General features: G+C 36.6%; 2 protein-coding genes across 2 annotated transcripts in view; both read left to right on the top strand.

The window, feature by feature from the left end:
- Positions 1–11,318: 11,318 nt before the first annotated feature.
- LOC149779722 (stromelysin-1-like) lies at positions 11,319–90,987 on the top strand. The gene is made up of 9 exons (XM_089940581.1): positions 11,319–12,677; positions 43,219–43,484; positions 71,679–71,866; positions 72,679–72,774; positions 76,564–76,722; positions 77,088–77,260; positions 78,124–78,256; positions 79,507–79,779; positions 81,150–90,987. Exons 1-9 carry the CDS (start codon positions 12,396–12,398, stop codon positions 81,410–81,412), a joined length of 1,833 nt encoding a protein of 610 aa, XP_089796707.1. The 5' UTR covers positions 11,319–12,395; the 3' UTR covers positions 81,413–90,987.
- A 46,574-nt stretch (positions 90,988–137,561) lies between these two features.
- Positions 137,562–144,179, top strand: part of LOC149779723 (uncharacterized) — a 19,537-nt gene continuing 12,919 nt past the window's right edge. Inside the window, exon 1 of the mRNA XM_089938674.1 lies at positions 137,562–137,649. Coding sequence (XP_089794800.1) covers positions 137,611–137,649 — 39 coding nt within the window. The 5' untranslated portion in view covers positions 137,562–137,610. The remainder of the gene's footprint in view (positions 137,650–144,179) is intronic.

Below are 144,179 nucleotides of genomic sequence, written 5' to 3' on the forward strand. Positions count from 1 at the left end.
AGTTAACAAATCCTAGTAGAAATCGATCAATGCGTACAATGTCCTTGAATTTGCAATCTGTGTTTTAGCAAGAGGGCATACGTAACAGCATGTACATACACGACACATTCTTATATTCATACAATGAAAACGATGCACATTTACCATTGTATGTTATGTATTCATTTTTCATGATATGTAATGTCCTTGGAGGGTGTTAATTGGTACAAATGCGGTCAGTTATGGGGGATAAATGACGCTGAAGGCAAACTATTGAAGAAAGAATTGTCATGACGGATGTATTTTAAATGGTTATGCAGTGAAAGCAATAATGACATTTCTTGGGTTTAATTCAATGCTGGAGAATGTTGCGTATATTTTTGTTTTTTTTTCAGGTTTTGTTCTTGTATACCCGTTAAATGTATCTACCTCTAAACAAACATAAGGACCATTCAGGCTTTAACATGTATGTTCTTATAAGGACATTCATTATTTCTAAATGTCTGTCTTCGTCTTTTTATGCTTTCTATTAATAATTGTACTCATTAATAGTTTATTTTACTGTGGCTTTATTTTCAATATGGTTACATGTGATTCAAACAATTTTAATTTATATTTTTTCATATATATGCGTAAATAAAACGGAAGACTTCACTTATTCCTCATATGTCAAAAACTTTATGTAAAATACTTAGAACTTTTCTCCCTGAGTAGGTTATCGTGAAACTAAGTCTAAGGACCGAGAAATCCTTCAACGTTTATCTACGGGAAACTGGACTTTAGCCCGTAATGTAAAGACCTGGATTTATAGAAAGCTATATCATATGATCTCTTATGAACTTATTTATATTTCATAAAGCAGCTTCGATTTATAAGTGGGTTCCACCCATCTCAGTTATTGATCTTGGCCCTAAGCTTACGCCAATGTTAGGCTAGTCATTAGTGTAATTGCTGACATTTATAGTCCCAGACTACTGTCATAACTCTGCAATTTACCATGCACCACAGGAATTTATTGAATATAAATCTTGATATATGCAAGTAGCCATTGTCTAGTGTAGCATGCAATTAGGCCTTGTCTAGCTTAGCATGAAATTTGGCATTTAATGTAGCATGCACAACTACTGTAAATTATATTAATACAAGTTATACTTTACAGCAATTCTCTCTCTCTCTCTCTCTCACACACAGAGTCATAGACACACAGACACCCGCACACGTCCACCCCATTATAGATACTTTTGGCTCCTTTTTCTTTAATACTTGCTATTTCACCCAAAGTTAAATATTATATTAGTCAAGGTTCCGATAATGATTTTTCCAACAGGTGACTCATTAAAACAAAAGTACCAGAAACATAAACCTGGAATCCTGATTTGAGGAAATTAAGGCTTTTTTTCTACATGATATGCTTACAACATATAACTTTATTGATACAAATACCAAATAAAATTCGTTCCATTACAAAACAATCGCGTAATAGTAATTATTAAAAGTAATTAATTCTGGAGATAATGTATTTAGTTATGCTTAGGTTCCACATAAGTAGACAAGGTTAATAAATCGGAATTCTATAATAAAATATTTAAAGATTTCTTCGTTGACCACTAATACGATTCGGATAGACGTTTACCAATATTATTCATACAGTGCATAGTGAAATCAATATGACTGCACTAGGAGTAACCATACTGCACCTAACTCCGCGACCGCTCCTGTGTCTGAATCATTTTTTTCCATCACCGGAACCAATCGACCTCGACCGCAAATGTCGCAGTTTAGTCGTGCTGTGACAGACATGTATTTGTATCCGAGTCAAACACATCTTACAATAACCGTGTGTTTAATAGACGGGGGTGTTTTTACAAATCGTGTTGAAATAAGAGTTCCACTAATATTCGACATTCGCATATTTTTTCATATCTTCAATACAAATAATAATCATTTTTCAGATTAGTATCTCCGATCATATACCAAACATTTCAGATATGTAACACAGGACATATAATAAGTATTTGATATAAATAACTCCGAACCTGAACTAAATATTTCATATTTATAGACAAACTTTGTTTATACTTTCTAAACATATAATGTAAGGCAAAGTTTTCAATTAGTTGAGGCTAGTATGTATGTATGTATGTATGTAAGTATGTATGTGTGTGTGTGTACGTGCGTGCGTGTGTGCGTGCCCATCGATTCATCCAGTCTAGATTTCGAAGTTATTCCAGCTTAAAAACAACTTAGTGGTTGGCAAAATGTGGTCTTTCATTTTCGAAAGAAACAGGAGAACTTCAAAGAAACCGACGATGTTAAATTGGCTACCACCTATTCTTGCCTTGCGCATGTAGGAGCCGGTGCTGAACCTGGAACGCGGAGATGCAAAGCTAACATTTAACAATGTGCTATCCAGGCCCAATCCATAAATGATAATATCTCAGTACATTCTATACTATAGGTGGGGATGAGGAGGAATAGGAAGTCCATAAAGAACATATAACTGGTGTGCAGTATAAATAAATTATATAACGCCAATCTATAAACAATTGCCTAGACAACTTTATGTAGCTCTCTGATGAAGAAAATAAACACTGTGATTACGTGATCGATTTTCCTTACATTTGTGCAAATAATTCAGGTCCCTGTGCCAGCTAGCTCTAAATCACAATAAGTATATGGTTTAAAGGAAAATAGGAAAGAGCAACAAATGGGTGGTGATTGCCACGTGTTTACATTATAATCAAAACAAAGTGCAACTCTGAGCGGCAAGAATACTGCAGGAATGTTGCATACAACCACTTTGAGTTCCGATGATATTGTCTGATATTATTATTTCTATCTGAAAGACACCCTTAACTGGTTTAAGAACTGTGAAATGATTTTTTTTTTACTTAGGTATTTATCGTGCTTCCAGAAGTGAAAGCATCTGGTTTACTCTGGTTATATCGGTCATCCTGATTTGACATTATCAAAATGGAATAGTGATCGTACATAGAATTCTAACGAGACTTATAAAAATAAGATATTACCTTTTAAATTATTTAATGTATCATCAAACCAAAAGGATAAGGATAAACACCAAGTAAACCAACGCTTCAAATGAACGCATAATTACATAAGACTGGTTACCGATTGCTTGAAAGGCCAGTGGTGACTATTTTGCCGCTTTAAATGGAGAATTTACACCAGCTCTTTAAACTTTGTATTATTTTTATATCAGATTTATTGCTGAAGTGTTAATGTAAAGAATTAATTAAAGTGTTCGTGTAAATAATGAATTAATCCATTAGGCATTTGATTTAAAAATAATTCAAGATATAGGTAAAACTTTTGTGGAGTTGAAATCAAATGTTATGTTAATATACTGACATAAAATTTATGTCGTGGTGTTTAAATGCTCGAATGTTACAAGTTGTTTATAATAGACAGCAGTAACATGCATTCGAATATTACAAGGCTAACGTTTCCCACCGCTCCAAATGCGGGATGTATGCATTAGATGTTAACGCGCCCCCCCCCCCCCCCCCAAGCAAATTGAATTTGTACATGTTGAAATGGCGCGAGAGAAATTCTGAGAACTGTGCGTGTTAATAATTTAATAATTATGTTCTGCGGTTAACTTATCATTGATTTCATCTTAATGAAGATTTTGTTACTGAACATTTGTGCCATGTTCTGAGTAGATCGTAATAATGCCGTTTCTACTGAAAATCAGCATGTGTTATACAGAATAAGTCTTTTAAATCATTTAAGAAAGTTAAAGCTTAGGATCATTAAAAAAGCATGTAATGAAATTTTTAGTATTCAAACAGTCTTAACTTTTGTATACGTTGTTTTCTTTGTGCAATTGTTCCTTTAAATACTGTACACTTTAAATCACTTTGACACAATGCTTTTTAAGATGACAGCTCTCGGAAACGAGAAAACCGGGCTTCCGGGTAAAAGAATAAAATATATCTATCAACTAGCTTGTGTACAACTGCTTATTGGTACATCATTCTGCCTGTCCATTATTTAGAACTACAAAGACATACGATACCATAAGGATCCAGAGAATATACACAAGAAAGCAATGGAAAGAAAATTGCAACCCTTTAATTTTAGGAAATTAGCTACACCTGTCTTAGCAGACATTTCTTAAATACCTGTCTTAATAGACCTGTCTTAAATACCTGTCTTAGTACATCTATCTTAATAGACCTGTCTAATGCACCTGTCTATACCTGTCTTAATAGACCTGTCTTAATTTCATGTCTTAATACACCTGTCTTAAATACCTGCCTGAATAGACCTGTCTTAAATACATGTCTTAATAGACCTATCTTAAATACCTGTCTTAATACACGTGTCTTAAATACCTGTCTTAATAGACCTGTCTTAATACATGTTCTTCAATGTGATTATAATCAGATCTTCGCTGTCCTGCGTATGATCTAACAACAGAAGATAACTAGAACATTCTAATACGTTTGGTGAAAATGCACACTTTTTCAAAGATCATTTATATTTTTATATCATATATTATTATTTAATAATCTACACATGGGTTAATTATTTAGATGCCTAGAATTTCACAAGTAAAATGTATCGATTAACTGACCGAATTATAAGACTTGCAGTATACAATCCAGTAGACCATATTTTCCTGTGTTTTGTTGCGTTGCACACACATTCTCTCTCTCTCTCTCTCTCTCTCTCTCTCTCTCTCTCTCTCTATATATATATATATATATATATATATATATATATATATATAATATGTATGTATGTATGTATGTCCCATATATAGACTAATTCATATTAAGGAAACAACACATACAACGTTTTCATCACCTCATACAACGTTTTCTTTTTATACTTGTCATAATGATCACATGCCATTATAATACCAATAGCTTCAGTTAGAAAGGCAAGAACTTCAACGATAAACACTAACAATAACTATATTAATAAATTCCTCAGACATTTACAACATGATAGCGAAGTACATCACACCTGATAATAGCTAATTTTCAAGAGTGTTGGAGAAACACGTGCAATAAGCATCATTCTTCGAGTCATAGAGTGCAGATGAAACACACGTAGTAAGCATTTTTCATATAGTGATGGTGAAACACATGCGGTAAGTATTTTTTAAAGAGGGCGATAGATAATAAACCACACAAATAACGATGTGACTATGTTATTAATACAACATTCTGCATTGTTGGCTTTTAAAATTGCCTGTGGTTTTGCCATCCCATGGATGAGGTGCGGACAAATATTTCATCTAAAAGAGAAACTAGGCTATGTTACTAAATAACACCTCGTGGTTCAACGTAATTAATGTAATCCAATACTTACATGACACGAGTGTCATCCCAATATAATAACACTCACCTGAGCGTCTGATTTCAGGAACTAATTAAGAACAGGTAAATCTTATCATATCGGTTTATACACCTGGCGAGATGGGGTATCGTAATACCAGATTGTTCTCTTGTGTGATATTTTGTATCCAGGTATACAAACAAACGTATGAGATTAAGCAAGTTTTATCCTTTCTTTGCGGTTTTCATTCTGGGGATTAACCGGTTCCATTTTCATAAGTTTTGATGTCGTAATTTTTAAGTATTTCAGGTAGTTTAAAGACTTTTGATCCAATGGGAATAATATTTCATTTCAAAATTATCTTCATAAAGGATTGTAAGGTTATGTGAACATTTCATCGTATTTACATAATAAGAATAGAAATTGTCATCGAAGAAAAGATCGAGTACAAATAAAACGGAGAATGCCCCTAAAATTAAAAGCGTTCTTAAGGCCTCTTCAGAAAGATATGGGAACTTATCAAAGATAGATGCTATATTCTGGTTTAAATGTGGACACTTTCCACTTTTTCTTTCTTATGTGATAAAATGTTTGAAGCATTGGATAAAATTAGAATGAATACGGTACGATATCCTGTGTTCTAATGTATTAAAATACCTGTATGGTAAAGGTAGAAACAACTGAGCAAGTAAAAGTGAACATTTGTTATTTGAATATGGACATAGCTACATATCGATTACACATGACCTGGTTGATGTAGATATATTGTTTGAGGACTTTAAACGCCGTATAAAGGAGAATGTAAAATAAGGGGTGTCACATGACAGGTCCGAATTTAGTAAGACCTTTAATCGATATATTAAATCTCAACTGGATGTTGCAAGATCTGAAGCAAAATGCTGTTCCACATGACAGAAACCAGCCGACGTACGAACATCCAACAATTCAACATATATATTGCAAGAGCGTATGTATGTATGTATGTATGTATATGTGTGTGTGTGTGTGTTTGGATTTTTAACGTAGCTTTATATTTTGTTCAGTCATATCGCTATGATGTCTGCAGTGTGACAGTTTTTAGTGATGTCTAGCACTGGGGCATTATGCCGCAGACATGTAGCATCATGTTCCACCCAGTCACATTATCCTGACACTAGGCCGAAAAGTCATAACACTAATCTCTTAATGTTGAGCGCCAAGCGAAGAACCTGCTGTTACCATTTTTACAAGTCTTTGGTATGACTCAGCCGATATATATATATATATATATATATATATATATATATATATATATATATATATATATATATTAATAATACACACTTCTGGCCTTTGCACTGCATTAATCAGATACTATAGTGCACACTAGCTGGAAATATAATCAAACAACATCGTACATAAATGCTAATTCCGTATAAGATTTATGAAACGAGTCGAATAATATCTGTCTTTGGAGTCTTGGCGTGCAATATATCTAAATTATTAAATTATTTTAATGAACCTATTTCCAAGCGGATCATGAAAGATCCTGTCTATCACGTGAAACATTACTGATCTTGTGCAATAAAACTGGAACAGGTGTGTTCTTGTTGTTTAGGGTTTAACGCCATTTTTTCAGCGCACGATAGCCTATACATGGTGGCTAGTATAACTGGAGGAGGAAAAGCCAGTTAAGAACCATCGACCTACGGGAAACTGCTAACAAGCTTTCTCACATACCAACAATTGCAAAGCCAGAGACTCAAACCCCCGCGGACAGAGATGAGTGGGCAGTGACCGGTAAAGGCAATCACTTTAGACCATTCGGTCACCCTGATCCCCCAACATATGTGTCTTTATATCATTTAAGTAAGTGTTGCTTTGATAGTATGAACACTGCATTATTCTCCACGTAAGCTACACAACTCTCGTCTATATTGAGAGATGACCACAATAAAATAAAGGGAGCCTACACTAGCCTATCCGACTTTGACCCACCCACCCCCCGCATATTGGACATCAGGCCGGCCCCAGTCAAAAACATCTCCTCCCCGGCATATTAAATATCAAGCCCACCCCACCCCAACACTCCTTCCCCCCGGGCATATTACACATCAAGCTTGCCCCATTGCAAACCCACTGCATATCATAAGTCGTCACAAAATAATATCATTGTTACTAAGTATTATTAATATTTAATATTGTATACCATTATCATCAAACACCTTAATGCATCACACGGCTGATGAATACCTATACCCGCCAGACAAATTACTAATATCGATTTTACCAGTTTACACCGTTGACATTAGACCCCACATTTTATGTATGAATTCGCTCCATCACTGTCTTGGAACGGATGTAACTGCATGTTCATGTTGCCATGACAACCTTTAATTCATGCGCGCGCAAAGGAGGCTGGTTCCAGCAGTATCGTATAGAAAAATTGTACATCAGACGTAACATAGGCAACACGGCTGAATGAAAGAACAGCTGTCTGGACAAGAAAGCAATGCACTACTACATGTAAAACCACACCTTTAACTAATTTAATTCCAAAAACATTTCAGATATTTTTATAATGCACAGGTCATTACACTAAAGTCAAGTTATTTCGTAAAAATAAAAAATAAAAGAACTGAATTTTTTAAAATTGTCTGATGTAACGCCATGAGACAGTAATGTGGCGTGGAACCAATAACTAGATAAATCGGCGAGGTTTATAAAAACGAGGTCAATAGTAAAACGGAAAGAAAAACTAACAAGTTGAATGCATCCCACGGAAGTGAGTCACGAAGTCCTCACTTTTCAAAGTTGACATTGAAGGGCAGCTTAAGAAAAATAGAAACAAACAGTAAAACAGAGCTAAGTCATCTGTTGACTTTTAAAAACGGTGTTTATTGAAAGAGCATACAGCGTACAATAATATTTATCCCCCCCCCCCTTTACTAACACTTTTGAATGGAATTTCGCAAAGTGTATGCTCAACCTTAAGTTTTGGAGAAGAAACAAAAAATATCAATCAGGAGTTTAAATACTGTCTTTATTGGTACATGCTTTTGTATGGAAGTGTCAGGCTTGGTAAACACAGAAAATCACAATGTAGACTCCTTAAAACATAGTATAGATCGTTCTGTGTAAATTAGTATGTTAATTAAACGGACATCCCCATACATTAGTATACCATAAGACTCTAAGTAATAAAATCAAAGCAATGTCCCAATGTTTTTCTGTGAGGCATACTAGTTTGTCTAATCCAGCCAATTAAAGCAGATGTTATTCGGAGGTTATATTTACACTTCCATGTGCTTTATTTTCAGATTACGCGTGCTAGTTTCCTGAGAAATGGCGAAAACACTGGTGTTGTATACTATAAAACAAACTAGTATGTTTTATGGGTATGCTCCATTACCATCTGAGCCCGCCATAAGTCTGTTGGTCACGTCCGTTGTGATGGATTTAAAATCTTTACCCATTGGTGAAGAAATATGCGTTTGCATGGGATTTGGATGGGGTGGAGGTGATGGAATCGTATGGATAGGCTTTGGTTATAACATTTTTTAAATATAGGATTTGCAACTTTGCTGTACATACCTATTTTATTTTTTAGCTCAAATATAAATTAAGTCATAAAAACGACTTATAAAAATGGTACCAGCAGCTGACTTGACTCGCTTGGAGCTCAACATTGAGAGGTTCACTAGCCAAGGTAGCAATACGTTAGTTAACCCTATTTAGCATATCGGGGCCTTGGCTAGCGAAGATGTAAGACAGTGCTGTCCAACCTTTTTGACACCACGGGCCACTGAAAAATGTTTTTTCTTGAAGCCGAGGGTCGCAGCAGAAAACTGAAAAGCAACGACTATATAGCTGTTCAAAGTCTGGCGGGCAGAGGCGGCGTTAGGAGTTCAAGGGGCCTAGAGCCGACCATGACCGCGCGGGGCCTGTATCAGCGTTTCCAATTTACCGGAGAATATAGGTTGACAAACTCATAAGGACGATCTTAGGCCTGAAGCGATGGAGCCCCCTCAAGAGCGGGGCCTGGGGCCATTGCCCCATTTGCCACCCCTAAACGCCGTTCATGCTGGCGGGCCATTTAAAATCAGCCCGCGGGTCGCGGGTTGGACCGCACTGATGTAAGAGGTTAGAGTTATGACTGGTTGGCCTGGTATCAGGATATTGATAGTGGGTACGACGTGATATCTCAGCAATAGACACCAGTATAAACTGCCAAACCGCAGACGTAGTAGCGATTAGACTCTAAATGTTAAAGCTACGTTAAAACACACACACACACACACACACACACGTAAAATAATATTTGGCACGGCATGCAAGTATCAATTCCCAAGATAACCTTTATAACAGCAGGGTATTTAGCAAATTCCACATCGCGTAGGACTCTACATAATTATGCAATTGATATAATTTGTCATTGCGTTCATAATTATGCACGTTACTATGTAGGAAACTTTAGATGGTTTACATGTAGGAAAGTTAATTGGCCATAACAATGAATAAAAGCGAAAAGAATATGTCCATTTAATTATATTACAGCAACATTCGCTCGTTTCACTGTCCCAGGAAGCGAATACAGCTGTCGCACAGTGTTTTGCTTTGGAGTATCAAAAACAAGGAGCAAAACAAATTCGAAAAAATAAAATAATCAAGTTTGTTTTCATCATTTGAATGAAAAATAATTAATAAAAAGACACCCCCTTTTATGTACCACTGCTAATTGTTAGAGGCATACAGCGTTAAATTTGTGTGTTCGTCAATTCTGCGTACGTATGTACGTCTGTCAGCTTAGGTCTTGCGCTTAGATCAGTCTTTCAGACACTATGGCGAGTCATTCGTTCTCCGTAGGCACACTGCTAGCTATATATGTCGATAAAAAGGAATCAGTTATTGGTCTAAGCAAAAATGGCGATAACTTCGTTATTCAAAGCTCACTCTACCATAAGAAAAGTACACAAATATCCTCCGAAATTATATTTTATAGCCCGGACAAAATTGATACACCTTTTTCTGCTTTCATTGAACAACACACAAGAGAGTAGCAATAATTAAATGGAGACTTCGTAAAAAATATTAAAGCAACGTGTATAACTCTTTCAAGATGATTGTTTACATAATGGTCCCTTCCCACCTGTCAATCAACGTCACTTGACACCTATCCATCTAATTATTAATGGCCAACGGGAGGGCAGTCATCTTGGAAAACCTGTAAGTGGTAAAATCATACCGTATGATGTGGGGCAGCATGTGGAAAATATTTTCGCAATCAATTTATATATTGTGAATTGGAAGCAAAATATCTCAAAAATGTTGATAAAGTTTAGAATTATCTCCCTTTAGATCTGCTAAACGATCTGTACATTTTCATATGGTTTGACGAATTATAAAAGATCTCCTCATTTACATGAACGGGGACGGGACTTGGAGTAAATTTCGGAGGGCTCCATTGCTAAACTAGCTATGACAAGTCTTTATAAGTGTTGGATAAGCTGTAGGAATAATGACTACATGGAATGTTCAATTAAAATATCTCCTTCCAGGGCACGAATCAGCGTTTATTTCCCAGACTCTTATCATCAGCTAACAATGAAATTAAATGCAAGAAAGAAAATTCCTTCTATCAATATTGCCTCCGCAAATTTTTACTTCTTTTTAAGAACAGAAAGTTGAGATAAATACTTCATAAATAGGAACTAAGGCAATACAAAGGGTAAATGAACACACGTGGCTCGGCTTAAGCCTTGATTTTTTTTATTACTCCATTGCAGTCTCCCTTTAGGGCCATTGCATTGCTATGAGTCATCGTATCGGAGCCAGCTGTTTAACATTAATTTTAATAAAGGTATCAATCGGCAAACGGGAAATTTATTCAGGATCTAGTCGCACGATTTCGATGATAGGGCAGGAAAAGTATTTGTGAAGGAGTGCTCAAGATAATGGATTTTATCGTCTGATTGAGATGTTATGATGTCAAATAACTTCGACAATATAATATTTACGTTATTATGTAAGAAGATTTAAACGACTAAATACCACGTGAAGAAAATCACGTCCAAGATGAAAATTTAGATCAATATAACGGATACGGTCAGTTGAAGCCTTTAAATGAGTCAAACGTTGCGACTGGGATGACAATATCGCTTTTAACGATGAATTGACTGTCATATATTATTACTCAGCATAACAACGGAAGGCAACGTAATAATATGCGTGTGGATGGTGTGGCATTGACTCAGTTAATTAGAATCCACAATTATTGGGCACGAGAGAATATATATACATTAGTGGTTGGAAAGACCAAACACAACTACACTTTTCTTGTGGTACTGATGTCCTTAAAAAATACACCGTATTATTTTTTTCATTGGTAAGAGTGGAACGAGACGCAAGATTAAAGTCACAGGAACTTTATGTATAGGGCGCACTCTATTTCATCAACACGAGAGCCTTAGACGAGGCAAAATAAACTCTCCAATACAAACAAAGCAGCAAGAAACTATATAAGCAGGTAGATCATCACTAGGGCATGTCAGTTCAACTTGAGGCTAGCAGCGTACGAACAGCACAGCGACTAATCCAATAGTATTAGTATCGACGTTTTATAGCCTGTACTGCCGTTAGATACATGAGAACACCGAGGTTCACTAGTAGGCTCACCAGATAAGCTGTGACGGACAGAGGGAGTCTGTTCAAACTTAAAAGAAAGGTCTTGATTATAAACAGAGGCTCAGTACTTCGGCACATCTGACTAAGTGGGAAGCTTATTCAAGGGAGGCATTTAGTCATCGTGGAGCTAGTGCCTGCTATCATGTAGCTGGCCTTCTAGATGCTATTACCACGATTATCAGCCCTAATTAAGTCAGTCCAGATATCTAAATGAGGTGATTTTATTTTGTACTTTAGACTCCGTAGCCAACAATGTTTTCAAACCTGGTTTAGTAAAACGCTTCGCTTTTTATCGTTCTGCTGAATTTGCATTATCGCATGGACCTGCTGTGGTTTGGAGCAGCTTGAAATCAGTCAATAGCCAGAGCTAGGAGTAGGTCTCTTTAGATATCTTGGAAAAGGGGGTTTAGTTTCACAAACGGTTATCACTGAACTATTTCACCATGGATGAGAGGAACTGCGGGAGTAACGTGCAATTTAATGATTCTAGGGTATACAACATGTGTCCATTTTGCAGACACGGGTATTGCTGCAAACAAAACGGGTACAAGTCTAGACGGACCTTTGGGGATATTTCTTCATCACCAGCCCAGTATTTCAGGACACGATACAGTTTGTCTGTCTTAATGTTCACTGTGATATTTTCATTATTTTTGCATCGCGTGGGATCTTTACCTGTATCCGGGGGAAGTCATTATTACCAAGAACAAGAAAGCCGAATGTTGGTAAGTTAACCTTTTACCCACTCACCCACTTATCACTTTCACCACCTATACTCATGAAGGGTATTTCTTCGTAGACCATCTTAAATTTTGCTCTTATAATAATATAACGAATGCATGTTGCTTATATTTGGTTACCAGTTTTTCTGCAGGCACTAGAAATTATTTAGTTACCCTTGTATATCGATCCTTACAGGTGTCATGTATTTACCGGTATTCTTGTGTATCGATCCTTACAGGTGTCATACATTTATCGGTACTCTTGTATGTTGATCCTTAGTGCCAGTCAATAAGAGACTCTCCCCACCCCCAAAAAATCCATTTATTTTCATCTTTCCACCTCAGTATCCTCATTCTGCCACCATTATTGTCTGATGCCAATCACTTATTTTTACCAGTGTTTGTACATGTACTACATTTTATACCTCACACTAAATGTCTAGGCTTTCTTCAACGATAGTTTTTTTTTCTTACTGCTCAACTATACCAACAACCTTAGCAGTGACCGCTCCGGTGGCCTAGTGGTTAGAGCGTCTGCCTCGGAAGCGGGAGGTCGTGGGTTCGATCCCCGACCGAGTCATACCAACGACTTACAAAAATGGTACTAACAGCTGCCTCGCTAGACGCTCAGCATTAAGAGGTTTGTGTTAGGCCTGGTGTCAGAATAATGTGACTGGGTGGGACATCATACTACTTGTCTGCAGCACGATGCCCCAGTGCTAGACATCACTATAAACTGCCACACTGCAGACATCGTAGCAATATGACTGACAAATTAAGTTACGTTAAAAATCCTAATCACACACACCATAGCAGTGCACTTGATTCAGGTAAACCAACAATAATGGTAACCTTTCGTTAGGTATACCAACAATATTAGTAATGCAGTTTACTCCGTTACACCAAAAGCAATGGCAATTCAGTTAACTCAGGTATATCAGCAACAATGTTAAAGCAATTAAATCAGTTATACCAACCATGACGATAGACTACTTAACTCCGGTATACCAACAACAGTGACAGTGCACTCATCCCAGATATACCAAAAACAAAAGCAAATAACTCGACTCGTGTATACCAGCTACCATGGAAATGCACACAACCCAAGTATATACCAACAACAATGGCAGTGCACTTAATCCAGGTATACCAACAACAATAGCGATGATTTCGACTCATGTATACCCCGAAAACCATGTAAACGCACTAAATTGGGGTATACAAACAAAGACAACACACTTACAATGGCAATAAGCACTTAACTCGGGTATCCCAACAAAAATGGCGATAATCACTGATATTTCATATGTTCCAACAACGTTATCTTGTTTTCTTAATCTAAGCATACACACAAGATGGGATCAAAAAGGGGTGGGGATGTGTGTGTGTGTATGTGTGTGTGATTCAGCACTAGTTTTGAGCCCACAGTAACAACGATATAATGTCTAGGCACATCTCTAATATTATGTCATGTTGATCAGATGACTTACGTAATTAGGTCGAAAAATTTCAAGATAGGTCGATACAGCAAATCAAATATAAATGAGAAATACTTAGATAAAATACTTATTATAGAATCACAATATACCTGAAACACTTGGGCAAATTATATCAAATTATCTCTCTCTCTCTCTCTCTCTCTCTCTCTATATATATATATATATATATAGAGAGAGAGAGAGAGAGAAGTGTATATAATGTATTAAACATTTCAATTACTTCGTCAGCGCACAAATCAATTTTAAACAATTTGTAATTTTTTCCATAATTTTTGTAATTTTAGTTGGTGTAGGTGCTAAGGTCGTCAGAGAAAATCTGGGACGGTCGACGGACCGTAAACATATTTTATGGGGCCTTAGAGTGAATTTAAAGAAATGAGGGGAATTTAAAAATTAGGATACCTTCTGTAGCTCATTTGTATGCATATGTGTCGAAGACGAGAAAGCTCAGTTACAAGCTGTGCAATAGGTCATGTATAGTCGCACTTACAGTTTCTGGAAAAAAAACCACTTTAAAACGTGGGTTTTGTATCATGTGTTCAAGATTTCCGTGAGATTCAGACATGCTAAGATGCTGGCAGTACAGTACCACATTATTCGATGTCAGGTGTAACCATATGGTTCTGTGAGTGGAACGCATATATATATATATATATATATATATATATATATATATATATATATATAGTTTGATAATTTATGACTTTGTCATATGGTACATCCTGACCTACATATCTGCAGTCACAATAAACAAATTGGCCTGATGTACTGGGCCAGACATATTTATCTTACAACCGGCCACCGCTATTAACACGTGATGTGCACCCCGATCGTCGTAACTCCAAACATTCTCCCTTTTTATCGTATTATGCTTGACCCAGAAACTTGTGCCCTTTTTTGCATCATAACACATCAAAATGCTTACGTCAGAGGTAGCAGATTAAAGAAAATCTTGGCCCTATGCCATGTTTTATAAACCTAGATTTTCTCCATCAAGGTAAACTTTTCAGTCCAATAATCAGGCCCTCGAATGAATTAGATCTGCCAGGTCAGACAACGTATACAGGCTTGGATTGATCTCGTGCCCATCTAAGAAAAATTGGGTTAAGACGCATGATCAGACAAAGACGAGGTTCTGATTAAAATTAACCTGGAACCGATTTGCTTAAAATTAATGGTCTGTCTCTAAGGGAAGTAGAGAATTCACATGCATGAGACTTCAGTCATCGTGGATTTGTGTATATTTTCTACAGAAAGAATATAACTCTTGCTAGATCAAAGGATTGAATATATTACTTTCAGAATGGTCATACAGTATGATGGTGTGCCCGAAAAATGAAGTGAATGAGTAATGTACGTATATAAAGAAAAGTTACTAAGTTCCAAACAGATGTGAATGGTCAGTACAAACAGTATCTTCGCTTTTAAGCCGCATACAGTGTTGTCGGAGGGAAATCTAAAAGAATTGAGAGAGAGAGAGAGAGAGATGCGTGTGGTATGGGAGAGAATTCTATTTTCTATTGCATATACAGACTAACACACACACACACACACACACACACACAACTATGCTAAAGTTGTGAAATCTGATGTCAGAACCAACGTACATGTGCCCCGAATGGCCGAGTGGTCTCAGGCGATCTCCCTTACAGATCATTCACACATCTCACCTCTGTCCACTGGAGTTCTAGTGTCGTCTTCACAAAGTTAGGGATGTGAGAAAGCTTGCCAGTATCTTCCCATGAGTCGATGGTTCTTCCCGTGGTCTTCCTCCATCAAAAGTATACTGGACGCCATATATAGCTATCATGTGCTGAAAAATGTCATTAAAATCCACAAAGCCAAACAAACAATCAACAAGCCCAACTCAACAGATTTATATTTTATACTTAAATTACATCTGTACCTGTCATCTTCGTCTCCTATTATTATTTCGCTTATATACATATGTTAAGACTTTCCAATCAGCTTTATTTCATCACTGTGTTCCTTATATAATTTGTATATTTACAATACAATGTAGATAATAGTTACCTATCCCTTCTGCAATAACATTTTTCCTTTTACTTATGTTTCTGTCTTTATGCGATTATACAACTTTTTCGTACCGGCTATAATCGTTTCTTGGACGAGTCCATCTGCAAACTGCACAGACCCAGATCTGTCAGTTTTGATAATAATATGTATTCCCAGATAATTCTTTTTACTGTGTTGTGTGCGTTAAACAACAGATTCTAACTAAATGGTATTACGGAATGATTCATCTAGTATCCATTTCATTACAACTCGCAGGTTAGTAAAACTCGGTGGGGGTGGGGGAAAGATGGCCTTGTGGTCTACTCTAAGGCGTTCGCCTCTGCAGATCACTCACATCTCACCTCTGTCATCCTGGGTTCTAGTCTTGGCATCAACAGCTATGGTATATTATAAAGTTTCCCTAGGGTCGATGGTTCTTCCTGGTTTCTTCTTCGACCAAATATACTGGCTGCCATGTACTGCTATCGTGTACTGAAAAATTATGTTAATCCCGCAAAACAACATAAGTCAGTTAATCAGTCCATACACTGACCTTTGCCTCCTAGCCAATATTGACATGACAGATTTGTTAAGTGACGCTTAGCAGTAAGAGGTTAGTGTTAGCACTGGTCGGCCTGGTGTCAGGATAATGTCACTGGGTGGGACATGATGTTACATGTCTGCAGCATGATGCCCCGTGCTATACATCACTATAGACTACCACACTGCAGACATCGTAGTGATATGACTGACATATTGTTAAGGGCAGACACACACACACACACACAGAGTATAAGTGTTTTGATTTATAGGCTGTTATGAACAATACTGGCTCTAACGATAATGAATTCCAGTCGTAATAGTAATCAAGCGAATAAGAATAATACATGCAAACATTGAAGATGCCTAAGCAAGGGCATGTAGACGAGGCACAGAAGCTGTCTTCACTAGATACATTTTTTATTCTTGACGTTGCTCGAAGCCTCGAACAATCCCTTTTTGATTGTTGATTCATGTTAGTATGGAGGCCATGTACAAACCTGTTGCGTCGTAAACTTTATGACATGCGGACTTTGTACAAACTCGCAAGTGAAAGCAGCGAAATGAAGTAGGGATCAACTTTAATTATAAACGCTTTGAAATACATTATACCTAAGCGAAGTAAACAAAAGAGCTTGACTTTTGGAATATTTCCAAGTTTTGTTCTTGATATAAGTTCCAATTGAACAAACATTTAAAAAAAATACAATACAACAATTTACAACAGAAGAATTTTAAAAATTATTTTTTTTTTAAGTATCAGTGAGCTGATGATACACTAGTTATCTCTCTCTCTTTCTTTCACACAAACACACACACACACACCATAACAAATTAAACGACAAAGCAAAAACAGGATGACCATATGGGATTTATAATGGGGCGTTTACTTAAATTCTTTTTATTTTTATAAAAAATAATATTTAATGGTAATACAGAAGGAAGTTTTAAACAAAGTGCTGAAAATGCTTGTGCTTGTTGGCTGAAACTTTGACTGAAATGTGTTGAGTCATATTTCATTCTGTATGGATGAGAGGCAATTTCCCTCCACTTGAATCAGAACAAAATTAAGGGTACCAGTCTGTACCTATTCGTTTAGTAACACTTAACAGGTGTGTATTGACAATTTTTGTATTCTTTGATTTTTGTTTTTACGCGAAATTCATTTTGTTGAGACGATCATTTGGTATCGATTTGTTCTGACTTATTCATAGCTTAAAAGAAAATTGTTCACAATTGTATAAGAATATCAGTGCTAATTGTTTTTTTCTCTCTCTCTCTCTCTCGTGCATGAGGTTGGTTGTGTGTGTGTGAGAGAGAGAGAGAGAGAGAGAGATATTAAAACTGTTCTAGAAACTTTCATGAACGGTTGGGACAGTGTCAAATTTTGTAGACATATTGGGATGATGCGTGGTGAGGTAGGGACACTTTTTTAAATTTGGAGGATGGTTTTCACTTGTGTGCTCAGACCCGTACACTTCGCCATATATTTTTAACCCCTTATGACAATAAATGTTTTGAAATCTAACATCCCTTGTCAGGTGGCATATGTAGAAGAGTGGAACGTTTATAATCCAACGGATTTTTAAAACTGGTGCACGCATGCTCAAATCGTAATTGTATTGCATCCTGATACTGAATTTCTCTGAAACCCACAGAAAATAGAGCCTTCCTCCAGACTTTGTTGCAGATCGGTCTTTAACCTGTAGCCCAAATTGTCTCATCATATACTCACACTAAAGACTTCGCCCGTCCACCTCCAGAGGAGGGAGCTGTCTATAATTCCAGATCCCTAACGACACCTGTGCAGATAGTACCAGCGTCAAAGATTTATGATGTGTGGAAACCCGGGCCACGGATAGATGCGTTAATCAGAGTCGTCTGCTTTATATCTGAAGACAGGAAGAGAGGGTTCGTACGGGGCCTGATAGCCCCTATCATCATGAGAAAAGGGGCCTGAAGAGGGGAGTGTCGAAATGTATATAAGTGGCATTACTTGTACAGTTTGTTTTTTATCACTGCAATGAGATAATCTGCTCGCGTTAATGATGAACCCAAGCATGCTAGGAGTCAATGGGCTGGTTTTGGCAAATCGTCAAGGTGCTTCGCCACTGAGCAAATGGCACTGGCGATATATGTGTGTAGATAAAAGGTAGATGTAGCCATAATGGTTCGTGTTGAATACGGCTGTATTCGCACATTTAGTCATAGATATATAGCTTTAATGGTACTCGCCACGTATACAGACACAAATATGTATGTATGTATGTATGTATGTATGTATGTATGTATGCATGCATGCATGCGTATGTATGTATGTATGCATGCATGCATGCCTGTGTATGTATGTATGTAGGTAGGTAGGCTGGTAAGTAGGTAGGTAGGAAGAGTGGAAATATGGATTGATGGAATAAGCTAAAAAGTGCATACTTTGCAATACAATCACGTACGTGCGAACTGAAAAAAAAAAAACTTTAAAAAAAATAGTTTCCTATATGAGGACGATGTAGACATCTCAATACTAGGCAAATCTGATATACTATCGTTATCCGACTGCTTCATTTATATGCATAAACGCGATTCAGTGCTAGGCACCCACAATGTTTAGTCTTTGGTTACACCTGTATTATTAGGACATTAATTTACATTTTTTGGAGTAATTTGCATTAATCCTATTAATGAAATTAACACGATTGTACTCATGTTTTGCACTGATAATTATTTGAAAAGTACCTACCTCATTTTTCTTTACGAAGAAGCCGTAGTTTCTCAGATGGTAGAGCGTTCAAATAGTAATGCAAAGGTCACGGGTTCGATTCCCGTCCAGACCAGCCTGGGCTGGGTGCCTCGGCGTATTTTTATGAAATACACTTAGGTCCTCTTTCCTCGGCATGATATAACCAATATTGTGGCTAAACTTGCACATAAAACAAGAAGAAAAAAAGAAGAAGAAAAACCTTTCCTATTTATAGATTCATATGTTCGAGCTGGATTTTAGACTCTTGATCCAAGTGGTACGCGTTCGATTCATCTGATCTACCCGGATCGGCTAGATAAATATCAATTACAAATTTGGGAACGGTGACGGAGGATGGCTGGATGGATATGGATGGTTGGATGGATAGCTGGATGGATGTGGATGGCTGGATGGATATGGATGATGGCTGGATGGATATGGATGGATGGATGGATATGGATGGCTGGATGGTTCGAGTATAATTGGTACACCAGCAGGGACTTGGCTTTTTTAAGCTAAGCAAAGTCTATATAGAAATGAATCATCAGGTAAATAAAACCCTCTGATCAAAAGTAAAAGTGCACGAGGAAGACGAAATCTAAAAGGTAAAGATTTTTAAAACTCCCACAAATAATTGATTAAAGACAAAAAGGCTAAAGTGTTTAAAGTGCAAAGGTGCAAGTTTTCTATGTAAACCTCACTCTTGTATAAGTTCAAGCCATAGCTTAACAAATGGACGTTTCCCAAGGCAAACAGGTTGGCTCCATTGGTCACCTACATCTTACTCATTCTAAGTAAACAGTAAGTATGACAAGAAAGTTGCACCTCCAGATAAAGTTTTCATGTGAATTTTAAAGGTACTTTATCCTTTTGAGAGCAGTTATAGTGGGGTATGGGTTAATAGGCATGTTTGCACAAATGATCACTCTCGGTAAAGGAAAGTCAGGTACTGGGAGTGATTTTGTGGTTATCCTCGAACACCAGGAAAGATGCATACATATGATGTCCGTTGTGTAAAGATTTAAAAGTGACAAAAGATTTGAGACAGAGACAGAGAGAGAGGAGATTTTCTGGACGTGAATGTTAAAGGCAGAGTAAATAAAACCACACGTATATGGCATTTCAGTCCTTCACAATATGTTTCACAATGGTGTGTACATGTATGGTTCTTAACCTCAAATGCAATTAGTATGATGGTTTGAAGGATGGTTACCATTGTTATTATTCGTAAAGGCTCGTTTTGGGACTGTTAAGGGCAAATAGGTGCAGCGAAAATATAAAAATTCCGATCATTCCATAGAAAACTTTTATTTATTTTCCATCCATACTGTTGTTTCTAGAATTTATAAAGTGTGTTTAAAACTTTATACTAATGGTTACTAATGGATGTGGTTCATATTGCGATGCACATCCATCCAACTCAGCTCGTAAAATCACAGAAAAAGTGATAAAATCGGAAACTATTCAATCCTTCGTCTCTCCTTGCATTATTGGACTTGTTAACGTGATACCAGTATCCATACAGGAGAATATGTGCATTGCATTACTGGACTTAATGCTGAATTTAATACCAGTTACATGCTAAGAAGTTATGCATTGTATGGAATTTAAATAAATTTTGCTCTGTATTAAATATATAGTGTATTATGAGTTTCCAAATAACAGCGTATACGTGCAACGTTACCTTGTTTGCTTATTTCATCAGTGTATATACTTACCAATTTATCTACCTACCTACCTGCTATTATATATCTTTCTGTATCCATTATATACCTTGACGATATTTCCATCATCGTGCTAATGAAGAAGATATAATGCGATTGAAATCAAACGTGGACCAAAGTTGTTTTTTGGGTGTTGGTGGGGGAATGGCGGCGATGACTTCTTTAATATGGTCCTAGATTCGTTCTTACATGATGTATGTCCATTTTGTTCATTGGCAATCACATCGATACTTATCACCATATAAATATAAGATATGTTGCAGCACAAATCAAATCCAGTATAATTTCGTATTACTAAATTTATTCTAACGTTCATATAGAAAAACACGAGCCTTCAAACCTTGATTGAGTCAATAGTTTAGAAAAGAAAATGTATTCAGACCCTTATACAGATAATGGTACATTTCCAAGTAAGGGTACATTTCCAAGTAAGGGTACATTTCCAAGTAAGGGTACATTTCGCAGGGATTCGGCTGGTTGACTTAAATCAGTCAGAACCACGCATAATATATGGTACTTGTTACCATGCTTTTGATGGAAAAGACAATGACAAATTACACTCCTTAGGCGATTGCTGTCTACTACAAACATTTCAATATTGATTCAAAATGACAATACCGATTACAGCAGACAATATACCGCTCTTTTAGATACGGGAGTCGAAACCCGTCATTCGTCTTGCTGTGCCAGAGGAAAGCGTGTAGTCTATGAGTCATAAACACAACTTCGAGCCAGACAAGTCTTTTGCAGAACAATACCAACGCATCAACAACGTTGCCATCATTTTCTATCGTCTTACAACAAGTTCCGAACGGTCTGTTGTGATAGATGAATCATCAGTTAAGTTCGGAGATTTGGGACCTACCAATTACGGGGATGTGGTGTTAGTGAAGACAAAATTCTTTGATTAATAGATAGATAAGATCTTTATTTTACAAAGCGGATCAAACGATTTTTTTCCAATCTATTTGTGGGCTTGAATTTTAATAAAAAAATATTAAGCTCCCCCCCCCCCAAAAAAAAAAAAAAATTAAATGGTCGGTCCCTGATGCATTTGACCACATCTAAGACTCTGGTCCATCAGTCATGCGCATTTCATTTGTTTATACAATTTTAAATGAAATACAATTTTATAATCATTTTTATAGAATTTTAAATGAAATACAATTTTATAATCATTTTTAACTGTAACATTTCTTGAAAATATAAATTTGCAATTTGAGCAAATCCTTTATAATAGTACTTTTCCCGTTCTGTTTTCGAAAATCGCATATCCGTTTCATGCCAAACGTTACGTCAATAAAAATGTTGGCTCTTTTAAACCATGTTGTGATATTATTGTCATCCTCGAGCTTGAAGGACGAACAACAAAGGCTTTTTTCAAATTATTTTCAAGCAAGACAGTATTGCAGGTATGGCATAACACATCAATTTCTTCGACACATCTAGTGGCGTAGCAACCACCCAAGCAACCCCGACAAGTGGTGTGTGTGTGTGGGGGGGGGGGAGATGGCATACCCATTGGAGTCGTTTAATTCCTATCAAACAACTTTTTACCTTGGAGGGGACCTATACTATGAACCATCTATAAATCTTGCGAGGAATTGGGCGCAGAATTTGTTGCTACGTTACTGGTCACATTCACTTCTTGTAAGGCACTGTAGTGTCACTTCATAGAAATTGTGTTTGTACTAGTGTTAAAAGATATACAGAAACCATAAAATTATAGTATTAAACTGGTTGGCATATTTGACACAAAATAAAGCGTACCTACATTAAAAAGTGAGAATTTATAAGTGTCTGGATTGCTAGGCCTAAAACAAGTTGTGATCGATGTGCTCATTATGAGGAAAACAAGTACTACATCAAGGAAAACAAGTACTACATCAAGGAAAATAGTGTGCATATAATGAAGAAAAGCAACTGCAGTGGAAAAAGTAAAAGGTAATGTTATATAGTTGACATCGTAAGACCTTTACACTGATCTTTGTATCCACTTATGGCTTCCCGATCTTTTGAACTGTTACTGGGTACCCTGCAGTTTATAAAAAGTGCACACTTTGCACATTTTGCATGGTTGAAACGTACTTTTATTGGCAGAAGGTGAAATTAGGTTAAATTAGGTGAGAACGTTTGAGAGCGATATACAGTAACTTAAATCGAACTCCTTATTTCCGAGAGTGTGGTATTGTTACATTACCGGATGATATGTTTTATGAATGGAACCAAAGATCCGGATTTTTTTGTTGCCGTTAAGAGGGTCATTGACAGAGGTGAAACGGAGAGACAGCGCCCCCTGATAACGTCCGGTCGTATGGTGAATGGGAGGAAGAATATGCTAGATACAATTACCATAAAACAAGACAGGCTGTTCAATGCTTTGTTCCATAACATGTGTGCCAGATACTCTACTAACGTTTGACCTTGAATGAAGCACTCAAGGTTTTTATAATCTTTAGAAGAACGAAAACAAGTCGCTGCAGTAATTGGAACATTATCATAAGTTTCGATTTTGTCTACTCTTTTTTATAATTTAGGAAATATCGAAATTTATAACATATAATTATAGTTCAGCTCTGAATGTCTGGATTGTACATTTTAATTTTAATTATTTTAATTTTATTTTTTTAAATAAGGCAAGGCTTTTTCTCTCTGTGTTTCCGTGGTGTCATACGGGGGTGGGTTGGGTAATTTTGAACGTAATAATAAGCCGTAGAACAACTACTCTATAGCTAATTTTACAATGTAAAATCTGGATTTCTGTACGAAATGAAAAGAGATGACAATAAATATGATCCAGTATTAACTCTTGCTTTTAAGCGGTTATACATTAGCTATAAGTACTCAGAAACGCAATTGTACTGCTTCCTCCCTTTTTCCGTTCCCATTCCATATAGATACTGACGAACATTATTACATCACACGTTGAAGGCGGTGCATATATAGTTATGTATGATTCAATGATTTCCATGCATATTTAATTGTGTATGATGGACTGATTTCCATGCATATTTAGATATGTATGATGGACTTATTTCCATGCATATTTACTTATGTATGATAGACTGGTTTCCATGCATATTTAGTTATGTATGATACAATGATTTCCATGCATATTTACTTATGTATGATGGACTGATTTCCATGCATATTTACTTATGTATGATAGTCTGATTTCCATGCATATTTAGTTATGTATGATGGACTGATTTCCATGCATATTTACTTATGTATGATGGACTGATTTCCATGCATATTTACTTATGTATGATGGACTGATTTCCATGCATATTTAGTTATGTATTATGGACTGATTTCCACGCATATATACTTACGCATTACGGACGGATTTCCATGCATATTTACTTATGTATGATGGACTGATTTCCATGCATATTTACTTATGTATGATGGACTGATTTCCATGCATATTTAGTTATGTATTATGGACGGATTTCCATGCATATTTAGTTGTGTATGATGGACTGATTTCCATGCATATTTAGTTGTGTATGATGGACTGATTTCCATGCATATTTAGTTGTGTATGATGGACTAATTTCCATGCATATTTAGTTATGTATGATGCAATTATTTCCATGCATATTTACTTATGTATGATGGACTGATTTCCATGTAAAGCCTTCAGAAAAATTCTTTTAAAAAAACTCTGGAAATTAAAAATAATAGAACGAAACTGAATATCCTCCTTGGATACACATCGCCCTTACACCATCGATATTTATTCCTGTTTATATATATAACTATTCAAGTCCACGCTGATACCATTTCGTATTGTATATATATCTTTTCTAGAACTATTCAAGTCCACGCTGATACCATTTCGTATTGTATATCTATCTTTTCTTGCCGTTGTTCCAAGAGGTGGTGGTGACATGTATATATGTTTCCTTTACCTGTTCAAGTTGTTATTAGAGCGTCGGACTCGTAATCTAATGGTCACAGGTTCGATACCTACCAAGGCCAGCTTGTTAGTTGCCTCAGCTTGATGGAGCCAACAAAGTGTTCAAAGTGCCGTTTAAAAATAAAAACTTGTTGAACTTAAATTCGGAGGCATGATTTTATTTTATTATATCACTCAAAAATGTGCTCTAAGTTTCGAAAATGCGATACATCTGTAGTTCTATAATGCAATAAAGCTTTTGCTTGGACCAGTATTATAACATAATTAACGAATCTGTAAACCTGTGGAGATTTTGTAGTGGATTATTCCAGTGTGGTCGTAAGAATTTGTTATTGTAACTACAGATGTGTCATTAAAGCTGTAAGAGTTGTCTTTCTTGCTTTGGCTTCTGTGTGAGTGTCGCATGTCATTTTGCTTCTACAGTTTATCTGGTCTTCGACTGTCGATCGTATGTGTACACACAGCGCATACTCATTTTGATATAATGGAGAAGGAAATTTGCCACAGCAACGTAAATATAACCTAGGATTCATTTAATCGTTACCCCCCCCCCACCATTTTCCTGGATCGACCGAAGTTAAATAACCAAATGAAACAATATTTTCTTCATTTCTGGTTTAAACAAATTTATGTTGCCAGCTAGCTGGCAATCTGTCTTTCAGTGTATCAGACAATGAATCAATGAATGAATCCACCAATCTCCAAACCAATCACTGTGTGTATGTATGTATGCATGTATGCATGTGTGTGTGTGTGTGTGTCTGTGTGTGTTTGTGTGTGTATGTACATACGGATGTATTTATCTATGTACATGTGTCTGTCTGTTAGTCTCTTTCTCTTGTAATGGCATCACGTATTTGCCTCAGTCATCTAACACTCCCTTTATTTATTTTTCTCTTGAGAGTCTACCAGCTGAATCCCTCTTCATGTCGTCTGTATGCTCGCATACATGTCGGATTTTTGTATTTCACAAAGATAATGATTTGGTCAGTACATGTGTTTGGATTTCATTTTTATCACATTCCCACGTGCATACGATCGTGTTTTTCTGTAGATCAACACTGATGAATATCTATGTTTTAATGACGAGACTGCTGCATATCTTCATATGACATTCGACTGCGATCATAACTAGCATAAACTGGCAAAATTCCCTCGATTTCCATCATCACTGAAATATTTTGTTTTCATAACAGTTAGGAATTGCAATACATTGACACCCTAAACGCGTAGCGTTTTAAGTTCAGTGTACCGAAAAACAGGACTTTTTATTCTGGTCGACCCAGCTACAGGTGGAGCGTTATCGAATTCAAAAAGACGTTGTTTGCAGTTGTTATTGCTTTTCCAAACCTTTCATCTTCTCATTAATTGTTTTGAAAGGCAATTACCTCTAAGTCCAAGTTGAGTTGAGGAATAGTAGTAGTATAATGGGAGTTTGATATCACGCTTACCTATCAATACTCCTTAGTGCAGATTTCCTTCTGATTCCCCGTATCTTTTCCCAAACGAAGATTTTTACAAACATGTACATCGTCGTCAAAGCTTCGCTTGTCAAGCCAGCCCGAGTCTGCGTGAAAACCTGCGTCAGGGGTTCATGGGTTAGGGAGGAGCCATGATAGGTAAGCGTGGCCTCATAAACGTCCATAATGATATTATTATGATTGTCGCCAGCGAAAGCCTCGCTGCTATAAGAATCGCGATATTGGGAATAAAAATGTGTCCTGGCCAAAAAAGATTCACAGTAGTTGCTTTATTCTAGCTCAGGTATTTCTTGAATATCTTCCCCACTTCCCCTAGCAAGCTATCTTTTGACCATAGTTATTACACGTACATGAAATGCTGTCTGATTTGTAAGGTAAGATGGCCGGCTATTACTGAAATCATTACAGTAATTTTCAGCTTCTCTAATAGCTCTTAAAGATTCTCATCTATTGTTTATATTGTTTGATCCGGCGTTGACATTTTTGTTTCTCATCATCGAATCCATGCATCACTGACTGAATAAGTTTCAAAGGGAAATTACCCCATTGTGGAAGGAGAACATTCCGCGGACGTTCTGTTAGATGACTATATCCTTGTGCTGAGTTGTTGTTGGTTTTCCGTTTTAACCAGCACCGTTTCGAACTCTGCTATGCTAATCGTTTTATCTTCGAGGGCCACCGAGTACAGCTTGACAGTTGTGCTGAGACTACATTGTGTGACAGCGACACTTTCCGAATAAACACACATTCCAGAATGTAACGGTAATACAATTAATTTCCTGTGCCGCCACCAACACAGGTTACTCTCGATATGTTTCCGAAAGCAATTCCAATCGGCAAGTCTTTGATAGATGCCCTACTAGCAATTTCCGCCACATCCAAGGCAACAGTTGCTGTCGCAGATTCCACGAACAGCATCCACGACAACACATAGGCATTTATATTTCGCGGGAAGAACGATTTTCTTGGCGATTTCAACTCTCAGAAGTTATTCCGCTTGGACTAATTGTTTTCTTTATTTTGACAGCTTGAGGTTCTGTTAATAATGTCACCGTGAAGTATAAATTCGTAACAGGCTGACATTGTTCGGGTACAACACGCAAACAAAATTTAGACCAAGTGCCTTTCTTAACTGATCACCTGCCATGTAATCGAATGAATATATCCCTGGGAGATATGTGTGTCTCCGGCGACTGTGCGTTTATTGTGATTGCCACCACGTTCGCTTATAACTCAATTCATCAGGATGCTCCTTGGTCTCGTGACTGTCGTTTTTGAATTTGTCCAAGTTTTTTGCACAGACAAGTGTGTCCTTCTTCATTAACAGTCGGGATCTTTCTCTTTGTTGAACTAGTGTTGGCTCAGCATAATCAGCGGAGAATTTGATCGGGGCGGATTTTTCAATGAATTCTACTTCATCGTTGTATTATCAATCCCTGGGTGCCTTTATGCCTGATGGTGTAGTGTGCGACCGGATGGCTTAACGTTCTGTTGCAATGATTCCATTCTGAGTTTGTTTTAACTGGTATTGACACATCAGGTTAGTTCCAATAGTCGATGATATTTTTATGTATTTGAGGGTTTGGTAACGCCGTTTTCGTGCAGATATTGATCAAGAACACCGCATCGGTAATATCTACAACATCGTTATCGCGTAGCTGATCCGAGTCAGTCACGAATATGCTATAACAAATCTTGAACACAAACACCAAAGAGATTTAAGTACCAGCTAGGATAGATGTCGAGTCCATCATATTGAATGTCATGTCTCACTAACAGGAACGAAACCGTATACATGAAAGGTTCTTGAACATTGCTTATGTTGTACCCCACGTGCTTCTATATCAGGGTAAGATGACCAAATGCAATCCAGACTCGCACACCGTTCAGATGTGACTCTCACAGCTATCCACGTCTGAACATAAAAAAGTGGACGATTTGTTATGCTATCTGTTTCCCTCCTTTTTGTTAACATTTTAGTCAGTGGCCTCCATACAGTGAGTAAGCATATTGGTGAGGTTAGGACTGATTGCACCTGCTACGCTTTAACTTCCACATATTGTTTGGTAGCATCATCAGCATCGTCAACGTACTCTTTGATAAAGGAAGCCAAAACGTCAGCGTCCCTGATTCCGTCGCTCTCAGCCATTTCGGCCAGGTTGTTCGTAAGGGCGAATCGCTGCTTCGAAATAATATTGTTGCCGTTTACGTTTGACGTTAGCAGTATTCCATTTCGACTTGAAAACTCGCAGCGTCGTTCGGGCACACGCTGTTTCTTTCTGGTGGGGAGCAAGAAGTCTATATTTATAGTTGAAAGCGGAGCTTGTCACTGTGGACATTCTAGATTTTAAAATAGATTAGTGGTGGTGATACAGCTGGTGAATTAACGAGCTACCTGGGGTAACGTGGAGTACATATCTTGGTGAAAACACCGATCACTCCTGGGCTAGTATACAATAACTGCGGGCCTTGGACATAAATATATGTACGACTGGTTTTGTAAGAGCTGGCCAAAGCCCGTAGAAGAACATGTAAACCGTGTTGATTTTATATACCACTGATATGACCTCGCTTATAAAACATCAAGCCATATCAGTGTGCAGTAGACGTGAATCTTATTCATTACCTAAATACGAGCCGTCTTACACTCAGAGAAAGGATCGCCAAGTGAATTTCAGAGGTGGCATGAAGGCCCTGATTACACAGGGAAGCAAAGGCTCAGAACGATCTTCTGATCCGTGCCTGGACAAAGTCTTTTAATGGGAGGTGAGTAACTGGCGACCATATACTACAGCCCTAGTGATTACTAAGGGCGAAGTAGTCGCTGAAAGGTTAAAGTGCATCGCAAAATTTACCCAGGGCGTTTCCATAGGGGGACTTTGCTAAACAAGCGCTGTACCAGATCTACCTACCGCGCCAAGAAACATTTCCCTTGGATAGTTTAATGTGAGGACTCCCAACGAAGTTAACTATGGTCTAACAATTCTGTCATCCACTTGTGGAACGATTAATATGGCAACAGTACTTGCAAAAATTGCTGATGGATCGTGAAGCGCACTCCTGAGAATAGATGACACCCATGTCTTCGTAGACATCGTTGGTAGTGATGTACATAAGCGATGAGTCAATATCCGTCTACACTGACTTGACAGAGTCATAGTCGTAGTGAACTCGTACATGCGTAGCTTTGACAGATGTAGCACAGACGCAAAAACTTAATGAGTACACCAATGGATATCTTATGTGACTAAAATGCAGGGTCGGCAATCAACAGGCGATTTCTTTTATCACTCCCAGACAACGTCGAGGCCAATTCGTTTTCGTACCTTTTCCATGGTTTTTCGAACATGGCTTTGTTCCTCAGCTTGAATAAGTCCTTTTTAAATTCGTTCATGGCAACCGTTCCCAGATCTATATTTTATCCATGCAGGCTGACGAGACCGTAGCGCACAGGGAATGTTACACACGCGCGTTTTCCCAGCCGTAGATACAACTGTAAGTTTCGTAAGTGGAAGACATAACCGAGGTTGCGATGCAGGTTCGGCACAAGCTTGGTGCATTCCGTGAACGTATGATCCGAATCATCCACGATCGCGTACTGCTGCGGAGCCATCTATTCGCGGCTTATGTAAAATACAGTAAGGAAATTCAAAACCTTAGACCTAGACCCAAATAAACATATTTAATTCCATTAATAATATTACTGATTTTAAAATCATATATATTAGTTGTTTACACAGAATAAAATATGTAAAATATCAATTCAGGTCAAGCAGAAATGAACTCAATTTTGGACATGGTCAAGTTCAGCATACAATGCTACTTTACAAAAACATGCAATGAAATAATAAAAAAACTAACTAACAAACAACGCAAATTAAATATACTTAACACAGTCCACTGTATATTGCAGTGATCTGCTGATCCTATTTTGGGTCACATCCGTCGCTGTTTTGGGGTTTCGCATTCACTTTTATAAACTATCTCGCATGCTACAGGGCACACTCATTAAGAGGTTCTCGTTCACTTAAATAAACTAGTTGGCCTTGTTTGCATAGTAAAACACAAAAATAAAAATAAACATGCATATAAGATGGAAAGAAACAAGGGAAAATTTAGTTATTTAAATTATGAAAAAGACACACATACAGACTCTCTCTCTCTCTCTCTCTCTCTCTCGCTCCGGTGGCCTAGTAGTTAGAGCGTCCGCCTCGGATGCGGAAGGTCGTGGGTTCGATCCCTGGCCGAATCATACCAAAGACTTACAGAAATGGTACTAACAGCTGCCTCGCTTGGCGCTCAGCATGAAGAGGTTAGTGTTAGGACTGGTCGGCCTGGTGTCAGGATAATGTGACTGGGTGGGACATCATGCTACATGTCTGCGGCATAATGCCCCAGTGCTAAACAGCACTATAAACGGTTACACTGCAGACATGGTAGCGATATGACTGAAAAATTGTTAAAGCTACGCTAAAAATCCAAATCACCCACACACTCTTTCTCTTTCTCTTTCTCTCTCTCTCTCTCTCTCTCGTACCCAGTTTATGATAAAGTCTGATACATAACGAGAAGAGAGCTCTGGCCCATGGGTGACGTCTTATTGTGTCCTGAGTTGGAGTGTATTGGTTTTTGATCTGGAATAAGATTCAGAAACAAAGGAAGTGCTACTTAATGTATATTAACGCTGATTAATTGCAAGGCTCCCAAATTGTCTCTCACACCAGGAAGCATCTTTCACTTTTTCACCACTATAAATAAGACATACATTGGCTGCACATCTTCCGTTATCTCAAGCTCTGATAAGGTCCATTATAAACACCAATACACCCTTGATTCCTTCCTGGTAGAACCCTTTGTGTCTCCACCAATCTGAGCATTCTCAGTAAACTCCTGCAGCGGAACGGTGTGCACGAGGATGATAAGGAACATCCGGGCATTTGGTATATGCCTATCAGAATGCCATCATGCCATCATGCCATGTTACGCTGACACGGCATGAAAAGTAAAAATAAATCTTCAAATAATTTCATTTTCAGAATCGACCGCGATTATTTTATGATATTAGTTACTCGCCCCAACTCAGTACACACTTGTGAAATGACTTGTTTCGTATATTTCCGCAAAAACCCTAACAAAGCACGAAATAAAGCAAATACTAGCTTCAAGCGAGATGTTTACCACGAGAAAAGATCATTATTATTGTTGTTATCATCATCATCGGAATCATCATTTTCTATTTCGTCTTCTTCTTCTTCTTCGTTATTATTATTATTATTATTATTAAAAACTACCTTGGTTTCTCAAAGTTCTGAAGTTCACAAAGGAATACACGAAGGACGATTTAATTTATTTTACGATAGTTAATGTTAGCTCTCTCCGAAAAGAAAAAGTTCTGATATTTATAATTAGGTAACAGTTCTCACATTCATTAAGTTCACAATAGACAACATATTTTTTTTCTTTCACATAAATGGTCCGGTTTATATAAAACTTCTCGATTTTAGCACGTATTCGATTGTCTTTTTTTAAATTCGTACAAGGTTATGTTTCATGGAAAATTCTAAATATTAAAATGTTTAAAAGGAAGTTCTAGTGCAAGTATGTTTTATTATTTATAGTGTTCAGTGTGAAAAATGTTCATTTTATATTTGCATTCTAGGAAAAACTTTAGGTTTTATCACGATCTCTAATACTTTAAACCTCCCAAATTGCACGTTTTAGTTCTAAATCTCTATTAAATGCGTTTGACTCATACTGTTTTTCTAAAAATAAATGGGCGTATGCCATGACGTTCATATTTGTCTCCTGTTATTCAGAAATTACTCCCTCCACATTAATTGAACGGAAGATGGCCCTATCTCTGGTTCATGATAAGGCCGCTTATGACACTTCTGTTTCCTGACAGATAGTGTGTATCTGATAACAACAGTCTACAGACCTCGTACATTTGTTTGTCTGTGATGTGATGTGATGTGATTTGGATTTTTAACGTAACAATTTTTCAGTCATATCGCTACGATGCCTGCAATGTGGCAATTTATAGTGATGTCGAGCACTGAGGCATCATGCCGCAGACATGTATCATGATGTCCCACCCCGTCACATTATCCTGACACCAGGCCGACCAGTCCTAACACTAACTCGTAATGCTGAGCGCCAAGCGAGGCAGCTGTTAGTACCATTTTTTTAAGTCTTTGGATCGAGCCCACGACCTCCCGCATCCAAGGCGGACGCTCTAACCACTAGGCCACCGGAACGGTCATTTGTTTGTCTCGAGAACATCTTATACATATTCTGTATCATTTAGTCAAGTTTTCTTTCGCAGCAAAATTGTCTGTGATAAATGAGTGAAACGTTTCTCAAATTGTCCAAAAATATGAGAAGTAATGGGGTTATTACATGATGTATCCTGGTTTAATCTGGAATCAACCTGTTCATTGTTAAGCATACGTCAGATTAATATTCTTATTTTTCTAACATACTTATGTTCAGTCACGGATCGTACGATTTATACGTCAAAGAAACTATATGATAAATAGGAAAAATGTATGTCTGTCTGTTTCCATATTGCTGTCGCTGTCAGCAGCTTATATTATTTTCGGAAGGTATGTAACACGAACACCTGATTTTGCGAACACACTGACATAACGGTGAAGAACTAGACTACTGATTGATGCCGGTACTGTGGAATATACTGGGATTTTCTTGCAGCAGTTTCATTTGGCTAGAGTGCTAGTCGCAGACCGGTGCTAAATATTGTAAGCTAAAAATGCTGACGTTTTGACATGCATATTTATGTGCCAGTGTGTTACGAAACAATGTTATGTAAATCTGTGCTGAATTTGAAGCATTAGTAAGTTCTTCTCTGGAATAAGATTTCAAAAATTCCACAGCATCTGCGCGTGGGGTGAGGTTAGGGTTGGGGAGTGGGGAGCGGCAGGGTGGGATGGGGTATATTTGCAATACGTATAATTGCTAGACATGTACAAGTTGGATGTAAGGGAGGCAACCTACAATAGCACTAACCTCTCTAAGTACAGGTCTCACACAACTATCTGAATTTGCTTTATCATGTTGTTTTTGTTGCTGTGAGTTTAACACCATTTCTCAGCACGTGACAAGCTATATATGGTGGCCAGTATAATGCTGGATGAAGTTCGCGTGAAAACCTCTGGAATAACCGTTGGCCGAGCCGTTTACTCGTACCCATGTTGACAGAAATGAGATATCAGTGATCTGTACATGCGGGCACATTAGAATACACTCATGACCGCCATCATCGTGTTATTTCAAAATAGATCCATGTGGGAAGAAGAAAAAAGAAACTTAAAGAGTTCTTCATATAGCTCACTTAGCACTTTTCACATGAAACGACAAAGAAGAAACGCTTTAGTCTTTTGAAATAGTCCAGTGTCAAAAAATGTGTATGCAAGAAGAATACTAGAGGTGTCATTTTGCCCACAAAGCTTGTGAAAAACGAGGGCCATTAGTTTAGCGGGTTGCCTGATGCCAGTGCCACAACAGATTCGTATTAACAGCTGTCAATGCCTCCTTAAATTCGAAAGCACTTAGAATATGCGGCAAGATAACAACGCCAAACTTCTCAAATGTATCAAAAAATAATTTGTACCATTTTCTGCCAGCTATGTTTTGACAAAAAGCTAGGACCACATTGAACATGTTGTGTGTGTATATCTGACGGAAATTATTCTAAAACTATTTTCTCTTTGAGATAATTCAGTCCGTTCACTAATATATGGATTTTTCAAACCCTAGAATTCAATTACGTTGAGCTATGATAAATAAATAAATAAATAAATAAATAAATAAATGTCTGATATTTAGCCTGGATAAAATACTTAAAGGAAATGGCTGGTGAAATAGCACCACTTCTGAAGATCATCTTCAGAAAATTCCTTGCGTATGGAACATTTTCTGATGTACAGAAAAACAGATACGAGATCGGATAAGATCAGAAAGAAGAGGGCCAACGATACCTTTAAAAAAAATTGTGGATATTTATGGCTTCCAGCAGGCTTGAAAAAGAAATGCGTTTTTCTGATTTGCAGGGACTAAAAGAATACCTAAGTCAGTTTATCATATTAGTTGGAAAAATTACCCCCCCCCCATTAAAAAAACAACAACAAAGAACAACATAAGAACAACAAAAACAAACAAAAACAAATAAACAAACCCCAAAACCCACCCACCATTTAGCATATCAGTGTCTAATGATTGGTCGCTAATGACTCGGTGATATTCATATGAGTTCAAGGCCAGCTATAACCCACCTGAATAGCCATTATTATTCGATACTGGTATGGCCTCAGTAAGGGAAGTAATATCACGATGCACTTCGATCAGCATGACATCTGCCAGATTGCCAGAGAAGATAAGAAGTTCAAATTTTAACTTACGTACGTAAGTTAGCATTATGTCTCAACAAGGGTAGACACTTGAAGTGCAGTGCTAGATTTGGAAAGACATTTGAAGAAATCACTCCTGAACCCCAGCTACTTGTGTTGGATTATCACAGGGTCAGAAGTAACACTTCAAGCGGATACGATCCTTCCTGTTTGACGAGGACACGGCGAGTTTTATAGTCGATGGAGTCGCCTCAGATCCTGCACCTGTCGGAAGTCGATTACAACTAGGCCTGTCCTTATATTCATGTGTATTATTTACCTCCATAAATGATTTTAAGCCAAGGACCAAACTAGCTGCCGATGACAGTGTGATCAACATGGCAGCGATGCCAGAGGAAGTCTACAGATTCTTCAAGAAGACTACAGAGCTTGCCAAATGGGAATTAACTTGGGGTGTTTACTTCCAAACATGAATGTAATATCATGAGCCTTTACAGATCATGGGCTCCCATATTCCTACGATAATCATAATACGATTCCATCTAATTCTGCTAGTTACATAAAGGTAGAAATTACAAGCATCTTGCCCCCCACAATACTCCAAACAAACAAAACCCAAAATAAAACAAGTACACACAAACAAACACAAAGCAATGAAGAAAGGCAACACGTTGGGGTTCATGAGAACAAATCTAAGAATTAGCGAACATACAAAATTAATTGCCTGTTTACGAATACTAGACTTATAGTGCTGTTCACGTATACTCAGGATCGGATTCGAAAGGTTGAAATGGTACAGCAAACATATTGCCTGTAGCGTGAATCATCCACTGGAGTATGACGTAACCACAGTGCAATCTATTGTAACTTTATGAGTTGGAATATCGGAAGTCACTGTATAGTGTGTGTGTGTGTGTGTGTGTGTGTGTGTGATTTGGATTTTTAACGTAGCTTTAACAATTTTTCAGTCGTATCGCTACCATGTCTGCAGTGTGTCAGTTTATAGTTATGTTTAGCACTGGGACATCATGCCGCAGACATGTAGCGTGATGTCCCACCCAGTTATATTATCCTGACAACAGGCATACCAGTCCTAACACTAACCTCTTAATGCTGAGCGCCAAGCGAGGTAGCTGTAAGTACCATTTTTATAAGTATTTTGGTATGACTCGGCCGGGAATTGAACCCACGACCTACCGCATCCGAGGCGGACGCTCTAACCACTAGGCCACCGGAGCGGTTCGCATCATAGCGAGGTCCAGTTAACTGTAATTTATTAAGATAGCCAGCAACCCAGTGTATGTTCGTGCATCGGACTCCCTCATCAAGACGTTCTTGTAAGATAGCCAGCAACCCAGTGTACGTTCGTGCATCAGACTCCCTCATCAAGACGTTCTTGTAGCAGGTCTAACCATGATAAGAAATTCATACAATTTTCCGTCTCAAAAGATTATTTTAAATGGCGCTTGTCAGTAACACTTTGGAATTGACTCCCAACTGTTAATCTCAAGGCTGAACTCGCCAATAGAACTCCATTTAGTGATAACTATTACAAACCCAACAACAACAACAAACACTTTTTTTCACCAAACAATGAAATACAGTGGCGCCTTGAAGCATGTTGTAAAGATAATACGTTTCTGATTACAATTCACTTTTCAGTTGACTTTGAAACAAAGTGAATGGTTGAGGTTCTTTTTTTGCGCTTAACTCATTAGTTTTAGGTGCAGGTTAATGATGATAGTTTCATATTTTCTCCTTCAAAATGGCAGCAATAAAAAATCTTACAAACTAAAATCAAACATAAAAATATAAATCACGTAAACATTATACATCCAGTATTTAGTAGCAACAGGTCTAAGTTTTCTCATTGTACGGACTTTCCCGGGTTCATTATTCATTCATTAGTCGAAGCCACTATGCCATTATAGAAGTAGAGTGTCCATTAACATGTCACTTTGTAGTAGTTCACTAACATGTTTCCGAATATTTATGACCTATACTTGTAAGATAGTATGGATCGGGGCAAAAAGCAAAACTATCTAAATATTCCTCAAAATTCCTGATTACTAAAAATGTTTCTACGTAATATCCAAGCTGTGAATACATACAGTGAAGTCGCCTTTGCAACATATTAGGACAGCACTTGAATGCTGCATACTTGCTGTAAACACGTACTCAGATATTCAAAACGTTCAAAATATTTAGACAGAGCCATAGAAGGGAAACAATTTAAAAACCTTCCAAACGGTGTTGTTGAATTTCACTGGTACATCAACAAGTATGGCTGCAAGTTATTTATGCTAATAAGTTCCAGGAGACCCGAATGTTTTTACCAACGTGATCAAAGCTCAGATTCATTTATAGGTTGAAATGATCATTCCATGATTTTAAATATAATGTATTTCAGACGTTGGCACTTCATTTATCCTGCTCGAGGATTGACATTTATTTTAACATATACACTACACTATAGGGCTATTTCGGCGTCTAATGGCCTTTACATATGTGTACTTGTGCAAGTACTTGTTACGGTGAGGATTTCAGAAGTTCTGGAAAATCTTGAAAATTTTAAAAATATCTGATTTTGTCATACTTTGCACTTTATATAAATAAATAAACACAAATCGTAGGTCATTTACAACAAAAATAAAAATAATAAAAATAAGAACGGCTTTTATGGTCTTTGAAGATGGAGACACATAATAAGTTATGTCACTGTTGTTCATTGGTCATTGTGTGCGGATTGCAGCTTGGAATCGTGCCGAGACCAGCCAGATTTGGCTATCGTGGTAGACCGCTCCGGTGTCCTACGTGGTTAGAGCGTCCGCCTCTGATGTGGTATGTCGCGGTTTTGAATCCCGGCCGAATCATACCGAAGACGTATAAAATGGTATTATTATCAGCTGCCTCGCTTGGCGTTCAGCATTAAGAAGTTAGTGTTAGGACTGGTCGGCCTGGTGTCCGGATAATGTGACGTGGGTGGAACATGTCTGCAGCGTGATGCCCCAGTGCTAGACATCACTTTAAACTGCTACACTGCATTGCAGCAATATGACTCAAAATGTTAAAGCTACGTTAAAACACACACACACACACACACACACTGTTGTGGTGTGCACACCGACTAGGAACGTTATTACCATTGCATCTGCAATATATACCTTTTTATGCACTTACATGCCTTCATACAGTAATAAATAAATAAATATTTTAAAATATTTATAAAAAAATGAATTAAATAAATCAGCCAACGAGTCAGTCATTGAGACAAATTTCTTCTAAACCAATAGTTGTACCACTGAAAGACTTCTATACCGCAATCAGTTTGGATCTTGGACTTATCACGGCCGTTTTTACTTCACTTATATTTTGATGCAGTGTTTGCAAGACATGGGAAACCTTGTCGTAATAAAATGTATTTAGTATAAATTTGTTAAGCCGTAAATGTTTCTGCTTGTACTCTGTATGTAAACATGTTATCGAAATAATAAATGTTGTCCCGCCATTGCCCAGGGAAATCAGTGGCATTATTTTCTTTATTATAATAATCATTGAAAGGGTGCATACGGTTAGAAAATAATGGATGATAAACAATATTGTGCAATTGTCTGTCGGTCATGCTGAAACGAAAAGTAGTCCAAGTGATTTTGGAAACGACCCTTAACTCTGATGTACAATACCAGGCTTACACAAATGCGTAATGTGAAATGGACTTACAGACAAGAAGATAGATGTCAGATTTTTTGTGACGTCAGCAAGAGTACGTGACCCTTTTCGAAACAAAAGTTTGCTCTCATATATCCGCATCAGCATTGGAAAAGTACTGTGCAGGAAACAGTTCGCCGTTTTTAAGGCAAGATACATTGTCTTAAAATGGGTTAATATTTCTGCAAAAAATTTTTTTTAGATATTAAATAATTTTTAAAAACATAATTTTCGTTTATATTAACGAGAAATATATTGCAGTACATGATGACAATGCAGTTACAGATATCAGACAGAAAGTCCTGAACCACATCCTAGTATTCTGGGATATCATTTATTTTGACGAATATTCAAATTTAATGGTTTTTCAACGAAAAACAAACAAAACATCCTACCATGGCATTAACCAGGGTCGGTTACCGTAGTGCGACCTTAGGGAAATCCCTTGGCTCCAATTGCCTCGGCACTCAGTAATCTTCAGATGATACCGTTCTTTAAAGTACCAAACCAACTACCGAAGCCCGCCCCCCCCCCCCCCCCCATCTCTCTCTCTCTCTCTCTCTCTCTCTCTCTCTCTCTCTCTCTCTCTCTCAAGTATGACTCATGATCCGGTAAGTGGGTAGGACGTCCGCCTCGGATGCGGGCAATTGCTGGTTTTGAACCCCGGTATCGTCATACCAACTACGTTTAAAAATGGTACTAGCAGCTACCTCGCTCGGCGCTCAGCATTAAGAGGATAGTGTTAGGACTGGTCGGCCTGGTGTCGGGATAATGTGACTGGGTGGGACATATGCTACATGTCTGCGGCATGATGCCCCAGTGCTAGACATCACTATAAACTGCCACACTGCAGACATCGTAGCGATATGACAAAAAAATTTAAAAGTCCAAATCACACACACACACACACACACACATCTCTCTCTCTCTCTCTCTCTCTCTCTCTCTCTCTCTCTCTCTGATGGATGACTCAGCTAATTATACGCTTAGAATTTTGGGCAGGGTGAGCAAAAACGATAACCGCCTGTTCATATCAAGAACTGTTTATCTTTGAAAGACAGCAAGGCCCAAGGATCTTAAAATAGTACACACAAAGTACACAAATATTTCCATATTTTCCTACCAGTTACACCTATACTGAGGTAATGAATATTTGAATAAATTAAAAATATTGTATTTGGAAGTATGTGAAATTAGTTGTAATCTGTCTGCAAGTTCAATGATTTTAGTATGACATTCACGTTTGTTGGAAAGGTCATAAAATTGGGTTAAGAATAAATAAATAAAGAAAGAAAGAAAGAAAGAAAGAAACAAACAAACAAAGAAACAAAGAAACAAACAAAGAAACAAAACAAACAAACAAACAAACAAACAAAACAAACAAACAAACAAACAAACAAATGCTGTACTTCTAACTCTTGTAATCACGTTTTGTCCATAAAGAAGCATAAGACGAATGTACGTTTTATTTGCATACCCCAAATGACAGTACAGCGGGATGGATGTGATTTGTTTCAGTGCACAAATTCACCCATCATTCCGCCCGTTCACTATCCATAATAATGTTACATGGTTAACCAGGTAGTCATTTATTTCTCTTACAATGTTATCATGTGACTCTTTATTTCTCTTATAATGTTATTACAACTATATGGTCATAAAACAAGTAATATAAACGAGTGAGAAGCAACAAGCTGTGTAAAATTAAAAAAAATAAAGTATATTTCCCTTGAATAGAAATCAAAATAAAAAAAGGAACTTACGGCAATGCGAATCAAATTCCAAATAAACCTAGAATTACAGGCACAAGTCCTGATTATTATAGTTTTGAATAAACTTTAGTGGAAATCCAAATAAAATTCAACGCTGGAGGTGTTGATGTGCCTGTGGTGGCCCGTATCGTGGTGATATCCCAACAGTCTTTTGCTGGATCAGAGTAATACAATCCAAGAATGTATATTTATTTGAAATTTCACTATTAATTCAAGTTTCTATTTCCAAGAATGTTAGTTTTGATGAGCACTTTGTATTTACAGTGAATAAATAATTTGAATAAATAAAATTCCAGCCCAAATGAACTATTGAACACAACAATAACACAATTGATTCTTCTTATATCTTAAAGCACGAATGAATACTTTCTAGAAAACAAGATTACATAGCTGATCTGAGGTCACAATTATCATTTTCGGAGAAAAACTAGTACCTAATGGACAGTAACCTTCTAGAAGGTTCCCGATGTTCACTAGATAAAATAATTGTAATAAAGAACATGGTAAACAGAATGCCTTTGACTCACACAAAGATAATAATCCTAATAGTGAAACATACACAATATTTTAGCCATGTATTAGATGCTTACATAATTTGAAGCAATCAATGATTCAAGTCAGGTAGGAAATGAACTTGATTTTATACAAGGTCAAGTCCAAAACACAATGTTACAATATCAATAGCATATAATGAAATACAAAAATTAAAAAGTATACTAATATACTAAGAAACAATGCAAATTAAATATACATACTGTTTTCACGTTGTCATTACCCTTTTTTGATTCGGTACCAGGATGTTTTGATTTTTTTTCATGTCACATGATCTGCTCATTATTTCTGCCTTTCATTACATTACGGGTGGTTTGTTGATTGATTTTCATCACGATGAATCGAAGGAACACTCAAATCAAAGTTTATTTTAAGTGACAAATATCATTTAATCGAACAGATACAGCAGTACTACTATCTTTTGTGGGGAACCATGTACATTTATCTTTTGTGGGGAATCATGTACATTTATCTTTTGTGGGGAATCATGTACATTTATCTTTTGGGGGAATCATGTACAGTTATCTTTTGGGGGAATCATATACAGTTATCTTTTGGGGGAATCATGTACAGTTATCTTTTGGGGGAATCATGTATAGTTATCTTTTGGGGGAATCATATACAGTTATCTTTTGGGGGAATCATGTACAGTTATCTTTTGGGGGAATCATGTATATTTATCTTTTGGGGGAATCATGTACAGTTATCTTTTGGGGGAATCATGTACAGGTATCTTTTGGGAGAATCATACAGTTATCTTTTGAGGGAAACATACATTTATCTTTTGGGGGGAATCGTATACAGTTATCTTTGGGGGGAATAATGTTCAGTTATCTTTTGAGGGAATCATGTACAGTTATCTTTTGGGGAATCATGTACAGTTATCTTTTTTGGGGAATCATATACAGTTATCTTTTGGGGGGAATCATGTACAGTTATCTTTTGGGGGAATCATGTACAGTTATCTTTTGGGGAGTCATGTACAGTTATCTTTGGGGGAATCATGTACAGTTAACTTTTGGGAGGAATCATATACAGTTATCTTTTTGGGGGAATCATGTACAGTTATCTTTTTGGGGAATCATGTACAGTTATCTTTGGGGGAATCATGTACAGTTATCTTTTGGGGGAATCATATACAGGTATCTTTTGGGAGAATCATACAGTTATCTTTTGGGGGAATCATATACATTTATCTTTTGGGGGGGAATCGTATACAGTTATCTTTGGGGGGAATAATGTTCAGTTATCTTTTGGGGGAATCATGTACAGTTATCTTTTTTTGGGGAATCATATAAAGTTATCTTTTGGGGGGAATCATGTACAGTTATCTTTTGGGGGAATCATGTACAGTTATCTTTTGGGGAGTCATGTACAGTTATCTTTGGGGGAATCATGTACAGTTATCTTTTGGGAGGAATCATATACAGTTATCTTTTTGGGGGAATCATGTACAGTTATCTTTTTGGGGAATCATGTACAGTTATCTTTGGGGGAATCATGTACAGTTATCTTTTGGGGGAATCATATACAGGTATCTTTTGGGAGAATCATACAGTTATCTTTTGGGGGAATCATATACATTTATCTTTTGGGGGGGAATCGTATACAGTTATCTTTGGGGGGAATAATGTTCAGTTATCTTTTGGGGGAATCATGTACAGTTATCTTTTTTTGGGGAATCATATAAAGTTATCTTTTGGGGGAATCATGTAAAGTTATCTTTTGGGGGAATCATGTACAGTTATCTTTGGGGGGAATCATGTACAGTTATCTTTTGGGGGGAATCATATACAGTTATCTTTTTGGGAGAAATCATGTACAGTTATCTTTTGGGGGAATCATATACAGTTATCTTTGGGGGGAATCGTGTACAGTTATCTTTTGGTGGAATCATACACAGTTATCTTTTTTTGGGAATCATATACAGTTATCTTTTGGGGGAATCATATACAGTTATATTTTGGGAGTAAATCATGCATACGCCAAGAGCACACGTGCTGTGTTACTGAGTAAATCATGCATACGCCAAGAGCAAACGTGCTGTGTTACTGAGTAAATCATGCAAATAATGAAGCCTATAGGCTCCGCATATTTTACGTATCTATGCATATTTTACGTATCTTTACATATTTTACGTATCATACATATTTTACGTATCTATATATATTTTACGTATCTATACATATTTTTTCTCACCCCGTTTATTGTTTGTTTTCCACAGGACTACCTTGCTAATTTCGGTTATATATCGGGACTGACAAAAGAGGCAGCCAGCCTCATGTCCAGGGGAAACTTCACGAACGCTATAAAGAAGCTGCAGAGGATTGGTAACATTCCAGAAACAGGAGTGGTGGACCATCGGACTTTAGAACTCATGCAAAGGCCACGATGTGGCAACAAGGACTTTGAAGATGACACGTTAGGAATTCGAAAGAAAAGATATATAACGGCACCGTCCAAGTGGGAGAAGAAAGACCTAACCTTCAGGTAAGGTTTAAATTGTACACGCAAATTTCAAAGTTGTGTCTCATTTTCTTGTCAAAGCCATGTCTATGGATTAAAGTTATGAAAGATATAGTCATACAAATAACAATTTTGCAATATATTCCATACAGGAGCATGGTCATACAAATAACCACTATGCAATATATTCCATACAGGAGCATGGTCATACAAATAACCACTATGCAATATATTCCATACAGGAGCATGGTCATACAAATAACCACTATGCAATATATTCCATACAGGAGCATGGTCATACAAATAACCATTATGCAACATATTCCGTAAAGGAGCATGGTCATACAAATGACCACTTTGCAAAATGTTCTATACAGTAGCAAGTTCATATTAGCAACCTGTTTGCAATATAATCCATACAGGAGCAAGGACTAACAAACAACAACTATACAATATATTCCATACAGGAGCAAGGTCACATAAATGACCACTTTGCAGTATCTTCCATACAGGAGCGAAGTCATGCAAACGACACATTGCGATATATCCCATATGAGATAGACCAAAACCTGTACACTTATTTGCATATAACGTCCCTGTTACTACTAACGTCTATTCAAGTTTGGCAAACAGTTTTCGTTTTCTCTGATACAGAACGATATCCTGTCGTATTGCATAGGAATCACACACACACACACACACACACACAATAGAATGAGGTGTAACTAAGTTGCTTGAGTTGATCATTCGATCAATTTAGGCAATATATTTAAATTCGAAGACATTTCTTCCATGCAAGAACTTTAAAATAATAAAGTTCATGAAACTAAAACACTATCGAAAATTATCATTTTTAAATTCACTATGAATACAGAATACGCCGGAATATGGAAATGTAAAAGTTCTACATTTATTTCATGTTTTTACAAAGAGTATGGGAAAGATTATAATCCTTTACCTTGCTATAAAAGTTGGGTGGGTGCGGGTGCTTTGTTTGTCATAACGCTACTTAAGGAGAAAGAAAAGCGACTTCGTAAATGCTCTTCGTGGCGGACAGGAAAATAGTGTATGTTCAACATGAAGTACTTAATCCATGAAGGGTGTACTCTTTGTAGGAGTAAATTGAGATTTAGAAACCAATCTCCTCACAATCCAGTATACCAAGTATACTTGATTGAATTACAGTGAAGGGATAAACATTGCCAACCTTCTTGTGTACGTAGTATGGGGCAGGTTAGGCCGATAAATCAACCCCCATCCCCCGTGATAATATTGACTTCGGTTTAGGGGCTGATATCACCTATTCATTAAAACATGCCAAAGTCTGCAGACACTTTTGGCTGCACACATCGGTGTATTTTTTATACAATTACATGTACCAACATTTCAGGCGGCTTTGAAGCTACCGTCGGCTGAAGGGTTCTTTTGGTGGCATATACATTATATTTCCGGAGCTAATCCTATGTTTTGTGACTTGTAAATCCACGTGGAATGGCACAGCTTTCAGTCCAGTGGCCATGTTGAATTTCGCGCTCTATATGGCTGTTGCCAAATAGCAGTATGTGTCTAAATTGTGCGCAGGTTTGTTCATGAAAGGCAGGAAAAATTGCACATTTTAATGAACAGGTGACATCACACCCACATATCGTCTATCAGTATCAACATAATTTGGGGTTTTGATTTATCGAACTGGGGGCAGGTGTGCAATTTCGTAGTGTTAGGCCAATGGCATTTGAGTGACGTGTGTGGAATGTTGTTTTTCTTGTTTTCTAATGAAACCAGCTTACATACAATCATACATGCATACATACCTACCTGCCTACCTACCTACATACATACATACATGCATGCACACTCAAAAAACATACATACATACATACATACATTCATACATACATATTGTTGTTGTTGAGTTTAATTATAGTGGCGTGCGCAAAAATTGTGCATGTGCCACCTTTTTCTGACTGCACCGCAGTCTGGTATTTGTTCCTGGGGAAGGGAATGGTGCCACCTCCCACAGGCTTTTATGGGTTCAAGGTACCCTGATAGTTTGGCCTCAATCTGTGGGTCCATAAAGGTCATACATACATACATACATACATACATACATACATACATACACACATCCATCCATCCATCCATCCATCCGTCCATCCATCCATACTTACTTACGTACGTACGTACGTACGTACGTACATACATACATACATACATACATACATACATACATACATACAGACAGGCCGGGATCTTGTTAATTTCCAACATAGGACCCATGGGCAATATGTTGCGTACCCCAGTGGAATTAACCAACGTCTGTCTTGGAATCAAATATGAATTTATATATCTTTATGCATATTAAATGTATGCAGGGTCATTGGATAATGATCTTAACCCTACATATTATAAGCCAAGGGCAAGTCCCATACTAAAGAGAGACGACCCAGTGTGTCTACTGTACCTATGTCTAATTTTGCAAGCGCAGGGACATTAGCATATGTTTGGATAAAGTGCATGGATCGCAACGGTTTCCAAGTGGATACGCCAGAACTGCATTCCACCTTCTCTAGAGAATGGTCTTGTGTGTAATCAAGATACCCGTTATATCGTAGCCTCCCCAATGACACATGTTAACTATCGGATAACCACATACGACACGGATGCAATTGTGTAAGATATTTAATGGCAAATACATAAAAAAATAAAAAAATAATCAACCAACAAACAGAGGTGATACCAACATTTTTAAAATCGTTTCCACATCTACGGTGATCTCCATTCATATCCTAAAGTTTCATATATCTGCAGTGTAAGGAGAGTTATACTACAATACAAATGGACGGACAGACGTACAGGCCGATATGGAATAATACTATAGAAAGCATCATTTATATACCATGGAACGGCACTTAGAACAATGTATTTATTATCTAGCTTAAGTCACAGGAAGTCTCAGCTCTCATAAGAAGTGGCAGTCACATTATAGCGGCCTGTTCAAGTGTGAGAAATTTGAAAAGCTTTACTTTCCAACCAATCAGGAGTCTCAAATTTTGAGGACCTTGACGAGGAATTCAGTGCAAAACGTCTCGTCTATCATATAGGAACCAAACTTCCAGACATGTAGCATATGTTGGCATAAAGAGACGGACCTGTTATTGGCACAGCATTGTGGAGGCAGCTGTATCGATACGTGCTCACTTTTATTTTGTGGACATTTGAATACATGAACTCGTCACAAAGGGATATCTTCGAACGGCAAAGAACTCTAGCTTTTTATCTGTGTGAAGAAGGAACTGGTTTGGAATGTATGTGTTCATTCGATTCTTTTTTTCTGGTATTCATGATTTACATGAGCTAAATCATGTTAGAACGTGGTTTCAAAGCCCACCGCATAACCTCAGATTACGGTCTAAAGGGGGATATACGTACATTAAATATATATCTATATGCATCAGACTCATCCGATAATTTCTGTTTTTTACTTGGTCCAATCCTACCAGTTAAAATGATTATTTACCTGTCTGACATCCGATGTCATGCTGTTTCCTCCCATCTAATTGAGAAGTCTAACCGTTCGGTGTATTAGATGTATGGCATGGGAAACTTGTGCGAAGATTCGTTGACAATTTTCGTTTTTTTTCGTTTTGGCTTATATCAATGGGGGAAGCTGTATTGTAAGCCATCTTGATACATCGGGCAGACACCGTGTGTCCGTGTCCTTATTCAGCTTGGTTGCGATGTTGAAAGAATCATCACAACCTGCTTGAATGAGGACAGGTGCACCAATTAATCAACCACTAACAGAGGAATGGCTCTGTTCTAGCCCATGGAGCATAAAGAGCCCAAGAACTTATGGAACCTTACATACACAGGACACTATTCCTCAATAGATGGAGATACTTCTAACGAACTAAACATACTGCATTTATTTAAAATATCTAAGAACGAGTGCACACATTTTTCAAGCTCCCACAAAAATGAAGTCGATGTACACCTCCAAAAATGCTGTTTGTAACACGAGTAAGCTCAAACATATATACGTAGATCAAAGGGAACAAATGAGATTAGCTTTCACATATGTGTACTTGCATCTCGTTGCAGAGATTTAAAAAAATTTCTTGTAAATTCAATGCTCTCTCTCTCTCTCTCTCTCTCATGAAACCATAATTCATGTAACGAGAATTACATATGTTTCCCAGCGTGGTTAAGATTCCACCAGCTTTAGGTTCTACTTGAATTAATAACCATTTAAATCTATGTTTACTCAAGGTGCTCAGTTTTAATAATCTAGTCATCCAGTCATTTGAATCAAACCCTTGGCAGTGTTTCAATCAGTTTCAAGATAATTTTTCCTCATGAGTAAAACAATATCAATATTGTGGATGTTTGCAAAATATTTCCCGTGTCGTGCCTCAATCTCTTTGCACTCGAGTTTTAAGTAATATAGAACATATGTATTCTTGCCGGTTTCGGCTGTTTGCTATACTGCAGGAACAGAAGGACCCCAAGGCACGATAAAATCTCTGAAAGCTGATACATCCATTCCTGCTGATGGTGTAGCTTCTGACTGCAAGAAATAATAACAGCTGTGCTTTAAAAGGATTGCCATTATAGCGTTGTACAATTTGATGGAACATATTCTTTAGAGAGCATAAATTCTACGCCAGTTAAAAGAATGCGTAGCGGGTTTGCACCTCCGATTTAAGCATCGATTCATCTCATAAGGTATTAATTAATATGACATGCGTCCATGTTTAAAAGCTTGCTTGTGAATTTTCCTTTACAATATCGTCTAAATAAATGAGCTGATTTAATCATAACCTCATTATTTGTGTCTATATTTAGAGATAAAGAGAGCGTTAATCATACTGATTTCTGGGACACACACACACACACACACACACACACACACACATATATATATATATATATATATATATATATATATATATATATATATATATATATATATAAACACATCTGACATATGTTCGTTAAGCATTCCAAGCTAGGCGGTAGCTGCTTTCTGGTTATACCAGATGAGTAGAGAGTACATCTTATCAAAGAAAAATATTTACAACAATTTTTTTATTATGCAGCAAAATATTTGCAGACTATGCATCCCATGATGCCAGTCACAACAGTCGGTAATGGAAACTTTTTAAGCGATGTTAGGTCGAGCATAAAAGCTATCCAATTATCAAGGTCTTCGGTTCATTTGACTCAACATCTTGTCCCACACATTAGAACACGTTTTCGTGTTGTCGAAATACTTTTGCCTGGTTCCCGGCCCCTTTGTAGCTACTGCAAATAAGTGGGCCTCGTACGAGCAAATCCACTATTTCAAGATGGTGGCAGACTGGTTTGCGTCTCTTTTCACTATACTAAAATTTGAAAATCAAGGTAAGATAAACTGGGCGATATGGAGGTCTAGTCTGCACCATCGCTGCTCAGTAAGCGCATCTGGTATCTAGCGATTTAATAGCCAGATATTATTTCTACACCGACCAGCTCGGAAGACATTTTTTGTTGTTAAGAGTAACAAAACAGTTCCAAACAGTTGGCCTCATTACTTGGTTGTTTTAGTGATTTGCTTAGGTTAATCTTTGTCTGGATTGTAATGGAAACTAAGTAACCTTCTTCGTAAAAATGTGTTATCATGTGTATTTATACAACATACAATGTCCCCAATTTATTGAAGCTATTTCGTTGTCAAATTTACAGTTTTGGAGATGCGAAGTTTTACATGTTGTCAAGTTCTTCAATTTCGGAGGGGGGCCCCGAGTGGCCGAGTGGTCTAAAGCGTTGTCCGTTACGGATCACTGCCATCTCACCTCTGTCTGCATGGGTTCGAGTCTCGGATTCAGCCAATGTGGGTATGTGAGAAAGCTTGCCAGTAGCTTCTCGTGGGTCGGTGGTTCTTTCCGGGGTTTTCCCGGGTTCTTCCTCCACCATTAATACTGGCCGCCATGTATAGCCTATCGTGTGCTGAAAAATGGCGTTAAACCCTACAACAACAACAACAATTTCAGAGGCAAGTAAATCTTGCATGTAATCCTAAATCCCGTAATGCCTGAATGGAAGTGACCGTTTTGAAGAGAAAAAACCCACAGGGGAACGTATGAAGCTTATTTTTTTATGGTCTTGTTACTTAAATCGAAACATACTTTATTCTCTCTGTCATGATGAGAAGGAAGCCTCAAATATAATTCGTCTGCACTGAGAACACAATTCTGACCTCCTCTTTACATGGGACAATTTGGCGGCGGAAGGAGACAAAGTCACATTTGGGAAATCATTGTCGGCCTTTGCTGTTGTGATATATATAGGGCACTTTGGCAGAGGCGAATCATCAAACACATCAATTTGATGTGTATTCCTACAACACTTCTACGAATATTTTACAATACCTGATATGGTCGAACGATGTTCCGATCGTTGTGTTTGGTGAAAGACGTTTCGAACGTACGTTTGTTCACACAATCTCAATAACAATTAAACCTAGACTGCCCATTTTTCAAATTATGAACTATATTGATTATGAATTTATTTAATTAATAAAATGCCCACATTTGCCAACGGTACAAAGTGATCAGCATCTTATATGACAATTGTTGCATCATTTTTCAACGACTTGCTTACTGTGTGGATGGAGTTGAGTTCTAATAACATTTGGGCATTTTACATGTATTAAAGTGACTATAGCACTTTAGTGACATGGTTGAGAGTAGCTATGACTATATTTCCATACCAAAACGTGACTAATGGTCCTTTTTATATTCCTTACCGATTGCGTATTGTCAGTTTGTTCTTTTTATTGTTTCTGAGAAGCTGTCCAGCTTACCAAAAACGAAAGCTCTAGCGTTAATTTAGTGTGCAGGATTATGATTTTTAATCAGTGCCCACGAAAGGGCAGCTCATTTCTTATCCAGTTTGTTCAAGTGTACTCAGTATAAATGCTGTTATCTGTTATGACACTTGCCATGCTCGGTTTCATCCAATGTGTCCAAGTGTATTCAGTACCATTACTCTTATCTGTCATTCTAAAGACGCTTGCCATGCTCACATTTACTCAATTTGTCCAAGTGTACTCCGTACAAGTACTGTTATCTGTCAGTGTCATGACGCATGCCATGATCACGTTTACACAATATATGCAATTCTAAATACATATGCCAAGATTTCGTTTACTCAGCTTGCCCACGTGGTAATCACCCTTATGAGGTGTTGTAAGCCCCACCCACCCATCCTAACTTTTAATAACTTTGGATTTCCAAATATATATTCATCCAAGTTTTAACGATATTTAGTTTTTAAAATGGGTTTCTCTTGTATTGTTTTTGTCCTTACACAACAATAAGCTACCATAGAAAAGTATGTCAGTAACACTTAAGTGATAGTACTACCTTCAGCCATGCATTCTAGACTTTGAATGCCTTATAAGGCGTGCACTTAGAGGATATAAATTAAACTCATTATGTCTGATTGTTCTTAAGTGAAGAACAAATCTCACTATGAGCGGCATGACAAATTACCTTAAGCATTTCCAGGTGGACTGCACTTCAGATGGGTTGGGAACAACAAAACTCTAATTTCAATTCATTTTTTTCGTGTGGGTCAGTATTCAATCCAGTGCTATATCAGTGAGGGAAAGTTAAAGATCTGTATGTGTCATTATTTTCAGGAGCTCTCTATAAAAGCCACCCGCCCCTCCAATTCCATAGTTTTCACAAAATGCACTACGGTTCCAGATAGAACATATTCTAAATCAACTTCATTGACTACTACAGTCAAAACACAGGCGTGTACTACTTTACTACATGATGCTACATTTCTGTTGTCTTGGACTAGTTGATATAACTGTGTTTCCTACTTCAACCGATCCAAACAAATACGTTTATTTAAATCACTATCATATTCAACAACCACCCTCCCACTACAGAAAATATGTACCTGTTTTGTACATAGAGATTAATATTTAAGGGAGACAGCTCATTTGTAATATTGTATACTTGCCATGGAGGTATTATTGTACGTGTACGATTCGAAAATAATGGTTTTCTTTTCATAAGCTTAAGCTGATTTTAAATCAGCGTAATACAGCTGTCTTCCTATTTGTAAATATCATGCTAATATTTTACATATGTGGAGACAATATGATCTATGAAAGAACCTTAATCTTTCTTCTTTTTCAATTACCTATTTAGCCAATAACAGCTAATTCATGCATGAATAAATACTTATTATCATGTATGGTATTAAAAGTACAGTCAAGCTGACCAGTTAGAAGACAACGATAAGGGGAGTGGGCCAATTTGGGACATATTTTAGGAGTATATACGTTTTACTGTAATTAATAACGGGAACTTCACAGTTGGCCCATGATGACCCTTTCTAAGTAAAAAAATAACTGGATACCTAACCACACTATTGATCAAAATCGCGGAATAGAACAATACTTTTATAATTTTAGCTGGTATTAAAATGCAGAAAACGTGTTGTGCCAGTGTAGGCAGTAACAACTCCTGAGAGTGCACATAATTAAGTACCATTTACTTTTAAAGTCCAAGAAGCATAAATGACCAAGCGGAGCTAGCCAATTATTAATATTTGCACATCTGTAATAAGGCCAAGCTGTATACTCAGTAACCCTGATTACACATATTCATCATAAACCAAAAAAGGGAAGCAAAAGTTCTTTAACAATGCCTAAGATATATAAGGTCTTTTTTGTTAAATAGCCAGGAGAACCAGTGAGTAAAACCTGGGGAGTTCTTTTTCTTTAAGAATTAAACACAATGTAAAGTATGAAACTGTAGAGCACCACCAGTTGCTATCATGATGATTAATCACACTGTATAGAATAAGTCACTGTGACATCCTTTGCCCAGTTGCTATCATGATGATTAATGTTTCCTTTCACATCTCTGTAAAACTTAATGTAAGAAACTGAAACAGAAGTAGTTTTGTCTTTGTCTCAGAGTACCAGAGGAATAAAAACAAAATTATTTCTTTTCTCAGTTTCTTCTGTATTAGACTTTATTTTTGCAGGTAGCACACCAATAATCCAGGTATGCAAGGCACAGGTTTTAAAATAATTAAAACGGTGTAGCTTGACATTTACACTTAGCAATAATTCCTCATCGTAACCATATCAATATGTAAAAGAACTGTATCAAGGCGACTTTGAAAGATAATATGCAATATATTACAAAATATGTAAACCATCCATTCCTGTCTTCCTGGATAATGCACACTATACACGCCCTTTCTTAATAATCAACATGTATGTTTGTTGCGCAGGGTTTGTGGTGGTTATCGTTATCTAGAAGATGATTGTCATCGGTGTCAATGCGCGGATCGGGTGAATGATGCAAATATTAAATTAATGGATATAATAAATGGAGATCTGAGAAGATATATAGAACAACACGAGCCCCCGCATATAAAATATAACAATTTAATCAGTTAGATAAACAAAATGAAATTGTGCAAGACACTTGAAGGATACACATCTACCAAAAAATTACTTAAAGTTATTTAAACATTCAGTTAGCAGTTCTGTTTACACTGATATGATACATATCATCATAAAACTGGGTGAGAGTATTTGAACTCATTTGTCCAACATGAAAGCTTAACCTGATTAGTTAGTCCAGATTCAACACCGGTAGTAAGATGGGGTTGCTTTATGCCTCTGGCTTCCTTGTGTTGCAGCTTACAATGAAGTCACTCTTTCCTCCATTCTCTTTAATTACGATATGGTTCGTATTACCATACGTCTCTCACTTGTTGTATAGAGCGACTTCCTAGTTAAAATATATAAATATGCAATCTAAATACTGTATTCGGTCCTTTCTGCTTAGATAGAACATTATCCCCTCTGTCGTTACGTCAGATATGACCACATCTTGATTCCAACGGACACTAGCTGCTAAACCGGCTCTCAGGTCTCAGCCTGTTATTTCATACCATATAAATTGTAGCTCAGTTTGTTCTATACGAACATGGTAAGGTAAGATTAATGTGTTTCTCTAATGGGTCTATTTAAGAGCCACTAATCGATCTATAGCATGGTCTTAATCATTTAATAAACCATTACGCCCCTGTCATGTGGACTATTAATCAATATCTGGACTAAGTGTCGGCCCGGAGGCGTTCTAATATCATTGCAATTGATTCTCATTTAAACGAACTCACATGTTAATTATACAAATGAATTAACAAATTTCACTTCATGTCTTGAATACAATCTTTAATTGTAATATTCTTCTACCAACCTAAGGATACTCTCAGGCAATATACTTAACACGGTACCTAAACACATTCATTAACTTAGCTGGATATTTGTTACGCTGACATCTGCAACGTTACTTAGTTAAGTGTTGCCATAATAACTACAAAATTAACACTGTACCGTGTTCATCGACGAATTGGGTAGCGGTGGAGCTGGATGCAAAAACAAAAGACAATTACTGTAAATTAAAAAAATTGTATTGCAATAAAGAATAGACGAAATATAGCAACTTTAACGCGTAAAAAGCTAATATCAGCATAGAAATATTACAGAGAACCGATTTATTTTCATACCGAACACGAATTTTTTTATTATTTTTTCCAGATCTTCATGTCCATTTTTAACACATCCCTTCTGTAAAACAATTAAAACACAAACCGATGCAGCACTAGGTTCAGTAGCTTCTCATGGGTCGGTGGTTCTTTCCGGGGTTTTCCCGGATTCTTTTTCCACCATTAATATTGGCCGCCATGTATAGCCTATATTGTGCTGAAAAATGGCGTTAAACCCTACAACAACAACAACTAATGACCAGTTTTACTACTATTTACCAGTTTTACTACTACTGACTAGTTTTGCTACTATTTACCAGTTTTACTACTATTGACTAGTTTTACTACTATTTACCAGTTTTACTCTTATTGAACAGTTTTACTAGTATTTGCTAGTTTTGCTACTACGGACTCGTTTTATAACGTTTGACTAGTATTACTACTATTGACTAATTCTTCTACTATTTACTAGTTTTACTGCTATTTACTAGTTTTAGTACTGTTTACCAGTTTTACTAATGACTAATTTCACTACTAATTGACTAGTTTTACTTCTATTTATTAGTATTACTATTTACTAGTTTTACTACTATTGACTAGGTTTGCTATTATTGACTAGTGTTTACTACTGACTAGTTTTACTACTGTTTGACTAGTTTTACTACTTCTGACTACTGTTCTAACAGCATACTGACTGAATCCTCCTGTTTAGCTACATCAGCAAATCACCAATTCAAACTGGTTCCCAATGATACACTGTGCTCTCTCTCTCTCTCTCTCTCTCACACACACACACACACACACACACACACGTGGACTTCTCATTGTTAATGCCAACGTTTCAATTCAGCAGTGGAATTTGATGAAATTCATAAAAAGCTTAAATACATCCCTTGATTTATTTTATCATATGAGGCGCCGTAACGGACAAAAGCTGGTCCAACGAAAAAGTTGCAGTTGAAATTTTGATGTCATATATCGAGAAATCCAGTATCATGTGTTGGATCAAATTTCATGTCCTTAAAGTTCCATTTTTCCTGATCGAGATGTTAGATTTTATTTATTGAATTATACAGTAGTGGTTTAAATTCTATTTCCTATGTCGACGTTTTGAACAAATACAGTCTAAAAACTCAACATACGAAATGGAACTTTCAGCACAATTAATGTGATGTGATTCAATACGTTAAATTGAAACTCTCGACAATCTAAAAACTCGACATTGGACATTGAATTTTCACCAGCGCTCTGTAATTCAACATATGAAATCTAAATACTGAATAAATGAAATAGAAATTTCAACATGAACTCTTTTAACCAATACGTAAATTAAGAATTCTCGACATATGACATTGAAATTTCAACCACCGCTGTGTAATTCAAACGACACAATCTAAAACCTCGACATAGAAAATATAACTTCAGCCACTACTGTTTAATTTAACATATGCAATCCAAAATCTCAACCTAGAAAATGGAACTTTATAGACAAGCATTTTTGATACAACACGTGAAATTGGAATTCTGGACATATAACATTAAAATTTCAACGGCAGTTCTTTTATTGGAACAGCTTTTGTCCGCTACGGCGCATTATACTAGATGTCTCTTCCCTTTCATCTGCAGACTGTAGTTATCCCGGATTCCCGATAAAGACCTCAGTGTACCGTTTCACCAGTTATTTTAAGGCGAGTACAGTAACCCAGCTACCATTCACTTGCAATCACGGAGTTCCACAAATTCATTATGTTGGTCATAAATATAAAGGATGTGGAGTGAACATTTATGTCAATAGTTGCAGTGTGTGTGTGTGTGTGTGTGTGTGTGTACGAGAGAGAGAGAGAGAGAAAGAGAGAGAGAGAGAGAGAGAGAGGAGCGAGTCTCTCCTTTTCATTGTATGAACTGTCGATATATATTTCATCTGTTCATAACTTACAAGAACAATGGTGATGATATAATTTTGAATATTACCGCAAAAAGTATTTACAGGTTCTAATATAATTTGTCAGATTTGTGTAACTTTATGGTTTGACATAATCAGACTTGTGTAAATTTATGGTTTGACATAATCAGACTTGTGTAACTTTATTGTTTGACATAATCAGATTTGTGTAACTTTTTGGTTTGACATAATCAGACTTGTGTAACTTGATGGTTTGACATAATCAGATTTGTGTAACTTTATGATTTGACATGATGAGCATAATCAGACTTGTGTAACTTTATGGTTTGACATAATCAGACTTGTGTAACTTTATGGTTTGACATAATCAGACTTGTGTAACTTTATGGTTTGACATAATCAGATTTGTGTAACTTTATGGTTTGACATAATCAGACTTGTGTAACTTTATGGTTTGACATAATCAGACTTGTGTAACTTTATGGTTTGACATAATCAGACTTAACGATGGCACAGTTGAATCTGAAGATCCACTCACATCAGACGCTTTATGGGTACGAGTTAAAGTGGAATTTTAATAGTTTTTTCCCCAACAGAACTGGTCGTCATACATACTGCAGTCTAGAAATGCGTTACTTCTCATAAATTGTAACTTCTTGTGTCCTTTATTACAACACGGATTATAACTTATAACAACTTTGTTAGAACCTGGATTATATCTTGTAATAACGACGTGTGTCTTGCGCTAGAACAAGGATTATAACTTCTAAAAACTACGTGTGTCCTGTGTTAAAACACGGTTTTCACTTGTAAAAACTACATTAGTCCAGGTTTCGAAAGCGGGTGTTAACTTGTAAGAAATACGTGTGTCCTGTGTACGGACTTTAGGACGATTCAGATAATGCATACCATGTGCAGTTTAAACATACTCAGTCTTTTCTTTTTTCATAAAATCAACGCCACTAACTACCAAACAAAAAACCCCACCACCAACAAACAAAAAACCCAAACAAAACAAAACAAAACAAACAAAGCAAAAGCACATCGGACGTGTTGCATAGGCATCCATTTGAATTTCATGAAACTCATCACGTGACTATTCACCTGAAAAACAAAGATTCAAAAGTTATTTTCAGCTAGCAATACATTTCTTTGCTTGAATATTTGGAACTAACCAGTTAGTTGGTATATATACGTTTGGGAAACACATAGTAGACATGAACTATATTGTGCAAAAACTGTGTGTAGTTTGATTCTTAGTCCCTCACCCCAAATGGGGAAATTAATCCGGCCTGTTGTTTTCTTGGACAACAGAAACATTGGAGGTTGCTCCGATTGTTGCAAATTTTTCTAATAATAAATGTAAAGTGCACTGTTATTATTTTTGGTCAACGCATGCACATTCATAAAAGGTGACGAAACCAGTAATGATTCACAACTAAAGTGCAATTTCATTAAACTGGAATTAACTAGAGAAAGACGAAAAGAAAATATAAAGAAATGGAGAGAGAGAGAGAGAGAGAGAGAGAATTTACTGAACAATTGACGTCAAATTGGCAAAATGTGTATCTTTGATAAATGGAACTGACAGATAAGAAAACATATGCAGCTGGAGAACACGGCTGATATGTCTAATTTTATTTCTGGCTTAAGATATATTGAAGAACCCACATTTTCGTCTACTTGGAAAGATCGTGTTTTGTTTACTTAAACATTTTATCGCCCTGCAGATCACAGGTATGTATAAATGGCAAAAGGATTGGAGCACGTTTTTCAACTCACAAATTCCATTTCATTATAAACATAAATAATTAAGTAACGATCACGCAGGGAAGAGTGCTGGAGAAAGTTGTTGTCAGGTGACGTAATATAATGAAATGATAATGAAGGAAGGATTAGAGTGAAGGGATAGTGTTTGGTGTGGTCCGGTACGTACAATTTTAACTGTAGACATGATGGAACAAACGCTAATCATGTGCTTTTTAATATCTTTTTGTTTTAATAAGAAATGTCTGCATTTCGCTACCAATTAAAAGTATATCTGTTTAATAATACTATTCATTACTGATAACATTCAGTTCATTTATTGTCTTATTTTGCATTCGATCAGAAAAGGACGGCCGTTTTTCAATTGCAATTCGACGTGATCAGGAAGATTCGTGATCGGATTACTTCTAAATAAATTATAATTCAGTGAACTGCACTTGTGTCTTAGACTGCTTAATATATATATATATATATATATATATATATATATATATATATATATATATATATATATATATATATATATATATATATATATATATATAAGGTTTCTGTCCCACAAAATGCTAAGTAACTGGCGAAGATATAGGCATATACAAAAGCACACATAAGAACAAATATACACTCGAACACACAGTAACAAATACCCCCACAGCTTTAGCTAAGGGTTAGTTTAAATTAACGGGGAATAAAAAGTGGAAAGTTGTCTGCTGTAATTAAATATGGTTCTGTATTATAGAAATAATTTGCGGCATGAAGAAACTTTTAAGTACTGATATTATCTCCAGAATGTAGTACAACTCATTCCTACGGCAGCATATATATGTAATTAATACGGGATTACTGTTACGTTCTTTTCTCTGTCTGCCTCAGAGAAAAGCACTTCGCTCACGTTGGATGCATTTCCATTGATAAGAGAGTGGCATCATGTGCCGCGAAATGCGCGCCAAATTTGGGCCCTCCGTTCCAACTTGTTGTAATGTTAATAAAATTCACCCACAAATTCTTAGAGTTGTTTCGCCGGGAGTTAATATGCCCGATGTACTATCTTGTATGTTCTGCCAGATGGCAGTTGAAGATAATTCGTACTACGCAACTTAATGATTTTGGTTAAGTTAATTCAACCGAAAACTTGACAAGGATTTTAAGATGGGTGGATGGTTTGCAATACATGAAGGGTTACTTTGTGTCGAAGTAATTACAGTAAAGTAACTTGCCCATGAAAAACAACAAGAAGCCGATCCATGCTGAGCTGATAGTGTTAATCGAGCTTGCGTCCTTCTGATGGCAAGTCCAACGCCGCACCAAATGAGTCAGCGTGGTCCAGGACGGATGGCAGCGTGGGTGTGGTTACAAACATACGCATGCTACAGATGCCGGGTTTGTCAGCGATAAACTGCAGGGTTGGATCGTGGTGGGTGTGTACGATTCGGAGACAAAAAGGAACTCGAAACAACTGTTCCTTTTCCTGAATAATTTTTTTAAAATAATTTTTATATAACGGTTAGAATGTTATTATAATGGCATGACCACACTTAAAATGCAAGAACATAAGGAGTCTTTGTTTACTTCGCCCCCACTTAGGGTTCAGTTCCAATGTACATTTGGCTATATTTTAAAACCTCTCCTTCCCCCGAAATTATACCTGGATGATCATAGACTGCATTGATATTTCCATCCATTGTTCAAGTTCTCACTACTCCGATACACCTCGTGTTGAAAACGAATAATACATTGTTCAGTAATCTTTAAATTTAAGATAAAAAAGGGCAACTGCTCTATGTTATGGAACGTGGCAGGAGATAAAGTCATATAGATACAATTAAACGTTATTCGATCATTTTATTATTATTTTTAAGAGTAGTGTACAACCTAGACTGCGCTTAAAAATAAATTTCAAAGATCTTTTTTGTCTTGGATCCTGGTTGTTTGTTCGTAGGTCATGATCTACGTCATGTACATTGTTGGGGCTGTCGAATTTCAGTGTTTGAGAAGCTTGTATCACATTTACTTTGGTACGCTAGCAATATTGTGAGGAATAATTTCGATGACTCAGTGACTTTGCATGCTTCTGCAAAAGCAAAGACTGAGCAATCGGTACCACTACTAGTACCCATCTGTCTGTGGATATTTGATAGAAGCATGTTGACTATTATAACACTCACGATGAGATATGATGGTCGTTTCATATTGGAATGTGCTATTTCTTTTTCTAGTCTTTTGATATTTGATTGAAGCATGTTGACTATATTAACACTAGTCTTTAGACCAGTGATTCTCAAACTGTGTGCCGCGGCACACTAGTGTGCCGCGAGAGATTTGCAGGTGTGCCGTGGGAGTTTTGAAAAATATTTAAAATTGCTAGCGTTTTGAAACCTTGAACATATCGAAAAATTAAATGGTAAATCAATGTCGCAAAAGTTTAAAAAAGTAACATATATAAAAACGCAATATCTGTCAGTCTGTCATTCATTGGTTCCTTTCGTAACGCGAGACTTGTGCGAGATTTCATCTCCGAAATTCTGGACACACTGAGGGACCTACAATCGGCACTGCAGCATTACTTCCCATCACATGCAAGTGATGAATATGGATGGGTGATCAATCCGTTCGGAAACAACGAAACTACAAATCTTACAACCGAAGAAGAAGAACAGCTCATTGATTTAAAAAACGATACATTTTGTTCAGTCAACATTACCCGTAAAGAGCCTGGATGAGTTTTGGATCTCAGTCAAGAAGTCATATCCTGCAATCAGTTCAAAAGCAATCAAAGTAATTCTGCCATTTGTGTCTTCCTGGTTTTGTGAGTTAGGATTTTCAGGATTGACTGAAATCAAATCGAAAGAGAGAGAGAGACTTCTTAAAATGGACGATGAAATGCGTGCTTGTTTGTCGACTTTGGAGCCTCGCTTCAATCTGATATGCTCTCGAAAGCAGGCACATCCTTCACATTAAATTTAAAATTAAATATATATGTCAAAATAAATAAGTACTTCACCACAAAAATTGTTAAATCTTTTCAGGTGTGCCGTGAATTTTTTTTAGATCTTTCTGGTGCGCCGCAAGACAAAAAAGTTTGAGAAACACTGATTTAGACGGATGGGTTAGTGAATAGATGTGTTGATACAGTTTGCATACACCCTCCCCCATCTCCTCACGTCTATGTGCATGTTTATTTCGGGATTTTTCAGTGTCTGTACATTGTAAGTATTTTATATCACCCGGCCGCAGGCGGCGCGAAGGTTCGAGGCACCCAGGGGCAATGTTCTTTAGTGGCGCCCCTAATGTATCACAGAAAATAAAAGTTTTTATGTCATTTGCTCTCTCCATCCCAACCCACCTAAATATAGGTTTTGTGAAGAATTCGTCCCGTTGCACTATTGTGAATGCAAAAGACTGAAATTTTCAACTGTAGAAAAATAAAAAATAAAAAAACTAAAAAGAAAACATTTCCCCACCGCGTCCAGTTCGCCTGGCGGTCTGATGCAGTTGCCGTCAAATCCCTCATGCTGGCTACCGCCATTGACCGGCAACAAGGGTTAGTGCGTTTATGGCATAACACATCTTTGACATTCTTGTTCTTTTAAAATAAACTGTGTCGTTATTTGGAACATTACTTCGCATGGATCATCTTGGCCTCCGAACGTTTAACATGTGGATGTTGATCGATCATCCAGTATATCCGCCGCTACTAGAAAAAAAGGCATCATTTAACTACTTCTAGAAACAAAACGCAAAACAGAATCAGACTATATTGAACAGAAGGCGTTTGGGACAAAGAGCATTCAATTTGTTGCAAATAATGCTGATGCTGCTTAAAAATGGCAGCAGTTACTAAATTTAGAACAAAAGTTTTTGAAGGACTTTTCGAAAACGGTATGATATTAGCCAAACGTAAAGGAAAATATTCTTGCAGAAAGAAGTATTCAATTATCAATTGTTGTGCAGATGCGATTAGCCCCACCAGATATGGTTGACAGTGTAAAAAAAAAAACACACACCCCAAATATCCCCACATTTAAATGAACTTTTCTTAACAAACTCTGAATAAAATGAATGAAATAAAGTATTTTGACATAACGGGCATCTAGATTTACACGAAAGATGTCAATCCGCGTCGAATATGGCCATGTTGCTGTACATACAAATGAAAAAAGCAATTTCATCTTTAAACACCAATCAGCATTACGTGATCAATTTTGACAAAAAAAATTCCTATGTTAAAGGCCTTTCGATATTTCACAGATGTTGCTTATATGCCATCAAATATGGATGAAATTGCAAACAAAGAAACCAAAAACAGACTTTGAAGCCTCGAATATTTTGTCTTCATAACATATGCAATCAATAACATTGAAATCAATTTCTGTTGAGCTTTTAGGCTATAGTCTCTTGAATTTGATTAGGCATATGTCAGCCAGATGAGCGATTTCGGTACTACTTGGGCGTCTTGTTGGTATACATTTTCCATGATGGTCCACGTTTGATGGTTTAAGCCTATTGAATTGGAGATAACGATTGAGAGAGAGAGAGAGAGAGAGAGAGAGAGAGGAATTGGTCTTAAGCTATCTATCAGGTGCATGTTCTCTTAATTATTGTTTTGTATTAATGATGCTGTACATGAATACTTTCCTACCTTCGTGAATCACATTGTATGTATTCATAGATAGAACATAAGGGCATTTATGCCTTACAAGGGTTAAGATGCAAGCTCTTATTTGGTTTGTATTTACATTAATGCATTATCAGAATTAATTTTTTATGTAACTATGCCATCTACTCTGCAACTCTGGTGATTGCAGATTATTTCCCAAACAACGTTTTTGACCTTACACAAGCAGGTACTGCTTTAATGAGACAATCGGTATTGTCATAGCTGTCGCTTAGTGTATATATTTTTCAGTAACACGATTTCGTATTCCCTAGGCACAGTGCCTATTTGATAATACTGCCCAGAATTATGAAGCGGACGGATTTCGAACTCATTGTACAGAAAGGTAAATAAATAAATAAATAAACAAATAAATAAATAAATAAATAAATAAAGGTGGTTTACTTCTCGGTATGGTAGTGGGTGGAAGAGCAGAGTTGTTTTTTAAAATTAGTTTTTAAATTTGTTTAAGAAGAAAAACAAAATAGTGTCTGTATGAACGGTACGTATTGGAGCACCGATGTCATTATACTGATGAGTATCGCGAAGTCCCTCAGTATGGTGTTAGCTGACTTTCTACGGTATATTGTCATACTTTATATATGAGTAGGTAGCTACGGTATATCGTCATAGTTTATATATGAATAGGTAGCTACGGTATATCGTCGTACTTTATATATGAGTAGGTAGCTACGGTATATTGTCATGCTTTATATATGAGTAGGTAGCTACGGTATATCGTCATACTTTATGATTAGGTATCTACGGTATATCGTCATACTTTATTTATGAGTAGGTAGCTACGGTATATATCGTCATACTTTATATATGAGTAGGTAGCCACGGTATATATCGTCATACTTTATATATGAGTAGGTAGCTACGGTATATCGTCATACTTTATTTATGAGTAGGTAGCTACGGTATATACCGTCATACTTTATATATGAGTAGGTAGCTACGGTATATCGTCATACTTTATTTATGAGTAGATAGCTACGGTATATATCGTCATACTTTATATATGAGTAGGTATCTACGGTATATCGTCATACTTTATGAGTAGGTAGCCACGGTATATCGTCATACTTTATTTATGAGTAGGTAGCTACGGTATATATCGTCATACTTTATATATGAGTAGGTAGCCACGATATATCGTCAGACGTTTTATATACGAGTAGGTATTTCTAGATCACCGCTCCGGTGGCCTAGTGGTTAGAGCGTCCGCCTCGGCTGCGGGATGTCGTGGGTTCGAACCCCGGCCGAGTCATGCCAAAGACTTATAAAAATGGTACTAATAGCTGCCTAGATATGCTCTCAGCATTAACAATTTAGTGTTAGGACTGGTCGGGCTGGTGTTAGGATAATGTGACTAGGTGGGACATCATGCTACATGTCTGCTGCATGATGCCCCAGTGCTAGACATTACTGTAAGCTGCCACACTGCAGACATCTTAGCGATATGACTGAAAAAATGTTAAAGCTACGTTAAAAATCTAAATCACACACACACACTACTACTACTACTACTACAATGTCAATGTTTAAGTAAGAAATAAGCCGCAATATTGCGACAAAACAGAAATAATTTAAGATCAATATTCAAAGAAGTAAAGGAAACTAATACCACATCATTAGTTCTTTTTAGAAATGCAATACCAAGGCAATAGCGATCGGTCGATGTTTTAGAAACGCACTGTGACGGCAATATTGAACGGTCACTATTTTGGGATATTTATATGCGTCTATCAGCAAGATTTTGCATTGCAAATCATTCTATAATGTATCGTATATCGTAGCATGTCGTCTTTTGTATGCAAATGAAGTATGGTCTTCCAGTGCCACTTTGCATGTTTCAGAATTGAGTTAATTTAGAAAGCTTTTACTAGATGGGGCCTATAAATTACTAGGACATATCATTTTCACACATATACTGACGATCGTTGTTTCTCAACATTTTTTCTTTTCTATTTGGAAATATTAAATTATACAGAAATCGTAAAACAAATCCTGTTTGATTTGACTCGGCAAACCAATTTCACCATCAGTGTTTTTTCTTCTTCTCTTTGATTAAGGCTTTGTCATATAGAGAATATATGGAACATTTTCAGGGATGGCAGAAAACTTTTGTTAAAACCGAGTCTGCGGCTTAAGAGTATAAAAAATGTAAAGCGCTTTTTCCTTGTATAAATCTGAATAGTACTAGCAGTTGTTTTGATTTGCTCATGAATCCCTTGTTGTTTTGACTTGCCCATGAATCCATTTTTGTTTTGACTTGCCCACCAATCCATTGTTGTTTTGACTTGCCCACCAATCCATTGTTGTTTTGATTTGCCCATGAATCCATTTTTGTTTTGACTTGCCCACCAATCCATTGTTGTTTTGACTCGCCCACCAATCCATTGTTGTTTTGACTTGCCCACCAATCCATTGTTGTTTTGACTCGCCCACCAATCCATTGTTGTTATGACTTGTCCACAGATCCATGGATTTTTTTGCTTGTAAAAAGATCGATTGTAACAGTAAAATATGAGTGGTGGAAACAGCTCACTTATTTTAAAGATAGCAAACCGGCAGTTTTTACTTTTGAAGTTATAGTATTTTACATTAACAAGAACTATGAATGTGAATTTCTGTAGCACAAAATAGAACTTCAACCCTCGTTTCAGAATGTTTTTAGGGTCAGTTTGTATTTGTTAAAATAATGATCATGCAGAAACCATGAAAAATCAATAGGTAATTATTCAGAGTAAAAGTTGCACGCAGTTTGTACACTCATATAATAATAGCAAAACTCCTTTGTTTTCACCAGCACTGAGAAGGAACTGTTTGCGTTGTTTATAGTGCCAAATTTGTAAACCTTGCTATTAGATAGATAGATAGATAGATAGATAGATAGATAGATTCCCTACAATTAACGATGGTCTATCATCTGGGATATTTTTATGACCAAATAGAAACGCAGTTAAAGTATTGTTTACGATCCATTTATCTACTTATCGGAACGTGTTTCAAATTAAGTGTGTATTGGATTATCTCATATTAAGGGCAACGGTCCCTTTGATGTATAATTCAATTGACCATCTGCCAGCCAGACTGGAAATCCAGAGAGTTCAAAACCGACAGGTGCCACTTTAGAATTGACCTCTAAACTTTATCCTATGACCTTATTTTTTATTTTATTTTTTTTATTTATTTATTTATTTTTTATTTTTTTTTGGGGGGGGGCATTTCACTCAATGCTGAAGCACAGCTGTTTTCTGATGGTGTGATTAAATGACTGCTTTTACCACCATTTCCTGAACAAAAATTTATGCCTATTTGCAAACCCCAGCAAAAGTTTTAGTCAAAATAATTGTAGCTTTCTTTTCAGAAACTGGATTGAAGATATATTGTCGTATTTCTTTTTATATATAAGGAAAATTCTTATTCGTCTTCGGATGCGGGAGGTCGTGGGTTCGATCCCCGACCGAGTCATACCAACGACTTACAAAAATGGTACTAACAGCTGCCTCGCTTGACGCTCAGCATTAAGAGGTTAGTGTTAGGACTGGTCAGCCTGGTGTCAGGATAATGTGACTGGGTGGGACATCATGATACATGTCTGCGGCATGATGCCCCAGTGCTACTAGATCACTATAAACTGTCACACTGCAGACATCGTATCGATATGATTGGAAAATTGTTAAAGCTACGTTAAAAATCCTAATCACACACACACACACACACACACACACACACACACACACACACACACACATCTTCTTCTTCTTCTTCTAATTATTATTATTATTATTCGCATCCATTTATGAAGATATAAAGCATATTCAGAGGTGATGCAGAGAGAGAGAGAGAGAGATTACGTTATTTTGTTCAGCATACTCTGTACAAGAAGTAAGCCGTGATTCATCCTTGGCCACGCTGGCACTTCCAGTGTCATTAATATTGCAGTCATACAATCATACCATTCACTTTACTGGCATGCACATACGATAAATCTATGAAAACAGTCAATTCTCAATACATCTAGGAAATTAAGGTAACAGTACTAGATTATGCATGTCTGTTTTAAAACACGTAGCGGTGCCAGAGGGGAATGCATAGAAGAATTCAAAGAAACTTTCACGAGGCAGTGCACACTGATTGTAGGTTTAAGGGGACTTCCATGAAGGAGTGTACGCTAACGTGATACAGTTAACAAATGCATTACATATTACAGGAAACGAAGTGGAAGACGTGAGTCACCAGATCTTGCAACGTCTGTATAACAGAGCTGCATTATTGTTGTACAATTTCAGGGACTTCGATAACTGATGTACTACAACATAGTGGTATCATGACCATAATGGCAAATAAGCATTTACGAGTGCATGAAGGGAAGGAGGTGGGGCAGACCCCCCCCCCCGCAGAAAAAAAGAACACAACATATACGCAGATATCCATGAAAGCAATATTTAACAGGTTTAGGGACTGAGGTAACTGATGTACTGTGACTTTGAGCAACACGTAGCCTGTATTGTGGCATTACTGCGGCGATGAAATAAATGTCCTTTTTCGTATTTTATATTATATTATTATTTTATTCATACTTCGACAGCAAGCTCATGACTTATGAATATATATTTTGCTTAAGCAATTTGCTCGATTTGTTTTGCTCGTGTAATCATGTGTAACGGTCATGAACACTTGATTCGTTGACTGTAGGATTTTCTGTCACACATAAGAGACATATTTGATATGAAACCAGAAGCAGATTATTTGGAGAACACCAGCTGTGTACCTTGGTGTTTGTGTCCAGAAGTATGGGTCGGGAAAACTCTCACTGATTTTGGTGTCTTTGTTTGAGCATTGTTCTAGACAGGACGCAATTAATTTGATCACCAACAACGGTAGAAATACACACTAATAGACAACAACAACAGAAGAGACAAACAAAATCAACAGAAACACTTAACAGTGAGAGGTGAAACAATATTTTGTTCACAGCGCCAAGATACACCCCAGCGGTCTTTAATATAGCAAAACAAGGGAGACAACTCTTAAAGAATTACCGATTCGGAAAAGAAGTCCATTTTCCAGAGAACGGTGATTAGCACCGTGTTCGGATGCTTTTTGCATGGAAACCAATAATGTCTGATTTATTTTACTATATATTGTTAGGTAGGCATCTATTTATTCAAAGAGTGCGGTTCTAGCTGTTATGAAGTATGCGAGTTTCTGACATTTAACCTCCTCAAACATCGGAATTGATCATGGGTAAAAGCTATTTTGTGTTTATGAAACTCTTTTGTTAAGAAAATCAGTTTGTTACCAATTACGCAAGTCTTACAAAAGTGCTGTTCAAACATTCGTTGATGTCCTGGAAAAATAATTTAATCCACAGGCTCTTTCTTCAGAAAATGTTTGCAGTTATGAAACCGCGAATGTCCCCAATATTCTCAATATAAAAAAGGTTTACACTTATCAAACCGCGAATGTCCCCAATATTCTCAATATAAAAAAGGTTTACACTTATCAAACCGCGAATGTCCCCAATATTCTCAACACAGAAAACATTAGCACTTATCAAACCAGGAATGTCCCCAATATTCTCAATATAAAAAAGGTTTACACTTATCAAACCGCGAATGTCCCCAATATTCTCAACACAGAAAACATTAGCACTTATCAAACCACGAATGTCCTCAATATTCTCCATATAAAAAAGGTTTACACTTATCAAACCACGAATGTCCCCAACATTCACAATACAGAAAAGGTTTACACTTATCAAACCGCGAATGTCCCCAATATTCTCAACACAGAAAACATTAGCACTTATCAAACCACGAATGTCCCCAATATTCTCAATATAAAAAAGGTTTACACTTATCAAACCACGAATGTCCCCAACATTCACAATACAGAAAAGGTTTACACTTATCAAACCGCGAATGTCCCCAATATTCTCAACACAGAAAACATTAGCACTTATCAAACCACGAATGTCCCCAATATTCTCAATATAAAAAAGGTTTACACTTATCAAACCACGAATGTCCCCAACATTCACAATACAGAAAAGGTTTGCACTTGCGAAACCGCTAATGTCCCCAATATTCTCAACACATAAAACATTTGCACATATCAAACGTCAAATGTCTCCAATATTCCCAAGCCAGGAAAGGTATGTACTTATCAAACCTCGAATGTACCCAATATTCTTAATACAGAAAACGTTTGCATTTATCAAGCCTCGAATGTCCACACTGTTCTCAACAGATTAACGTTTGTGGTTATCAAACTGCGAATTCCCAAATAATTTCAATACAGAAAACGTTTGTACTTGTTAAACCACGAATGAACCATTACATTGTTGTTTTGACTTGCCCACGAATCCATTGTTCTTTTGACTTGTCCACAGATTCATTGTTGTTCTGGCTTGTCCACAGATTCATTGTTGTTTTGACTTGTCCATAGATCCATGGATCTTTTGACTTGTCCAAAGATCCATTGTAACAGTAAAATATGAGTGGTGGAAACAGCTTACTTATTTTAAAGATAGCAAATAGGCAATTGTTCTTTTGAAGTTATAGTATTTACATAATAGAACTTCAATTCTCGTTTCAAAATGTGTCTAGGGTCATTTTGTATTTGTTAAAATAATGACCATGCAGAAACCATGAAAATCAGTAGGTAATTATTCAGAGTAAAAGTTGCACGCAGTTTGTACACTCATATAATAATAGCAAAACTCTTTTGTTTTCACCAGCACTGAAAAGGAACTGTTTGCGTTGTTTATAGTGCCAAATTTCTAGGCTTTTCTATCACACACACACACACACACACACACACACACACACAGACACACACAGATATATATATATATATATATATATATATATATATATATATATATATATATTCCCTACATTTGACGATGGTCTATCATCAGCTGTGTTGCTTATAGTGCCAAATGCAGACCGTTGAAGTTCAATTTGATTTACAAATAGGCCTTATAATTTTTCTGATAATTGCATTCGATCCTTAACGTCCAAACGATTAATTAACGATACAAATGTAGTTAGAAATTTATGAAACCATCAGAAAGTACCGACTATAAGTATGTACAAGAAGTTATGGCAGATATTTTATATCCTTATCTTCAGTCTTCGTTGCTATTGGTGTGCAAAATGAATGCTATCAATTAACTCTGGCACGACAATACGAATACCTCTGTATCTGCAACGCATGCAGACTTGATACCTGCGTACACTTACCCCGTGCCTCTGAAAGTTGCAATACTAGCGGTCATGTTTAAATCTCATGCTAATGTAGGGCTTTGTCTTGCATTTACACTTGACTTCAATTCTGTAAAGACGTCGTCGTCTGTGATTGGATGTCTCTGTAATATGTCCTAACATACGGTTCACGCTTCTTGGTCAAGTATTTGCATATTGATAGAGTCGGTAACTTAAAATAACAGCAGTTGTCTTGTTATTGATATAGACATAAAACATGTAATTATGTACACACATCACCAAAAGTTAAACATTCACACAAAACATTCTACGTTTTGAAGTAACAAGTATATACAGATTATATTTTAGGTGTTTTGTTTTTAATATAAGGTTTATATAAGTGTTAACACAATTCGGGTATTAGTAGTAATTTTTCTAACTGCAATGCTTTTAATGAGTACGCAACATCCTATGACTCGACACTAACTCTTGTGTCCGTTAGCTTTAAGCAGTTAGTTCTTTATTGGCTTGACACTTGCTTTAGTGTTCGCTGCCTTTTGCTGTTTCTTGGCTTGACACGAGTTCTGGCGTCGATATCTTTCAGTTATCTGCTGTTTCTTGAATTGATACAAGCTCTGGTGTCAGATATATTTCAGTAATTGAATGTTTCTTGACTTTACACTTGCCCTGGTATCCACTATCAATTGGTCATTGGCTATTTCTGCTAGCTATTTTGGTGTCCAGTCAAAACGTGTTGATTTCATTTTCCTTTAAAATAAAATCTTAGGCAAGTGATTTTTGCTTATATTACATCTTGAGAAAGAATAGATCGCATAAATTGTTCGCATATTTGAATCAAAGTTATAATATGAATTGATCACACATATTTTGAGTCAGTTTTTAACATTCATTTGCAATCCAACCAATCTTTCGGACTGTTGAATCTATCTTACATTATATTATCTTGATATATTTTATTTAAATGGATGAAATAAATTACAATCTATTTTAAAACTATGGTTTCTAATTTTCGTCAAACTGTATCGTTGGTATTATATTCTTCAGCGAATCTTCAGTAATGTTGGAGCTGACACACCTCATTTGCAAAGTATATTCAAAATGTAGCAAAGGTAACCACACACAGGCTTATTTATGCACAGTCAGCCATTTCAAACGGCCACTATGAAACTGTAGAGTAAACACACCGTGTTTAACCCCGGATAATTTACTTGAATACTGTAACAACTATAACAGCTTTGTACAGCGCATGTAAGGAAAATTAAAGCAAAGCAGAATTGGTTTGTTTGTGTTTAATACTGAAAATTTCCATATAATTGAGAAGATTTCTCTTGATCCATTCGAAACGAATGGCTGTTTTATGTATTGTTCATTAAATTTTGACGAGTGTACTGCCCCTGTTGAATTTCATACCAGCGTACGCGGAGTGGAACATGTGAAAAGCAGTGTGCGGGTTTGACTGGTTCTCATTCCAGAACGTTGTCGACCGCTGAAGTATGTTTTGGGGCAAAACACTTCTATCAAATTGCCACCGCTCTTGCTCTTGATCACTTTTATTCACTGGAGCACGTGCGGAAATCGCAACCGAAAATGTTCTGGCTCGAATCCCAGCCTCGAATCAGCTGGGGTCGGCTACTGCAGCTGGTACTTGGGCAAATCACGTTCCTTTTATTGCATCGGTATTATGTAACGTATTTGTGTCGATGTGTAGTAAAGCACAAAATCAGATCACCTTTATTCTACTGTTGCGAGATGGAGGATGCATTTTCAGCCGGTAGGTATTGTCTGATTCGCTAATAACTTGGCTGCATACCTTCTAGAAATAACCATCTTCATTGCAAAGAACGTCAGGAGTTGAACCGTGCTGACATCAATCTGAGTTGTACAGCGGAAGATTTCAAAATATAGTTGACATACTGCACCTGGGGGGTGGATAGAAAAGAGAGAGATTTATTGCCTGTTGATCATGGATTAAATTTTCGTACGACTTTATGCAAAAATAGCGAAAAACAATCCTCGCGAAAAGAACTCGAGACACCATTTTTGTCTTCTCTCGTCGTTTAATTTTCACTTGTCTTTTTCAGGATTTTGAACTACACACCTGACATACCAAGAAGTGAAGTTAGGAAGGCAATTATAGATGCTTTTAAAGTTTGGAGTGACGTCACACAGTTGACATTCACAGAGATCGTCCACGGCCAGGTGGAGGCGGACATATTGATCCAGTTTGCAAGGTCGTACCATCACGACGGTTACCCGTTCGACGGCAAAGGTACGATGACGTTCTTTTCACTGCAGCAGACTGAACTTAGCAAGAACAGAGGAAACTTTTGCATCACGGTCATCTTAGATTTGGCCGCCATCTAGGAAATCTGCTTCTTATGGGGATCTGATTGTCTGGTTGTCCAAAGCTAATACATGAAACAGCTATTAATAGATTAAGCATTACATCAGACTGAGCACATGTTTGTTTAATCCAAGGGATGTGGGGTATTTGGTGCAAATATTAGTAGAATAGGTATAAACCCCCCCCCCCCCCCGTATATCGTGTAGTATTCATATTGGGTACATGCTGGAAAATTCAATCGTCAGTTCGGTTTTGTTTTAACGCTGTTTGTTTTAACGGATTTAAGAATGCCGATCGAAATGGACTGATGCATTAAAGAAAGGGAACTTTTTAGCGTTCTAATTCGGTCTGAAATTTTCCATCCACAAAAGGGGACACAATGTCTCTTACAATAATACATACTGTATATACGGTAGGACGAAATTTCATAGTATCTACGTCAGTATCTGCTTTAGGATTTCGTAATAAACCATATCCCTGCCCTCTGTGATCTAACTGTTTGTATCGTGTCCAAGCTTGTTAAATTAGCTTGTTAAATTACTTTTTGTGGAATCAAAGATTTTCATTTTCTGACCAGTCTATGGAAAATTGTGTTATGCAATGAGACGCAGGTAAAATACAATGAAAGTGTTAAAAAAAATCTACATTATTTAGAACTTTATAAACATTGGAATACATAAAGGCTAGAAAATTTTGTGTCATTCACTCTAGCTTGTATCATGTTCCTTTATTTCTAGGTCAGGTGCTTGCGCATGCGTTCTTTCCCGGTGATGATCGTGGAGGCGACACCCATTTTGATGACGATGAACATTGGACTTTCAACTCCTCGGAGGGTATGTAAGCTGCTTCTATCAGGCATTTCTGTCTTCCATCGTTTTCTTCATTCTTTTATTTTGTGCCCTGGGCCCTTATTGATGTCGTAGCTGCCACCGATCTCGTAAATAAAAAATTACCACCTTGCAGAAAATAGACTGACTGTTTTAAGTCCATTTGAGTCTTCAGAGTTGCTGTTCAAATATAATGTTTAGGTTTTCCTGAGGTCTAATAATGGAACTGGTTTTTTTTTAATGTTCCGTAGCTTTGCAGCAGATGAGAAAAATTGGTTTGTAGTTGGATGTTAGAGGTCATCCAACTACAAACCAATTTTTCTCATCTGCTGCAAAGCTACGGAACATTAAAAAAAAACCAGTTCCATTATTAGACCTCTATCATATTTTCTAAATACCTGGACAACCGACGCATTTTTCCAATCTGTTGGTATTGTCTTGGCTGATGGATGTTTGAAGGATTGAGTGGGTGCATATGTTGACTTTATGTTGTTGTAATACAGTTAACATACTGAATTCGTTCTGTAATATTTTAATTATAAAGCTGAATTCATGCTCTTATATTGAAGGTATTGATTGGGCAGGTTTTTAATTTCAATGTACATCATTAGTTAAGGATCACACCTGGAAAAGAAAGCAAATTCAAAACAAACTAAAAGAACAACAGCAAAACAAAACACAAAGTAAAACCAAACAAACAAATAAACTGAAGTAGAGAGTATTTTATGAAGAAGTTTTATTTTCGACTTCTATGTCATCTTTACAACAGAAAAGTAAATTTGGTAGCATCTCTAAAGACACATTGAGTCTATTGGATCTTTCTGTTTCAACGTATAAAAGATGTGAGATTATTCTCATGGTCGTAAAATTCACCAAAATCTTTCTTTGCGAAGTCAAATATATATATATATATATATATATATATATATATATATATATATATATATATACCTTGAAACAAACGTAGGGTATGTGGTTTGTATAGGTACTTCTCTGACTATAGCTTTGTTAGAGTTTTAGTGGTGATTTTGTTTGATTCTGGGGAGTCGGTGTTAAGATGATTAAATAGCTCATTTCTTGGAGCAAACGTCGTAATTAGTCAGTTTCTAGTAGCAAACGTCATAATTAGCCAGTTTCTAGAAGCAAACGTCGTAATTAGTCAGTTTATAGGAGCAAACGTCGTAATAAGACAGTTTCTAGGGGCATACGTCATAATTGGCCAGTTTCTAGGAGCAAACAACGTAATTAGTCAGTTTCTAGGAGCATACGTCCTAATGAGCAAACGTCGTAATTAGTCAGTTTCTAGGAGCATACGTCGTAATTAGCCAGTTTCTAGGATCATACGTCGTAATTAGCCAGTTTCTAGGAGCATACGTCATAATTAGCCTGTTTCTAGGAGCAAACGTCGTAATTAGCCAGTTTCTAGGAGCATACGTCATAATTAGCCAGTTTCTAGGAGCAAACGCTGTAATTAGTCAGTTTCTAGGAGCATACGTCATAATTAGCCAGTTTCTAGGACCAAACGTTGTAATTAGCAAGTTTCTAGGAGCATACGTCGTAATTAGCCGCTTTCTAGGAGCATACGTCATAATTGGCCAGTTTCTAGGAGCAAATGTAGCAATTAGCCAGTTTCTAGGTGCATACCTCTTTAGAACGTTAAAAACTTCTGTTTTCTTTTCCACAATGGACGACTGTCCCACATGTTGGTGTTATATTTGAAAACTATTCACCCGTGAAAGAAGCAAGTGTTCTTTTCTGTGCTGCATACTCCTCACATATGGTTACCTCTTTTTCGGTTTAAGAAGTGGTCTATGTCCGCCTTGTCAACATGGGGTTTTCATTAAAAGACTTCCTAAGAGGTGCACTTGGTCCTAAATAAAAATGGTGCCTATCAGACGTCCAATATGGCCGTCATGTTAAAAATCTTTTTATCGCTACTCATTCTGAATGAATTGTCATATCAGCATAGGGTTTGCTCTAAACGACTTCTTATAATATCTAGTTCGTGCCTTGTAAAGATGTTGCCAGGCTGACGTTCTATATAGCCGCCAAACTAGCCATTGTAAACATCTTGAAATTGCTATTCTTTCTGCATGTATCAGCGCGGGATTTTCACTAATAGACTTCTTATGATCTCTAGATGGTCGTAAATAAAAAATCATGCACATCTGACCTCCATTATGGCTGCCATCTTAAAAAGCTAATTACAGTTCTACTTGAACAGAAAGTCCTATCGACTTGTTTTAGTTTTTATTAATCAGAAGACTTCTTATGATGTTCAGTTGGTCTTAAATAAAAATGGGTCCGATCTGATTTCCAGCATCAATCATGAAAATAATGTTATTGCTATTTCCGAATGGAAATTAACATCTTGAAAATGTTCTTATCTCAACTCCTCATTAAATGGATAGATATATCACTGATCAGCATGGGATTTTCATCAATATACTTCTTATGATATCTAGTTCTGAAGATGGTGCCATCCAATATGGCTGCCATGACCACTATCTTGTTGTCGCTATTTCCACTGAATTAATCATAATCTTGACATGGGGTTTTCACCAAAAACTTCTAATGATGTCCTCTTTGTTCAAAATCAAAATGGTGCAATGCAGATATCCAAGATGTGTACCAAAGCTGCTGATTTGAAAATCTTGTTATTGCTGAATAATAGCAGAGATTGTTTCAACACTCTTCCATTTGGCGACTTACGTAGATAAAACTATCTTCACGAATGCCTTAAATGGGTTTCTAAAACTCTAAAACTACTTAGTAGAGATGAATAAAGGTTTGTTATTTAAATTCACTTATTATTTTGAGTAAAGGAATATGTCAAAATATAAGTTTTTTTTTTTCTTAAGAAAAAGGTACTTTACTATATATCTTATATGGAGACCAGTATGTTTTCTGCAATAATTTTATTTAAAATGAACTCCAGAAAACAGCTGGTTCTGACAAAAATTACAAATTTATTATATGACGTGTTAAACACTGATGCTGTTTTAAAAGATTTCCTTCCTTAACACATTGTCTGAGTTAGGTCCGAATCATTTAACGTTATATTGTTTATTCTATGACGTTGATTGGGTAATAAGAAAACAATTACAATGACGGCTGAACTGTCAATATTTACAACTTGGATTTGAAATATTTTTACTCATCAAAAAGTTGACCATATCACATATTTAAAAAAAGAACAAATCTTTTAATTTTGAAACCGTTTTAACATGTATGATACAAAATGAAAGAAAAATTCATCAATGTTTCGTAAAACGAATTTAGATGATTTCCATTGAATCTAGGAGGTGGCAGTTTTTGATATATTGGAAAGAAAACGTGAACTTGTATCACTTCCATTGCCAATACAGCTCTCATTAAGAAAATATGTAAGCAAGAATTATGTACACTAAAATAATACATATTTAGCGAGTTCATAAGTATTATTTAGAATCGATGTTTGAATTATTTTATGTCTAATAATATTTTACGCTATTATGTAATGCATGTAACAAAATATTAATAAAAATAAATCAAACCTTACTTCTCAACCTTTCCTATCTGCTCTGCCACTGCTTTCTTTAGATTTGTACACTTGCTTACGGTAATCTCGTATGTCTATTGCTGAACATCAGAATAAAGTTATGTTCTGTTCTCGTCTGATTTTTTTTATTTTCTATACTTTAAAGTAGAACTCAGTCTGAGAGGGAAACACAATAATTGTAGATGTTACAAAATTGCATCTTGTTTTATCCTTTACTCATATTTCTTCATTCCTTTCACCTCTTTTCTCTTCAGGGGTTGATCTGTTCATGGTAGCAGCACACGAGTTTGGTCACGCGCTTGGTCTTGCCCACAGTATGAACACAGAAGCCCTTATGTACCCATGGTACCAAGGTTACCAAAGTAACTTCCGACTGCCTTATGACGACACACTAGGAATTCAGTCTTTATATGGTATGATGTCACCTATATTTAAAATTATTCTTTCTTCATTAATGCTAAGAAATAGAAGTTTCTAAACTAAACTTTTAGCCAGTATAAAATTTTGTTGCTATGCAGAGCCTGGGATTCATCACTTTTACTAATAATCGAAGCTCATAGCACCAAGAATGCATGATGATTTCACACACTTATGTGTTGTCCAAAATAATGATTTTCCATTAAAGACCAAAATTTAACCTTTTGGAATGTATTGAAATATGAAAAAATACCCCAATTCCAGGTTTACCTCGCTTGGTGCATACACCTTGACAGTATGCCTTAGAATAATTAGTTTCTGATCCTTGGTTCGTTAATTGTTGTTTATTATCTTATGCTAGGTACTAAAGGTTCTGGTGTTATCCCACCACTGCATACACCCAAACCACCAACTGCTACAGAGCGTCCAGGATACACGGTGAATCCACCAGTTGGAGGAGAGATTAATCCTTGTGATCACGCTGTGGATGCCATCACTCGAATACGTACAGAAATCTTCTTATTTATTGGACCGGTATGGTGTTCTTATATATTATGTACCATGGATAAATTAAACCAATAGTTTCTGTCAGTCAGATATCGACGTCTGTATCATCTACAAGTATTCTCTGATTCAGCAACAGCACATTGTGAAAAACTGGAACTACATTATCATGTTACATGAGCGATTCCCACCCATCCAACCATTCTTGAGAAGTTAACACTGGTTACAGAATCAAAATACATGTGTTATTTGCATAATTATGCATAGTTTCAAAATTCGTACAGCAAAAAATTCCAAGTCTTTGTGGTAGCATCTAACAGCATACTTAATTATTTTAATTATGAACAATGGCACTAAATCAAATGTAAACTTATACATAAGAATATATGAATGAAATAGGACAGGATATATGTACATGTAATATGGTGGCTCATGGGATATTAAGGACAGTATATATGTATGTTTAATATGGTGGCTCATGGGATATTAAGGACAGTATATACGTACGTGTAATATGGTGGCTCATGGGATATTAAGGACAGGATATATGTACGTGTAATATGGTGGCTCATGGGATATTAAGGACAGTATATACGTATGTGTAATATGGTGGCTGATGGGATATTAAGGACAGTATATATGTACATGTAATATGGTGGCTCATGGGACATTGATATACCTCTTAACTCATAAGAATACTTTAACTGATAATTCAAAAGAAATAACTATATTTTTAAGGTATATAATAAAGCATTGTCAGCATGGAATGTTTAATAGGAAAGATGTTTTGAGTATGTGGCGTCAGTGGGATCACACCTGGTGCATTGTATCTCCTGAGACATACTAATATCACATGCACATTTTTATAATTTTTATAATTTTTATAATTTCAGGTCTTTTGGAGACTGGGCACAAATGGTATAAGAGGAGGAGCTACTTCAATTAAAAACTTTTGGTATGGTTTGCCAGAGGATGGAATCGATGCTGTTTATGAGAGACAAGATGGCAGAATAATATTCTTCAAAGGTGTGTTTACTTAGTCAAAAAAAATGATCATGATTTCATGAATAGAACTTTTATGTCTGGAAGTGAGTCCTGTTAATTGATCATATGATCTTCAAGACCATCTAATTTTTAAACGATCACATGACTAGAATTTAGACTGAAGAATTGGGACATGGAACTAGGGCCATATATTTCCATACGAAAATGCATTTTCATTGTTTAACCCTCTTACCCTCACGTGGAAGCTGCTGATTTGATAAACGGTTCTTTCATTTGGGAAAAATAGGCAGGATCGTGCAAGAAAAGTTGTACTTAGTGAAGTACCAGATGGGAATAAAGACAAATAACAGCATGTGTTCTTTCAAACCACAGCAAAGCACAATCTTTGCCTTAGTTTAAATAAAGCGCTTGAAGCATAAGGGCAGTTTTTTTGTTTTGGTTTTAATGGCACTGTCAAGAAATTATTGATGTTATTGTACCAAGGAAATGGGGGCCAAGTGGCTGTCCCAAGGACACATTGGTTTTAATGACACTGTGAAGTAATTATTGGTGTTATTGTGCCATGGAAATGGGGGCCAAGTGGCTGTCCCAAGGACACATTGGTTTTAATGACACTGTGAAGAAATTATTGGTGTTATTGTGCCATGGAAATGGGGGCCAAGTGACTGCTGTCCCAAGGACACATTGAGATCAGAGTCGACTCAGGCTGGCATGGGTGGATGAGGGACCCATGGATTATGATTCAGATGCTCTTGCTACTGAACTTTGCAGTCATGGTGTATGTTTGACTTAATTATCTTGACTAACATCTAACGCAAAAGGAATTGATATTCGTTGTTGATATTAATGGAGTAGCACTAAAAATAGTTTTGAGAGATTCCTTAGTAAAAACATATCTTTGTAGCTTGGTCATAATGCCATAACATGCTCACTAAACATGGCCTGGTGAAAACAGTATAAAGAAAGTCAGGTCTTTTGTCTAGGTTGTTTTCTTTCATGATCTTTGGTTGAGCAGTTCATTCCTTTGATTGACAGAAAATCAACGTGGAAACAGGGACCAAACTTTCTTCCATATTTAAGCTAAATGGCAGCTTTAATATAATGAAAGAGCAATTGATCATATTTCTAATCTTTGGTCTTGTAAATGGGCTACATTTTCATTTTTCAGAAAGTATTTAGTATGTAGGATGGGATTACGTGTCTTCAACATTCCCATCCTATATAGAAAAACAGTGTTCTAACTGATCCTAGATAAAGGTTTATTTTTTTAGGTGACAGGTACTGGATTTTTAGTGGAAATCACAGGGTGGCCAACTACCCTCGTGAAGGGAAACCTATTACAGATTTTGGCATTCCTAGTGATGTGAAAAAGATCGATGCTGTGTTTGTATGGGGCTTTAACAAGAGGACATACCTCATTAGTGGGGACATGTACTGGAAGCTGAATGAGGAGAATAACCATGTGGAGTATGATTACCCCAGGGATATGTCCATTTGGAGAGGCGTGCCAATCCCAGTAGATGCTGCATTCACTCATTGGGACAGTAAGTGAGAAAGCTTGCAGAGTAAATGGTTGAAGGGTGGCATATAATGTTCAGTCATAAAGTTTGATGTTCACAAAAACTGGAAACCTCAGTGCAAATCAGTAACTTTCATTGGGCCATACTTTAGCATGAGAAGTCACAATGTTAACCAATTTGTTGTTGTTTTTATTAGCCTGGTACTTTTAATACACGTGAATGTGTCAATATTAGATTTCATCTTTCTGTCCAGAAACATATTCATTTCAGGAGCTAACTGAAACTTTAATGGTATTTGAAAGAAACTTGTAGACATATACAATTAAAACAAAATATATCATATATAGTGTGTGATTAGGATGATGGATTGTAGATTACTAGCATAAATAGTACAAGCATTGAGAGTGTGGGGCCATAGGGTACCTTCAGTAGAAGTCTTACAGAAGTAGGGGGAACTTGTGGGGTACTTTCAGTAGGATTCTTTACATGAATGGAGAACCTGGCAGTAGGAGTCTTTACATAAGTGGGGGGCATTTTCAATAGGTGTCTTTATGAGTGAGAAACCTGGAGGGATGTTTTCAGTAGTTATCTTTATATGAGTGGAGGACCTGGGAGTATTTTCTTTGAGTCTTTACATAAGTGAGGGACATGGGGGGTAGTTACAGTAGAAGTCTTACACAAGTAGGGGGAACCAGTGGGGAACTTTCAGTAGGAGTCTTTACATGAGTGGGGAGCCTGGGCGATTACTTTCAGTAGGCATCTTGCATAAGTGGGGTACCTTGGACATTAAATTCAGCAAGAGTCTTTACATAAGTGGGGACCTGGGGGATTACTTTCAGTAGGCATCTTGCATAAGTGGGGTACCTTGGACATTACATTCAGCAAGAGTCTTTGCATAAGTTGGGACCTGGGGATTACTTTCAGTAGTCTTTATATAAGTGGGGCACCATGGGATTTACATTCAACAGCAGTCTATACTTAAGTGGGGGACCTTGGCTGTTACATTCAGCAAGAGTCTTTACATAAGTGGGGACCTAAGGGATTACTTTCTGCAGGAATCTTTACATAAGTGGGGGATCAGGGGGTGACTTATAGTAGAGTGTGGGTCCTGGGTTACTTTCATGAGGAGTCTTTATATAAGTGGTGGTCTGGAGAGGAATTTTAAGTAGGAGTCATTACATCAGCGGGGAACTGTGAGGATATATCAGCTCTCGATGACTCTTCTTTCACAAGTCAGCCAAATGACTTGTTAGTAAAGATGGAAAGATCGAATCAACTCTTAATACACACAGTTGAATTTTAACTGATTGATTGATTCTAGGATGGATGGATGGATTGATTGGAGAATGGATTCATGCCCATTCTAACATCATTGAATTTACATTCTCTTTCAGATAAGACATACTTTCTTCAGGGAAAACAGTACTGGGAGTTTTATGACAATAAAATGAGGGTACGGAAGAGCAAGGTTCGACCAATAGGAGAATTTCTGGGTTGTAAAGATGGCCAGGTTCAAGCTCAACTAGAGTCATTCCAAGACAAATCCCCAGAAAGTTCACATAGTGAATACACCGGTTCAGGCAACTCAGCATCCTCACAGCGGACCAATATCCTCACCACATATTTAATTGTATTTATATTCTTAGCACTATCTTGATCACTTTTTGTTGCTAGGTTGATGTATTCTTCTCCATAAATTACATTTCTTGATGACTTTGAGATTTGACTCCAGTTACAGCAAGTGTGCTAGTGGTAATGAGCCATTTCCATTGTGCAAAGAAGATAGGAAGAATCGACCTTGACCTTGATATGCCAGATATAATTTCCTTGATATCTGGTTTTAATCAGTCTTTGCAAGGTGCTTTACATGACTCACAGATCCAAAAGGGTTGGATTCTGTATGACTTGTAGATCATCAAGGAAAGACACTGATATTGATGAATGTTTATGAGGTAAAAGAAATAGAAACTGAAGTGAGCAGCATCCCTTGGACCTTATTCATCATTATTTTTGTCTCTATTGAATTCACACGGATTTAAAATTAATGCCAAACAATTACTACCACTTAGAAGTTCACCTACTATTTGTTGATAATGCTACCATGAGTAATGACTCTAGATTGTCCTAGATTGTATTCATCTACCTTTAAAATTAAGTGACACTGTTGTGGAAGGACATTACACATATCAGCTGAGAAATGCTAGAATTGAAATAGCAACAGAAATGGCATATGGAAGTATAAAGAATAAATAAACCATCATCTGGTGTTTTGAAAATGCCAAATTTGTAAATGTTTAAATGCTGTTCTGTTAAATACTCATTAATTTATGAGATTATATTGCAATTTTCTTTCTTGCTTTTAGCTATGGATGTTTTTCTATCTACAAGTGCTGATTATTACCAGAGTACTAGTGTTGATTATTACCAGAGTATCAATGTTGATTATTACCAGAGTACTTGTGTTGGTTATTACCAGAGTACCAGTGTTGATTATTACAGAAATAATTCCACTATGTGTCATACTCTTTGTCAGCATTGTACTCTGCCATCCATTGAATACATAATCATTCATGAATGATGTACTTGTATGCCACCAAATTGCTCAAAATGAGACTTAATTTTGTTAATGAGACTTTAGCTTGAGATAAATTATGAATGTGAAAGCTTGAGGCTTGAAAAATTGGCATATTTGGGACAGAAAGCTGTTTAGAAATATCATGCATAAATGTGTATAAGTGTATATTTTACACAGAATTCCATATCACTGATACAACACTTAAAATTTGTTTCATGGATATCGAACAAGAGTTACCATTATGAGTTCATAACAAGTCAGTTCTGTGAAAGATTTATCATATCCCCACTTTGTTTCATAGTACACTATGTTTGACACTAGTAGGTCAACTGGCCTTCATGACAGTTATCTTTAGTTAAAATATACTTCCTTGAACCAAACATATTGTGCGGTATCCATTATTTTCCCTTTAGACTTACCATGGTCCTGACTTCTAATGTCTAGACCCCAAATTATGTAGGCTATTTTGCACAACCTAAATGCCTTAAAGTCAAATAGATTGCTCAAGAAAATTACACAAACACAATTATTGTGCAAAACCCATTTTTCTTTGAGTCATAATGACCTTCACCTTTGACATGTTGAAACTCAAATGAACACTGTTTCTAAATTTTATGCAAAAGCCAACTACAAACCTTGGTCATGGTATGCTTTTCTAGAACTAAAGATATTATGCCTGAAACATATTTTCTCAGTCATGTGACCTTGAAATTTGACCTTTTGACCTTAAATTAAGTGGCTGAACCAAATGTACAAACCTTCCATACTCTTTGGCGAAGGTATGTTGTTGAAAACTGAAATTTGTTTACAGAAGCTATTTTTTCTTCTTTGTGGACACTAGCCTTGACCATTCATACTTTGACTTCAAAATTTATCTGGCCATATTTTAAACTAAATGCAAGACTTTAAGAAAATTTGTTCCAGGTCTGTGATAAGAACAAACGTTATTTTTCCAAAACCATTCTTTTCTTCTTTCATTCACATTGGTCTTGACTTTTTAACCCTGCAATCTTTAAGCTTCTTTCTTCCTCCAGATGGAAGCTATTTACAATGTTTGGTGCAATAACTTGTTGCCGTTATTGTTTTTGGCTTAATGCCATTTTTCACCACATCAGAGGCTATATATGGTGACCAGAGTAACTCGTGGAAGATGAACACCTGAATTACCAGGGAAGAACCATTGACTCATGGGAAGCTACTAGCAAATTTTCTCACATAACCACATTAGCTGAACCCAAAAGTGGAACCCACACAGAGCTGATATGGCAGTGATCAGTAAAGGCTGGTGTCTTAGACCACTTGGCCACCTGGGGCCTTAGACCACTTGACCACCTGAGGCCTTAGACCACTTGGCCACCTGAGGCCTTAGACCACTTGGCCACCTGGGGCCTTAGACCACTTGGCCACCTGGGGCTTTAGACCACTTGGCCACCTGGGGCCTTAGACCACTTGGCCACCTGGGGCTTTAGACCACTTGGCCACCTGGGGCTTTAGACCACTTGGCCACCTGGGGCTTTAGACCACTTGGCCACCTGGGGCCTTAGACCACTTGGCCACCTGGGGCTTTAGACCACTTGGCCACCTGGGGCTCCAAACCTTTAGATGAGAATAACAGAATATTCTTGGTCTCAATAAGCTTTATATGTTTTTCAAGAGGTGACTAAAATTATGTATTTTCTTAAAGTATTCTATAACAATAGCTATAAGAAAGTTGTATTTAATGCAACCTTGAAATGTTTTGAATTATATTTTAGTCAAATACCTCCAAAAACAAAGAGATCGAAAAGACATTATACAAGAAAATGGATTATTTTGAATTGGAATCACAGAATGATCTATTTTTGGGATTTTGTTTAAATTTCATTTGATTATTATGCATGACACATTTAAAAACAATAGTGTTTGCTCAGTTGATGGAAATAGATGTCACAATCACCAATCTGTGAAGCCTCAAAGCATATAATATCTTGTTGAGAATTACACTTTTTTAATGTACGCATGTCTGTCTTGTGCTTATATGTTTTGTCTGTTTTACATCTATTTTCAACATATTGTTTATTATTTTGACCATGTATATTATCCCGACGATGTACATACATACATATGTTTATTAACTTTATAAATGTATATAAAATGTATTTATTCTGCGCATGTCTACTTCGAAAAATGATGCCTATTTTTGAAATTTTGTTCTATTCTTTTGCACAAAAGAACTCAGAAATATCAGCTAGTATTTATTTTGGGGAAAAGAATACAAAGCATAATAATTGGTATTGTATTTGCATAATATTACATAAGTTTTGCCAAAATAACCATAAAATAATTGGATAGATTCAATATTTGCAAATATGATATTTGTTTGCTTCATACCATTCTTTTGGTTCTTTGAATATACATTACAATTTCTTTGAATATACATTTCAATTTCTTTGAATTTTGAGTGTACAGTTACCTTTAAATATATTTATAGCCATTTTTGGTGACAACACCTGTTGTTTTTGCCAGGGTCATAAATCTGTTACTTATGACAGAAAACACTATCATCTGAAATATATGAAACATACAAAAATCACATGCTCATAGTTCACTTCATTGGAGGAAATATACTTTCAGTGTCCATTGATAAACACATCACCATCTTGTTTTAACTTTGACATATTAAATAACTCAACAACTTATACTCTTCTTGTGGAAAAAATATTTTTGACAAATAACTTGATGGAAGTTTTCTGAGTTCTGTGCCAGCAACAACCCAAGACTTGGTCACTCTTTAGTATTTCCTTTTCAAAAGGTGTATTGTTACTGAAGATTTTGATTCATTTATAAAAACCATTAATTCTTCCACTTTAGTTTTCATTCTTTTACTTCACACACACACACACGCACACACTTGACAAATCTCATTTTCTTTTAATGAATAATGACAGCATTGCTATTTTGATATTCTCTTTCTTAGGTTGAAGTGAGCACATTTTTTTCTCTCAGAATATTGAGTAGTTAATTTCAACAAATATCATGAATTAATAGAGGGGCAATGGTTTACATGCATAATAAAACTATGGTATTATGGTATAAAATTTGAAATTCCAATATTTTGTGTCATTTGTCTACAATGATGTCATATTGTTGTATGGGACATTTAATGCTGCACTGCCTCTCTCTCTCTCTCTCTCTCTCTCTCTCTCTCTCTCTCTATATATATATATATATATATATATATATATATATATATATATATATAAAGACATTCATAATTTCACAATTCTGAAATTAATACTAGTTATGTATGTAGGACTTAATCACTTTCAAATAAATGTTAGAACTGCACTATATTTTTCCATATCTCAAGAAGAAATAACAATACACAATTTTTTGGCATATTTCTTTTTGTTATTCATCTGTACATTGATTAGCAATTAACAAGTACTGTATCATTATATACTGTACACAAGACATAAGTAAGTACTGTATCATTATATACTGTACACAAGACATAAGCAAGTACTGTATCATTATATACTGTACACAAGACATAAGTAAGTACTGTACCATTATATACTGTACACAAGACATAAGTAAGTACTGTACCATTATATACTGTACACAAGACATAAGTAAGTACTGTACCATTATATACTGTACACAAGACATAAGCAAGTACTGTATCATTATATACTGTACACAAGACATAAGTAAGTACTGTACCATTATATACTGTACACAAGACATAAGTAAGTACTGTACCATTATATACTGTACACAAGACATAAGTAATTACTGTACCATTATATACTGTACACAAGACATAAGTAAGTACTGTAACATTATATAAACTAAGTACTTATACTGCTATATACCATTGACAAGCCCCGTGTTCATGAAGACTTAGTTTCAGCACTAATTACAAAAGTTGGTCCCAAAACTTTCATTCTTTAATTTTATTCAGTTAGAATTGTAGAACTTTTCAAATTTTTTAAAATTAAAATAGTCTACTAAAGTGCAAAACTTAATTTCCCTCTATGCACTCTGATTATCATATATGACTTTAAAGTTGTGACCCTTTCATTTTGGAGTCATGCTCAAGAATATTTAAAAATAGAGGACCAGTCCTCCAGGCAAGAAAGTTTTTGTGAATTAGATGTCAGTATGTATTATAGAAGTCGATTTTTCCTTTTCTGAATATCAACATGAACTTTATGTATCACAGTTTTCTTATTTGCTTCATCGGAAATTTCCTTGGCGTTTCCTCAGTTAAATACCTCCAGCGGTCATTCCGATGAATTTAATTCAGTGCATGTTAATGCTGATTTGATGTAGTTATGTCCTTTCGCATGTAATATTGCCAAGCATAATAATGTGTTCATGTAATTGGTCCTACTCATAATAATGTGTTCATGTAATTGATCCCACTCAAGGTTACGATGACCATTATGTTCTTTCATGATGTATGTTTGCATTTTCTTGCTATGTGAAAATTTATCTAAAATATGTTAAAGATGTCTGAGAAGATCCACTATAAGGCCACTCAAATTACATTACAATCAATTTGGTAAAACTTTGACTTCCTTAGTTTTCAGCAGTAAAAGTTGTTATTTTAGGATATCCGTTACGTTACAGAGACAAACGTCCACAAGAGACAAACAAGTTGATAGAAGCAAACATTTAGAAGTAAACATGTTAATTTGTTTGCCTCATTCTGTATATTATGGGGACATTTTAGAAGTAAACATGGAGTTAATTTGTTTGCCCCATTCTATATATTATGGGGACATATTAGAAGTAAACATGGAGTTAATTTGTTTGCCCCATTCTATATATTATGGGGACATATTAGAAGTAAACATGGAGTTAATTTGTTTGCCCCATTCTATATGTTATGGGGACATATTAGAAGTAAACATGGAGTTAATTTGTTTGCCCCATTCTATATATTATGGGGACATATTAGAAGTAAACATGTTAATTTGTTTGCCCCATTCTATATATTATGGGGACATATTAGAAGTAAACATGGAGTTAATTTGTTTGCCCCATTCTATATGTTATGGGGACATATTAGAAGTAAACATGGAGTTAATTTGTTTGCCCCATTCTGTATATTACGGGGACATATTAGAAGTAAACATGGAGTTAATTTGTTTGCCCCATTCTATATATTATGGGGATATGTTAGAAGTAAACATGGAGTTAATTTGTTTGCCCCATTCTATATATTACGGGGACATATTAGAAGTAAACATGGAGTTAATTTGTTTGCCCCATTCTGTATATTATGGGGACATATTAGAAGTAAACATGGAGTTAATTTGTTTGCCCCATTCTATATATTATGGGGACATATTAGAAGTAAACATGGAGTTAATTTGTTTGCCCCATTCTGTATATTATGGGGACATATTAGAAGTAAACATGGAGTTAATTTGTTTGCCCCATTCTATATATTACGGGGACATATTAGAAGTAAACATGGAGTTAATTTGTTTGCCCCATTCTATATATTACGGGGACATATTAGAAGTAAACATGGAGTTAATTTGTTTGCTCCATTCTGTATATTATGGGGACATATTAGAAGTAAACATGGAGTTAATTTGTTTGCCCCATTCTATATATTATAGGGACATAAATATCTTAACCAATTTGCCACAAAAAATCAAACTCCATGTTTAGAAGCAAACCAGTAGGTAGGAAAATATTATTTCTTTGAATAATAGTCTGAAAAATATATTTTGTTGGAATGACATTTAAGAAAATGTTGTGTATATTAAATTATTATTGCTTTCAAATCAGCATAATAATAATAATGGTAGTGTTGTTTATGTATTTGCATTATATTTTGTGCAATGTTCTGTAGTAAAACAAAAACCTTAAATGATGATTTTGTATGATGAACATTCAAGATTTGTATTCCTTGATTTGAATTTAAATGAACATCTTAATCCTATTTAAAAAAATAATTTGTAAATTAAAACAAATAGTAGACTGATTAGGGGTGAAAAGGTCAAGAGAGGGTAGTAGTATAATGGTGTTGTCATTACACCTTTATCCATTTTTGGGATGTATATAATTTTAATGCCTTCAGCTGAGTTGTCAAGTGCCAGAATTTGGCTGATTTCAGGACTTGCCAGTGATACACTTGATTGAAACTAGAAAATAGTTCATATATTTCATAAAGTATGCATTAGTTTTCTTAAGTGTAGTTAAAATCTGGTATTTGTTTCTGACTGGTAATTAATATTATTATATGCTCATTTTTTTCCCCGTTAACTTTACATTGTCAGAATCATGCAGTTTTACCCGATACTGAACCCGCGTGCCAATACACATATATCATTCACATGCATAAAGGAACTACTTTCTATTGTAAACAAACAATGGATGCAGACGCCTGCACTTTTGATTTGTAAACAAAACATGTACACTTGTGTAAGAGGCACTTTATGTTGTGTTTGTTTAAATTTGTTTCTGAATGAACTAAAACAGATGTTTCGTGGACTGCCACATACCAGCAGCTTTGGCACATTCCACGTTGATACAATGTTTCGGATTTAGGCTAGCTACAGTATACAACAGACGCAAGCAAATGTCCTTACAAATAATATACAAGTGACAAGTCATATATTGTCTTCTTTAGCTGGTGATAAGAATGGCAAAAAAATCTACTTACAGTTTTACATCCGAATTACCTCAAAATGTACTTTCTTAGTTCTGCAAATCTGAATTACATGAGCCATGTCATCGTTTCTAAATCTTGATTACACATTTCGAAAATGTACTATAATTTTGATGGCAAGTGCAATTACATTCTCCTTACTGCACTCAAAATATTTGATAATTGCATTTAAAAGACTTCATATTTTTCCCACATTATGATTTCAAACATTTGATGACAGAAACAGAAACACATTTGCAGATGTCAACACGCTTCTCCCTAGCTTATTCAATCCCATGTATTTCATGTGGAATTGTCACATACAAATCCTGTCCATAATCATGAAATTTCATAGAATCAAAAAAAATACCAAAATGTATTCATTCCAGATCAAATGGAAAAGTTGTTGCAATGCACATTCATTCACAATATGACTCCAAATTTCAATTTTAACTAGACATGCCATTTTCTTTTGAAAGTTATGTCGAGCATGCGACTAAGTTCAAATTTTTCTGGGCAGAGTTATGTGTGCAGTAATAATGTTGGTTTTGTGTAATGATGAATATGCGCTTGTGTATTTAGTTTGGAATACAGCATACATTCAGTTACTTTGTTTCTTGTAGTGTATTTTGTTATATAATTAAGCCTTAGGAAGAATAAAAAAATGAGCATATAATAAAAAGGTTACTGCATTTGTATGGGAAAATATGAACTCGTTTTGTCAGATGGATATACTGCAGTATTTCATCCCAAAAACTCGTTCATATTTTTCATACAAATGCAGTAACCTATAACTATTTTTAAAATGTAAATTAAATTTCAATATTTAAAAATGGTTAAATGTGCATATAAATTAGTTGAAGCTATGAGTATAACAAGATTATCACACCAACGATATTAATATTTGACTCACTTATTTACTGACCCCTGAGTAACTTTAATACAATTATCATTGTGCTTCTTGGTTTGTTTTCTCCTAATTCATGATGCATTGATCTTATGTAGTACAGTACCATGTGAAAGCCCATTTTCTGGAGGTATTTGCTAGTGTTAGCAGTGAAGACCAGACCTCAAAAGCATCTTTCTTCCACTGAAATAATACCTTGTAACAGAAAGCACCCATTTTAACAGCATTGTCATATATTTAAATATCAATTTGCAGTATCACATTTATCATATAAGATGCAGTATTGACCCAGTCTATACAAAGTCAAATATCAGAAAAATAAAAAAACTGGCACAGGCAATTTAGACTCATACCTTCTTATTTACTGGTTTAATCACAAACAAAAAAATAGAGCTATACTTTCAGCTGCATTTATTTTTGGGTTGGCTGCAGGGTAAAAATAACTGAATTTGATTTAATTATTTTGTGTAACCAATTTGTCCAAGTGATTTTTCGTCATTGTTTTGCTTTATTCCTGTATGCAAAAGGTATAAGCAACCAGTAACTTATTTTGATGGAATTCCTATGACCCAGTAATCTACATTGACATCAAAATTTAAATTGTTAGTATTTTTGTTTATGAAGTTCTACCATACTAATTTGAAAATCATCTGAAGATGATTTCTCTTTTATGCAAGCTAGATGCATATAGTTCTTCTTGATTTTATATTTTGTCCAAACGCAGAGAAGGCATGTTGCAAGCATATTCATCAACATATCACGGGAGACAACCTTTTCATTTCTTAAACATTTGAAAAGTTTGGTTACGTCCCCTACATCAGTTATTTGCAGATAACTCTCGTTGCGGACATTGAAATTACTGTTGTACGAATTAATACCGACTAAGAAATGTGATAATCAGAAATTCAAACTTTTTCAGTTTTTACGGAAAGCACATGATAAGTTTATCTACCTTTTGGCTTTTAACTTTTAATGTAAGTAATTCAGGGCTATAAAATCTTTTCATCTTTCGTTTTCGAATTTCATGCTGTGTACTGTTTTAAAAAAAATTGTTATTAGCGCATATGTCCACTTCCATTAAAACTTTTTGCAAACAAACTTTGAGTATTTGTTAATTTTCGCAGAGTCGCGTCTTAATATATTCTTGCCAAGGGACTACTGCAATATAAAGTCCATGGGCAATGGTCATTTTCCAAAATAGATTGGCCTTTTGGGTTATTTTTGTGGTGGTTCGTTTCTCGGAACGCAGGAGCAGGGAGGTTGAACCGACCTCCTTTTAGAAACACCTTCTTTGAGAAATAAAACTTAATAAGAAAAAAAAAATGAAAAAATATAAGGTCAATAACGCCAAACCGAAATCTCTAACTAAAACTGAGAGTCTCTCTAATTGGTTTAGCTCGTTTTGTTACTTAATCCCTGCTGTTGTAATGTGTGAGTAATTAAATCATTATTATATCAATAATGGAATCTCGTACAGCTAGATTAGCTCGAGAGCGATTAGAGGCAATGAAGAAATATATCCCTGTTCGTGCTGCTCTCTAACAGCAACTACAAGCAGCAGGAGTCTAAGGTGGAATTGACAGAAGGTGCAGACCAATTATTTAAACTGGTTACAAAGGCTACCGAAGAAGTTACAAAAGCTACTAAAGATCTTCAGTCTACGTTGGAGCAAACCGCTAAAGCAACTGGAAAAATAGCAGAAAGAACCAAAACAAATTCTTCAAGAAAAATAGCTGCGGCCCAACCACAGTTACAAGAAGAAATATTTGAGAGTATTGACAAAGTCCATGAAGAGGTCGGTGATGTAAAGGATCTTGTTACGCCAAAACCAGAAGCAAAACCACCACCACAGCCATCACCAGCCCGAGTTACCGAAGGTCGTAAGAGACTTCGAGAAAACGCTGTAGTGGTTGCCGCAACACGATATCCAGATCGTGATAAATTATTAGATTCAATCAACACCGATATTTCTGGAAACAAAATTGATCCCTTTTGTATTTCGAAAATACAATGTATATCTAGAATCACTGGTGAATATAAGGATAAATTTGCAGAATTTGAGAAACAAGTTGAAGAAGCTAAAAGAACGCCATTACTCAGAGATATATTATCCCCCAAAACATCACCATTCAGACGACCTCGTATTGAGGAAGAGGAAGATTTGCAATTTGAAGAAATTAGACGAAAGAGGGAATTACGTTCAGCAGGGAAGAAAGTAAGAAGGAAGGAAAAGGAGCAACTGGAAGTGGTCTTGTTACTCAAGGAAGTGGTCTTATTACTCCATGTCCCAGCAATGTCCTTGCAGATGTTGACCGACTAGAAATTCTGATTGGCGGAAAACGAGCCGGTAATAATTCCACAGAAATTATTAATAAAGCAGCTGATATTTGTCGACGATTATTTACAGGCAGTATAATGGACGTTAATGTTTATCGGTCTCTTATTGATGAAATCGTTGATGATTATCACAGTGATTGAGGTTATACAATTAGATCAGTGACAAGAAAATATGATAATTATACATAATGCTCAACGTGAACCTGTAATGGTCAGGGCGATAAATTCGCATTACCAACATTACCAACATCTAAAGTTACCTACGGAGATGGACTCGGTGATGTTTGGGGTTTATTTAGAAGAAGCCCCAAAAGCAGAACCGATTGCAAAACAGTTATCAGTGAAAGGTATTGACGTTAGTAGTGAATGGGGACGGTATAGGGACTATGGGAATTACTATTAAAAAAATGAATATCGCCTATAGGGACTATGTAAATTAACATTAGGCAAATAACATTAGTTTTCCATAGTCCCTGAGACTTTTTCCTATACAGCATATCCACTATAGGGACAAGGGGAATTTAACATGGGAAAAGAACATTAGTTTTCCCATTGTCCCTATAACTGGACAAACATGACAAACATCATATCCATTATAGGGACAAGGGGAATGGAACAGGGTCGGGACCCTATTTTAATAAGGTCCCGACCTTATGGGTTCTTTGGAAATTGAACATGGGAAAATTTAAACAGGGAGGGGTCTCTATTTAAAAAAGGGGTAGGCAATGAAAGTCAAGGTCTTTTCGAGGCATATGAAGGTTTTATGTTAACATACCCTACTGTTAACATAGAGGGCATCTTTGAGATGTTCTTCTTTTCCTCAAACTACGTCTGACTTCAGGGCTATACACTAACACTCTCTTTAGCCATCCTTGCCTCTCCTTGCTTGTTTTTGTCCTATGGACAATAGTCCACTTGGATCGGATATACATCGGTATTTCCGTCCGGAACATCATCGATGAGATTAAAGTGTACGATTCAACTGTGGTCGACAGGTTGGGGTGCCGAGAACAGGTGAAGGAATGCAGTGAATTGCGCTTATTTATAGGGAGAGGAAGGATTGAAACGGATTGTGTTGGTTAACCAATCCAAACATGCGTTACAAAATTCAGTCAGCCCACGTCCAATCCGAAGAGAGTAGTCTGTGACGTCACATTCCCTATATAGATTCGCTAGCGCCTGTGCGCAGTCAATCCATGTTTTTCAACATGACGGAAACTCAGAAAACGATAAATTGGGGTGCATCAGCCGTGGAGACTACCCAAGGGAACCCGAAATTACTTTCAGAAGAGGTGAATTGGGATTTTGTGGATTTTCTTACCTCGCAAGAATTTGTTCCGGAACCTTCGTCAGCTTCTGCTTCATTACGCAAAATTTTAGACAGAGACAGAAAGAAGAATTGGAGTAATTTATACATCAGCAAAAGGAAGCGGAACAAGCTTTTCTCCTACAGCAACAGCATCAAGAAGAAGAGGTAAGAAAGAAACAAGAAGAAGAAGCAGCGGCAAAGAAACAAGGGTGTGAAAGTCAAACGGTCACGGTACTGTTAGACATTTTAGCAGAGTTAAGAAGTCTGAAACAAATGTATCAGACTTCTTTGTTACGACCGAAGAGAATACGACCTTCCCGAGCTAAACACTCCAACCCTGTGACTAAGCCTACCGTACCACCCTTAGTGATTTCAACCAAATCATCATCATCATCAACATTACGCAGTCCAGAAGTAGGCCTTGGCCGTGGCAAAGGCTTAAGGCTGTTAAAGTTGATTGCTTAAACTCACCCATACACCAAAAAGGCCCTTTACAGGGCCACCCATGTCTCTTGAAAAGAGATAGTCTTTCAATTGCCAACATCCATTCAAACTAAAAAAAAAAAACATTTTCCCCTATAGTACGTGTCTGTGTATGAGTGCGTGCGTGTAGCTCCTTATTTTAAAATCAAAACCCAAAGACACTTACCTTTTATACCTAATTTATTCTTTTATAAATATTTACAATCCAATTCACAATTCACAACATAGCTCTTTAAAAAGTTCATAGACTTCTTCTGTCTCTTTGTACACTCTTTGTTTTTTCAATTTCTTCACTGTCACAGTCTTTTTCTCCTCTTCATCCTCACTTTCTTCCCTTCTCTTTTTCTTCTCCTGTTTCGTTTTCTTCACCTGTCTTCTTTCTTCCTCTTCTTCTTTCTCTCCAGACTCTCCTGTTCTTGCTCCTCTTGTTTCTTAGGGCAATCTGGAGACCAATGTCCTTTTTCTTGACAATAATAACAGGTATCTTGACTTTTGTCTCTTCTAGCCCCTGTTTTGCCTTTTTGACGGTTTGGACACTCTGAAGACCAATGCCGTTTCTTCTGACAGATATAGCAAGTATCTTGACTTTTATCTCGAAAAGAAGGAGAGTAGTCCGACGGCCGGTCTGAAGAAAATTTTCTAATGACCCCTCGCAAAGCTCTGATGAAACGTTCGATCTGGGTAGTCTCTTCCATCGTTCTGCTCGGTTTGAGAGTGAAATGAATAGTGAAAGGACAAGACAAATACCCTTCATATACGCTGGTCTGCCATGACTATAAAGTAGCCCATGGTGTTTAAACTTTAGTCATTTGACTTTCTGCTCTCAAGATGAAACGATCCAATTCATTTGAGAAGAAAGAAGAAGAAGAAAGTAAGAGGCAGAAACGTGATCTATCGCCTCGTACAAGAGTTGAAGTCTTGGCACAAATTCATGCTAGTGATTTTGAAGAGGACATGAGTGAACCAGAATCCAAACCCACAGAGTCTGCACCAAGTTCAAGTTCACCAGTCAACCCTGAAAAATACTATTCCATTCGAGAGACGGAAAAGCGTCCCTCTAGAAAGTTTAGAACCACGGCTTACAAATACACGGTGAAGTTTAAAGATTTCAAGTCCGACGTTCCGTTAGAGAAAGCAGAAGTGTTCATCACCGAGATGTGAGATTCTTTGCTTACCACACTCAAGCGACAATGTCAACCCAAAGAATACGATCGATTGAGACTTTCCATACAACACGACGGCTTGAAATCCCCTGTTTGTATCGAGTTTAGCAGCCCTGCAGAATTGACAGCTTTCAAAGTCATGGACAAGACTTAACACGTGCAACAATCCAATGACCAGTTTGACATCACCGACGGAAAAGCCACACTGGACATGACCCACGTCTCTCCTCCTCAAGGGACCGGACAACGCAAAAAGGTGTTATTGGTGAACGGTCCTCGCAGCATTAAGCGTAGCCTCGTTCAAATTAACAATTTTCAAGACCAGATGTGTTTAGCCAGGGCTATTGTGGTGGGACGAACCTATGCCGACAAGAACGACACGGTAGAATGGAAAAGAGACTGAGAGAACATTCGAAAATCAAACCGAACCAAACAACGAAATGAAGCAGAACTTCTGTTACAACAAGCAGGCCTGTCCAAAGTCACACCCTGTGGCATTCCTGAGATGCAAACATTGCAAAATGTCCTAGCTCCACGCTACACCTTGAAAGTGTACCCTCAAGAAGTGCGCAGGCCTCTGTTGTTTCGAGGCCGAGATTTTAAAGATGGAAAATATATTCATCTTTATTATCACGATGAACATTTCGATACCATTACCACTATCACTGGATTCCTGGGATACAAATATTACTGTGAGAAATGTGACTATGGTTATAACAATCGAGAGCAACACAAACATTGTGGATCGAAATGCTCAGGATGTTTGGCCTCTCAACCCTGTCTGAGCGAAGGACAAGATCGAGTGCATTGTCCTGCTTGTCTGCGCACGTTTGTCAGTCCTGCCTGTTACCAACAACATTTGAAAACACAAGGTTCACAGAAGAAATGTGCTTGTCAACTGCTGAGATTGTGCCCCACGTGTGGACAAGGCATACGTACCAATAGTGCCAAGGCACACGTATGTTCAGGAAAGGAAAAATGTCACATTTGTCACCACATCGTGGACTTGGAACACCAATGCTACATGCAAAAATACCAACCCCAACGAGAGAAAGAGGATGGTCAAAAGAAGAAAGGCAATTTCATCTTTTTCGATTTCGAATGCATGCAAGAGACTGGCACTCACATTCCTAATTTCTGCGTGGTTATCGAGAGAGCGAGAAGTGCATTCAAGAACCTATCTTCATTCATTGCCCTCATTGCAGCAAGATTCCTGGAGGGCGTGAAAAAATCTTTCGAGGACCGAACACGCTAGACGATTTTGCCAAATGGGTCTTAGACCCCATCGACAAGACATGGAGTAAAGAGGACATCGAACGTTACGGAGATTGTCATCGTCATGCCACAGTCATAGCCCACAATTTCTCGGGATACGATAGACAGTTTCTTTTGAGGTACTATGCGGAACATGGCACCGAACGTCCTAAAGTCACTTTGAACTGAGCCAAAATCATTTTCATGCAAGTGGGACAGGTACAGTTTAAAGATTCGATGAGCTATCTGGCCATGCCTTTGAGTCGAATGCCTAAAACGTTTGGAATGACAGAAATGTCTAAAGGGTACTTTCTACACTTTTCAGTATGGAAGTCAATCAACATGCTGTTCTACCCCATTTCCTGAGGCCCACAATTACGACCCTGACAACATGCGTACCAAACAACGAGAAGCTTTCTATGTTTGGTATCAGGCTCACGCCTCAGACCCTTTTGACTTTCAGGAAGAAATGCTAAAGTATTGTCGTTCCGACGTGGACATTTTACGACGTTGCTGTGGAAAATTTCGAGAACTGGTTATGGAACACGGAGGGGTGGATCCTTTGAAAGAAGCCTGCACCATTGCCAAAGCGCGCTCCTTAGTGTACCGCCAAAGTTTCGTGCCTGAAAAGGCCGTGGCTGTCATCAGCCTTCAAACGACTAACTATGTCAAACGTCAATACTCGGTCAAAGCCCTACGCTGGTTACATTACCTGTACGACAAAGAAGACAAATGGGTTCAGCATGCCCGCAACGGAGGAGGCGAAAAGACCATCGGAACACATTCGGTCGATGGCTGGGACTTAGAAAACCCCAAGATCGTGTACGAGTTTAACGGTTGCTTATTTCACGGATGTCCCTTTTGTTACCCTGACCGTGATACTAAAAATCAGTTTTTACATCGAACCATGGAAGACCTGTACCAGGGCACTTGTCAGCGACGCCTAAAGTTAGAACAGGAAGGATACCAAGTGGTGGAAATGTGGGAACACGAATACGATCACCGTTTGAAAACTGATCTCGAGTTTAAACGCATCGTGGAAAGTTACCAGTCGATGAACCCACCGAAACCGAGGGACAGTTTGTACGGAGGACGGACCAATGCCACCTGTTTGCTGTACCACGCTAATGAAGAAAAAGGAGAAGAAATCAAATAATTGGATGTGTGTTCACTGTATCCTTACGTGTGCAAATATTGTCACTTTCCTGCAGGACACCCACAATTACTGACGGAACACATTAACCTGAACCGCATTCGACAATACGAAGGGTTGATCAAGTGCAAAGTCTTGCCTCCAACGAACCTGTACCATCCTGTATTACCTCACCATTGTCAAGGCAAACTGATGTTTCCCTTGTGTCGTACATGTGCAGAAACGTGCAACCAAGACGAACCTTGTCATCACACCCAGGAAGAACGCGCCTTGACGGGAACCTGGGTCAGCATAGAATTGTTTAAAGCTATGGACATGGGATACCAACTGTTAGAAGTATAAGAAATTTGCCGCTTTCCCAAGACATAACAATACCACAAGGGTGACCCCATTCAGAAAGGCATTTTCGCAGATTACGTGGATGCCTTTTTGAAACTGAAGCAAGAAGCCAGTGGCTATCCGTCCTGGTGTCACACTCCCGAAGACCAAATTAAATTCAAAGAGAAATACTGGGCACAAGAAGGCATCACTTTGGACCACATCGAGAAAAACGAAGGTAGGCGATCGTTTGCCAAAGTGATGTTAAATTGCTTGTGGTGAAAAATGGCACAACGACCGTGTTTGCCCAAGACGGAATATTTGACAGAACCTTCCCGCTACTTCCAGATGATTCACGACAAAACTAAATTCATGAAACACGTGGACGTCGTTCGCGAGGATTTGATCTTAGTCAATTACGAAGAAGATTTGGACTTTGTACAAGCCGATCCCTTTGGAAATGTCATCATTGTGGCTTACGTGACAACCCATGCTCGCTTAAAATTGTACGAAGCTTTAGAACTTTTAGGGGATCGCGTCCTGTACTTTGACACGGACAGTTGCATCTACATCCATAGCCCGGGTCAACATCACCCTAACATCGAAAGAGACCGTTTAGGAGCTTGGACATACGAACATCTCGACGACAAGATTCTAAGTTTCGCGAGTGGCGGACCTAAACATTACGGCTTCGAATACCGGGACAAGCAAGGAGAAGTGCAAACGGAGTGCAAAGTGAAAGGATTGACTCTGAATTATCGTACCAGTCGAGTGGTGAAGTTTGGCGTATTGAAAGAACCCTTGCAGTCTGGAAAAGATGAACACTTTAAAGTGACCACCTATCAACCAAACAAGATTGTACGTTTACCCACTCACCACATCGTGAGTCGACCCTTGGAAAAAGTCTATCAAATCGTGTACCAGAAGCGAGTGCGACTTCCCAATCACTTTACTTTACCGTATGGTCATGTTGTTATAAAACATAGGTTGTACGAGGATAGCCACCCACCAGAAGCATGACTTCGCCACAGCAAGAATCGAGTGAGAAATCCAGTGAGAACTCCAAGTTCAAAACCTACCATTTTCCGGTCTTCTTGCCTGACTACTGTGATTGTGCTGGTTGATTGGAAACGTTTTAAGCATGGCCTACGGATAGGGAAGGATTACCTTCTTCGCATGTTTTAGCTAGAACAGGATTTGTCTACTTGGGACCTGAGTCTGGATTGGGATACGAAGTACAATGTTTCGCTTGCGGAGTGAAGTTACGAATGGATCTATGTATCTATAAAGATTCAGCTATTCTGGAACATGCTCGATGGTCTCCGCACTGCCCTTACCTTTCAATGGCCTTTCCACCCATTACACTACGGTACTATTATGACGGCACCTTAGAGACGGTACCTTCCAAAACAAGACATAAAAAAGGAACGATGTACAGGCTTGAGACTTCATTGCGACTAGTATAAAAGGAACCCAAGGCAAGATAGATAGTTTATTGTGACTACCAAGACCAAGCGAACAAGATGAATCCTTTGAAAGAGACAACATTCCAGTTTGGGGATTGTAAAAAAGTTTTATCTTCCCCTAGTGTGACTAATATTGGATGGAAAATGTCCGGAATGAAACTGCAAGTGTCCATGCGGTTACCATTGTAATTGCGTAACGGAGTTTGCAGACGAGTGCGATTGTGAGACTTGCGATGGGACCGATGCTGTACGCTGTGACCTTAGCGATGCCATAAAGCATCATAGGAACTTTGTTCTCACTGCCACTATCATGGAAAGTGATGCTGTGCGTGTCAAACCTGATGGATGCAAAATCGATGTCCCTGGTCATCGTGGACACTTTATTGGGTTTCATGGTCATTGTGAATGTCAACCTTCACGTCTACCCCCCCTACGGATGTCATCCAGCCCTGAGCAAACTAATGTCCATGTCACCCTTCCCTCATCAAAACGAACCTGTGAAAGACGAATATTCATTCCCTGTGCGTTTGTCGGAATACTGCGACTTTGAAAATCATCTTCAATCGTTCAAAGGAAAATGGCCTAAGTATCTGGGAGGACCAACCCCCGAAGAATTAGCCAGAGCCGGATTTTTCTACTTGGGCGAAGGGAATAAAGTCAAGTGCTTCAGTTGCGGTGTGTCATTTCACCGCTGGGAACCACACTATTCGTCTACCTGGAACATGCTCGATGGTCACCGAATTGTCATTACTTACCCTTAGTGGGACCGATACATTGAAGTAACTTACTATGCCGTTGAAGAAACAGAAACCAGATTGGATAGGAATCAAATGTTGGACATCACCGAGACCAGTATTTAAACTTCATTTCAAAAACGATATTGAATCATTACCTAAAGAACTGCAAGAGAAGATCTACAAGGAAATTTGGCTGGGGCTTGCTAGAGTGAAATCTCAATGCGTAAATGTAGAACTTTTGTATCGAGAAATTCACAAGAGGAAAGTGAAAAAAGTCAACGAATGTGTTAGATTTCTCTGGGTCAAGTGTGCGCTCATCCTATTATACCGCTTTAGACCGTTTACATCAAAACATTTCAGTGACATTCTTGGACGTTACCCTGAGTGGCAGTGGTCAGAAATTACTCGGTATGCGGATTACTTTTGCTCTAGGAGAAGATTGTAAATTTTGACTGACTTATTCATGGATACTTTACAGGAGAACATTTTGGGTTTGCCTGTGGAGTTGAGAGAACGCATTTACCAAGAACTGGTCAAAATACAAGTGAAACGTAAAGAACAATTGCATCCGTTACGTCACCGGTGTTTGAACCACTGGTTCCTGAAAGCTATAAGAGAACTGATTCGTCAGAAATTGTTTCAGTGGTCAGACATTGTTCAACACTTTGAGGTCGCCAATGATCGACATGTTCATAATTTTGGTTACTTCGAGATTCACCTAGAGCAACGCATTGAGGAAGACGAGTTAAAGGATTACAAAGATCTTTTACGTGGAATCTGCTTAGTGGAAGAGGAAACTTCTAAACGAACTCTGAACTGTAGGTTACAGTTTGGAGCATTTAAATTTCCTACTGGAGAATGAAGATCTCTGGCTAGAAAGTACGTGTATTGCATCCCAAGAAAAAGAGAATATAAAAACAGGCTGCCATGCCACGGTTTATGTCACATGTCATCCAACAGATTCCGTGGAAGGAACTCAATGACCATATTCAAACCGTGGATCATTACCATCAATTATTACAAGAACTGTTTCCGTTCAATTTGGGTCGACAAGTGGTGTGTGTCTTATTGACTTGTTTTCTGGGATTTCGTTTACCAGCCGATTCCTTGTGGACTCTTTATGAACAGTACGTACCACCCAAATGTCCTTAAATGGTCACGAAAGACTCATTTTGCTCAAAGCCTTACGTTTTCATCTGGATACTTCTCGGCCTCTACAGGAAAAAAAAGATTCGTCAACTTTTAGCTACCGAAGACGTGTATGGCGATGTGTGTATAGCTTGTGACTTACACCCCCATTGGACAGATGTTCGTGCTGGAAAAAATGGGGTTTTGAGGCTTGGACCCAAGAAGTGTCCCAGTATGCACGAGAGTTGTGATCCTTCCTTTCAACGTCCAAAGAAAAAAGTCACTTTTCAACCTGCGTTGGTGACCGTATCAGAAGAACCCGTCACCGAGAACAATAACTCCATTCAGGACAGGACTGTCGTGGACATTCCTGAAAGACTCTTTCGGGAGGACACTTGTATGACCTTACCCCTGTTGAACTTGTCGGAACATTACCCAAAACATGTTGTACAGACACTTGTTTGTATTCCACGTTGATCGTTTTAATGTTTTTTATCGTTGTACTTAAGCCTTTGGCTTTTATGTATTTTTGTCTTTCGTGTTCATGTTTAAAACATTCAATAAACGTGTCCTGAAAAAAAGTATAAAAACTCTTGTCTTGTCTGTTTTCGTGTCACAAGTGACATTCCTGACACTATGGCTACCTCTACTGTCTCTGCTTCCTCTTCCTCCACTGTCAAAGTCATCGACGAACACTTAGATCGTCCCAGTTGGGAGGATTTGTATCTTGGCCATCCCTTTAACATGTTCATTGCTTGACCTAGCGGTTCAGGGAAAACCGAATTCGTCAAACGTTTGATCGAACATAAACATCATTTGATCGATCGTCCACCTCAACGCATCGTGTGGTGTTACAAAGAGTGGCAATCGGCGTACAGCCTCTTGCGAGAAAGTCAAGGCTATTCCATCGTGTTTGTGGAAGGCATTCCTAAAGAAGACGACGGAATCGTCTCTGACTCCCGTCAAACCCATTTGTTCATTTTCGACGACATGTTAGGAGAAGACGAAGAAGAAATTAAACTTTGGTTTACACGCAAAGGGCATCATCGTAATGCCAGTGTCGTTTACATCACTCAAAATTTGTTTCAACAAAGTAAAGCCCATCGCACTATCAGTCTCAATGTGCATTACGTGGTCTTGTTTGGTCCAACGTGGAGGAATTTTACCCCTCTTGTTAGGTCCATTGCTGAAAGGAGTCTTTTGGGAGCAAGATAAAAAGGACCCCTGAAGTCCCAAGATCTCAGAATTGACCCTTGACATCCTATGGAAGGACGAAAACTAGCTTAGTGCCTTACAAACGATGGATGGAATACCATCGTTGGCAAGAACAACGGACCCCGCATTTACCTCCCAATCCCAATTTGAGCAAGATGTCCCAGTTACAACACGAATTGCAAACCTTGATGGATAGCAAAGATTTGTCCGAAACAGAAAAATCGCAAAAGTACGGTCAACTCTTGCAAAGACTGCAACTCTTTCACCAAAAAGCTTTAGACGAAACAGCTCTTCCCACTCTGAAAGATTTTAAGACTTTGATGAAAAGTCCAGCACCATCATCACTACTACCACCACCACCAGTGACCAAGACAGAAAAAGGAGAAGAAGAAGAAGGGTTTCAAACTCCACTAGAAAAAGTACGCAAGTTAACAACACCACCTATCTCCAGAATTGGATGGCTTAAAAAGATGATGACCATCCCTTCTTCATAGAAGAGAAAAATAAGGTGAAGACAGAAGTGAAACAAGAACCGATATCCCCTGTTCACACATCCTCCTCCTCGACACCTATTGCCGGTCGGACATGCAAAGCATTACAATCCAAGAAAATACCCCAAGAGAAAAAGATTAGCTTCCTCCAAGAGTGGATGTCTTATTAACAAACAAAAAATGGAAAAAGTGTTAGCTAGCATTTAATACGATCCCTCCCATCCTGCAGGTTACGCAGGAGTTCAAAAATTGTATCGTGCTGCCAAAACTCGACTGAAAAGTCTCCGTTTACCTCAAGTGCAACGATGGTTACAAGAACAAGCTACCTACACTTTACACAAACCCATTCGTCGCAAGTTTTCCAGAAGTCGCACCCGAGTGGAAGGCATCGATCATCAATGGCAAGCCGATTTAGCCGATGTCTCTCATTTGGCCAGCTACAATCGTGGCTACATATATTTGTTTTGTGTCATCTTCGTCTTTTATAAATTTGCCTGGGTCGTGCCCTTGACTTCCAAATCGAGCAGAGAGTTAGTGCAAGCTCTGCAACGGGTGTTGAAACAAAGTGGTCGTCACCCCCTTCGATGGCAAAGGGACAAAGGCACCGAATTTCTGAACCAAGCTTTCCAAAAAGAATTAAAGAAACGTGACATTCATTTTTTTGCCACCGAGAATCCCGAAACCAAAGCCAGCATCGTGGAACGTTTTCAACGCACTTTGAAAGAACGCATGTGGAAATATTTTACGCATCACCACACTCTGAACTACATTGACATCTTACCGCATCTGGTGCAAGCGCACAACCAATCTTACCATCGAAGCATAGGACGTGCCACACAAGAGGTGACTCCCGACAACGAAGTGCTGATATCTGATCGCCTTTTTCGTACGTCCCCGATGGGGGTTGTCCCCAAGAAAAGTGAAGTGTTGACCGTAGGAGATTGGGTGCGCATTGGCAAAACCAAACGCACTTTCGACAAAGGTTACTTACCTAACTGGACGACCGAATTGTTTCGCGTCACTGGACGAGTGCATGGCCGTCATCCTGCCGTCTATAAATTGGAAGACATGAACTGAGAAGTGCTCAAACGAGCGTTTTATTTGCCCGAGTTACAACGTGTCACCAAAAAAGAACACGACGTGTACGACATCGAAAGCATTTTCGAAAGCAGAACCCGTAAAGTAGGCAAGCGACGTGTCAAAGAAGTCAAAGTACGTTGGAAAGGATATCCACCCAGTTTTGATTCTTGGACTCAGCTACGACGACCACTCCTTCACCAAGTTCTTCTCTGCAAGATTTACAAAAACAACCCTTGTGGGTGTGGTGTGGAGAACGTGTGCCTAAAACGCAAATCGTCTTTTTCTGCCAAATCTTTGTGGTGTATTGTGTCATCGGTGCAGCCATTGCCAATTTGAGTTTGCAACAAGGAGACGAACAATTGTGGACCATTTTATTAAGCAGTTGCATCGGTTACCTGCTTCCCAATCCCTCTCTGAAATTCTTTTCCAACGGGAACAACGGGAACGTTGTGTCCAGTGCCAGTGTCAGTCACCACTCCAACAACAATAACAATCCCATTTTGGGCGGAGACACGCCTCTGACTTCCAGTAACCCCTCGGACAGCCACAGAACTCTGGAATTATGAGTCACACTAGTAAATAATTTTACTTAACCTTACCCAGTGACAGTTCCAATGAGGTGTTTCCCAAGAACACTTTGTGTTGTTACACGGTCAAATTACCTCAGACCATCCAAGTAGATCACGAAGCCCATTGGGAAGTGGCTTTGGTAGTAATCATTCACCCATCCCGAGTCCTCAATGTCGTTCCCAATCAAAGATGCGGCATTGACACACGGCAAAGAATTTCTCCAAAATGTCATCATCGACAAACAAAACCCAAAAGAAACTTTCTTGAGAGCAGGCAAAAATGTATTGTTGCAAACGGGCAAAGACCTTTTGGGTCGACGAGAAACTCCTATAAATGCCCTGAATCTACTGAGTCAGGCTGTCCAACTTTCCTGACGAGACAGCAAGGACAAGTCAGAAAGAGACGAAGAAGAAGACACCGTTTTACCAGACTTCACACGTCTAAAGCTAGAAAGATAAAGAAAAGAAGAACCGTTGAGAAACGGAAACAAATGATGCAACGAGAGTCTTGTGCTTGTTCCAAGTCGGAACTGGATCTGTTTGCCATGCCACCCACCATGACTTCGATGCAAGAATACCAATGGGTGGAATTTCATCCCGTCTCCTCTTTGACGGATTCAGCTCCCATCAAGTTTGACATAAAAGGTCAGCCCAAAGATTACATCCATCTGAACAGCAGTTACCTGTATTTGAAAGTCAAAGTGATCAATACGGACAACACCAATCCAGGGGGCGATGCTAGAGTAGCTCCTGTCAACAATTTCATGCATTCCTTGTTCATCGAAGTGGACTTGCACTTGAATAACAAACTGGTCTGCAGCAGCATGGATACTTACCCTTATCGTGCCTACCTGGAAAATCTCTTGACGTACAGAAAAGAAGCCAAGAATACTCATCTGGATGCTTGCGTAGTATGGAAACCTAACACAGCAGGTGATAACACGTGTAACGACACAGCCCTCACAGCAGATGACGATCCTCACAATGTGGGGTTTAACACACGTAGAAATAAAATTCTGCAAGGACTTAGTTTAGAACTGATGGATCGTTTGCATTTGCTCATGTGGTTACAAGAAAAGTATTTACTGAACGGGTTGGATATTCGCCTGAGACTGAATCGTAGCAGTGCCGCTTTCCATTTGATGGCCCATGCTAACGAGTACAAAACCATCATCCAAGAAGCCAGGCTCTACGTGCGACGGGTGGAAGTGTTACCCAAAGTGGGAAACGACATCAGTCACACGTTGAGCAGCACGACCACCAAATATCCGATACGACGCGTGTAAGTAAAAACGTTCACTATTCCTGCTGGACAGCGATCCATGATCATCTGTTCCAAGGCCAGTTACCCAAGCGTTTGATTATTGGTATCGTCAAGAATTCAGCCTTCAACGGAGTCCACAACGAAAATCCTTTCCTGTTTCATCATTACAACGTAGCCAAGATCGAAGTCAGTCGCAGTGGCAAGACACTGTGTACCCGACCCTTTGAGCCTAAGTTTGGTGACAGGAATTACTTGAGGTCGTACTTGTCCCTGTACGAAGCCACCTGACAGTTAGGAACCAACACCAGTCACGCCATATCGTACGAGGATTATACAGGAGGCTACAATTTGTGGGCGTTTGATTTCACTCCAGACCAAGGCAGCGGCGAGGGACATTTCCACCCTATAAAATCCGGCCTGATTCGAGTTGAACTTCAGTTTACTAATCCTCTACCTGACACAGTGAACGTCCTCCTGTATGCAGAATTTGACAATACGATAGAAATCAACAGTTTGAGAGAAGTCATTCTAGACTATTAGAAACCATGGAAGACTGTTATCCCTCTTTACCTACTGGAGAAACTTTGGACATGGAATGTGAGGAGACTAAGGAAGAAGAAGAATACCAAGACAAAGACGAAGAAGTCATCATGATGAAGTCTCGATGGCCAGAACAAGAAGCCCATTTAGTCTCCTGTTTTGCTACCGTCCTGGCAGATAAAATGAAGGAATTGATCAAGGAAGATTGCTATGGATGTCACAACGATCATCCTAGTCAAATTCGACACGATAAATGTCTGATGTTGAGCCAAGAAGAAAAATTGGACGAGTATCTTGACAAAGCTTGGGGTCTCATCGAGATAGAATTCGTGTTGAATGAGTGGTATAAAGGCTTGGATAAATATTCTTCTCCTCCATTAACGTCTCTGGAGTGCCGTCGCATCGAAAGTCTCTTTGACCAGAATAAGAAGTCGGAGCTAAACGCCTTTTACTTGTCAGACATTTTCAAGCAAAAAGTCAGGATCGAATTGATCACTTATCATTACCTGTGAAGAAGAAGAAAAACAAGAAAACAAAAAATGGATACCTGGGAACATTATTACCTTCTGAACCACAGTTCGTATACGGCTTCTTGGAATCCTATCGTATGTGCTGAAGATGAACTCCCTCATCGCAAACCTCAAGACCATCAAGCTTATGTGATCAACACGGACGACAGTCATCTCCCAGGAACCCACTGGGTAGCCGTCTACTTTCCTCAAGAAGGATGTGTGGAATATTTCGATTCGTATGGATTGCCTACTTTGGAAGACGATATCATTGACTTTATGAGAAGAAATGCTCAGACCACACGATTCAATAATGTGAAATTACAAGGCACAGATTCCTTGGTGTGTGGACAGTACAATGTGTATTTTCTGCATCATCGCAGCCTGGGATATTCCTTAGAACATTTAGTAACTCATTTTGATCCTCGTTCTTCTTCTAGAAACGATGTGAAAGTAGATCGAACGGCTGTCAGAATAAAAAAGGAATTGCTTGCTTGTCCTTTTTAAAGGAAGTTTAAACTTTGTACACACAATATCAAGTTTAATAAGAAGAAGCACAAGAAGTTGTAAAGTCAATCATGTTGTACTAGTGAACGTACTAGTAACAATACTACATGGTTAATTCCCAAACATATGCATTAACAATACCCTATTTCCCACCACTGATTTTGTGATCTCTAAAACCTGATGTAGCAATAATACTACATAGCTCTCCACCAAACCCATGTAGTAATAATACCCTATTTGTAGGCATTGATTTGTTTTCTTCAAATTCTGATGTAGTGGCAATACTACATGGCTCTCCACCAAACCCATGTAGTAACAATACCCTATTTCTAGGCACTGATTTTGTGATCTCCAAAGTCTGATGTAGTAACAATACTACATGGCTATCCCCCAAACACATGTAGTAATATTACCCTATTTCTAGGCACTGATTTTGTGATCTCCAAAGTCTGATGTAGTAACAGTACTACATGGCTATCCCCCAAACACATGTAGTAACAATACCCTATTTCTAGGCACTGATTTTGTGATCTTCAAAATCCTGATGTAGTAACAATACTACATGGCTATCCCCCAAACACATGTAGTAATATTACCCTATTTCTAGGCACTGATTTTGTGATCTCCAAAGTCTGATGTAGTAACAATACTACATGGCTATCCCCCAAACACATGTAGTAACAATACAATATTTCTAGGCACTGATTTTGTGATCTCCAAATCCTGATGTAGTAACAATACTACATGGCTACCCCCCAAACACATATAGTAATATTACCCTATTTCTAGGCACTGATTTTGTGATCTCCAAAGCCTAATGTAGTAACAATACTACATGGCTATCCCCCAAACACATGTAGTAATATTACCCTATTTCTAGGCACTGATTTTGTGATCTCCAAAGTCTGATGTAGTAACAATACTACATGGCTATCCCCCAAACACATGTAGTAACAATACCCTATTTCCAGTCACTGATTTTGTGATCTCCAGAGCCAGATGTAGTAACAATACTATATAGCTCTCCACCATACCCATCTAGTAACAATACACTATTTCTAGGGCACTGGTTTTGTGATTTCCAAGCCTGATGTAGTAACAATACTACATAGCCTTCCACCAAACCCATGTAGTAACAAAACCCTATTTCTAGGCATTGATTTGTTTTTTTCAAATTCTGATGTAGTGACAATACTACATGGCTCTCCACCAAACCCATGTAGTAATAATACCCTATTTCCAGTCACTGATTTTGTGATCTCCAGAGCCAGATGTAGTAACAATACTACATAGCTCTCCGCCATACCCATGTAGTAACAATACGCTATTTCTAGGGCACTGGTTTTGCAATTTCCAAATCTGATGTAGTAACAATACTACATTGCTCTCCGATGACATAATATTACTTGCAAATGTAGCATTTCTACACTGTTAAACTTGATTTGCTTTTGTAATAATGTTGTTCCTAGGAGACTGCATTGTTCTGAAGCTGTCATCAACAAGCCTGGTTTAATAGCATGACCAGTAATAATACAGTCTAGTTGAGATTGTTGAAGGTGCTATTTATAGAACCTAGAAGATATTCAGTATGTTGAAGTACTTGTACATAACATTTTATTCATCATGAAATATAGATATTTTCAACAGTAATGTAATGCAAAAATTCTTTCTCATGTAATAGAATTAAAATGTCACTAGCATCTCATGCTGTTATTTCTGGTAGTTCTTCCATATAAGGCAGATATTTGGGTAATTCTTTCCTTAGGAGGCTATTAAAGTTTCATATAAACTCTGTTCTGCTCTTCCATTGATCTTTTTTCAACATATAGCCTACACATAGAGTCATTGTCTCCACTAATACAGAGTTTTGCCCTCATCAATTTTCTGAAAATATAAAATAGTTTATTTGAAAACATTGCAGACACTAGCATGGAAATTGTGTTAATGCTGTTTTGATCCACCATGCACACAGCATACAATATGACCTTTAAAACTATATATGGTTATAGGGTGCTCTCACTAGCTTCCAGTAGCTTACCCAAGGGCATCACTGGAGAATGGGAAGACGCAAGAGTGTAGTTATGAAACCTATTACATATGCCATCTTTCAGATCTCCACCTGCATTTCTTAAGAACCTACAGTATGTATGTATGTATCAGCATACATATAGATGGATGGACATGCTGGATCGTATGTGTGTGTGTGTGATTTGGATTTTTAATGTAGCTTTAACCATTATTCATTCATATCGCTACAATGCCCACAGTATGGCAGTTTATATAGATGTCAAGCACTGGGGCATGATGTCCCACCCAGTCACAATATCCTGACACCAGGTCAAGCAGTCTTAACACTAACCTCTTAATGTCAAGGCAGGATCATATAATATCTGCCTTTACAAAAAGCAGAAGAATACATTTATTATGAAAACTGAATATAAACTTCTAAAATATTTTGTAATATTTAGTAGTGAGAATATTTTCAAGATGGCATTGATCAATTTCATATTAAATTATTTGATTTACCATGTTTACATTCAGTATCAGTTAGACCAGAAGTTGAAAGATTGTGTCAAGTTCCTGGCTACTTTGTAGTAATGACAAACATTAAACTGCATGCAATTGCAAAACAACACTTGATATTAAGGCCAATAGACTTCAGATTTCAAATGGACAGTAATGTCCATACTCTCATGATGAACATTATATGTGAGAGTTAGAGTCATTGCAGTGATGATTTATCACATAATCTGCATATGAACTATGGCAATTATACAACGAGTCAAGTTACTTAAATCATGGTCTAAGAAAATTTCCTAACCTGTTTTATCTTCAGGTGATGGAAACTTTTATTCCACATGTCCAAAAATGTTGACTGACTAACTGCATGGATCATTTGTTTTTTCATGCAGATTCTGCTCGTATATTGTTAATTTTCTAGATTTGTAAGGCAGCATCATATCACCATTATCTGTCATTCTGTCAGCATGGTGGTATGCATAATCCTGAAGCCAAGATATTGCATGTTCTCTTCCTTGTCCTTGACCACTCTCTTTTCTGTATCCAGCTGAAATTGTGCCACCCTTAGATTTCTTTATGTATTTGTAATAGAAATATTTGTCAATCCTATACAAACATCTGAAGCAAATCCACAAACACGCTTTCCATCGACCGCTCTGGTGGTCTAGTGGTTAGAGCATCTGCCTCGGATACGGGAGGTCATGGGTTCGTCCCCAGTCGAGTCATACCAAAGACTTACAAATATGGTACAGTAGTAACATTTGCTTTGCTTGGCGATCAGCATAAAGATGTTAGTGTTGGGACTGGTCGGCCTGCGTGCCAGGATACTGTGACTGGGTGGGACATCATGCAACATTTCTGCAGCATGATACCCCAGTGTTAGATATCACTATAAACTATCACTCTGCAGACATCATAGCGATATGACTGAAAAAGTTGTTAAAGCTATGTTAAAAATCCAAATCACACATACACATACACACACACACATTTTTCACCATCAGTAAAATAAGAAACATTCCTTTTTTGTCCTTCCCATCAGCTATTTTGTCCAAAAAAAGCACTCAACTCTGCTTTCAAAACAATTGTTCAGTATCAATATCTTGCTTCTTTGATATCAGTTTCTGTTATCATTTTTAGACAGTAATTCACACATTGTTTTGCTTTCTATAAGCATCTTCTTACATCTTGCATAGCTTTTCCCAGCAGCTTGGAGTTGTAAGTTCTTAATTGTTTGCTCTTATTCGATTTCCATGTATCATCAAAGATGTAATTGTATATGCTTAAATCATAAATGTATATGCTTAAATTGTAGATTTTAGAGTTAAATTGTGTTACAAAATGTATAAGATTAAATTTGTTTTTTTGTTCTTTTATTTTACTTCATATTTTGGTACAAGAACATAAACATCAGTAAAACACACTTTATAGCTATAATGATTCAACAATGAACATTTTATCTTAAAAATACAAGAAAATTAGAATTGTTTCAGCTCTCTTAAATGACACTAAAACCCTGAGCATCACCACATACCCTATCTTCCAGCAGCAAATAATGTCATAACTAATTGACAAAAATATTTCTTGGTAAAATGCAATTCTGGATAAAGTGCATACATTTGTTGTTGGGTTTAATGTCATTTTTCAGCACAAGAAAGGCTATACATGGCGGCCAGTATTAATGGTGGAGGAAGAACCCAGAAAAACCCCGGAAAGAACCACCGACCCACGAGAAACTACTGGCAAGCTTTCTCACCTACCCACATTAGCCGAAACCAAGACTCGAACCCACACAGACAGAGGTGAGATGGCAGTGATCCGTAACGGAGATCGCTTACGACCACTCCGTCACTTGCATACATTTGATGTCACATGAAAACTAAGGATAACTAAGATCATGAACATCTTTATATGAAGAAGTGAACATTTAAGACTTAAATTTAGTGGATAAGTACATTTAGGTGTATCCCTCTCCCAGTTTTGAGGCTTAAATTGCATGCTAGAACTGGAAACTACATCAATAGATTGACAGTTATTTATGTATTGATGTGATGTGCTTATATTAATGGCACAATAAGAACTGTAAAAATTTTACACATACCTACATCTACAAAATGTATTGTTCCACACCACCTGGTTAAATAATAAATGATACTAAATTTTAATCAGAAGTAGGATATTGAAGAATCATATAAAATAATGTAATTGCCAACCGCTACATCTGAAATAAAAAATGGTAGATATTACAATTAATTACAAGCAGAATATATAAAATCCTCGAATACATTGCATTTATTTTAAGGTTTATAAATATTTTGTGGTATAACATTAAAGATGCTACATACCTTGATCCCTTCAGTAAATGATGGGTTTTCCATCTGGATATCCATGAAGCAACTGCCTGAATCTACTGGTTTTGTAGAAATTATTGATGATCCAAATCCATCAGCATCATCTTTCTTAGTCATGTAGTCATCTTGAAAAGCTTTGTGTTCCTCTGCAGCTGATGTATCTGAAGCATCATGACTTTTTGACAGATCTTCTTGCAAAGAACTTCCTAATTTGTCAATAAGTGCTGTACCCAGAACTTCAATACTTTTGGATATATCATTATCCTGTCACGCATAATTGTCCATTAATGAGGTTCCTAAAGCATTATTACTTTCAGTTTCATAATTGTTTTCCATGGAATTGCATAGTTCATCAAAGACAAAGTCTGTTTCACTGGCCATTTCAGTGTTATATGGCAATACATTCAAGGATTTACTTCAGGCAGCTTATAATACTATCCCATTTAATAAGCCATATGTTTACATTTACTGCTGGATATTAGCAGTTATAATACAAAGCATTGGGCATCGCATGAATCTAGCATAGCTAATGTTAGTAATTGGATTTTCTCCAGTCCTTACCCTTCTGCATTGTTTTGCAACTAGAGAGCCAATTGGGATCACATTCATTACCCAACAGGTGCTGACATTTAGTTTTGATACTCAGTTCATCAGTTCTCAGACACTAGTTAATTGTACAAATATAGTCCAACAAAACCCACAATTCTGTTGCTATCAGGCAAAAGAACTGCTCTGCCATTCTCTGTAACTGTTGTCTCAACAGCTGTTAACTTTGATCTTTTCACACAAGGGATTTGTCTCTCCATTTGAAGTAATTATAAAATAACTTTACCAAACCTGAGTTTTCTCCATAATACAAGTGGGAGGGGGATATGCTTTCCTTTATTCTTGAAACACTCAATTTCCTTGCATGCTCTCTGATTAGAAGTATATTTAAGATGGAATAATGTTTACAACAGATGTAGACAGAAATGGGGTTGCATTTCTGTCCTACAGAATAATGATTACATCATATGGACAAGAACTTTGAGTATGTATGTATGTGTGTATGGCACATCTGCCAGTAGCTTATCATGGGTCGATTAATTAATTAATTAATTAAATAATTAATACTGGCCACCATGTATAGTCTATCCTGTGCTGAAAAATGGAGTTAAACCCCACAACAACAAAAACATCAACAATGGCACATCTGCACTATCATGGCCACCCCACAGAGCCAGGTTAATTAGGTAGTAATATTAGTTAAGTTTAATTTGCTGATAATTGTAACTGATGAGATAAGCCACTCTCAGATTTGAGCAAATTCATGTGGGTGCTCTTTGGACTGATTGAATGTATTTTTAAATTTTATTTGAAACAACTTCCAAACTCAATATCAAGCCCTAATAGTCAGGGTTGGTTCATCATGCTAAAACTAGTATACACATAGGTAGACCATCTCGAAACATCAAAGCCTAGAGAAAAAAAAACGTTTGGAGGACATGTGCAATATTATTAATAAATCAACTCATCCATATATCCAGGATCGCATAATCCCTAAATTTTCATAAAAATACTCAAGATAACTAGTAGATTTACTTTGTGTTTTTTTTGGAAAACAGTAACATTTCTGGACATATATTTGTTCAGTCAGAAAGTGCTCTTGTTTTTACATCTTAATGAAGCTCTCTCTCTCTCTCTCTCTCTCTCTCTCTCGGAATGTATTTCAACTTTAGTGGTTTTTCACACACTTCTGCTGGGGAACTAATGATGTTTTTTTATGACCACTGACCCCCCCCCCAAAAAAAAACAAACATTGGCTAACCTAGTCTGCACTCCTGTTAAGCAAGATACATTGTATGATAAATAAACTAATATACTGTACTTGCTCCATGCAATGGAATTAATTATTCAAATTGTATTCTTATGCTTTAGTGACAAAATATAAATTATTTAAGTATTAACTATATTATCTAAATAATTGAGAATTGTTGTTGAAAAACTATTTTGCACATATATAAAAGCTTTTTAATACATCTACTACTACTACTACGAATTTTAATAATAATCTAATTTTAAACTTTTTTTGTCAGACAGTTTAAGGCCAGCAAGGCAACAAATTTATTAAAAAATATATGATTTTAAAATAAATTTTGATCTTTTTCAAATGATCTTGCTAAAATATTTTTCTTATAAAATATATGCTGAAAAGGTAAATGTGTAAAAAAACATCAAACACATATTCTCATGAAGGCAGTAACAGTCTCTAGGCTGAAATTTTGTTTTGAAATCAATTTCATTACTTCTTTTTAACTGCTGAATGTGGAAACCATCTCTGATATTCTTCAACAATAACACCATTTTCAATTTAACTGCTATGGTGGACATATTGGAATCCATATTGGCATCATTATTATTTAGGACCAACAAGACATCATAAGAAGTCTTTTGGTGGAAATCCCATGTTGATATTAATTTCTATTTTGGAGGAGAACAATCTGGTGCATGCTCTTCATGTTAATCTTTAAATAATCCCAGCCCTTTTTTCTAAACATATGGAGAACAACTTAGTTCACTATATGAATTTGTGGAAAGCATTATCATATTAATGTCTACCATTTTTTCTTTAAATCAGAAAATATTTTATTCTCATCATGCTAAAAATATTTACAACTCTCTCTCTCTCTCTATCTCTCTCTCTCTCTCTCTCTCTCTCTCTCTCTCTCTCTCTTTACATTATTTGATTGTATAAAGGCCTCATTGGTTGTTAACACCTGCTGTGCATCAAACTGTGTTTTGCTAACATCATCAGCATGCTAAACAATTATGAGTTCACAGTTAGCAAATTCCTCAGTAAGGAGAGTGCAAGGATCAGATGTTTACAGTGATAGCGTGTTTGAGCCCAAAAATCTTCTTTATACCCATAAAATAACAAAGTTTTGTATGGAGACTTCATTTATAATGCTATGGAAAGTAGAAGAAAGCAGGTTTGGATTACTGAACTATAATTTATACTCTGGAAAGCCAACATGCAGCTAGCAAAACTGCATCAGAAAAACAAACCAAATAACTCTAAAAATCTATCCCCACCCCACCCGGGAAAAGCCATTTACAGTGAGCTCGCAATAAGAACACAAGCACCTACCCGCCCCCCAACATGCAGTGGCCCAAATTCGCTGTTTAAAACCCAACAAACCCAATCACATGTACTAAAGTTATATTAGCACCTGATGACTCCATTCCATCATATGCCGGTAAAGAGTTGGAGGTGTCACACTGTTGTTTGTTTGTAATTGACATGGTTTGTAATTTAAGTATTCCCCGTTCTCCCAATTTTGGATTTCATGTGTGCATTTCTTTTTCTTCATGTCAGGTTGTTCTTTGTTTCATTTTGTCATATTTTTTTAGTTGTCCCTGCATGCTGGTTGTGAGATGTACTCCATTACCACCCGGTAGATAGGTTAGTTTCCATTCTCAGGTCAATACTTGCAAACACTAGTGCTTGTGAGTGTTTTCCTGCCTTGAACCTTACATGCATGAAGGGGCCTCTAGTGGCCGAGTGGTCTAAAGCGCTCTCTGTTACATATCACTGCCATCTTACCTCTGTCAGCATGGGTTCAAGTCTCAGATTCAGCCAATGTGGGTATGTGAGAAACCTTGCCAGTAGCTTCTTGTGGGTCGGTGGTTCTTTCCAGGTTTTGTCTCGGGTTCTTCCTCCACCATTAATACTGGCCGCCTTGTATAGCCTATTGTGTACTGCAAAATGACATAAAACGCTACAAAAACAACAACATGCATGAAGCTTAGGATCGTACTCCTTTTTCCTTTGCAGAAGTCCAGGTTAAAATTTGTGCTCCCCTCCCCATTTTGTGATCATTATTATTTTGAAGTGAATTGCCATAGTCATTAAAGTCCGGTGTGGTGCTGTCTGTGTGTGTTGTGATGTAACTGTACGCTTAAAAATAATCATTCGAAACTAATTTAGACAAATAGTGCCTCTAACACAATGTGCAGGAGAAAGTGGGCCGAAATCCCGCCAGCTGATGACAGATGGAAGACAGCAGGCGGTGAAGCTGAAATCAAATTACCAAACAAGACTGATAAGTGCGCCCATATAAACACGCAACCTAATGACGAATGATAAACACAGAAGGATCTAACATGAGGACATATACGAGTGATTCATGCAAAATACCACATTGGAGAATTAGCAGAAAATAACCAAGAAATAGAGCACTAATTACAAACTAATTCTTAAACACAGGGTGAAAAAAGAACAAATGAAACTTTTGAAACCAAAATTTTCTTTACCTTGCCTACAATAAAAAAAATTGATTAGAGCTAATCCCGTTAGAGCGCAAAAAAATCTCACTACAGCGCATTCCCAATAGGGCCCGGAGAAAAAAATTAAGTAAAACAAGATTGAATTGCCATCACGTTTGATGTATATATATATATATATATATATATATATATATATATATATATATATATATATATATATATATATATATATATATGTATATATATATATATATATATATATATATATATATATATATATATATATATATATATATATATATATATATATATATATATATATATAATATGTACAAAAACGGCGGTCTCGTCACTATTAGAAAATGTGATGTGATTTTGATTTTTAACGTAGCTTTACCAATTTTTCAGTCATATCGCTACGATGTCTGCAGTGTGGCAGTTTATAGTGATGTCTAGCACTGGGGCATCATGCCGCAGACATGTAGCATGATGTCCCACCCAGTCACATTATCCTGGCACCAGGCCGACCAGTCCTAACACTAACCTCTTAATGCTGAACGGCAAGCGAGGCAGCTGTTAGTACCATTTTTTAAGTCTCTGGTATGTCTCGCCTGGGGATCGAACCCACGACCTCCCGCATCCGAGGCGGACGCTCTAACCACTAGGCCACCGTAGCGGTTCTATTAGAAAATAATTACTAGACAGAAACCAGAGAAACATCAATACACAAAATTTTATACAACTATTATACCTGACACCTGTTTATTCCTTTTGTACGCAAATAAACAAGTAGATAAAAAATGTAATGCAAATTAAAATATAATGCAGTCATTCCTTGCACAAACACGATATTACATGAATAAAACAATATAGATACATATATAACACAAACACAGTACTGTAATAGATTGATCCTTGGTCAAGATCACTATAACTGAGAGACCATGTTATAGAAACCAGTCGCAAGACTTAGTGTCTGAAGAAGGAAGTATATGTCATAAAGAAATATACCGGGAAGGAAAACAAAGAAACCAGCTCCAGGGACAGTATGAGTATGACACATCATAAAATAATAAAATGCAAAGATCAATGATCAACCCCTCGAACGAGAATAATAAATACTGTGTTTCTTCAAAATTCTTTTGATTAGTTTGCGCTCTAGTCATACTAGTCCTTCGTGCTCTAATGGGATGTGCCCTAATAAGATTAGCTCTAGTAGGACAAAACTATTTTTTGCGCTCTAGTAGGATAAGCTCTAATGGTTTGCGCTCTGATGAGACGTTACCAGAAAAATCATCTGGTCAATGGAAAGCCTTCCAAGGTGGCTAGTAAAATTACACCAGAAACTCTTCTGATTAGCATATTTTCCATCACGTAATATTTCTTTTTATTGTCATAGTAATGTACTTTCTGTATTAGGATCTTACTTTTGTTGACATTGATATAACCTAAGCCCAGTTCGCAAACATGTTGAAATTATTGTAATATTATGTACTTTAATGTACAGCGTCTAAGATGTAACATTGATGTGATACACGGAGAGAGCTTAGTTTGCAGGCTGGATACTGGCCTATGCCACCCTGGGTTAGCATGATATAGACAATAATGTGTTGAAAGTGCAATAAAAAGCACAAGAAAGTTGATGCTGGGAAATGTCTGAGGCCCAAAAAGTATATTTAATATTGCACTATTTTATATATATATATATATATATATTGGGGCCCTGAGTGGCTGAGTGGTCTAAAGCACTCAGCATTACAGATTACAGATCACTGCCATCTCACCTCTGTCTGCATGGGTTCAAGTCCAAGGCTCGGCTAGTGCATGGGTACATGGGAAAGCCTGCCAGTAGCTTCTCGTTGGTCGGTGGTTCTTCCCTGGATTTTCCAGGGTTCTTCCTCCACCATTAATACTGGCCGCCATGTATAGCCTATCTTGTGCTGAAAAATGGCTTTAAACCCTAGAACAACAACAAATATATATATATATATATATATATATATATATATATATATATATATATATATATATATATATATATATATATTGAAATGACTAGTATATATAATCTACTAAGTACTTTAAATACTTTGCTCAGTTAGATGCACAAATCAATTTTGGGATTTTAAAAAAATACTCCAGGGGGAAAAAGTGATAGGGGTCAGCAACAAAAAACAGAGATGGTCAGCCAAACAGAAACACACATATTTACTTTTTCCTGCCTAATGTAGTGATTTTTGCTGAGATGTGGCTTAAGCATAGTATTCTAAATGATGAAATACAGGAAGGAAAGGTTACACTTGAGTGTGATGCAAGCATTAAAAAAAAACATTCAGACTGTTCTACAGTGTGACTTGGACATTTCTGACCTTGAATGTACATGGATAGAACTAAATAATACAGGGAAGAAGGTAGTAGCTGCATGGATATGATGATCACCTAATTATAACATAGCTGCTTGGGAGCAACTTGAATTTAGTATTGAGATAGCCCAATCCACTAAACTTAATCATTTCGTTTCAGTAGATTTTAACTGAAAAGGTTTCTCCTTCCTGAATAAAAGAATATCATTGTTTTGAAACTGAAACTCAATTAATGTGTAAGGATATAGGAATGGTCCCAAATTCGGTTGGCTACATTTAATTCAAAGAAGACTGAATTAAATCTAATACATTATCACGAAAAGGTACTCAAACTATCCAAATATGTATACATGGCTGAAACAAACATGCAATAAATTACTTAATGTATACATATGGGTGTTATCTTTGTTAGTGATTCCTCATTGTACACACATACTCAATATATTCCTGATAAAACCTGCAAGAAAGTGTAAAACTTGAGAGAGTTTCAAATACAAACCAGATTGATTCTCCTTGGAAAAATGTACACAATGGTTATATTTTATCAAGTTTTGGCTGAACTGCAGTCTCATTTTGTTGAACCTAGGACGAATAATGACGTAATGGACAGAATGATTTTTGTGTTAACATACATATATACAGATCTAGTTAAAGCATAATAAAGATGGTATTCCTTAGTAGACATGAATGTAATAGTGCCACTAATGTTCTTGTTTCAGGTTTTCTTTTTGTTTTTATTCAACTTAAAGAATTCTACACAGAGCATACATTCTATGAATTCTGTAATTTTCTTAAGTAAATGATAGCTATTTTAAGTAAATTTATGACCAGGTATGTGTATCTGCCAAAAGAGACAGTCTCATTGCACCAAGAGTGACAGTCACATTGCAGTTAAGAGTGACAGTCACATTGCAGTAAAGAGTGACACTCACATTTCACCAAGAGTGACAGTCACATGGCAGTAAAGATTGACAGTCACACTACAGTAAAGAGTGACACTCACATTTCACCAAGAGTGACAGTCACATTGCAGTAAAGATTGACAGTCACACTACAGTAAAGAGTGACACTCACATTTCACCAAGAGTGACAGTCACAGTGCAGTAAAGATTGACAGTCACACTACAGTAAAGAGTAACAGTGACATTGCACCAAGGGTGTGTGTCACATTGCTGTAAAGAATGACAGTCACACTGCACCAGAAGTGACAGTCACACTTATTAAAAAGTGATGGTCAAACTGCAGTAAAGAGTGACATTCACACTGCAGTAAAGAGCAAGCCTCCTTGAAGTAAAGAGTGACAGTCACATTGCAGTAAAGAGTGAAAGTCATATTGCACTAAAGAGTGAAAGTCACATTGCACTAAAGTGTGTGTGTGTGTGTGTGTGTGTGTGATTTGGATTTTTAATGTACTTTAACAATTTTCCAATCATACTGCTACGATGTCTGTAGTGTGGCAGTTTATAGTGATGTCTAGCACTGGGGCATCATGTCACATTATCCTGATACCAGACCGACTAGTCCTATCACTAACCTCTTAATGCTGAGAGCCAAGTGAGGCAGCTGTTAGAACCATTTTTGTAAGTCTTTGGTATGACTCAGCTGGGGATTGAACCCACGACCTCCCACATCCAAGGCAGATGCTCTTACAACTAGGCCATCGGAGCGGTGTGCAGTAAAGAGTGAGTCACATTGTACTAAGAGTAAAGTTAGCTTGCAGTAAATTACTTAACTGGAAGCCCATAATTCATGAGAAAACATTAAATTGTTAATTGCAATTTACAAAACATGTACAGACTGTGAAATGGTGAGAATTACAGCAAATTCAATTTCTAAAATCAAGTGAAACATATATGTTACTCCTGCTGACACAAATGTAATATACACTTGTGTTTGCATGAAGTTCAGGCATATATAATACCTTTAATTAGTTTGCCGTTTTATCCACCATTGCATGCAATAATCAGTAACAATGATACCGTGATTTTCAGAATCACTGCAAAGTTATAACGCTTGTGCATGTCTAGTTTTAAAATGACTAGTAGACACACAAACCATAAGATATCATGTTACTACATACCACTGCATACAGTATGAGCAAAGATAGTATTAATATTAATCTGTATTATATCTAAGAATAGCAGACAATGGGACATGTATAGCATTTGGCTGTATCCATGGCAGATATATTAGTTAGACTGCATCAGTTCATGTTTAAAGCTTGCTTTTGAAGAAATCCAGACCGTGAGCAAGACATTTTATGCACAGTTTTCAATCTGTAAATAAAATTTGTACAACTAGCTAATTATGCTTAGTGTTATGAAGTAAGGTTGAGGGGTAACTCACTGTTACCAATTTTTTAAATGATTAGCAATAATATCTGAATGATCAGCAGTCATTCCAGGTAATCAATACAGTACTAATACATATGACATAAAATAGCCATCACAAAACCCAAAACATTTAGAATTGAATGTTATTTGGGTTCAAGATGGAGAGATTAGAGGAAGCTGAGATTAGATTTTAGTTCAAACCTTTAAATGCATCAGAAAAAACACTTTTTAAAACATAGTTATAAGCTATCATGAGTCTGACCATCTTAGTATATATTTTCATATAATTTTTACATTTGGATAGAGAAGTGATCTATGATTTTTTTGCAAAACTGACAAGACGCAATCTTAAACCTATTTGTTAGGATAGTTTATGACATCGACACTGTTTGGAGGAAAAAATACTGTTTGCTACATGTAATTGCATTAAATAAACTGAACCAATCAAAATTACTATATTGTAACTACATGCATAATCATTTATTGTAGCAAGATATTGTTGTCTGCAAGCGTGTTTGCTAGAAGCACACTGATGCAGAAAATGTCATACAGTTTGAAAAAATAATAGCTACAGCATTATAGCTTTGAGTACAATGCTTATTTTTTATACTGGAGAATAAATCAGTGAGAGAGGAGAGAGAGAGGAATGGGTACACAAAACGTGTGAGGGCTGGAGTGTTTTTTTTGGCCTAAAATTCATTTTGGTATGATAATCATATTAGACTAGACATGGTTCTGTATGTAAGTGGTTATGCCTGACATACTTGCTTGAAAACAATTCAAGTAATATGGTTCTGATAGCTTTTTCTACTTTTTTTTACTTGAATGATTTACTAAACAGCAAGTTCCAATCTGTTATTTATTGTACACTTTTACACTGGTGTAGGGGAGTCATGCACATGATATTGTTGATTATGTTTAGATCCTAATTGTCATCTTCTCTAAACAAAGGATGACTGGGAACTACAAGCACTGATACTTTGAAAACCATGCAACTAAGGCAGGTGCTCTGATAATTAACAGAGATTGATGTCTCATTGGACAATCAGGACCAGCAAATATATTTAGTATCACCATTAGAGATAACTTTGGTTGATACTTGTACTAACAGCTGAAATAATTTTCAGCCTAACACCCTGTGTGTCAAGGCTATCTTCATTAACTAATTCCCATGGGTCAGTGTTGAACAGAGTCAGTGTTTGAACCATGCTGCCTCTAATGTTAACCCTCTGCTTTTGAAAAGAGCATCACTCTGAATATAGAATGAAGATGATCAGTTTTCTATGCAGTTTATTAATTACAATGAATGGAATAAAGGTATGGTATATCACTCAGCTGACAACTTATGCTGGTGTGACAAATTATGTGTGTGTGTGATTTGAATTTTTAATGTAGCTTTAACAATTTTTCAGTCAATTTGCTGTGATGTGTGATGTCTGCAGAGTAACAGTTTATAGTGATGTATAGCACTGCGGCACCATGACACAGACATGTAGCATGATGTCCCACCGAGTCACATTATCCTGACACCAGGTCAACCAGTCCTAACATTAGCCTCTTAATGCTGAGTGCAAAGCGAGGCAGCTGTTGGTACCATTTTTGTAAGTCTTTGGTATGACTTGGCCGGGGATCAAACCCATAACCTCCTGCATCCAAGGCAGATGCTCTAACCACTAGGCCATGAGAGCGGTCTTGAACAATGTTACCATTTGTAACTTTACATGAGCCAGAGAATAATCAATATAACTGCCATTGCAAATCTTTTAGAAAAGTAATCTCTAGATGCAATTGGGAATAAGAATTATGAAGTAGAAACATTCATATACAAGTTATCTTGACAATGAAATGATGTTCACAGAGCCGGATTTTACTGGATGCTTTTTGTGTTTTGCTTTTGATGGTTTTGTCAGCACCATTATAACCAAATACTTTTCCCAAGGACACACCAAAGTGGTTAGCCCAATGCTGGCTTGAGCAGACTGTCAAAGCTTGAATGTTAGGATTATGAGTCTGATTCCCTATGAAATGAGCCATCACAGGTTGCTTTACTAGGTGAAATTACATACATACATACACAAATACATACATACACACACAAATACATACATACATACATTCCTATCCATCCATCCATCCATACATACATACATACATACACACACAAATACATCCATCCATCCATACATACATACAGACATACATACATACATACATACATACATACATACAGTCTTTCCCATGCACAGTTACAACACATTTACATACTGATACAGACAGAATATGTGAATTTCTTGTACTTGGAATTGTTGTAAGACAGCATGTTCAAGTACAAAGTGTGGAAAGTATAAATTACAATGAAGTTATAATGTCCTGAACATCTAATTAGGTCAATTATATGTTTTTGCTTAATTGTGCTAAAATGTTTTCAAAATCTAATTCTGAAAAGTCCTCATCCAGGTGACCCTGCACACCTACAGGGGAACAGGTGCAGAATCACATATCAACAGGTTTCTCTTTGTAGCAATTACAGTCAATTGGATTCCAACAAACTGACATTGATAATCTGAAATATGATAGCCTTCATGTCCTCCAGTCCAGTAATTGGGTTTCTCATAAAAGGCAAACTGATATCATTTTGCCTGGTCATTTCTGAAACTCCATCCTTGGTGAAGTGACATAGGGGGTCCCTTCTATGATACAAGTCTGAGAGGGATCACACCGATAAACAGCAAAGCCAAATGGCACAGAAAGATAAGTGGGGGATGAAAGACAATCTTTTTGTTTTGAAAGATGTTTTGATAACAGAAAAGAAGATACTTCACATATCTGTAACAGCAGTCAGACAACATGCAAAGGTATGTTTTCAATGTCATGATATTTGACAATTGATTTAATATTTTCTTTTAATTTGATAGTTATATTTTCATTTGACTTTTTTATCTTATATAATGTAATTTCCATAAACAAAATTGACATCAAACTGGTTAATTCAAAACTAGTAAATTACTTTCTTTTAAAGATGGATGAATATTTTATATGAGATTTTCCAAGTCATATTTATTTTTGTTTTCAAGCTATACAGTAGATGTGATTAGCTATATCAGTTATGTATGTAAAATGTATTGGCTTTAACTGAGCTGCATATTGTATTTAAGCTTTAGAATGGCCTTATAGATATCAGTAAATATTATTTCAAGGTATTTTATATATGAATTTGATGTATTGTGACTAGTACCACACTAATAACCCAAGCAGACCTTTAGTCTAAAAGACAATAACATCATTAGGCTGGGTAATAAGACTTGGAAGATATTCTCCATTTGGTCATTATGAAAGATACACAGCTGCAAGTCCGGTAATGTTAAATACTTCGACCATATATTTATTCATATTGGAAGCATTTGTGGAGAATTAACTAAAAAAGAACCTCTACAATATATGCTATGAATATTGGACACTGGTAGGAAGAATACAAAAGACACAATTTTATATATATTGGATAACTGATTATAAAAGTCCTTACTTCATAACGAGGTCCACAAACATAGACCACACTATAAGCAGGATGTGAGTTACCAAGGAACCTCCAAAAGTTGAGAAAAGAAATCCCTTTGATAGCAAGAAAACTGGTGGGGGGGGGGAGCGGCGTTAGGGAACTGTGCTGTTTATTGACTAATTCCTCATTTTACAATCATGTCGATATTAAATGTCTGTGAAATCCAACTCTTTATTTTACGAAGTATTTATTTTGCTTGGCTGCCTTGTCATCTTCGTGTTACATACACAATAACATTTATAAGTGTTCGATTGATCAAATGAAGTGAGTTCACCCGACATATGATCGGGGCTGCTAGATTTTAAGTTTGTAGAGTTTTCATGCCTTTTAACTTTTCTTTTATTCCACCTCCTTTATTTGATTCAAAAGACATACTTAATATGTTAATACAAAGGAGACCAGCTTTTAATTCAATGCAACAATACAACAAATACTTCCGGAAGTCAGTTATCAAAACACAGTCGGCACTTAATTAGGTTTTCAGAAGATGCTAGCAGACATAGCTGTTACGGTAGATTGACGCATTTTACGTTTAATTGCAAGAGGACACATTGCATTTATGATGATTACACTAAAAAGGAACTAAAAGATGGAACGAAAACACTAATTTCAATTGATAAAAATTTTATTTAATTTGTATTTATTTATTAAAGTACTGTCTCCACTCAGTGTGAGTGACATTTTCATTGATCAAAATTTCCTTACATGTCATTAATTGCAGTGTGCTAGGAATGTCGTAATGAAAGAAAATTTAAAATATTGTATGACCTATTTTTAAATTTGATAATTCATAGTGCTGATTAACATTTCTAGGTCCTATTTACCTTTTTCAACGATAAAGTGAGCAATACATCAAAGTTTCCATTACCAATTTTGATCGCGATTTTCTTCAAGTTCAACAAAGCTATCAATTTTTGGGGTATGTTCTGGTTTAAAAAGTGGGATCCATGCCTGATCCTACGTTATAAGTTATCAGGGCATGAGTTATCGAGGGAGCATTGTACTTTGTTAGCTTAATTCCAAATGCACACTTATTATTAAGCTTATATTTTTGCAAATAAATGTTAGTGATTATTCGGCATGATTCTGACTAACTTTATTAAATTCCATTGTACAATTCAATACAAATCAATAATGCCTAACATTTATCCCCATGATAGGTATCTTTATGCCAATGTAAAGTTTACAGAGGTTTACTCATTCATGTAGTGGGTCTATGGGTCTTTTGTCTTTAGGACATTTGTGACAGAAAATTAAACATCTATATGCTTTAAAGTGTATGTTTCTCAAGATTATATCTTTAATTATTTCATCTTCACAGATTTTATGCAGTTGGTTTTTAGATTAGTAGTAACAAATTAATTTTTTTATATCTTTGATTGCAGGAAGGAAAAGGATCAGAAGGCACAGACCAAGAGTTAGCTCTTGTTGAATACACCCACAAATTTTTGTATCTGGCCATTTCTTCAGACGAAAACACTTAATATTTTGTAAAGAACCAATAGCAAAAATGCAAAATGAGAAATTGGCATACAGCAAAATGTCAATGAAGCTTGATAGAAAAGGCAAACAGATTATAGATACAGCTTATCTAGCATGTAAATTGTTTGGACATGTCACCAAAGATATAATTTCAATGAAAAATATTAACAAGAAGTGGCTGGAAACTAGAGAAAGAAATTATTTAAAATAAGTCTAACAATTGTGGCAGTTGCACAAAACTGCAAAACTGATATTAATCATATGACAAAAGTAAATTGTTGTACGATCTGTGTGATATATTTTCCTTTTGAGACCGGTTTGATTCTTTCAAGACATCACTGTTTTGAGCAAAATTTACAAACTTGTTCAATCTTTAATGCTAACATATGAAACTTATGACATAATCTCTATAGGAAGTATTTTGTACTATTTTGTGAAGACAGTATATGCACACTTGTTACTGTTTGCTTCTTTACAAAGATATGATTGCGCTATTATAACCATTAGGGCTGTTCCATTTAAACATACATGGTACCCAGGGAAGGCAGTTTTTTAAAAATATATGACAGGGTACTTTGATTTCAACGAGTTCATATTAAAATGATAAGAAATTTCTAAATGGCATCTATGGGTGAGTACCCTTCTTTAAAAGTGCCTTCCCTTTGTCCCATGGATGTTTTTAATGGAACAGCCCTTATTATCTAGAACAATGTTCATTATTCAGTTTAAAGTGACACACTTGTTAGGTATCTATCTGTGCACAGATCATAGAAAGAAGGCTTAGCATGGTCTTCAGGATGACAAATTTGATATAGGGATGACATCTTTCTTTGTATCCAGATATTATTTGAAAATAAAATCTATAACTAGTCACATTTAACATCAGCACCTCTTGGTATAAGCAAATATCAAATGATATGTAAATGTATTCAGGAATCACCTTAAATTTAATTAGGTATATGGTATGTTTGGCAATATAGTGATATTATCACCTTCATAGACACATTTACAGGGAGCACACAAAATATCAAATATGTCTTGATTTGCATCATCACCTGAACATATTTTCCCAGTAGTCAAAACAACCATTTTAAGCTGAAAAAGCTGCTGTTGTAATTGTTGTTTTGTTTATAAAATATACATTCTTATTGTATCTTTTCTGAAGGGTAAATCAATTGTACCTCAAAGTCGAATGAGAACTATGTCATTATTTTTGTCCATCTTGATTAATCTTATCAATAAAAGTGGACTTATTTTTGTGACCTCTTCATATGTGTATCATTGCTGTCATACACAATTCAGACACTGTGTATTGGCATTGCTATAACAAATTTTAACTATTGTGTTTGTGTTCTTTGAAAGCTAAAAGGAACATCACTGAAAGTTTCCACTGAATAGTTCAGTGTAAATCTAACTTTTTAAGCTCTATCATTAATTAAGGAAAGTTTCAAAGTTGCTGCAATATTACCAGTATGCCTTTTTGACATGGACTCCCGTTTTGATTAAAAATGTGTCCAAAAATAATAATCATTGTGCTTTGATCTGGGATAGAAATTTTCCCCTTGGGATTACAGATCTGCATCAAACACTCAGCACAGCCTTGTGTACCACTTTAAATTCTGAGCCAAGGATGGAATGATCATAGTCTACACAGAGGCATATGATGGATTCTATTATTACTACCATGGGCAGTGATGTGATGTGATGTGATTTTTGATTTTTAAAGTAGCTTTAACAATTTTTCAGTCATATCGCTACGATGTCTGCAATGTGGCAGTTTATAGTGATGTCTAGCACTGGGGCATCATGCCGCAGACATGTAGAATGATGTCCCACCCAGTCACATTATCCTGACACCAGGCCGACCAGTCCTAACACTAACCTCTTAATGCTGAACGCCAAGCGAGGCAGTTGTTAGTACCATTTTTTAAGTCTCTGGTATGACTCGGCTGGGGATCGAACCCACGACCTCCAGCATCCGAGGCGGATGCTCTAACCACTAGGCCACCGGAGCGGTTACCATGGGCAATCTCCACTTGGGAGGGTAGTACATTTGATAATCAGTAGAGTAATATAAGAATATAAAAAGCATTTACAACTAATATTAAACACAAAGTTCAAGTCATATAGGAATAACAACACATCATTTTTTTATATTCTGAAGGCAGTGTGAGGCATAGATCTAGTAATCTTACATCAGATATTTTAAACAACCAAATGAATGTTATACTGTTATTATGGAAATAGGGTAATGTTGCTACTTGTCCTTTGGAATTAACGATGTAGTATTTTTACTATACCAGGTTTTGCAAATCAAATAAGTTAGTGTTACACTGTTAAATGGAAATAGGGTAATACAAATGAATGAACAATGTAGTATTATCTCTACATCAAGTTTTGGAGATAAACACAATCAGTTTTACAATGTCACCTAGAAATAAAGTAATCTTAATACACAAATTTGGTGATTGACAATGTAGCATGTTACTACATCATATTTTGGAGATCACAGACTCTGCTTTACAATGTCACATGGAAACAGGGTAATATTACTACATGGGTTTGGTGGAGAGCTATGTAGTATTGTTACTACATCAAGCTTTGGAGATCACAAAATCAGTGACTGGAAATAGGGTATTGTTACTACATGTGTTTGGGGGATAGCCATGTAGTATTGTTACTACATCAGACTTTGGAGATCACAAAATCAGTGCCTAGAAATAGGGTATTGTTACTACATGGGTTTGGTGGAGAGCCATGTAGTATTGTCACTACATTAGATTTTGAGGAAAACAAATCAATGCCTAGAAATAGGGTATTGATACTACATGGGTTTGGTGTAGAGCCATGTAGTATTGTTACTACATCAGAATTTGAAGAAAACAAATCAATGCCTAGAAATAGGGTATTGTTACTACATGTGTTTGGGGGATAGCCATGTAGTATTGTTACTACATCAGACTTTGGAGATCACAAAATCAGTGCCCTAGAAATAGGGTATTGTTACTACATGGGTTTGGTGGAGAGCCATGTAGTATTGTTACTATATCAGGCTTTGGAGATCACAAAATCAGTGCCTAGAAATAGGGTATTGTTACTACATGGGTTTGGTGGAGAGCTATGTAGTATTATTGCTACATCAGGTTTTAGAGATCACAAAATCAGTGGTGGGAAAATAGGGTATTGTTAATGCATATATTTGGGAATTAACTATGTAGTATTGTTACTAGTACGTTTACTAGTACAACAAGATTCACTTTACAACTTCTTGTGCTTCTTCTTATTAAACTTGATATTGTGTGTACAAAGTTTAAACTTCTTTTAAAAAGGACAAGCAAGCAATTCCTTTTTTATTCTGACAGCCATTATCGATGGTTTTGTGACCATTATCTTGTTTGCATATTTAACCTTAACAGTTTAACATGGCCATGTGGCAAAAATATTTCTTGATATTAATCATAGTTTTCAAATGTGATTAAGTTAACCATAGAGTTCGGTGTGTACCGTCTTTGTACATGTTGATGACAATAGCAATGTTTTTGCTTATGAAGGCGTTCGTGATGAGGAGAAGATGCCACTTCACAAATGTACTTTCATGGTAGGGAATTGTAAGTGAGAACCTGCTGGAAACAAACGTATATTTATAGAACAACAACAACAAAACAAAAACGGAAATTCCCTAGGAATTTATGTTAATATTAAACATTGCGAAAAAACCTGATCACAGACACCCTATTGGTATTTACGCTGAATCATTTGCAAGAAAGATATCGAATAAAACAATCCTCAGTGTCCATGTGTAATAGAGAAAAATATCTGAAACCTAACATTATATGTCAATGAATTTACAAATAACCAAATTGCCCATTCTTCTGATTTGTGCCTAGCATGCCATTGTCGACCTTATTCATCAGTCATTTTACTGAAAAGGTACTGACCTCAAAACATAGTTCTTTGGGAAAAACTATTTCCGTGAATGATCCGTGTACATACACAATCGGTTAAATCTATTTATCGCAGATTACATTATTTGGGTAAACAGTCAGTACGCGTTTTCGCAACTATTAACGGGTCAATGCCTTTTCGAGGCTGGCACGCATGATTTTAAGAAACTCCTATAGAAGATTGCTAGCCACGATGTAATAAACTAAGGCTTTTGAAACCTTTGTGATTGGCGTGGAAATATAATTTATGATATGGATATCTATCTGGATTGAACTGTAACATTAGTAAATGTAAATTAAAGTCCTTTTGTTCGAGCTATGGTTTAAAGACGGAGAGGGTTATTATGAAAAAATAATTAGCTTGTCATCAATACAAATATCTGATAAATAAACTCGAGTCAAGCAAACAAGATTTATTTTACGCTGAGACAAAGTTTGATTTAAAGTGGATAAATGATGGTAAAGACCTCCCTTTGAATTTAAAATGTTTATCATCTTTTCTGTTAGTTAAAAACTGGAGGTCATATACCATATTCTGATTTATAGGAAGATTACGGACACTAGATAAGGGATTCTCTAAGTTTGGCAATGAATTATTTTTTATCAAACTAACCGTTGTTGTCGTACATAAACACATATATACGTGTATGAATACATATATTTAATTACTGCATGATTGCCAACATACAATAGTATCATTTAATTGGAATTTGTATATGTACCTAACAATCACATTATCCATCAAGTCATATTTTTAACAGCAAGACAAATAAATATATCAATAAACGCGTGCTCTTACTTAGAGGATCTATTTTAAACGTTATGTAGAAGTCATTTCTTCTAAGAATACGAAATAAAGCAGAAAAATACGTGCAAAACTATGAAAAATATTATTTCTCTATTTTATAGTTACACGTCAATATGCAGTACCAGTAATATAGGACAAATCATTTTAAACATACCTATATATTTATGGTAATAAGAAACATAAATGCAAATCTTTATCTTCTAAATCAGTTAATAAAATATTCTCTTCTTGACATTGACAGTTCATCTTCTGATGACAATTATGAACATGCCCATACGTCAAGAAAAGTTTCTCATATCATCAGTAGTTTTGCGTGAAAAACACTCCTTCGTACATGCATTCATTATACATACTGGTGACAATTATGATATTCATTCTAAGGTGATGAGGTGAAAATGCCGCTTTCGAAATGTACATTCATATTATTAAGATACTAGCGACGAAACATCTGGGGAATACGATATATATTTAGAAGTGAAAATAAAGAAAATACCCTACACATTGGTACTAATATTAGTTATCAGCATGATAAATAATGCATGATACCCTGTTTGTAATAGTATTCAATCATTTACAAGAGAGATATCAACTGAGCCAATCAGTAACGTCTACCTGAATTCGAGGACAACATTACAAAGCGTAACATTATGTGACTGAAACGCTGGCAAATAGCCAGATTACTCATTTATAAGGTGGCTCAGTTGAGGTTTACAGTAATTGATTCTCCTTCATTATAAGTATGTCAGATAATGACTTTTCATGTTTTTTTTATTAACATACGAAATCTTAAATGATCCATGTACAATTTAGGGTCCAATAGTTGAAGTTAGTTTTAAACGATTTAGTTATCACCTCCATCTAGCAAGTCTCCTATTCCTCGAAATTGCCTTAATGAATTTTCTATAAAAATTCGTTACTTTTGGTGGAGATCCCTGCCCCAAAATAGTCAAAGACGGTTTGAAATCGAAATCCCTTAAGACGGTCGTGTCCCGAATTTGTCAATAGACTCGTTCCACTTATCACCTCCTCTTCATAGTCGGTACACATATGGACCGTTATTTTTGTCTGATTCGTCTCAATGAGGATTTTTGCGAGTCAAAAGATCCATAGGAATGAAGCCTGAAAGATTGGTCCTTGTCAAAATCCCACTAAAAGGAGTTCCATATTTGGACTTAAAAATCAATCTCCCTCTATGCTTTCTTACTGCTTCTGAATATTTACGTACGCAGGAGTTGTGTCTAAACATTTGCAGCTTTTGGAGCAGATCTATAAGCATAAACTGTCAAAGAGAGGTTCAGACCCAAATACTTTAAGGAAGGGATTATGCCATTGTAAATATTAATGTAATTGGTTCACAATATGTGGATCTCTTTGCAGTATGTGGATGTCTTTGCAGTTGGTACCAATAAGTGCACTCATATTTCTCAGGAAGGACGTGTTTTCTTTTTTCGTCAAAACTTAGTTTACGGGTCTACGCGGACTACTAAATATGATTATTCTAAGAAGTGTTCAAGTTTTGATTCAGCATTTCAAAATCGAGAATAAGTAGGTGATAACTTATATCTTATTGTATCGGAACAAGAAATACTTTAAAAACTCATGTCTAAAATGTGGAATCCTGAATTAGTACCTGCTTACTTATTCCTTATTTAAATCGGAAATTAGGAATAAGTAATAACTTTATCTAATTAATGTCTTGTGTAGTTCTGTAAGAAACAAAATGGTATGTAATGCAAATTATGTGTATGTCTATGAAAGAAAATACAGAATTGGTTAGATAGCAAAACCACGCGTCAAGGCACAAACATAAGAATGTTTGAATGTGGACACTTTCTAGAGACAAACAAAAACGAAAAAAGGCAAAATAAATATAGCCAGTGAATTCACTCTTGCATTCCAATACACATAAAAGATTCTTAAATTAAACTTAATCTCATTCAAGCAGTTACTGAAAATTCCCAAGATGTTAAAATCATAAATATTATTTTGTGTCTCTGGTGAAATGTGAAAAACGCAAGTGAATACATCTAGTGAAACAAATATTGCGAACAGAACGTGTTGGTTTTTTGTTTCATATATTACTTGGTTTAAGACCATAGAGTCATAATGACAATTAAACTCAGCAAGTTAAAACGTCTTTGAAACGTATACGAATATTAAAAGCAAAGATCATCTATCGTCATTCAAAAAGAATGTAATAAACCCGATAGTATGGTAAGCAGTAACCGATAGGATGAGAAGATAATACGAGTTTAAAAAGGAGATATATCGAGGAGATGAAAAGGCTAAAAGGAAATGTTCAGATTCTGAATTAAGGTACTGAAGCAATACACTGAGAGCAAAACATAAAATCAGCGGTTGAAATCTATGGCCTAATCAAGACAGTGACGAAATTAGACGCAGACTACAGATAACAAAAATCCACTTTAGTGGTCAAACAGACACACATGTTTGCAGATTGTACCGATAAATACTACAAATGTACTCTAATCAAGTTCAAAGTATGATAATGTAATAAATATGGAGTATGCGCATTTGGTTATAGCGCCCCGATATAAGGACTTCTTAGATTTGTGTGATTGCTTGTGTTATCATTGGAATTTAGCGCAATGAAAATATTCCAAGCCCGAAATAATTAGCCAGTTATTAGGAGGAAATGTCACGGAGTGAAGTGTTAGTGAGTTTCCATTATGCCATGGTTCACTAGTAGTGAATTCAGGACCAAACCGCATGAATCTCCCTGGAGTAAGATAGTCCATGTTAAAATCTAGTGGTGTACATTCGTGGTGTGACTGCAGTGGCAGTATTTACGGATGGAAACCGGTAAATTACACAAAGGAATAAAAAAGAAGGGACTGAGCAGATACCGTTTATGTAGCCATGGTGGCAAATGGGGTGTAGTTATATTGGCTAAACGTGCCTGGAAAGCATATATTGACTAGCCTAAGGTGGCGGAGTTAAAATAGTTCCCAGTCTTAAGGGATGCATGTTTAGTTTCTAAGGCGTGAACGGCTGGCGGTACGGAACCTGATGAAGAGAAACCATGCAGATATGCGGTTGATAGATATTTGGCAGTTTGTTTTATATGTGGTCTTGCATTAATTAGAGTAAAATTTAGTTATAGAATGGATACGTCGGGCTTTCTAATTTACAACTGAAGTTGTATGGAAGTCTTTGGAAAGTTGGGGTAAACTTATGACTTCTAACGAGAATCGCGCCATTGTTTTGACAACAGCTCGGTCAAGTAAATACATCTATGCGTGTAACAATAACACGAAAACGGAAAACATAAGTTAGAGAATTAATAAAACTTGAGTAAACGTTAGACTCATGGTGATGTGGAACCTGAATGTTTGGTTGTTGTTATTATTGCCGTTGCTATTGTTATGTTATTTCTTTACTCGTTCTTGTGACACCAGTTCTAACCAGAAACAACATGCAATTTTATCAGATACAGTCGTTCATTTGGCAAGTTTCAAGTGAATGTTGAAGAAAACGGAAATTTTCAAAAATAATATTAAAATAAGGTATACATATCGAAATAGCTAATTCATAACAAAAATACGTGAAGAATTAACACTATATTGATATGATGAAAATAATTTCTTGCAGATATTAAACATATCTCCGCAAATACTTAATAAACATGATGTTCATCAATACATCGATAAAACGATTCCTAAATTATTTTAGAATGCAAGAAAATAAAATCATTATAAACGTTAATGTGTTAAGGTAGAGAACACAAAACATTGAAAATATAAATACTTTTTATATCAATTTAAATTATCATGCATAATTGACTGTGACTTTGAAGATGTTATAAAAATATTGAGACGAATCAAGCCAGAACGTATATAATCAATCATACCAAAGTCATCGTCTTCCAGATGTACATTCGTGAACTGAGGAAATATCGAAAAGCAAATTTATTCTGGGTTTTGTATGTTTCTTATGGTAACTCATGAATGTTGCAGCCTAGTCATTTTATAGGATAGCGATTACATTTTTGGTTATCTTACTACGGACCGGTAAATATTGCGAGCGTTGTTTTTTGCGAGTTCAAAAGAAAATATACTCTGGTGCTCACAGATGACATTTTAACAAGACAATTTGTTTCATGTTTGCGATATAATTTAAGGCTTCGAATTTAGGGATTATGATAATTTAACGGGTGGGGTGTGTTGAAAAGTGTGTCGAGCGCAATTTGAATTTAATATCTCTTAAATTTGTTTTAAGTTTCATTCAGAACTTGTCAGTCGAAACTATTATACATTCCGAAAATATGCAGGCAAGATATTTAATAAATAATGTCAGGCGGTGTAGTACATAACTAACATTAATGGTTTTAACTAACCTACTACATTACCTTTATATAAATACTACTTATCGCAGTTTCACAACATCACATATAATTATGACTAAAATGTGTACAGAATATCATGGTTAACTTTACAATGCAAATGTTTGGTGGTTTCCAAGACTACTATGCTACAACTAAGCGTTTATGTTTGTTATGCTTTCAGATGGTTCAAAAACGTCTGTCAGAAGTACTAACATATGGATCCGATCACCTTTATAGCGCAAGAGGGTTATCGCTATTGTTTAGAAACTTTGTGTTTTCTTCTCGTTTAGACGATTCTCTGACAAATTAAGAAATTAAGAGAGTACTTGGTTTGAAGAGGAGCACAATGTGTTTTAAAAGTTTGTATCTCATCTGTTTTAATTCTGAAATGCACTTTAGAAATTGTTAACAATCGCAAACTATCTAGTTCTACATCTAGCAACGTGAAAGAGTCTTGTAAAATTAATTATGAAACTTGGTTTCTCGTATCAAATTGTACCATGATAATCATCGTCCTCTATTACTAAGTCAAGCGATTGTGTGTACTGTCCAAATACCTAGGAAACTCCATTGTATTCTTCTTAGAATGCCTGTATTTTTCCTGGCACTCAATTGAATCGGTGCCTTTTTGCTTTCCCGGCTTTAGAATGAAACGGATACTTTTATTTAACTTTCATGTTTAGACAAAACAGGAAATTATAATATTGTGGTTTTCAAGCAAACACAATCTATCACCAATCAGAAGCATCCCGTATCTTGTAGATACATACCAGAAAGACTGGGTTCCGTAATTGGGATACCCATCCAGGCCAGCTCGGTTCGCCTGAGTGGGAATACCCTTGGGCAAGGCACTTGGTTCCCGTTTCCTTGGCATTATATAGCTAATACTGTGTTTATGGTGCCGATGACACGAATAATACAAACTAACATTCGCGTTGATTTCACACGCACACACACACGCACACACACACGCACACACACACACGAAAACTGACAAAAGTACCACAATAAGGACAGATAATACAGTATGTAAACATCACAAGCAGTAGGTGCATATGATATATGTACGCTTTAATGATATAAATCTTTACTTCTTTCCGAAACCGTTCAAGATCTTTGACATGAGATGTAATTTGTGCAGCCATGACATTTCATTAATCCCCCACCTGCACCGATTCTAAAGTCTTTATCCACCACTTCATATACTTGTGTGCCAGCGAGAAACCAACCCCAAAACGTTTACTCTCGAAACGTTTCAATGTTGTTGGTTTTAATTATTATTGTAGCATTTACATTGCATGCATGAAAATATTCAGAGTGTAAATAAAATATATTAGTATGTTGACAGAGTATCCGGTTAAAGAGCCTCAGCTCTTGAAAGAAAGAAATCTGGTAATGCTATTATCACAACAGGTCAATACGTCTTAAAAGATAATGAAGGTACTAAAGCTAGATTTAAATGAGGTCAGCTCTGATTATTGTTTTAGCTTTTACATTGTATGTAAGGAAATGTTTAAATTGGTAGCAAAATATATAATGTCTGATGACAGATTATCAGGTGAATGGGCTCATACTGATTTCGTACGAAGCTCAGGATTATCATTATCATTATCATCATGAATCCCGAAACCCATGGGGTCTTTGGGGCACGACATATGACTTCACATCCAGTTCTCTCCACTTTTCTATTCTCTATGGCCCTCTGGAAATCTCCAAACCCCATGCCTATCCACTCCTTAATGTTGTCTTCCGACCTCTTTTTCTGTCTGCCTCTTCTTATGCACCCTCGCACTGTGCCTTGCAAGATTGTTTTTGCCAGTCCAGATGATGCTCGGACATGAAAGTACTATTTTGCAGTGAGTGAGTGATATCTGGTGATTTAGATCGGTCATTGTCGTAACTTGTACAACGGACATGTATGTAAAGTAAGCTTTACCAGAAATGCAAATTTATATACATTTTTATGCAAGCACTCGAATAGGTTGATTATTTTTCTGTACTCATTTATTTTGTCAGGCATACCTCTGTCAAAGTTGACCAGTCAAAATGAAACAGCTAGTGCAGGTTTTCAATGGCTATAGACTGTGCGGTTTCCTTTGAGTGGGCGGGGAATGGGCTAGGGGAGTGGCCAACTCTAGTATTTAATTCAAGGATTTTGTAGCTAGTATACGTAAATAATCTCTATTTTGTGCAACCGGCAGTAAACTCTTAGAAGAGAATTGTATTTACAATGGAAGACAGTGCAATGTATTGGGTGACAGAGTTACAGGTAAGAGTCACAGTTATTGTGTAGCTCTTTAACAGACTTAGACAGTTTTACATTCGTACGTGGATATGAACGAGCTACCGCTCTATTTTTCAGGTCATACCACTCACTTCTGAAATATCACAAGCATATTATCTGGTTAAATGTATAACTTTTAATGTTATTACCTAATGTATCTACTACTGTTTCGGTTTTCATCTCATAAGGAAAGTAGGTCATGCATAATCTAAATGCAGTTTTAGTGAACAAAACATTGCCATTCCGTGAAACGTCATGCACAAAGATGTATTGTAAAATAAATTTTACATTAAGCGTCCTCACCCGCATCCACCGCCATTTGAGAAGGTAATTTTGAAATGAACATTAACATATAGGATCTGTATGGTATGACATACTTTCATGTTATGATACTGAATCAAACAATATATACAAATTAAAAACACACAGCATTAAGCAGTCTTTCCAAAAGCAATATAAATAATAGACGCGACAGAAAAAAACCTGACAAACCAGTTTAATTGTATCTCGTCTATATATACATTCACAGAAAACATAATATAAATTATATAAACTACTTACGGTTTTGTGCCTTGCATTTGTTGAGGGGGTTGGGGGATTTTCTTGTATTATCGTCTTTGGTGGCTTTGTACACCTGGAAACTGTGTCGCTAGATCTCCGAAGTGCTGGGTTGGTTTCTCATCAGATTTGCATTTCAGATTTGTCCGTTTTTCTCTTATATATATATATATATATATATGCGTGTGTGTGTGTGTGTATTTGTGTGTGGATGTGTTTGTTTATGTATTATAAACTGGAGGCAATGTGGTTGAAACAATTAAATGACTACTTATTTGTGACCGTTACAGTTTAAATACTTTAACATCGAGCAGTCGCCCGTTCATTTCATGAAGTCGATTTTAAATGCGAGCACCAGTGTAGCCTTATTACTTAATATTATGATCCCTTTTATACATCTTTGGCACATCAATCTAATTAGTATATATCTGCCTCGTGAGTTCATTGTTTGATAAATTTATCAATTTTGTAATTGAATATTATGATCTTGAACTAAGCTATATGCAAGCAAATTACTAAGTTTTAACTAAAGAACTATTTGCTGCTGTTATTTAGATAATCTTGACATTATCTTTCCACATGTCAATTTGTGTCATTCATGCAGTATATTAAACCTGTGAGTAAGTTTAATTCTTATGACCTCGAAACTTCCTTCTGGTCTTACATAAAAAGGTATACTTTGTATACTTTATCTGTTTATGCATGCTTCAGTGTATGCTATTCATATTACTTGTATGTACACCATTGTCTCTCTTTGTCTCTTATATATATATATATATATATATATATATATATATATATATATATATATATATATATATATATATATATATATATATAATCTGAGATGCATACAAATATATATGTGTGTTACACTCCATTCCAATATAGCTACTAGTATTGTGCCCATTATTTTTAGGCGCTCGACTTTACAAATCACTGGAACGTCACCTCTGCGCGCATGGTTTCGAGTCTCATGCTCGGCCAACACTGACATGTCAGTTCTACCCTGTGTTTTCTTGGGTTCTTCTTCTGCCATATATAATGGCACCCATGTATTGTAATAATGTGCACCAAAAATGGAGTTAAGTCCACAAAAACAGCAACAGCAGCAACAACAAAAAAAATTTGCTTATAGAATCGAAGTTATACCGTTGTCGGTGTATTAGTATTGTGCAATGGATTACATTAAAATGACTCTTTAGTATATATGCTTGTTTTGCCATTCATGAGTCACATACGCTTTACATCGTGTTCGAGACGAGATGTAAAATGTCGATACCTTTTGTGCATACTTCATAATTGTAAATGCAGGATAGTGTTTCCGCCAATGAGTAATCAAGTGAATCTCTTAAAAGTTATATTATACTGTTAAGTATATTGTCTGTGTTACTTTGTTTGTAAGCATATTGTCTGTGTTACTTTATTTGCGATATAGTGGTTATTGTTGCTGTTGTTTTTACAAACGTAGTATGTTCCTTGCTTGTTTTTTTGCACACATTTTTGTTTTAGCATTGCATTTAGACTGGTAGAGTACCTTTGTTGTTTGGTTACAAAGAATACTAATTACGAATAATAATGCAGACTGAACGGTAACAACTTGATGAATTATGCCTAGCATAACTTAAATGAATTTCGAACTTCCTTGTGTATTCATCGGTATTTTTAACTGCTACTTCGATGGATATTTATTGCAAATGCACGTGCATTTGTATGTATTGACTGTTAGTTTCCCCATTATTGAAGGAAAACAGAATCTGTTACATTGAGTCTTTTCTTCTCGCGCTGTTCCGTTACGTAAACTCCGTAAATAGTATAGAGCTTGAGTGCACATGCTCAGGAGGTTGGATTGTTTGCCAGGCAGACATTGTCTGCATAGTCACCTTTGAAGGTCATATAACTATATTCAATTCCGAATATATACATACTTTTTCTTGAGGGGTGGAATTGGTCATGGGGTGGGAGTCGATTTACTATGGGGACGTGCGTTGGCCATCTTATGGGAGATTAGTGGGGGAGGTGGAAGCTAGGGTCGATGTGCTATGTGACTTATATTAATTTAACGTTATAGGTCCCTCTCTCGGGGCCTATGGAAATTTAACATTTCGCTTGGGTAACTATATACTTAAGTAGTACTGAGATGGTGAATTCTAGGCTACTCCCTTGTACCTTGATGACTTTAATAGGGATTCAAAATTGGCCAATTAAAAACAGAGTGAGTTTAAAACTTTTCAAGATTTTGGAACATCATCGCTGCTATGCAATTGGGCTTACATAATTAGCATTGTTCTTCCATATGTATGACAAAACAATTATTGAAAATAAATGGAGTAACATAATCTGCTATTTCTACAGAATAAATATTCCAAATGTTATGTGTGATCAAGTAAAGTTAGGGTACACGTATACAAGTTGTGAACATTCAAAACACAAGGTTCAATGTAATGAGTTTAACTGATTATTTACATTCTAAATACAATATGTTGTCTAATCAAGTACTCCTAACGTGTTGTCTACATTGCGAAAATGCGTATCCTCATCTTTAGAAAAAAAAAGATGTTTCCGGACAAGTCTTGAATTGAAAATACAACAGTTCCTCCACCAGACCTTAAATAATAAAGTAGCCCGTGATTATATCAGTAAAACATACTCATACAAGTAGCTTCATTCACTCTTTAAAATCTAGTTTGTAAGGAGTAAACGCTAATAAGGTTACGTTCCTATTTAATATCGCAGTTTCGCACTGTTTTCCATTTAGCTCCTTTGAACAAATTTACCAATATGTACTTGATAAAGTGTGCAATATCGCAATATGCTCCGTCAACTACAAAGAAACCATTAAACATTTCGATACTATATATTTTTTAGCACATCAACGACATACATGTCACCATTTTTCTAGCTTTGTAACTTTTAATATAGCAAAAGTAATTAATTGCTTTCCTTCATTATGCCATTATGTTCCATTTTGCTATATCGATATAAGACGATACCACGTATTTGATCGCTTAACCTTTTCTTTCATTCATTCCTTCATTTCTTTTCTCATTTTTCTAAATGTTTGGTAAATTCATCAACAAAATCTAACATGGTCATACTGGTTTTAGTCTTAATTCATGGAGAAAGCCGATGTTATTTGCTTTGATATGAATGATAAAGCTAATCAGAAATGTCATGCAGTATACTATAAGCCGACGTAACGTAAAGAAACTGCAGGTTTTTCAGATATCAGAAACATTAACCCACGCGTACTTTTTTTTTTAGTTCTCCTTACGCAATAAATCATGTTCGATGTGTGTCATTGTATATAGCTTCCATGTAGTAAGCTGCATTATTTATGGATTTTGTCTCATAATCTCCGTCGCATAATCAATGAAGCCTAATTTGAACATACAAATTTAGAGAATTGCTCTAGCCTTAAAAGTAAAATGTTAATCGTCTGGATTCCATGCAATAATCTCATTAGTTCACATCAGCTGTACTTAAATATAGGTTCCGTAATTAATCCTGAAATATACGGCTTCCATGATTAACCTTTACTTCCTTCATCGCTTCATGTATCATATGCAAGCATTTAGGACAGACACAATGCCGAAATGGACTATCGAAATAACATGTTTCAAAAACGTTTGGACTTTTGAAATTAATACTTATTTCGGATTAGATACACATAAATAGTAGTTACAAAACGAAAATCAAACTCTTCAATGTAATAAAAGAATAAAAGACGATATTTGGAAGGGAATGCGTTTTTATTTTGGAACAGTAATGTATATTTGAAGTTGTATATATATATATATATATATATATATATATATATATATATATATATATATATATATATATATAAAGAATGTATCAATAATGTGTCAACAAAACTGTAAATCATATGAACCATAATTCTTTCCCTTTAATTCCAAACGAGAATTCAGAGATGCTACTAAAAAACTTATGATATCGTGAGATAGAATGTTACTATTGATTTCCAATAGTATTGAATAAACTGAAATAACGCAATGATGCAATTCAGAATCTCTTCACTGAGTTCACCCAAAAATTACAATGTGACGGATACATTCAAAACTTAATGAGCACATTAATAATTCCAATGAATATTTTAAATTAAAAGTAAGTCCCGAATAATTTCTGACACAATTGTAAATTCTGATCACGACATACAAAAATTGACAAAATCGAAACACGCAATATGCATTAAATTTAAATCACACATCTCCTCGTCAAAAATAAAACTTTTGACAATATGGCGTCATTTTGCATCTGAGTCAAATATGCAGATGAAACCACGATTTCTACAACTAAATTCAAGTTGTCTTAGGAATAGCGCTCATCATGATTAGACAATTAATATGCATAACATAAAGATACAAATAAAGATACAAACATTAAGAAATATAATATTTCTATACACGTGTGACTGCATCTGCAACTGCATTATCTTTTCTCTTGTCTAATGAATTGCTCTTGCAGCATTAAACCCTACCTCAACAAACTCAGATTTGTATTTTCACATTTCATTACAGAAAGAGTGTGGGTTGTTATCACTAAATTCAGCAATCAGAGAAAGAACTGAACTCATATCAACTTTAAAATGTCCATCTGTGAAAGTAATTTGCCAGAATACGTTCACAAGTTCAGAATTTGGGAGATATCTTGCATTTCCAATTCTATTGATACAATCATCTAATCATGACATTGAACAGGAACCCATTTTGGTAACACTGTTGGCTTTTCTATACATTTGATACATTTGTAAAGTAGTATCTAGTTTAGACACAACAATGCATGGAGAACTTCAGTTACTTGTACTTGGTTCTATAAAATCAGTCTCGAGTAAATATTGCATGTACAAACATTCCTGCTTTAGATGATGTTTTACAGCATATGATCTAGAATGTGAACATCATACTGACTCCTGTATGAGCACCCAAGGGAATTTCATATCTTATACTAAGGATTTACTGTTGATATTATCTCAGAATGATAATTTAATAGCACACTGACCACTTATCACCATCTAGCACCTCAAGTGGTCTCCATTTTCTGATAAGAACTCCATTTTTCACTAAGGATCAATCTGGTACTTGTGTGGCTTTCTTTTCACTAATAGCGATCCGAAACAAATAAGAGATCTAAGTATCTTGTTCCTGTTGGACAACAAGTGATTGTCTTTTATCACCTGATTATAATAGGTACAGTGGATCGTGAGTAGGAGATCATTATAATCAGTACTTCTTGAATTGTATTTGATACAATTGTAAACTCTGATCACACAAGCTGATCGAAAACAGTAATGAATTATACATGTGACATTCCTATTAATACGCATATTAACTTGACCTATGACGAGAAACAATTCAGTGGAAAACCGAGTCGAATTGTCAGTAAGGCTGGCCTTGTTTACAACCCACGCTCATGGACAAACCTTAAACATGCGACATAAATTAAATATACATTGCAACATACATATATATTGTTATTGATTAGCAAAGATTATGCCAATATAAGAATAGTTGGCCAAGAAACATAAGAGTCCTATACGTGCAAATACTCTTAACAATTAGGTATAAGAACTCACTGAGGAATTTATATACTGTAGCAACTTATCTTAAAATAAAACCCTTGTCAATACCTGGCAATACCTGTTTCATCACCTGTTTCGTTTGTATAGGTGTGCATTGTATTAAACTTTTACCACATACAAATGTCATGGGCAAACATATCAGACTAATAAGTACATTCCACAATTTCTTTCGTTTCATCACATGCAGGCTGGATAATTTACAAGTACTATTATTACTAGTAAAGCTGACAACATTAGTAGTCGTAGCAAATATGGAAAATATTATAGTGTTTGCAGTAGCAATTTTAGTAGTAGTAGTATTGGCAGTAGTTAGGAGCATCAACAGTAGTACTTGTAGTAGTAGTAACCCAAGCAA

The sequence above is a fragment of the Sinohyriopsis cumingii genome, chromosome 17 (assembly GCF_028554795.1).
Source record: "Sinohyriopsis cumingii isolate HCF-2022 chromosome 17, ASM2855479v2, whole genome shotgun sequence".
Classification (NCBI taxonomy): domain Eukaryota; kingdom Metazoa; phylum Mollusca; class Bivalvia; order Unionida; family Unionidae; genus Sinohyriopsis; species Sinohyriopsis cumingii.

Excerpts from the sequence above, each read along its gene's own strand:
- LOC149779722 (XM_089940581.1), top strand. The coding sequence starts at position 12,396 with ATGGATGAGAGGAACTGCGGGAGTAACGTGCAATTTAATGATTCTAGG. Across the intron at positions 12,678-43,218 it reads AACAAGAAAGCCGAATGTTG|GACTACCTTGCTAATTTCGG; the intron begins GTAAGTTAACCT and ends TGTTTTCCACAG. Across the intron at positions 43,485-71,678 it reads AAGAAAGACCTAACCTTCAG|GATTTTGAACTACACACCTG; the intron begins GTAAGGTTTAAA and ends TGTCTTTTTCAG.